Source organism: Neolamprologus brichardi, chromosome 23 (assembly GCF_056152115.1).
Source record: "Neolamprologus brichardi isolate AB-2024 chromosome 23, ASM5615211v1, whole genome shotgun sequence".
NCBI lineage: Eukaryota > Metazoa > Chordata > Actinopteri > Cichliformes > Cichlidae > Neolamprologus > Neolamprologus brichardi.
In genome coordinates this window covers 11,711,391-11,853,818 of record NC_142125.1, presented here as the reverse complement: position 1 = coordinate 11,853,818, position 142,428 = coordinate 11,711,391, and the positions used below count along the sequence as shown (strand labels likewise).

General features: G+C 42.0%; 7 protein-coding genes and 1 non-coding gene across 16 annotated transcripts; 4 read left to right on the top strand and 4 right to left on the bottom strand.

Annotated features, from left to right (window-relative positions):
• The first annotated feature begins 19,139 nt into the window (after positions 1-19,139).
• LOC102776583 (elongation factor 2b-like) lies at positions 19,140-26,759 on the top strand. The gene is made up of 13 exons (XM_006790369.3): positions 19,140-19,280; positions 20,443-20,657; positions 20,878-21,059; positions 21,456-21,667; positions 21,763-21,941; positions 22,237-22,342; positions 22,618-22,870; positions 23,014-23,209; positions 23,302-23,668; positions 23,796-24,149; positions 24,257-24,439; positions 25,001-25,133; positions 26,376-26,759. Exons 1-13 carry the CDS (start codon positions 19,278-19,280, stop codon positions 26,567-26,569), a joined length of 2,577 nt encoding a protein of 858 aa, XP_006790432.1. The 5' UTR covers positions 19,140-19,277; the 3' UTR covers positions 26,570-26,759.
• LOC118454132 (small nucleolar RNA SNORD37) lies at positions 22,473-22,540 on the top strand. Its single transcript, XR_004843617.1, has one exon. It is a non-coding gene; the product is annotated as a small nucleolar RNA SNORD37 (small nucleolar RNA).
• Positions 26,760-29,257: 2,498 nt separating the features above from the next.
• On the top strand, positions 29,258-34,544 carry hmg20b (high mobility group 20B). Of its 2 annotated transcripts, XM_006790367.3 has the most exons (9): positions 29,258-29,329; positions 29,665-29,820; positions 30,495-30,695; positions 30,826-30,946; positions 31,029-31,081; positions 31,168-31,234; positions 31,370-31,585; positions 31,792-31,924; positions 33,971-34,544. In XM_006790367.3, exons 2-9 carry the CDS (start codon positions 29,740-29,742, stop codon positions 33,981-33,983), a joined length of 885 nt encoding a protein of 294 aa, XP_006790430.1. In that variant the 5' UTR covers positions 29,258-29,329; positions 29,665-29,739; the 3' UTR covers positions 33,984-34,544. The 2 variants fall into 2 exon arrangements, with proteins under 2 accessions (XP_006790430.1, XP_087692628.1); XM_087836502.1 differs by lacking the exon at positions 33,971-34,544 and having other exon boundaries at positions 31,792-31,928.
• A 2,833-nt stretch (positions 34,545-37,377) lies between these two features.
• unc13a (unc-13 homolog A (C. elegans)) lies at positions 37,378-82,131 on the top strand. The gene is made up of 43 exons (XM_087836704.1): positions 37,378-37,715; positions 43,472-43,501; positions 43,594-43,693; positions 44,979-45,096; positions 45,329-45,452; positions 45,801-45,871; positions 45,977-46,031; positions 46,730-46,759; positions 48,322-48,517; positions 49,711-49,830; positions 51,242-52,060; positions 52,756-52,849; positions 53,766-53,812; positions 53,988-54,066; positions 57,277-57,351; positions 57,451-57,670; positions 58,673-58,900; positions 59,095-59,236; positions 59,707-59,876; positions 60,008-60,123; positions 61,085-61,248; positions 61,387-61,540; positions 61,732-61,800; positions 62,111-62,200; positions 62,739-62,873; positions 64,872-65,005; positions 65,191-65,276; positions 66,089-66,215; positions 66,331-66,427; positions 67,141-67,284; positions 67,518-67,595; positions 67,715-67,792; positions 67,963-68,051; positions 68,137-68,283; positions 69,019-69,142; positions 71,710-71,739; positions 72,781-72,837; positions 72,986-73,066; positions 73,544-73,691; positions 74,455-74,511; positions 77,901-77,993; positions 78,400-78,559; positions 78,641-82,131. The coding sequence occupies exons 1-43, from the start codon at positions 37,694-37,696 to the stop codon at positions 78,927-78,929; spliced, it is 5,487 nt and encodes a 1,828-aa protein (XP_087692830.1). The 5' UTR covers positions 37,378-37,693; the 3' UTR covers positions 78,930-82,131.
• Positions 82,132-82,329: 198 nt separating this feature from the next.
• si:dkey-110c1.10 (unconventional myosin-Va) lies at positions 82,330-95,772 on the bottom strand. The gene is given in 35 exon segments (XM_087836703.1): positions 82,330-82,621; positions 82,709-82,789; positions 82,879-83,053; positions 83,587-83,884; positions 83,962-84,094; positions 84,196-84,285; positions 84,580-84,731; positions 85,057-85,129; positions 85,370-85,389; positions 85,492-85,660; positions 86,329-86,443; positions 86,589-86,689; positions 86,807-87,013; positions 87,115-87,447; positions 87,539-87,748; positions 87,875-88,114; positions 88,318-88,474; positions 89,306-89,617; positions 89,901-89,987; positions 90,075-90,172; positions 90,262-90,378; positions 90,477-90,560; positions 90,684-90,815; positions 90,960-91,100; positions 91,318-91,399; positions 91,490-91,758; positions 91,837-91,949; positions 92,039-92,146; positions 92,245-92,326; positions 92,448-92,591; positions 92,814-92,970; positions 93,080-93,224; positions 94,718-94,886; positions 95,018-95,128; positions 95,746-95,772. Coding segments are annotated over 35 exon segments (5,094 nt in total). The 3' UTR covers positions 82,330-82,459.
• Positions 95,773-96,049: 277 nt separating this feature from the next.
• On the bottom strand, positions 96,050-106,458 carry mbd3b (methyl-CpG binding domain protein 3b). Of its 5 annotated transcripts, none has more exons than XM_006790363.3 (8): positions 106,342-106,450; positions 102,631-102,699; positions 101,907-102,066; positions 100,736-100,873; positions 100,417-100,507; positions 100,061-100,238; positions 98,870-99,022; positions 96,050-97,184 (listed from the first exon to the last, which is right to left on the bottom strand). In XM_006790363.3, the coding sequence occupies exons 1-7, from the start codon at positions 106,353-106,355 to the stop codon at positions 98,875-98,877; spliced, it is 798 nt and encodes a 265-aa protein (XP_006790426.1). In that variant the 5' UTR covers positions 106,356-106,450; the 3' UTR covers positions 96,050-97,184; positions 98,870-98,874. The 5 variants fall into 5 exon arrangements, with proteins under 5 accessions (XP_006790426.1, XP_035763435.1, XP_087692053.1 ...); XM_035907542.2 differs by having other exon boundaries at positions 102,631-102,696; positions 106,342-106,438; XM_087835927.1 differs by lacking the exon at positions 106,342-106,450 and adding an exon at positions 103,040-103,425.
• A 232-nt stretch (positions 106,459-106,690) lies between these two features.
• On the bottom strand, positions 106,691-109,602 carry LOC102799123 (cytochrome b-c1 complex subunit 10-like). 2 transcript variants are annotated; one of them, XM_006790360.3, is made up of 3 exons: positions 109,373-109,544; positions 107,315-107,446; positions 106,691-106,931 (listed from the first exon to the last, which is right to left on the bottom strand). In XM_006790360.3, the coding sequence occupies exons 1-2, from the start codon at positions 109,513-109,515 to the stop codon at positions 107,326-107,328; spliced, it is 264 nt and encodes an 87-aa protein (XP_006790423.1). In that variant the 5' UTR covers positions 109,516-109,544; the 3' UTR covers positions 106,691-106,931; positions 107,315-107,325. The 2 variants fall into 2 exon arrangements, with proteins under 2 accessions (XP_006790423.1, XP_087692855.1); XM_087836729.1 differs by lacking the exon at positions 106,691-106,931 and having other exon boundaries at positions 107,217-107,446; positions 109,373-109,602.
• A 125-nt stretch (positions 109,603-109,727) lies between these two features.
• On the bottom strand, positions 109,728-134,706 carry tcf3b (transcription factor 3b). 3 transcript variants are annotated; one of them, XM_006790357.3, is made up of 21 exons: positions 134,142-134,706; positions 131,289-131,385; positions 129,355-129,427; positions 124,579-124,646; positions 123,874-123,946; positions 123,298-123,338; positions 122,966-123,098; positions 122,447-122,493; positions 118,584-118,680; positions 118,401-118,501; positions 118,055-118,148; positions 117,868-117,926; positions 117,231-117,306; positions 116,723-116,784; positions 116,365-116,562; positions 115,549-115,660; positions 115,256-115,403; positions 114,931-114,984; positions 113,638-113,867; positions 113,390-113,541; positions 109,728-113,263 (listed from the first exon to the last, which is right to left on the bottom strand). In XM_006790357.3, the coding sequence occupies exons 2-20, from the start codon at positions 131,361-131,363 to the stop codon at positions 113,396-113,398; spliced, it is 1,887 nt and encodes a 628-aa protein (XP_006790420.1). In that variant the 5' UTR covers positions 131,364-131,385; positions 134,142-134,706; the 3' UTR covers positions 109,728-113,263; positions 113,390-113,395. The 3 variants fall into 3 exon arrangements, with proteins under 3 accessions (XP_006790420.1, XP_006790421.1, XP_006790422.1); XM_006790358.3 differs by having other exon boundaries at positions 115,549-115,657; XM_006790359.3 differs by lacking the exon at positions 131,289-131,385.
• Positions 134,707-142,428: the final 7,722 nt, after the last annotated feature.

The window sequence follows — 142,428 nt, the reverse complement described above, 5'->3', positions numbered from 1 at the left end:
GCCCCACGTGCACACGCACACGCACGCACACATCCTCCAACACCACACACACATATTTTGCTTCATTGCGGTTTATTTCACACATCAAACATTTAGTAAACAATTAAGCAAATACAAGTAATCTGCAATAAATTACAGGTAGTAATAAAATAAACTACTAACTCTTTTACGCTACATCAACACCTACACGGGTATATTTGAAAAAGGAGCTGTTTCGTCCACACATAAACGGCGTTTCAAATCACCGGAAACTGAGATTTTTTAAACTCCTTTTCTGCGTTTACGTGTGGACAACGAATACAGAGTTTGTCATGCAATGTCAAAGGTATGCCTTTTTTTCACGTCACGCTGTACGCCACGTTAATGTTTGCATGAAATGAATTGCAGAATAGCAGACAGAGACAAAATACTGTTAATCTGACTATCTGTAGGTTTTACAGGCTTACATACACACGCAGTTACTGTCCCTCTATTTACAAAGGCAGAGGCGTCATGATGTGATTATTTTACGTGTAGTCGTTTTTTTTCCTGTGTAATAATATTCAACATTGCTATCAATACATTTTTCAAAAATGCCTCTCTGTGCAAAATAGGTTTAAAAACATATACAGCTGTGGGCTACTGTTAGTCCGTGATTTAGACAGGGGGAACAAATCGTGGCAAGATCAGCCTGATATTATTTGTATCCCACTGTAACTTTACTGTATAAAGTATAGTATAGTATGTATATCTCCAAAATGTCACGAGTAGTTAGTCATTACAACAAGTGTTTGTGAACTAAAAATCACGAATGTGAGATACTGTTTGTCCGTGATTTGAACAGTCCAGCGCTGCTCCCGACCAGTGTTGGTCAAGTTACTTGAAAAAAGTAATCAGTAACTAATTACTGATTACTTCCCCCAAAAAGTAATCCCATTACTTTACTGATTACTTATTTTCAAAAGTAATTAATTACTTAGTTACTTTTTAAAACACGATTTACAACCTGAATAGGTGATAAAGCGATAGATCTTTCAGCCCAATTCTACTTTTTCTACAATCCATCATACAAAATGTAATCAAATGGAAAAGTCTCTTTTTTTAAACTTGTTTTATCAGTTTTAATCTTTTAACTTTATGCATCAAGCAAAAATTGAATTATATGCACCATTCTCTGACTTGAAGCAATTAGTTTAACGTTTAAACCTATTTTCTGCACATTCCAGCATATAAAATAAAATATTTTTTGTGTTTACACTCAGTCTTTCAAATAGATGCAAGTAAAACACAGCAGAAAATAAATAAAGTCAAAGACTAGCGGTCCTTTTGCTCTATTTTCACCTGTAAAGCAGGAGTGTCGTAGGCGGAGGTTTACCCTGGTGCAGGTGTGCCGCAGCGGTCAGTGGAAGAATCCGCGAGTTCCTCTGTGAATTTCCCATTACGTCGTAGCGCACTCGGTGCTTGTTTAGGGGTTTTTTTTCGGTGTAAAAAGACGTTTTCTTCCCACGCACAAGGATGCTAATGTTTTTGTCACTTTTTATGGAATCAAACTCAAAGTAAGGTCAGTACTTCCACGCTTTAAACGCTGCACGCTCTATACTCTCTCCCGCACTCGATATATTATCCACTGTTGATCTGCACACAGCTGTTGTCAGGAATGTTGCACTCGCTTAAGTCACTGTCATGAGACATTCTGGCAAAAAAAATCACGGTTTTAGTAACGCAGTAACGCAGCGTTACTACGGGAAAGTAACGGTAATCTAATTACTGTTTTTGCAATAGTAATCCCTTACTTTTTTTCAGCTACTCAGATGAGCTTTGAGAGTCTTTGAGTTTCTACCTCGGTCTTCTCAAATAAAAATTATAAGTGAAATTCCTCCAGAGACTGAAAGCTGTGAAACAGGCCAACCATATTACTGCAGTGAATCAAATTTCATTTGTTGCTATTCTCATGGGATTGAGTACTATCTATCTAAAATATTATCTATGGACAGACAATATTTTTCCTGCATTCTATGTCACAGGGCCACAGACCCTCATCCACATCACCATATCTTCCGTGCAATGGTGCAGGACAATAATCTTTTCAAATGTTTTATTCAGCCTCTGCTGCCTGCGGTAGTAAAAAAAAACGGTCTGTCAACATCAAAACTAATAGAGGTGTAAATCCTTGCACCCAATCAAGGACAAATGTGAAACATTTAAATGAATACATGCTGTACACAGAAAGTACAGCCTTGTCCATTTTCAGTCACTGTCACCAAAAAGTAGATATTTTTAGAGTACAGTCGACTGTTATGTTGGTAAAGAAGCAGGACTTACCTGCCTAACCTTTGCCCTAACAAGGATATATCACTCTAATGTGTTTATTCACATATAGATTTACAAGCCTTCTAACATAATGCTGTGTGGTGCAATGGATCACAGATTCTTCTCACTTATTGTTTTGTAAATGTTAACAATGACTTGAGAAATTGGACTTAATCTCTTTTACTGCATGAGCAGCATTCACTGAAAAGACAGAAAATAATTTCCAAATAGGATTCAAGGATGGAAAGCGTGGTGAGGTGAAAGTACCACAATCATAATTTCTGAACGAGCCCCAAGGTGACATCTGAGACAAGGACGAAAAAATAGCTTGCAGCTTCTCACCAAACATATTGTCATTCGGTGAGTGCGAGATCCATGTAGAATGTACACAGAAAAGTCAGCGGGTATGGCCAGAAGTTGGGAATATATATATATATATTCTGACACCATTTTGAAAAAGTGCAGCACGCATCATTATGTATCCAGTACGCTGCTGTAGCTCGTTGGCCTATGATGTTTCATCTTTCTCTTTTGTTTTTTTTGCCCTTTTGAAACCTTACTGCCACATTCATGCGTGTGACATGATTCATTTCCTTTTCATTTCTTATTCTTTACAATAAACAGAAATAATACTACCAACAAAATAACTATTGACCACAATGTACAATACAAACAAAACACCTGTGTTTTTATGCTCTTTATGTTTCTTCAAGGAAAATCCATGATCCATTGCTATCACGGTGGGTAATGTTTGCAGAGCGTGTCAACACTTATAGAAATATTGCTTCACTTTGACTGATCCACTAAATGATACTTTGCAAAATTGCATCCTGGTTACCTGATGTCTTTATAACATGCTGTCATAGAGAGGCTGACGGAGTCTATTGGCATTATTTTCATTGACCATGTTGCAGATCTCCTGTTTATGCTAAGGTGTAAAGAACACTCTTCTGGCATCACAATAAGGTTGCAATGCAGACCTATACTGATGCATAGTCCGGGATAATAAATTTAGCTTGAAGGATGCAATATAATGCACTGTGATAATTTACATGGGTCATACAAACACAAGAGGAACACATAGTCCCATATAGTCCACAGATTTAATTTTAAAATGCACGTCTTATGTAATCTAGTGTACAGTTTGGTAATGCCATAAAATCCATGTAGACTGTTTCACAGTGCACGACAATATGACAGCTTGGTGCCTCTTTGGGAACTGTATTTTTTTTAAAATATCAGCTTTTCTGCACCTTATAGCCTTTTTGCATGAAACTTGCTGCAAATGAAAACCCTAAAATTTGCAAATAAACTTTACAGTTTCTCCAGAAATCCCTAACTCTGCTGTTTCCCACCCTTGCTTTTATCACACAACCGTTTTGAGATTTGGCTCAAAGACGTTTTTTGAACATTTTGCTGGGGCTGCATGCAGCTTTCAGCTCAGCTTCTTTATGCATTTATTCCCCATCCATGACTCCATATTTCTCCTGGTGTCTGAATTCAAAATCAAAACACATAATGTATTCTTTAAAAACAGGGATATTCTCATGACGAATGGGTACAAAGGGCTTTCTTTGCACTCTGTAAAGAAGTTTCCCCTCCTCTCTTGAGACTCTCTGCCTTCAGCGTCAACCTTCCTTTGTTGTGCCATTCTGGATTAGCTGGCTTGTGGGCTTGCAGAATCGTTTGGTGTGTTCAGTGAGTGCACATCACAACCGGCACAAAGGTTAAAAGTTTTACCTTTTTGAAGACCAATAAAAGGTGAAAAGCTCAAATATTTTTCTCGTCTTAAGGCTTTCTATGATTTCTTAGTAGTATTATTTTCACCGGTGATATATGAAACTAAGAAGTAGTGTTTTGTTTTATATAGAGATCAAACTCTTTTGATGTGATTGTGTAGCTTTCCCAGAAGAATCAGAGGTTTTGTGAAAAATGTGAAATGTTTCGTTTGTTGAAAAACTATAACAAGTCATACAACCACCTTTGGTTGAAGATTGCTTTCCTCAACCCACCCAAAAATTTCCACAGAGAGAGGAATTTTAAAAAAAATAACTCATGGAAAGTTGCAGAAAAAATAGATATAGACTGTATTACTAAGATTTTCATTCACAAAAATCCACCCATCGGTTTCTTCAGCCACTTTTCCAATTAGGCTAACGAGTTTGTCCCAGCTGACTTGTGTGAGAGGTGGAACATATCCCACTGACACCGACAGCACAGCTGATTTATTTTTCTGCCAAAATAACGCATTTTATATTTTCTCATTGTCACTGTCGCAATAAAGTTTACTGTGTGGAGGAATTTGGAGTAGGTTAGGGAAAGATCATGCTGTTACGTGTATACAAAGATGCTGCATACTGAGACGTTGGATTATAAGGATCCTTCTGATTGTCTGCCAACCCGTTCAGGGAGTATTCTGCCACTTCCTCTAGGTCACCTTGGATAGATTCGAGCCCCGCTGTGCCTCTGAATTTCATATGCAGTTGAGGAAAATGGATGCATGTGTAGCCATTATGATTATATGCTAAACCATCATTTATTCTGAAAGAAATTCCTTTATTAGGTTAAACCATCGAGTCCACAGTGGGTATGAACCCAGTCTATGGAATCTAGAGATCTGCGATGACTGAAATACCAAACACTGAATGTGAGCTGGTTCATAACATTGTCTGTGAACATATTGCAGGCGGTAAGCTGTAACTATGTGCCAGCAGCAGAATGTTTCAGTGTGAATTACCTAAAACAGTTAGGGCAGATAATAACAGTGAATCAAGGCAAACAGACTGACTTTGCGGGGTGTAACATAGTGGTCACATTTAAACGTCTTCTGTATTTGTTGAGGATTATTGTTGGTTTTACTCTGACATGTTTTGAGAATAGAATACATTAAAAATCCAAAGAACAAACAGATGTATTGTTTGAGCCTTTGACTGTGGTCAGCACCTGATTTTATCAGTAAGATTTTGAAAAAGATATGACTCAAAAACCCGAGTACAACCTTGCACAGCAGTTACATCTTTGATGGCACATACCGTACGCTATGATCCTTTTCCAAATGAACACATCTGTGACAAGCAGAAGCAGTATCTAACTTTTCCTTGATGAGCGCTAATTAGCAGACAAATTTACTCATTTGCAATTATAGATAAAAGCTTTATCGCTGCCATGTTTGAGCAATTTCCTTTTAGTGGAGATACATAGTGAATGACTGTGAGAGTGTCCATAGATGAACTTCCCTTTCACGGATTGCTGTCCATCCTGAACAGAACACATGTCGGGTTGTCGCTTAGTATATTATTTTCCCCCTTTAGCACCTGGAATAAGAAAATCAAAATTTCAGTGCAAACACTGGATATACTGGCTGTTATTTGCTAGTCAAAGAAATCCTTGGGAGTCTTATTCTCTTTTTTTCTCCAGCTTGTCATGCTTGTACTGATGCTGGCTGGTGAAAATTGGACCCTCTGGCTGTAATGATGCTTGAGACCTTTCGCTGTCTCATCAATGCAAGGGATGTTTGACCTTAAAATAAAAATTAAAACAGCAGTGCTGGAAGAAAAAAAATACCTGAACTCATAAGGAAAATAAAAAATTATTTTCTAGATCCATTCAACCATGCAGCTCATCGTAAAGTTACGACAAGGAGAGACATGACAGAAATATAGACATCCACAAGTGGGTGACTCATTATGAAGAGAAAGGAAACTATTAGATTTTTATGTCACTGATTGGTGAATGGAGTGTAGTGATACCAATTTACAAAAACTAGGCTGATGTGAAGAGCTGTAATTACAGAGAGGGAACAGGTTTTTGAAGCTAGGTTAAGACGAGAGGTGATGATCAGTGAGCAGCACCATGGCTTCTTCCTGAGACAGAGCACTACGAATGTGACGTTTGCTTTGAGAGTTAATGGGGAAGCACAGAGAAAATCAGGACAAGCTTCACTGTGTCTTTGTGGGTCAGAGAAAGCAGATGATTGGCTGCTGAGACAGGGACTGTTGTACTATGATGAAGTCAGGAACGGCGGAGAAGTATTGGAGGGTGGTCCAGGAAATGTATGAGGACGGAGACAGTGGTGTGGTATGAGTGACAGATGGGTGTAATGTGGGAGTGGGATTACATCAGGATCTTTTCTGAGCCTTTTTTCATTTGCATTGTGGACAGGTTGAGAGATAAGGTCAGGGAGGAGTCTTCTGGTATTCAGAGGAGGTAGCAGGTGGAAGAGCGCCTGCTGACGTGGAGGTATGCACTGGGGACGAGAAGAATGAAAGCCAGGAGAGACATGTGCAACAGTAAAAAGTACACAGAGTGTCAGGATCCGGCTTTGTGGCAAGCAGAGGTTGGACCCAAATGCAGGACTCCAGAGACAAAATATGAACTTAAACAGCTTTACAGAGGAGAACTAAAGCTCAAAGTACAAAAGAATGAACTCCTGGTTGTCACAGTGTGCCGAAGCAGACTGTATGAATTGTGAAGAGTGGACCCAAAATGCAAACACAAAGGAACATGGAACAAAACTTGATATTAACAAAAGGCTTATTTGATAAGCCTGATGAGAAGGGTATGTGAAGTTGGACCCTTTACACACGTACAAGACACTGACGTGGTGACAGCACTCCTTTATTAAACACTCTTTAACTGTGGTTTGTAATGGGACACAGACACTCCCGCCCCGCTGTCACGTCCGCTCTCTCCCTCCTCCGACTGTCACTGTGAACATATAAAGAGTCACAATCACAGTCACATCCCAGCACACCTGTTCACCCTCCCTCTGCGCCACCCCTCCTCTGCAGCCGGCCAGAGACCACACCCACGCCATAGGGTACAAAAACAAAAGGGCAGATACACACTGGGGAGAAAGTAACTAGAACTAAACTGGGAAAACTAAATGCTAAACACAAAAGACAAAGAACAAAACCTTGAACGTGATTTTTTTTTTTTTTTTAAAAATGAACAGGCAAAATCCTGGCGACCCAGAGGCATGGAAACATGACGAGGAACAACAGATGACCTGACGATGAATGAATGAAAACACACAGACTAAATACTTGCAGGAGGTGATCAGAGGAAGTGGAAACATGGGGAAACATCTGAGGTTAATATGACTTAATGAGACAAAGGAAGCAAAGCCAACTACAGTTTTCGATTTTAGATTACACAGGAGGGATAGCAGATATACTGGACAAAGGATGCCAGGGAGGAGGAGGAGACCAGAGAAGATTTATAGATGAAGGGAGACATGCAGAATGATAGTGTGACAGAAAAGGTTGTGAAGTATAGGGTTGGATGGAGGCAGATGATTCACTGTGGTGACACCTAAAGAAGACAAAAATGTCCAACTTTGCCTAAATTTGTGTTTAGCAAAAATTATATTAAATATTTGAGATCAAGAATCTGACTTTCAGGCACATCCTGGATCCTGATATGCAGCATTATCCTAGCATTTTTATTTTTCCCTTGATTTGTTTGCGCAGGACAGATTTCATATCCTTGACTACACCGTGTGATGGAAAGCAGGCTAACTCGAGCACAGGACTCCCTGAGACAATTTATTTACAGGAAACAATTGTGCAACAATTTCTTGCAGCAAGAATCTTTGTTTAGACACAGATTCGTGTCCACAAATCACAAACCAATCCACAGAGTTCAGACTGTGAAGCCGAACTGCACTAACACTGCTAGTTCAGCAATCAGGAGGTGAATGGAGTTTTTCCCTTAGCTTAAGAAGAGACAGAGGAAATCAGCAGATGAGTCACAGGTGTGATGGTCAAAGTCGGGTGTACTGGCACGACATGGAGGCGTGTTTGATTCAAGCACAACCAAAACACACAGGAGAGTGAGAGAGCACAGAGCAGAGACAGACAGAAGAAGGGCTGGAGGACCATGACACGCCAAAATCATTGCAACTGTGCACTTCTGATTGCATGCCAGGAACAGTATGATGTTTATCCCTCTGGAAACAAACATCATTCTCTGTTTGCACAGCATTGCTCCTGTAGATGGCTTAGGCTTTTCCGTGCTAGATAACCAGCCCACATTATGAAAAATTGGAAATTCAACATTATGAGGAAAAACCATTATGTTTTTATTATTTTTATTATTGTGTTAGCATCTGCTGAAATTTGAAAAGTAAAATCTAGCATTTCAATCAGAATGCCTCAATCATTTGAATAAAGTCAAGTACAATGGAATTATACTGAATAGGTCTTTTACATCAAAGCCTTTGCTGTAAAAGCTCAGCTGCCAAAGACAGCAGACTGCATTCAACATGTAGGCTATAAAATACCGTTTATTACATAATCATGATATTTTAGGGTTAGACGATACATTAGCCGTGTAGAAAGCTGCTGCACATTTTTATGTACTCAGTTATAAATCATATGGTTATAGCATTCAGTCTGTTGCCGCGTTCGCTGCACTTGATCTCAAAATAACTCTTGTTGTTTTTGATTTCCTTCAGCTTGCCTTGGTCTATTGAGACTAGTGTCAGTAAAGACGCTGGGATCCCAGCTACTTACATAAATGGATTTCTGCTTTGATGAATGTGTATGCTCGAGCAGAATGCTGAGTCTTTCAATCTCACAGACCATATCTCGATGTTTTAAACCCTGCAGTTTCAAATAGTCTGAAACTTCTCTGTAGTTGAGTCTACAGAGTAGTAGCACTGGATTGTTCTCAAAGTATAGCGTTGTCATAACTAGACTTTTCATTTAGGGAAGAAAACAACAAAATTCTCCACCCTTTGTAAACAGCTGTGATAAAAAGGGCGCCAGATTAAACTTGTACCTGAATTAAACAGCAGTTTCTTTGGCAATTCAAAGACATCATTTGCTAATTGGACATAAGGAAAAGAGTGAGTGTGACGTGTAGTTATATAATCTGGAGTTTCTTAAGTACATTATTGTATGTTAGAGTATAAATTAAAGATTTCTATTCTGCTAAGAAATGCTAATAGGTAGACTGAAAGCATTACCAAGAAACCCATTTGTGGCAGTGCTTGCTCAAGAGGTGTAACTGACATTTTGCTAAAGGGAGTTTGCATGCACAGTATATGTGTCTAATGCCTCTTTGCTGGCATCGCTCTGAAAGAGAGAAAAAGTGTCCTGCCAGAATTAGATCATGAGTCACTTTTAAATCACAGTGCTTTTTTTCATGTAAGTGCCTTTTTAAGGCTGTTTGCATTCAGTCACTTAATGCCCACAAATGCAAAATGTGAGATGAGATAAAATGCAAACTGTCAGCTATTGTTAACTACTGCCATTACTTTTGTAATCAGTGCCTGCTGCATGATATAATGTTGGTATATTCTCCCATCACTCTCCACTGCCTACTCTTCTCTACTGTTTCTCTGTCATCCCTCTGCTTCCCGCCCCTTCTGTCTTCACTGATCCTGTCCTCTGCTTTTGTCCCCATCTCCTTTCTCATTCCCCATTTCCCTGCCAAGTGTAGGTTTTGACAAACCTAACTGTGAACTAGTGGATTTTCTTCTAGTCCCAAAACAAACAAAGTTTGTCATTAAAATGTTTGCCACCGGAAAGCAAATACAGCCATTTATATACATAAGGGAAAAATATAGAGATATTATATCAGACTCTAACTAACACACACCTTTCTACTGATTTCTCTGGTCTCTGGACACCCTTTAAACATCAGCACATAAGCAAAATAATTAAACATCAGCATGTAAGCATTGTGATTAAATATCAGCATATTACCACTGTGATTAAACATCAGTCTATAAGCTCTGTGATTAAATCCCAGCACATATGCATCGTAATTAGACATGTTAAATTGTCCCAGACAAGAGTCAGACTCCAGTTTCCTAATCAAAAGTATGGCGTGCTGTTGTTGCTGAGACTCTACCTGCCTTCTAATGCAGACTGGTTAGAGTTTTTAGAAAATTGTCACCTCAAGGGGCTTTACACTACAAGGTAAAGACCCAACATTAATTCAGAGAAAACCCCAACAATCAGATGACTACCTGTGAGCAAGCACTTGCTCACGGTGGAGAGTAAAAACTCCTTTTTAGTAGGAAGAAACCTCAGAAGAGCCAGGCTCAGGGAGGGGTGGCAATCTGCTGTGACTGGTTGGGGTTCAGGGGAGTAAGACAGGACAAAAGACATTGTTGTCTTACCAACTTAAACACATTAATAAATATGAACATCTGTTTAAAATGTCAACAGATTGTATTGCTCAACACCTGTTACATTCTTTATGCTACCTGGAGAAAGGTTTCACCGACAGAGAGTGATTTCAATCCATGTAAATGAGTTGTGCAAAGTAAATGGTAAATGGACTGGTTCTTATATAGCGCTTTTCTACTCATCTGAGCACTCAAAGCGCTTTACACAACTTGTGCATTCACCCATTCAGACCCATTCGCACAAGCACATCTTTCTAAGTGCTTTATAGCTAACATTCACACACATTCATACTCGGATGGATGCATCAGAGAGCAATTTGGGGTTAGTATCTTGCCCAAGGATATTTGGCATGCAGACTAGGGGAAGCCAGGAATCGAACCACCAACCCTCCGATCAGTAGATGACCTGCTCTACCACCTGAGCTACAACCACCCCAAAAGTATCTGCTTGGAAATCTGGTAACACTAAACTGCAATGTTCTAACAGCTGTTTCAGTCCTACAAGCACAACCTGAACATCCTGTTGACTCAAACTGCAGAACGAGTTGGCATCGGGGACAAAAATGCAACTTAAACAGTGACATGAAATGACTGAAGTGCTTTTTGAAGGGGACACATACACAGAGCTATAAATACAAACTTCAGAGCGGGCATTGTTGTAGAGCGATTATCACAGCAGTGTTGTTCAAACAGCTCAAAACAGCCTCTGTTTACATTTTACTGACCAGGATCCTCTTGGGTGCTGTGCACGTAATGATTTTTTTCTGCCCAGAGAGAAAGGACAACATCGGTTCTTTATTCAAGCAACTTAAAGAGACACAAAGAAATCTGTCATTTTGGTTGTTTGTTTGTTTTGTTGGGTAGAGAAGGCTGAGATGGTTTGGGCATGTGCAAAGGAGGGACAGTGGATATATTGAAGATGGAGCTGCCAAGCAGGAGGAAGAGGAAAAACCACAGAGAAGAGTCAAAGACATGTTGAAGGAGGACATGCGGGTATTGATATAAGCATGGATTTTTTTTTGTTGTTGTTGTTTTTCGTTTTTTTTGGTGGTGGTGGGGTGGGGGGTCAATATGTAGAATAGAATAGAATGGAATTAGAATAGAATTCAACTTTATTGTCTTTGCACATGTCACAAGTACAAGGCAACGAAATGCAGTTTGCATCCATCCAGAAGTGCTTTTGCCACAATATAGAGAATCAGAATCAGAATACTTTATTGATCCCTAGGGGAAATTATTTTTCATTACAGTGCTCCATTATAAACAAACATTAACAGAGACAGACAATACACTAACTAAGAATTACAAAATAAATATTAGCAATAATATAGATATATAGATATATTACAGAAATGAGTCTGTTATAGGTATGAGAGTACAAAATATGGGTCTATTATGGATGTGTTACAATGTACATGGTATAGGTATGTTATGAATATGGTATAACTATAAATATGGATGGATGTGTCCTCTCACCACTACTGTTCTCCCTCTACACTAATGACTGCACCTCCAAGAACTCGGCTGTTAAACTCCTAAAGTTTGCAGATGACACCACTGTCATTGGCCTCATTCAGGATGGTGATGAGTCTGCATACCGGCAGGAAGTTGCGCGGCTGGTACTTTGGTGCAGTCAGCACAATCTGGAGCTGAACACTCTTAAAACTGTAGAGATGACAGTGGACTTCAGGAGACATCCCTCAACTCTGCCCCCCCTCACCATATCAGACAGCCCTGTGTCGACTGTGAAGATCTTCAAGTTCCTGGGTACCACCATCTCCCATGACCTGAAGTGGAAGACCAACATCAACTCCATCCTCAAAAAGACCCAGCAGAGGATGTACTTCCTGAGACAACTGGGGAAGTACAGTCTTCCACAGGAGCTGCTGATCCAGTTCTACACTGCGGTCATTGAGTCTGTCCTGTGCTCCTCCATCACAGTCTGGTATGGTGCAGCCACTAAACAGGACAGGAGCAAAACGAGCATAAAAGTTGTTGAGCTCGTTGAGAAAGGAGACATCAGAGGATGCGGGGGAGGGTTTGGTGGTCCTGTAGTCTGTAATGGTCTGGAGTCCTTGCCACATGCGTCGGGGGTTGGAGCTGGAGAAGTGTTCTTCTACCTTCTTTTTGTAATGGTGTTTGGCTTTTTTGATACCCCTCTTTAGCTTAGCCCTGGCTGTATTGTAGGCATGTGCATCTCCTGACCTGAAGGCGGTGTTGCGGGCCTTCAGGAGGAGACGAACATCCCGGTTCATCCAAGGCTTCTGGTTGGGGTACATGGTGATCCATTTCTGGGTGGTGACACTGTCTGTAGTTTTGGAGATGTAATCCAGTACAGATGAGGCCCAAAGACTTTCCCTCTGCTTATTCTCTCTTCTTGTTAAGTAAAGAACATTATTCCAAATAACACATTTTACTAAAATTGTCAAAATGATGAGCATCATACCTGCTAAACATTAGCACAAGCATAAAATAGCACATGTAGCAAAGTGAAGCATTACAGCTGTTAGCATCTTTGCTTCACAAGACTACAACAAGCTCAAAGTACCTTATGTTTCCTACCTTTACAGAGCCACCAGCAGACTATAAGTCACATGGGCTAACGACATTTGAAATTGGTAAAACTGAACTAAATTAATTATTGTTATTGTATTGCTATTCATCCATTGGTATATTTAATATTTCATAAAAATCTATTGATATATTTCTTTAACATTATCTACACATACATCTTTTACAGCATCACAGAGAGCCTTCAGGCTACCTCAGCAGACACTAGAGGCTGGAGACTTACAGTGAGATCACTTGGATGGTGTTGCTTACCCACTAAAATAATGTGGATTACTTGCTCGAGGAAGCAGCACCCAAAGGACACTGGGATTACCAAAGATGACCTTAGGCGGCCTATGAACTTTTCTTTTTCAGGTGTGATGGCAGAAATGAAAATGTTCTGGTCAGTGAACATTTCCGGCTTTTTGAATTTTGCTTTGGGTTTGTTCACCTTGTGGCTCAAGCCACTTTAGATTTCATGTCTTTGTTGTCAGTACTTTACTTCACTCTAGCATTGAAGTGTCCACATAGATTGTAGTACATGTTAAGATCACCTGATTTCATAGTTTTGGACGGAAACTGGCATGCAAGATTTTATGACATCCACATTTCCACCATTCTATGAATTCATCATATCAGACAAAAACAGGCATTTTTTTTACAATCAATGTTTAGATATCTTGAAAATGTGTCCACTGCAACAAATAGATTTAAAATAATTGTGTAATTTTCTTATTTTGGAGTGATTAAATGTTAATTTTCTCTTAAAAAAAAAAAAAAAGCAGCAGTCGCCCTCGGTAACTCAATCAGTTTCAAAGACATTGTTCTTGAATTGCCTTATAATGGATGTATTTTTCAGCTATAGCTGACAAGAAGTCTGACTAATGGATTTCACCTTGCATGTAAAGTTCAGTGCTTCCAATCAAGACCATCTACCTTGAAACAAGCTTCAACATCAGCTTCAAGTGCATTTTGTTTTTTATAAGATTGCTTATCTGTAATCATAAATAAGATTTAATCACCCTTAAATGAAAATGAAAGAAAAGGTTAAGGCTTAAGAGAGCAAAGTGAGGCTGATTATTCTGAGGTCAAACTAAAGGAAATATCTGGATTTGGCATCTCAGACTAGTGTCACAGAAAGTATTAGCAGAATAATATTCCTTAAAAACAACAACAACAACTTTGAATTTTAACAAAAACCATTGCCGGGTATGTCTGATGTGAGAGGAAACCATACACCTGTAAGAATCTGGGGTCATTTCAATGCATGTCCAGTTACTCAAGCTCAACTGCCTGTCGTCTCTCCCTGCCAGTCATTCTGCTGAGTGTTGTTTACAGATATGACAGCCCAATGGGAGCAGCAGCACGAGGCTTGAGAAGCAGCACAGGTATGTTAAATTAGAAAATTTTACACAGCCTACTTGTTGTCCTCAGAGGTAATTAATGCTGTCAGACTGGTACAGCGTGTGTGTGTGTGTGTGTGAGTGAGTGTATGTGTTTTTGTATGTGTATGCACGTGTTCCTGTGCCTCCATGTCCATGTTAGGCGTAACTGTTTTCTAATTCCGTTATTAAAATATTCATCCCCCCAGCTCTCATGTCCTTCCTCTATAGTGGAATTTCTAAGCCCTTTAAACAATGCTTTTTAGGGCATGTCTATACAATTCATACAGAGCTCAATCTATCGATGGGTATCATGTGATTCGTCATGAATTATTTCCTCACACATTATCATTGTAAAAAGGTGTCAATTTTAAGCGTGCACACTATGACGTGAATGCAATAAATGCATTTACATAAGCTTCTGAGTTCAGGCATAACTGCAGGCATAACCTGGAAAATGGATGAATTATAAATAAGATTTGTGGATTGTGGATTTCGACAAAGATAACATTCATCATTCAAGTTTATTGCCATGGGAGATTAAACAAACATATCCTTTGAATATAAACAGAATAGCAGCCACAGCTTCACTGGCTGTTTTCCCCTCAAAGTTATTTGCAGCTCTCTGTACGCACATGAAAGCCACAAAGATTGAAAAGGGCTCTGCAATTATGATGAACAAAATAAGAATAATACTTTGTTTTCTGGGGACTGGTTGGAGCATTCAGTCAAGTATAATCCAACACAACACCAGGGTCTTTATTTCCCCATGAATATAAGTAAAAACTGAGCTGAAACAGAGAGAGGTAACCATTCACACGCGCATTCGTACCTATGGCCAATTTAGAGCCACAGTTATCCTAACTTTACTAATTGCATGTCTTTGAGTGGTTTATCTCCAGGTACCCTGCTTCATCCCTGAGTCCAAACACAGGGAGAGCATGCAAACTCCACATACAAAGGCCCCGGGTAGATGGTGAAGTTGGACCTTCTTGCTGTCAGGCGACCATTGTTCCACTTATTTTATATTTTAAAAAATACCAATTTGAGGAGTAGTTTCATACATTTTTTCATGCTTGTTTTGATTTTTAGAGGATAATTCTGTTAACGCTTCTTCAATGTATTTATTATTTTATGCATTTACATTAACTAAATCTTGAGTATACCCTTACTGCATCCATACAGAGTGATTGGTTAGTAGTCAGGTGCTACTGAACAAAATCACCCAAGATCACCCCATAATCAGACCATGCAATGCAAAATCCAAAGAGCTGTATCCCACATTCTACAACCGCCAGTTAACACGCTAAATGTTAAAATTCATTAGAATAAGACTAAACAAGCAGGCTTCATTTGAAAGGGTTGCCCAGAAGAAGCTTCTGGCCTCTGGCTCTGGCAAAAAAACAAAAAACAACACCAAGTAGAGATGTTTGGTCATATTGCATAGCAACAGATTTGGTGAAAACTAAACACAGCATATCAGGACAGGCACCTCATATAAACTGCTAAGATGTAATTGTCATACAAGAGGACAATTATCTCATGCAAAGCACCAAATTTACAATTTACAATACAAAACGAGGACCGAAAAAAACAAAAGAATCGAGGTGTCACAATGATCTCAGTGAGACTACCTGTTTAAAAAACAGATTTAATAATAACAATATAGGCAGAATGTATGCAAGTGACAAATGTGTGGTACAACTAGTGATGAAAATCATCATCAGGGGTTAAGGATTCACAATTCCATCATTTATTTGTTAATTAGAACAAACGTGCATTAGAACACTATAGGCTGAACGTTTTAGCCTATAGTGTACAAAACAAAAGTACAAATATTGTTTTTTGCATATTGGTCAAGTGCCCACTCGTGTCTCATGAGTTTGGAAAATAGGCTGAAGAACTAATTAAGAGAGAGAAAAATCCAATAAACATTAGGAACTGATGTTTGATTACCAACGATTGCTTTAAGAACTAATTACTATACTTTGGCCTTAAACACAGCAAATAAAGAGGGAAGACGAATGAAGGGCTGCAGCAGGCAACTCTGGCCTCCACTCATCTGTAACGAAAGAAAGGCGCGACTCCCCCTACTGGAGAGCTAAAGCATTACAATGGGTCAACAAACATCTAACCCAGGCATAACCCTATATTAGCCAATTGTTGCACACTTGGATTAAAATGAATTGAAACCAGTCTGGCTTTGTGAGTTCGCCTTTACTGTATCTGCAAATATATATATGGACATAGCACAACGTTACACACTTTTGCAGTCTCACACAACTCTTATAGGCGCACCAGTCTATATCTGCTGTGATTACAGCCCGGTACAGGTATAAATTCACAAAAGCGCCACGAGGTTTCCGCACAAACTAATGAATTAGATCTAGCTGCTAATCGTTAGCGTCACGGCTAATTCACATCGTTACCAATAACTTATATACTAATGACACATAGTGGGGATTAACGACCAACAAGCATTATTAACCACATTCTCTGCAACCCCGTGGACTCATCTGTAGATACATTTTAAGTTATTTACCATCTTATATCTGCTTACCTGCAAATATATATATTGACATAGCACAACGTTACACACTTTTGCAGTCTCACACAACTCTTATAGGCGCACTGCCTTATGGTTAGTGGCTGGGCTTATTTACTCCCGCTAGAGCTGCTCATTTTAGGGGATACTCCCTCTTGTGGTGTAACGGAGGAATAACTACCCTTCCTGCACTATGTCATTTTTGGAGACTGGGGCACACATTATTTTACAACAATCAAAGAAAATACATATTTGAACAATCATACCATTTAACTAACTATAATATTGTAACTAAAGATTATTGGGGGGTGTCCTGTTTTGTCTTTCTTGTCCTTACACAAGTCCACTCTTTTACAGTAACAAGGTCAAAATAACAGTCAAAGTAACAATTAAATTATGTTACATGATACAGGTAACATAATTTCATAACTCAGAAATGTATAAAATACTTGGTACAACATAGACTTATTTACATGTTCAAACTCAGCACCGGATGTGCTTGGAAACTGTTCAGCTGTTCACAGTCACACCTATTCGTTATTTTCATGTTGTTTTAGAACTTGAACACTCAAAAACTGTAGAGAAAGACAACAGGTTAGTAACCAATAATACTCTTGCTGTTTTCTCTTGTTTGAGATTGTCCTCTCTATATTTAGGGGTTTGTCTTAATTCTGTTATTAATTACTATTTTTTTCCTACTTTCCTATTTTTTCTCACTACAACTCTAACACTTTGCTCAGGGATAGTTTCAGGTTCAGGGCTAGTTTGCTGTGGTCACAGGGGGCATCCAGCTGGTACTTTAGGGTGAGCCGCCCCATAACCTGTCCACTGCCACTTTTCTAAGCCCAAGGTTTGTACACATTCTGTGTGAAAATACCATTCAAATGTAATCAGGATTCTTATATTCAATGAAAACAAAATTATGACAATAGTAACACTGTATGTGTATCCTTAGACATACGGCTTCTCCACTGTGCTTACACTGAAACCTGAAACTGGCTTCGATAAAACACATAAAGGTAGCATAAATGTAGCAGGTAGTTGTTCAACACCTTCCCAAAACAGCTGTGACTCTGAGTAAAATGTAAATAAACAGAATGCAATGATTTATATTGTATTCATAACAGAAATATTAAAACAACATAACAAGTGAGAAAATGTACCATTTTAAGAACGACCGTAATATTTGACAGACTGAGACACCTCAGTGACCCACTTCACATTTATCATTTTTATATGTTTGCATCAAAAAATGTTTAAAACAAAAACTGGTTTAATGAATCCCCAAAACAAACTACTCAGTCTCTAACTGACATTGGGTAACATTTTGCTGCATTCAAAGACAGCTGGAAAGTCGGATTTCATCTTTTCGAATGAAGTTCTTAAGAAGGTTCTTAAGTTTTAACTCGGGAAAATGGGGGGATCTCGGTGGCAGCCAAGAAAATAATGCTGATCTAATGGACTATCTTTTTTAAAGGAAAAGAAATAATTAACCATCCAGCCATTCACAAAGGCAATCAACCATAATTGACAAAAGATTATAAATCATCATTTAAATTAGTTTACCGAGAGTATGTTCTATATTAAAATGATAAAGACAGGATATCGTATTAACTGTCTCCTTTCTGGGAAATGTTGTTCTGCCTTTAAGAGGATTATCTTCAGCTATAATTTCTAAAAGCTCTGTCTTTAGTGTATACTCTTTACCAGTGCCATTTGGGATGCTGTTTTGCACAATAGCTGCCCTTTTTTATTTCTTTAACCTAACTTCATGTTTTATTTTTTTTTATTTTTATCGCTGTTGCATTTCATATTGTAAGGACTGCACTGGAGACCTGTGGTACTCCAGTGTAGTCCTTACAATGTGGTACAGTGTTGTTTTTATTGTTGATTATCCTAATTTGTTTATTTTTACCCGTTAACATATCTAAATTTAGTATTTGTATGACTGGTACTCAGTTTATTTTCCTGCTGACCTTGTTAGTGAAACATGCAAATATTTTACCGTTATCGAGCTACACTACAAGACGAAATCTCTGGATGGGCTTTTGTTTGTGTTTAGAGTTTTTGTTTCCTTTGTCGCCAAGTGTAAACTATCGTGATAATATATAAATCGCATGAAAGCACCCGGAAGCAGCTGGAAATTAAGCCACGTTTTCCTTTATTTTGTGCATGGAACGAAAGTTCGAGTGCCCGATTTCAATTTATCAAATGCACCATTACGTGATGACGCATGTGGCTGACGCAAGCAGTATAAAGCGCTGTTTTCTGACGTCAGCGCCCTCTTCCCTGCCTATGCCCTCGTGAGGTGGGCAGTGTAAAATTCCTTGTCTCTTTTCTCCACCAAGAGAATCCAAAACCATCTGTCAAAATGGTGAGTTGTTGTTATTTTTTAAACGGAGTAATGAATTGTTGGGCACATAAGCTTTCCTCACTGTCAATATTAAGTTGAGTATGTGAATATTGTAAGGATGTATTGTTACTTGCATAATAGTGTGTGGTCTGTGCTCTGATCAAAATGGCAACCATTTTGTTATCTGCCGGTGGCCTGCAAGGCCCGCGAAGGCTGACTAAAGGCAGTTTGAAAATGTTGCTAAATCATACATATCTTTTTGCCTACGTTAGTGCCTCCGTGGAAGGATTAACGTTTATCTCCCGACTCTTTTAAAGGTTAAAGTGATAAATTGTATACCGCTAATGTTAGCTAACTTTACAACGACTGCGTTTTGCGTTAGCCGTCGTTCCAGTAAATTGTCATTTATCGCCATACAAATGTCACAGAACCAATATATGAGTAGGCCTTTGAAAATTGAAAACGTAATGGGTCAAGCCAAATGGTTAAAAAGTGAGCTTGACCACGTTCTGATCTGTAGGAATAATTTGCCGGTACGTCGGCGCTGTCAGTGTTAGCATTTAGCGTGGATTCAAAGTCTGTACACGTGGCCTGCTCACGCCGACGTTATGCCGGGTGTTTGTGTTTTAACAGCCTTTTGCCAACGTGTTTTTAAGTAAGGTGATACTTTTTTAAAAATGATGGTTTCAAATCGATATTGGGATAAAACCCGGGGCAGACGACTTGGATACTTTTTTAAGATAAACGTAGACAACAGTAACGTCATCTTTGATGATGGCGGACACCCAACGCCCAGGGTGGAAGTGCAGCACAGCTGAGTTTACCTTATGTAAGCAACATTTTTTACAGGGCTGAGGGCGCAGTTATTGTTAGATGTAGCAAATGAACGATCTGTGTATACTAAGCAGAATTAGACAAAGTGTGAGCCACAGAGCCTGTTGTTTAGAATAACGGACATAAAGGGGGTGCACTTTTACCTTTATCCCGTCTTCTTTAGTATCTTGTCCCACATTAGTTGGTGTCACAAATGATGCCTTTAACTTCATCTGCACTTAACAGGAGAATCAAAATAATCACAACATCGTATCTGAACTCACTTTCTTGAATTATTTTTATTTTAAAGCTTAGGGCCAAGAAAATCAGACATCTGTTGAATGGTCTAATCTTGACTCTGTCCCTTCAGGTGAACTTCACCGTAGACCAGATCCGTGCCATCATGGACAAGAAGGCCAACATCCGTAACATGTCCGTGATTGCGCACGTGGACCATGGGAAGTCAACTTTGACAGATTCCCTGGTGTCAAAGGCTGGCATCATTGCCTCAGCTCGTGCTGGAGAGACCCGTTTCACAGACACCCGCAAAGATGAGCAGGAGCGTTGCATTACCATCAAGTCAACGTAAGGATTTTTTTTTTTTTTGCATTTTGATTGATGTGAGAATTTTAAATTGAAGACAACAAATATGCTGGGATTAAAGAATCTCATATCAGTTTCATATAGAGCTCAATTTTCTTAATACCTGTACAATGTATTGTAGTATTTGGTCATTATGTGGTATGTTGGGCTATGTTGAGCACAGAATTTGGGGTAAAATTTAATGTTTTGTCTTAACTTGCAGAGCTATCTCCCTGTACTACGAGCTGAGTGAAAATGACACCGCCTTCATTAAGCAGTCCAAGGATGGCTCTGGTTTCTTGATCAACTTGATCGATTCCCCAGGGCACGTTGACTTCTCCTCTGAAGTGACTGCTGCTCTCCGTGTCACTGATGGAGCCCTGGTTGTGGTGGACTGCGTGTCTGGTAAGAGCCAAACCAAATATTTCTGGGCTTTTAACATTTTCACCTGCCAGTTCCAAGACCACAAAAAATAAGATACTAGGTGTAGTAGAACTGCATGTTCAGTATGAAGATATATTTTGTTTTTTAGCTGTAGCCCAGCTATTTAATAGTGACCTGGTTTAGTGTTTGTTTAGATTGATTAGGAGAGATGAGTATTGGCATTGGGTTTCAGGACAAGTTTACAGTCAACATGACTAAAGAACTGAGAGTAAATTGTTTCCATGCATTAAGAATATGCTCACACACCAAATGAAGACTTGTGCAGCACAGTCCTTGATACTTTTTTTTTGTTTATCTGAAATAAGATTTCTAACTTTACATGCTCTTCAATTAGTTGTCATATTGTGTCCCTACTAGGTGTCTGTGTGCAGACTGAGACTGTGCTCCGTCAGGCTATTGGTGAGCGTATTAAGCCAGTCCTGATGATGAACAAGATGGACCGTGCCTTGCTGGAGCTGCAGCTTGAACCCGAAGACCTTTACCAGACCTTCCAGCGTATTGTTGAGTCTGTCAACGTAATCATTTCCACCTATGGCGAGGATGAAAATGGACCTATGGGTAACATCATGGTGCGTAGCAGTGAACGTTTTAATTGGAACAAAGATTTGTCCGTTTGTCGGAGTACTCAGCACAGTTGCTGATATACTGTATTCTCACTTTCAAGGTTGATCCAGTCCTCGGCACCGTTGGCTTTGGCTCCGGACTCCATGGCTGGGCTTTCACCCTCAAGCAGTTTGCTGAGATGTATGCAGCCAAGTTTGCTGCCAAGGGCAACGCCCAGATGACACCCGTTGAGCGCTGCAAGAAGGTGGAAGACATGATGAAGAAGCTGTGGGGTGATAGGTGCGTTTCTAATACATAGAACCTCAGCTGTAGTGTTGAGGGCTGTCCAGATGTCAGATTGAGTGGATGGGGGCTCTCTTAAAGAGACCATTTCAGAGTGAATTGTGCAGAGTTTAAAGTGTGATTCTGAGCATAAGGTTATGATGGGAAATTGCACAGGGTGGGGTTTCTTTTGTTTTGTTTTGTTTTTTTGCTTTTATACATTCTAATTTAATAAAGTAAATTGACAGTGGCTTCTGTTATATAAATCTTTTTAGTGTATCTGTAATGATTAATTACACTTTTTCTTTTCTAGGTACTATGACACAGCAAATGGAAAGTTCGTCAAGTCCGCAATTGGAGCCGATGGCAAAAAGTACCCCCGCACCTTCTGTGCTCTTGTTCTGGATCCCATCTTTAAGGTATGAAACCTTTGATAATGTTTAAGTATTTAAAAAGGGTTAACTGGAAGAAGAAATGGCAACATTGGCGGTCCTACCTTATGTACTTGTTAGTCTGCCTTAGTCAGAATAAAAGTTGCCTTGTATGCCTGCATGTGATGACTCAAACATTCTTCACTTTGACCTGACTAATCAGTGATGACAACCTTAAGCCTGAGCAGGCGCAGATGCTTTATTAACGTCCTAGCGTGTTCATAATAAATTGCACTGAACTAATCTAAATGGTTTCCCTCTAGGTGTTTGATGCCATCATGAACTTCAGAAAGGATGAAGCTGCCAAACTGATCCAGAAGATGGACATCAAGTTGGATAATGAGGACAAGGATAAGGAGGGCAAGCCTCTCCTGAAGGCTGTCATGCGCCGCTGGCTGCCTGCTGGAGAAGCCCTTCTGCAAATGATCACCATTCACCTGCCTTCCCCTGTCACTGCCCAGAAGTACCGTTGTGAGCTCCTCTATGAAGGACCTGGAGATGATGAGGCTGCCATGGGTATGCAGCTGATGTATTTCAAATTTGCTCATGCACCGAGCAGTTGACATTATTTGAAACACCTGCTTAAAATAACCCAGAATTTTAGTTGTTGGATTATTATTTTTAAGCTTGACATTGCTTTGTGTGTTAATGGTCATTAGGTATCAAGAACTGCGACCCCAAGGCTCCCCTGATGATGTACATCTCAAAGATGGTCCCCACCAGTGACAAGGGTCGCTTCTATGCATTTGGTCGCGTGTTCTCTGGGTCTGTGTCCACTGGCCTGAAGGTACGCATCATGGGACCAAACTTCGTCCCTGGCAAGAAGGACGACCTCTACTTGAAGCCAATTCAGAGGTTGGTTTCAGCATCTTCTTAATTAATTATTGGCAATACATTTGTGAGGTAGGTAGGCCAGAACTGATTTGTCCTGCTCTGATCTCTACCAGGACCATTCTGATGATGGGCCGTTACGTCGAGCCCATTGAAGATGTGCCTTGTGGTAACATCGTGGGTCTGGTTGGAGTGGACCAGTTCCTCGTCAAGACAGGCACCATCACCACCTACGACCAGGCACACAACATGAGAGTGATGAAGTTCAGTGTCAGCCCCGTTGTCAGAGTTGCTGTGGAGGCCAAAAATCCCGCTGACCTGCCTAAGCTGGTGGAGGGTTTGAAGCGTCTGTCCAAGTCTGATCCTATGGTGCAGTGCATCATTGAGGAGTCTGGAGAGCACATTGTTGCTGGAGCGGGAGAGCTGCACCTGGAGATCTGTCTGAAGGATCTGGAGGAGGATCATGCCTGCATTCCAATCAAGGTAATATATTGAATTTAAGTAAAAGAGCAATGCACGTAATCTTATGGTTTATACGACAGAGATGAGATATTTAGATGTTATTTATATATGTCCCTCTAAACATTTGTGCATTAACACTTTTTTCTAGAAATCTGATCCTGTGGTGTCCTACAGAGAGACAGTCAGTGCAGAGTCAGATATCATGTGTCTGTCAAAGTCACCCAACAAGCACAACCGTCTGTTCATGAAAGCCCGTCCCTTCGAGGAAGGCCTGGCAGAAGACATTGAGAAGGGTGACGTTACCTCTCGTCAGGAGCTCAAGGGCCGTGCCCGTTACCTTGCTGACAAGTACGAATGGGACGTCGGCGAGGCCAGAAAAATCTGGTGCTTCGGTCCTGATGGAACTGGCCCCAATCTGCTGGTGGACGTTACCAAGGGAGTGCAGTACCTCAATGAGATCAAGGACAGTGTTGTCGCTGGTTTCCAGTGGGCCGCCAAGGAGGTAAGAGCATTGAGAGTATACTTGTGAGTGTAATATGAGCATTTTAAAAACGTTCTATCCAGTGATTCATAGATATTTGTTTAAAAGTGGTGTTTGAATGTTTTCAGGGTGTCCTCTGTGAAGAGAACATGCGTGCCATTCGCTTCGACATCCATGATGTGACCCTGCATACAGATGCTATTCACCGTGGTGGTGGCCAGATTATCCCCACAGCCCGCAGAGCTCTGTATGCTTGTGAGCTCACAGCTGAGCCCAGAATTATGGAGCCAGTCTACCTTGTCGAGATCCAGGTCAGTGTTTTCCCCTGTGATGTTTTAGTTTCAAATTTGTAGCTCGTGGAAAATGGCACAGGGAAAGTTATATCCAAAGCTTGTGTCAATAGGTGGATTGTACGGGACAGTAAAATAAAAAAAATACTAGTTATTAAAGTCATTAAAAGTGAAGTACGGAATACTTGGATTTCAGTGTTGGTGCAGTTAACACTTTGATAGACTGCTACGTTTAAAAGGGAGCCAGAAGGTTTTTAAAAAAAAAGGTTCGGTATTCTGGTTCAGTGAATGAAATTAGCTGAGATGAAGTATTTCACTGCTTAATAAGTACCCAACTTTGACTAAAGCGGAGTCTCTAATAATACAGTTTAAATGGTTGACGGTTGCTGCCAGCTAAACCTTGTAAATCTCTTTAATTCTAAATCTTGTTGAACGAGTTTACCACACCTTTTAATGCACTATGGAGTTTAGTAACACTGATTTTACTCTTATAAAGTATTTAGTAGAATTATTATCACAGCTCACTTTAATAGCATTAAACAAACTGAAGTCGGTACCGCTCACAATCTGTTTGCTCCACAGTGCCCTGAAGGTGCAATGGGTGGGATTTACGGTGTGCTGACCAGGAGGCGTGGTCATGTGTTTGAGGAGTCCAGGGTCATGGGAACACCTATGTATGTCATCAAGGCCTACCTGCCTGTCAACGAGTCATTTGGTAAGTCCTCTTCTGGTCTGAAGAGTCAAACGACATCATCATCATCTAAGCTTAATTTATGTTCAGGTTTCAATCCCAAGTTGAAAAATTACCAACAGGTGAAAGTTTGCTTGTTTTCTGTATTTTAAAATGAATATGAAGCTGTGTTATATTTAGTAGGGGTGCAACAATACTCGTATCGATATTGAATCGTTCAATACAGTACTTTAGGTTCGGTACGCATATGTATCGAACAACACAAAATTTTTAATTTATTTTATCAACTTTCCTTCTGACGATGCTGTCTGTGTTGAGCGCTCAGTGGATCTGCGCTCGACAGTGCAGCCTAGGCGGAGTAGTCGAACGCAGATTCACTGAGCGCAGGGCAAGCTAGCGAGACAGAAGTTAAGCTCTCGTTGCATCATGGCAAATTGAACCTCCCCCACCCTCATTCATCCGGCGTTTGGAACTATTTTGGTTTTCATGTGACGTATGACCCTGAAGGTGAGCGCGTCATGGACAAAAGTAAACAGTATGTCGGATGTGCCACGAAATGCTCAATTACATTGGTGGGAACTAGTGCGTTAGCGCAGTTAGCTCGTTAACGTGTTGACGCCGTCCAGCCCCACACACGGGGCGATCCGCGGTAGCTCGTTAACGGAGTTTTGCCGTGTTGTGGCGTTGTCATTTCAACAAGATTAACGCTGACAGCACTAGTGGGAACACAATGAATATGACTGCACATTTACGCCAACATCATCCTAGTGCAAAGACAAGTGGAAGCAGACAAAAACAACAAGCACGCATGCTACAAACTTTACCCGAGTCATTTAGACAGCCGTTAGCACATGATTCTCCTTATGGGGACCTGATATGTTTAATATGCTGCTGAGAATATAGCCCAGAAGAAGCGTATAGTATAGCTTTTATTTTGGAAAGATCCATTTCTCTGTAATAAACTCTTTTCCAAAGATGAGTGATTTCTCGATCAGATAGATTTATTTTTTTATTACTTTGTTTCAGCAACATTAAATTTAAAAACTTAAAATATATATTTATAATTTTAATAAATGACAAATTAACAAAGCATGAACATTTTTTTTTTGTATCGAAAAAATATTGAACCGTGACATCAAAGTATCGAATCGAACCATGAATTTTGTGTATCGTTGCACCCCTAATATTTAGATGTGACCAATGTGTTTTTCAAGTCATGTGATACTCTGAGTATACGAGGTATTAAATAATACTTTCTGTCACCAGGTTTCACAGCTGACCTGCGTTCCAACACTGGTGGCCAGGCCTTCCCACAGTGCGTGTTCGACCATTGGCAGGTCCTCCCTGGAAACCCACTGGATGCCACATCCAAGCCTGGTGTAGTTGTCCTTGAGACACGTAAACGTAAAGGTCTCAAAGAAGGTGTCCCAGCCTTGGACAACTACCTGGACAAATTGTAAAAGCTTGGACACCCCTCTTGGCACTTGTCTCATTCCTCCATGCCCAACACATTTAAGTCTACGTTGTGGGACCGGACTGTACAGAACACAGTGAGCACTAATGTTTGCCAAAAGGATCGACAATAATTAAGAAATGACTACAAAAATTGTAAACGATAAATAAAAGAAAATAAAAACTTTTATGTATCAAGCTGCTTTCTTTATTGGGGATGATTGTATGGGTCATTTTCTTTTTTTGTTTTGCCCACTCCTAAATCTGGTGAAAATGTTGAATTTGGAATGCTTATTCTTCATTGGCTTTTAGCCTGGCCTGTACTTATTTCTTTTCTGTATACCCCTGCTGCCAGCAACACCTGTGGCTAAAGACACTGTGTTCTGGTTGTTGGTCCATCCCATTCCCATAAATGTGATTACTCAAATGCCTCAAAGCAATTTCATTTGGCACAAATATTTACTTTTGACTACCATCTAAAAATCGAACTGGGGAGCTGAAACAAACTTATTGGCCAGAGCCAACATTAGTTAATGTGCAGCACTCCACATGTCTAATAGGATAAAGTGATGACAGTTTATACTCTGAAGATTGACTGGTGGGTGGGTGTGTACATCCATGAGCATTTTGTTAACTGTTTTATTTTATTGTACTGCAGTTTAGAACTTTGAAATCTAGTTAATGTCTCTTCAAGCCTAGGGGGAAAATACACATATTTATTGGCATACAGTTTAATAGTATATAACCTATAGTTTTGTACAGAGATTTGCCTGCTCTGGTTATTGTCTGGTGGACATGAGTTCTCCAACTCAGATGTCACATGGATGTAATCTGTTGCAGCATGAGCAAAGTGGCTTTCCTGCATTTCCAGCGCTGCATAACAGCCACACCCAGAGCGTTCAGTGGGGCGGGGCTTAGTTGTCACACAACGAAAACTTGTCGTTTGTAAGACTTCCTGCCTTAAACTACTCTGTGAGGCTTGATGCAACACTGGACATTATCTGGTTTAGTGTTTTTAGTCCTGTGACTTGAATGAATGGGTCTAAGTCATTAAAATACTGCAGGCTTCCTGACCTAAAGCCTTATTTGGCAGCAAATTGCCTGGTTAAGACTTTAGAAATGAAAAAAAAAAAAAAAAAATCTAATACGGATGCACAAGAAAGAGCTTTGCCAGTTAAGTCTCAGGGTGTTTGATATTTAAAGAGCACAAGTGTAAAAAAAACAAACAATTGCACCATTTTGGTGAATTTAATGGTACACAGTTTTAGTAATCTTCAATTGAATCTCTGTTCAGTCAGTGAGTAAAAAAGAGAACTTAAATGCTTAAAGGAAAAACAATGTTAAAAATCTGTTGTGTTTTTTATAAACAGTCAAAAAAGTAGTTTGATGTGTTTTGAACCGAAGTAAGGAATATCTGACGTAAGCACTCCTCTAATGCCAGCTGGTGACCGTTTACGAATAAATTTGTGTCCCACATCATCTTTGATGTGATGAAGAACCTTAACAAAGATAAATCACGAATGACTGAAGAGGGTGCTGCACTTCACATGCACGGCTTCATGGCATTTTAATTAAATATAAAATCTGACCTATTTCCTTGACCAACACCACAAAAAGTAGAGAGTGCTTTTCACATTGATTAATTCAATTCAAGTACATTTCCCTGCTTTTTCTTAAGGGATATGGGGCAGGTTGTTATGATTATATGCCAAAGTATTAATTTATTTCTATTAAGAAGTAAACTTAATATTTCAACAAGCGAGAGAGAGAACGTTTTTAGAAAACAGATTTAGGAGAGAGTTGCACAACAGCAAAGATGCCAAGCAAAAAAAAAAAATCTTTAAAGCATCAAAGTTCGAGTTAGGTTTTCTTCATCAGATCCGAAGAAAACCTAACTCAGATCCGCTGCAGCGGATTTTCTGTAGGTAGTTTTCATGCAGTGGTATCCACGACAATGCTTAGAAAACTTAAAACTTTAAAATAACTGCCTAAACAGGTCCCCGGAGGCTTTTCAAGATGGCTGTCGAGTTGCCAGACTTGCTTCAAGCAGGATTTTGTAACAGAGGTTGAAAACCACCTTTCCTGTATGTGCACACACCAGTAGTTACATACTATGACCACCAGAGGACGCCAAAGCACGTGATGGATTCTACAACAGACGTGGAAAGCACAACCAGCAGCTAACAAGAAGCCCAAAGAGCGAATAGCAAACGAACTTCCGGTGAAGACTTGAAATAAAAAAGTCCGAAAAAAATCCTGTGGCCACGTTGTGCGCATGTCTCACTGATGTGTGTCACATAGTGGTGAGTGCTTCGGTTTAGGCGACCCTGAACTAAGAGCCACGGTGGAAAACATTTTTACTGTCAGCCTTACAGCAATAGAGAGGTAATCATGTAGGAAATCTGTAGAGTAGAAAATAAAGATAAACACTGCTTGTGTTAAGCTGTTTTGTAAAAAAGTAAGTAACTTACACAACTCCAACCATATCTACACGACTACAGAGCGTCTTACGTCACCACTTCTATTTTCCACCATGACGTCCTGCCCTTACAGCTTTTTAAAAATTCATAACATGTTTAAAACCCTGCCTTTGTATTTATTCTACCTGATCTGATTGCAAGGGGAGAGTGCGGTGCATACTGGTTCTGGGTGGAAACGGGGGGGTGAGAGGGGGTCTTCGACCAGCCAACCAATCACGAGCCTCCCTATCGACCAATCAGGAGACAGGTAGGCTGTTCTTCCTGTTTGGCTGAGGGATTCATTATCGGGTGAGTAATAAAATCCAAAAAGTAGAAATATATTTGTAAAAATCTATAATTTTCCGTGGTGAAGAAACACTTCTACTTTTAGGAGTGCCTGATTTTCATTTTTTCCACCGGAAGGATGGGCGGTGTGGATTATCTTTTATTGTGTAGATTTCTGCCCGTTGTCTGTGTATGTGTATGTGCGTGTGTGAGAGCTGCGACCAGTTAACGTTAGCCACACTGAACTGCTAGCAGTCAGGTTAGCTTGAAAATCGGCGTTATTGTGGGGAAATAGTTAATTATAATCGATGCTAGTAAATATATTTTGTACACTACCTAAACCTTCTAATTCTGCACAGATTTTCCCCCACGGAATTACTCTCTAACGGATAAACACATTTTTATTCTGAGAGTCAGCTGCACGGACACAGATCATGGGAGGGATCAAACAAGAGCAGAGTGATGCATCACAGCAGCCCAAAGCTTCACAGACAGCGGATCAGCCCCCAGAAGAGGTGAGCACCGCTGCAGCTGACTAAAGTGGACTGGATTTGATGCTGTCAATTTCATTTAAATCTTTTAATTGGGATAATAAGGGTGTTCATATTTGGTTAAATACTTTGCTTCAGCAGGTACACTCAGGTTTTAAAAAAAACTTTTTGGACTCCATGGAGGGTCCTGAAACTAAGGACACACTGTGACTCATTAGTCTGCCAGCAGGGTCTTGATGGAGTGCTTTTCTGTGTCTCTTCCATCACTTGTTTTTGCATGCTCTTTAGATGGGGGCTTTGACTGGGCCATTGCAGCACCATGCTTTTTTTTCAGCTGCTGTGCTTGGGATCATTGACCTTTTGCATGGCCCAGTTTAATATACAGAGGAGTCGATGGTTGACTCATTGACTGCAAAACAAACCCAAATCATTACCCTTCTTCTGCCATGCTTTACAGATGTCTTTCTGCCTGGGTCTCATCGGTCCAAATGGCATAGTTCCAGAAGCCTTGTGGTTTGTTCAGATCTATATTTGCAATCCTGAGCCCTGCTGCCATGTTCTTTTTTTTTTTAGAGCCAGTGGATCTTAGCTGATTATTAAGGCAGTCACTAGCTCCATCAGGGTTTGTCTCCTGATTGAGGAGGAGTTAGATTAGACTGTCCCTGCCTTTCTGAGACTGTTGTTTCATCCATCTCCAGCCCAAGAAAAGAGGCTGGCCAAAGGGAAAGAAAAGGAAGAAGGTGCTGCCAAATGGTCCCAAGGCACCTGTTACAGGATATGTGCGCTTTCTGAATGAACGGCGAGAACATATGCGGGCCAGATACCCTGATTTACCTTTCCCAGAAATCACCAAGAGACTCGGAGCAGAGTGGACACGATTAGCTCCGATGGACAAACAGGTAGCTTTTAAAAGTGTCCCATGCACATGCCGATTGTTCAATATAACACAAAATAACTTCATCAGCTGGATATTTAGTGATGTTTTGCAGAGGGTGTTGTTGTATTTGAACATATTTCATATACCAATAGCGTTATCTGGATGAAGCGGAACGAGAGAAGATGCAGTATGCCCAGGAACTGAAGGAATATCAGCAGACTGAGGCCTATCAGATCACCAGTGCTAAAATACAAGACAAGAGGATCAAAAAAGGTAACAACTACCCTCTGCTTACTACTTTAGAGTTGCTCTGTCTTATATGAGCTGTATGTAATGCACATACACTTTTTTTCAGAGGACACACCATCTGCAGTTATCGGCACCAGTTCAGGATCCTCCCTAACAAAGGTAGGTGACGCTCTAATCAGTTATTACTGTTTTCTTCAGTGTCACTTTCCCGTCAGTTGTCCATTTGCTGACTCTTTGTGTTTTAGGCTTCTGACCTCTCAAACAGATTTGACATTCCTATTTTCACCGAAGAGTTCCTCGATCAGAACAAAGGTAACAGAGGAACTGACAGCGCCTGACTAGTAGTGTTAAGACAGAACTGTGCCGTTGCTCTGTTAGGTAATCGGACATTCTCGATTAAACTTCCAACCCCGTCAAACTCTTTTTATTTTTATTCTCTGCGTTCAGCTCGAGAGGCAGAGTTGCGACGCCTCCGTAAGGCCAACATTGAGTTTGAGGAGCAGAATGCAGTGCTGCAGCGGCACATTAAGGACATGTACAATGCTAAAGAGCGCCTGGAGGCTGAATTGGGGCAAGATGAGAAACGTACCCAGGCTCTCCAGCAACACTTGATGGCCATTAAGCACACACTGGTCAACAGTCTCTCATCGGTGCCCTTGCCAGGTCAGCATTGTTTGGGTCAGACTCATGAAGGGAAATGCAGTAGGAGGCCAAAATATTAGATAATGCTGCTGTTATTGAATCTGTCTTTTTTTCCTGACTTTTAAACATGTGGCTATAGCAACCGCAAGGTTTAGTTTATACATAGTAGAGTCTCGTCTGAAATGATCAAAATTAAACATTTGCAGTTCTGTATTTATCCTGAACAGGTACTGGGGAGACAGCATCTCTTGGAAATCTGGATTCATACCTGAGTCGTCTCAGCGGAGTACTCGAGGGCAACCCTCATAAACACCGTGCCCTGCTTACCCAGCTTTGTGAGGTCCTATCTCACCTGGACAGGTAATCTAATTATTATATCCAGTACTCAGACTGATAGGGTGGAAAATTTAAAATAGAACACTGGGAGCTGTAATGTAGCGAACAGATACTCGGTGTCGTCTTCCAAGAGATATATCGATTTGCTTGCCAAACACTGGCTCTCTGCGAAAGCAAAAGGTTATACCTGAGTTTGAATAAGTCTTTACACTTGAAATTCAATGTGATGGACTCAGACTGGGTGTAACACCATCAGTTTTTTTTTTTTCCCCAGTTAGTGGTCTGGTCTTTGTTAATGCCAGCTCAGGTGCAGCGTTTAGTGTTTAATGCTGCCAAACACATTTGACAACAGCTCAACACTTTGGCTTATCACATCCTGTTTTTGTCACAGATGTCACACCAGAGCTTTTTCTCACACTCCCTCCTGTGGCGACACAGGTGTTCGTGTCAAAAATATGAAGCTACGTCCAAAAGCTGGTTAGCTGCTTTGGGTTTTATACATATAAACAAAGATGTGTTATTTGTTACTTGGTCAGCCTTACTGCTCAGTTATACAAGAGCAAACATAAGACAACCTCCTTTGCAACTAGGAAAAGCTGGTGGTTGCCTGGTGATTGCATTGAACTTTTTCACATTTGACTAACTGTTGACCCAGATGTTGAGCATTCCCCACCATAAAACATCTGGGCGGCCACTTTCGATCTCGAGGTGACAGAACAGGTCACCTGGCGGGAGGCAACCTGTCTCCAAACCATCTGAGTCGGTGCTACTCAGTCAGTCTGCAACAGCAACAGATTCGCGATTTTTGCCGATTTAGTAGTGTATTATCACAGATCGGATCGAATTGCTAACCCGATCTCAAAAGTTTTATCCCTGACCGTGTCTGCAAACGTTTGCAGTCTGTTGCCATCTTCAAAGCAACTTTTCTAGGTGCTCCAAAGTTGCATTGAAGGGAAAAACTGATTGCAAGTGATGCAGACCTGATCCCTGACTTCAAACCAACAAGATTACAAGTTCATTGGACACGGTTGCACTAATTGTAGTCTTTCTGCTGTCTCCAACCACTGTTTTCCTGGTGTAACCGTAGCATTAAAGGACGCCTGCACAGGTAGCAATTCGCTTTTACACCTCGTTAGTTGTTAGCAAACATTTTAGGCTCTGGTTGCCTGTCGTATGTTTACCTTTAGTTTATTCATTTCGGGTCACACCTTTTATCTCTTGAAGTGAAGTTGACTTTCCCTGCTTCACTAAATTGCCGCTAGTCGCTTCTTGCATGGATGTTTCTTTAAAGGCTGCATTTACTGCACAGGCATGAATGGTGTCAGTTTTGTCATCAAGAAAGTGAACAAACCAGTTTCAAACCATTACTTAGACACACGTGAGCTGTTATTAAACGTATTTGTCTACATTATAAATATAACTAATTACTTTTACCTTCAGAGGTGGTTGTGTTTGAAATGCCTCCAGAACTACTGTGTAGGGCTCCACATTTACTGATTACTATATTATTTTCCTTCAAAAATGAAGCACGCTTTATAATATCCATCCATCCATTCGCTTATCCTTTTCAGGGTCGCGGGGGGCGCTGGAGCCTATCCCAGCTGTCATAGGGCGAGAGGCGGGGTACACCCTGGACAGGTCGCCAGTCTGTCGCAGGGCCAACACACAGGGACAGACAACCATTCGCACTCACGTTCACTCGCACATTCACACCTAATGACAATTTGGATTTTCCAATTAACCTATCCCCACAAGCTGCATGTCTTTGGACGGTGGGAGGAAGCCGGAGTACCCGGAGGGAACCCACGCAAACACGGGGAGAACATGCAAACTCCACACAGAAAAACCCTGGCCTGATGTTGGCATTGAACTCAGGACCTTCTTGGTGTGCGGCAACAGTGCTAACCACCGTGCCACCGTGCTGCCCGTGCAGCACATATTTGTTAACAAATGCAACACACTGTAGTGTTCGGTGTTATATTGGTGCAAAAATTGCACGTGTCCAGGGTCTCCATTTTATCGTTTTGCTTTATATCTTGTCTCTAACGACATGTTTTCATTTCTTGCCAGTGAGAAGTTATGAGGAGGACAGAGACACACCCAGTCTTGGATCACGGACACGCGAGAGGCTTGGTGCTTTTAGGTCAAATCATTGCCAATCAGCAGAGCATGTAGATAGGAACAGGTACTTCAGAACAACACACATAATCCATGTCTGCATGCCTATAGGTTATGAATATGTGTGGACGTGTGTATTCCCACACATACATTTTGTGAATGTAAGTCTGTGCAGCAGGGTTGAGAGGGCTTTACAATTCATAAATGTCATCAAATAAAATGTCATTTTACTTTCTGAGCTGCCTTAATTAAGTCTTTTGGGAGTCACCTTCCCCTTATCGTGTAGTCATCTACAGGTACATGGCGTGTACAGCAAGCCGAATTATCAGTTTACTGTAAATGATTTGTGGCGTGTGTTTGGCGGAGGGATGCATAAGTAGTTATTTTTAAAAACTGGAAAGGGGTGAGTATGCATGGTGGAATTTCTATTGATAATGTCAGGTTCTGAAATGGACAGTTTGTTTGCCATGTTGTCAGAAAACTGAATATTTGTATTTTTCCAGATGTTCATTAAACCATTCTGAAAATGGAGAATTTATGCACATTTATTGTTGACATAATTGTTTAAAGTGCACAGCCTCATGTTTAAAACAAATAACAAAACAGCACGTCACACCTGCAGAGGTAGACCCCACAGCAGGTAACTAATTAGACATGGTTTTGTTAAATTCAGTGACTGTAAAACGAGGAACTGTAATGATGCAGGGGAAGCTCCGTCCCAGCAGAGGGAGATGTGGGCCCACACACGGTTACAGCAACAGCAGCTGAATCCTGGACTAGCTTCACTGAGGCGTGCTTCATATTTTGCGAGTGTCATGCCAAGGTTTAAAAACGTCACCATTTCTGGTATTTAGATTTTTCTGCATGCTGCAAAGTTGGTCACAAACAGCTGATGTGCTTCCAGTCGGGCACACTAAATCAACTTACCTAATCACTACCTTCTTAAAGTGGATGGTTTTTTTGCACCTCTGAAATTTTAAAATCTCAAACTATTAATGGCAGAGGAAAGGGGAAAATCAAGCACCGTCAAAACCATCTCCCAGCCCATCTTGAAGTATTTGATGAATTTTCTTTACTGTTCCCATCTTACCGATAAAGAGCCCCTTGTTAAGCCACCTGCTGAAACACGGAGGCACTGGAGACAGTTTTGATGGACAGGAGAGACACCTGTGCTGTCGTCGCCACTACACTTTGGCTGAATGTTAAATTTGTGATGTTAGGAAGACCAGGCCTTCCTCCCACAGTGCATCTTACACTGAAATGCCCAGTTCTTCCTGAAACGATCAATATTTACTAACGTCATAGATGACAAAGGGGTGAGTGTGTGTGTCACATATCTGTCAATTTTTCAGATGAGTAATTCATAAAAACGCTGCTTCGATTGTGAACTCTTAGATCCAATCATCTATACAAATCACAAAATTGAACATGTGGATTTAAAAAAGATGGGCATGGGTATATTTACTGTGGAGCTGGAAGCATAAAGCATATTTATCTTTTCTATGTTAAGCTCACCAGCACAACAAAGTCTCTTCTACTTCCAGTCCAGAAATACACAATCCATCTGTGCTGGTTTGAACAAGTGATTGTATGCTCTCGGGCTGTGTAGCAAGACATTTGGCAGTCCATAAAAGTTTTATTTGATTTGAAATCTGCGGGGAGTTTCTGAGAATGGAGTTATAACCACGTAATTTGTAGGAAGGCTGTACTCTGGAAAAGAACAGCACTCAGAGAGGTCTTTGAAAGTGACGTGGATTTGATTTTTAACCAGAGTGCAGAGACGGCAGACCGGTCGGCAGCAGGGGAGTCCCATTACCAGAAAGGGAGAGCACAGTAATGATACCTAAATACAGGAAGGCCAAAGCCAACCTATGTTTACATTCTTCTACAAGCCGACTTTTACAATGCAAGGCTTTTCATGTGCCCAGACAAATCAAAGGATTACTGAATCCATTTGTCTGCACACAAAGGGGAAGGTTTTAGAAAACCTATAAGCATCTGCAGCTGATTGTATAATGCAGGCGATTGTGGAAAGGGCACCGATTTCCATTTTCTGCTGTGAGCCTCGACTTTGTCAAAGGAATTCAACTTTATGAAAAATCTGGTCAGATGAATGTGTTACTGTTTACACGTTTTCTTCACTATTTGCCATTAGTAATAGTATAGTTGATGCTAATTAATATAAACAAATATATTTGGAAATGTTTTGAGTCACCCTTCATTTCTTTATGTTTTGCTTCATAGGCAACAGATGTTTTTGACATTTTTAAAAGTGCTTTGAGCAATGCAACTCCAGCCTTTCTGGAGGAAAAGGTTTTTTTTTTAAGTTTTGGGGCATTGGCTGTTTTTTCACTCACTCTCAGTCCAGTCGTTGTCTTTCTTAGTCCGTCTGCCTGCTGCAAAAGCAACAGGTCTTCATTTCTTCAGCTGAATCTATGAAAAATATTTTAAAAAGTGTTTTTTCATCAACTAGGTGATTCACAAGCTCCTATTAGCCAAAAACTTGGCTAATAGGAGCTTGTGTCTCCTTAAAAATCGTTGTAGTATATACATGGAAAAGTCAATGCCAGGTTTAAATCTATATCGGATGAACAGAATCTAAAAGTCCTTAAGAAAACTTCCAGCAAAAACCTGACACAAGATCTGAGATGTGCATCTGGACCTTCAGCCGATCCATCTACTGTTCATTGAAGCCTCATCTGAAATGGTCTCAGTGGAAGGAAGAAGTCATTGTTAAGGAAAGGAAATGGAGAGCCAAGGCTGAGGTGTGCCAAAATATACAAGAACTGGACTGAAAATAAATTTGTGCCAACGGGTGTGATGGAGTGATGAATCCAAATTGTCATAGTTTGATTCACCATGCAATGCCATCTGGAAAACATGTGATTGGCTTCATTTTTCAGCACGACAGGGATCCCAAACACACTCCCAGTGCAATTTTAATCCACGCCTAGATTAAAACCCACAGTGGAACACTATCAGTCATGGATTCCCCCCCCCAGAGCCTCAGCATTATTGAAGTAGTGTGGGAACCAAAAGCAGCCAACATCCAAATATTGACTTTCAATCTCATTAGAAGTGGTCAAACTCTGTCTTACATACCGAATTTCCATATTAGGAATAGTTGCGGATATTTACATAAATTGCTGCACATATTTCTTTTTTTTCCCCCAAGCCCAATATAAAGAAATGAAGGGAGACTCGAGTGGTCTGCACATTACTGTATTTTTCCAAAAATGTCCAAAGTGTAAAGTTAGAAGTTAATAATCGGGGATTTCACTCCCCCCTCCCCCTCCCCCACCTTTACACACCACCACCACGCGCTCTTACGTCACTGCCAGGAGCTGTTCACGCAGCGGTGGTGCTGAAGCTGAACAAGATGGCTGTGTGTTGGGGACCGGAGAGCTGAGAGCGAAGGGGTGAAAGAGTCTCAGATATAAGCAGTCAGCTCATTTAAACCAGAGCGACAGGACGGCGGAGCTGGCGTTCACCCCGCAACTGTGAAAACTTTAATTTTGATCAGCTGTAGCGAATCCTGTCGGGCTCTGGTCCTGCTCGCTGGCGACGGCAGGCTTCTCCATCTCCCGCCCAGCCATTCATCCCCGGACTGTATACTGCACAGATTAGCTCTGCCAGTTAGGAAGCTGGATCCTGTACTAAAGGCGCAAATAAGAGATGTCATTGCTGTGTGTTGGAGGTAAGAGAAAAACTAACAGTCCGTGCGCTGGCTTGACTTGCTGTCCGTTTCCTTGACCTGCTGATGTGAGCAGTTTCCATAGCTCCAGTAGTATCTTTACAGCTTTTGGAGGGTTGCTGGTGATACTTTTACAATAGCCACCTCCTGCAGATAACATTACGGAAAAAAATGTGGGCTGTTAAATGATCATTCGATGCAAATAGCAATTTATGAGGCAATATTCCCCACCACCTGCATATTAGTTTGAATTTTTTCGCTAAAATATATACAGAAATCTTGCACTCCTCTTGCTGTCCATGCTAACGGTCCAGCCTCTTTTTTTCCTTTGATTTTCTTTTCTTTCTTTCTTTTCTTTTTTTTTCCTTTTTTTTTTTTACAAAAGCTGGCATTGCTACAACCGGATCGATTTATGTAGTAGGCGTATTCTTCTGGCAGCTACTGTCAGACATAGTAAAGCAAGATGATATCCACTCTGCTCGTCCCTGTGAGGAGTGTTTTTTTTTCTTTATTTTATAAAAGGTGATAGCATTTTGATTAAATATGTCGAATGGATCCCTCTCTCAGTTTCCACACATAAATACGCTCTGCAAAAAGGCGTGTTCCACTAGGCTGCTGGGTTTCTTTACATTACGATTTCCCCTAACCACGTGACTCATTGCAATGCTATAAAATTTCCATTTCTCCCAATCCGTCCTTAAACATTGCGAGATTTTCCAATTGTTTCCTGTTATTTAAAGACCCAAAGGGTCATTGAATGCACTTATTCAGTAGAGTCTTTAATATTGTCTATGATGTTTGTAAAAATAGAAATCTGGTGTCTAGATGTAAAGGCTGTCAGTGAGGTGTCGATAAAACCTCAGCTGTCACTCTGTTGCTGTAAAACCTTTGCAGCATTTACAGGAAGTCACATGTGTAAAGTAATGTTGCTTTGGCTGGTTTGGGGCTTCATTTCAGGGATTTTGTATGAGGAAAGGACTTCAGATCTTCATTTATTAATACATTATTTCTTTTTTAACTGATGAAATGTAAATCCCTTGTTCGTAAATACAAATTTACCCACGTAGTAGTGAATTTGGGGGTGAGCACTTCCTTTCCCCCTACATAAGGAACTCAAAGTTTATGTCTTGTGTGAGGAGATTAGTGATGACATTTTCCTAAGAGTTTTTAAAAGTTTTTCTGCTTTCCCTCCCAACAACAAAAACTTTCTCATGTTTTTTACAACAGTGTCTTTATAACATATCCAAAGAACTGGCTTCTTTAGAGATGGCATTATAATTGCAGCTACAGCTGTGGGAGAACCACAAGTTTATGTAATCTAATATCTATCTATTTGAATGCATGCTGAAACTGTGCACATCTCTGCCTGTCGTGAGCCACTTCCTGGATACTGCTGCTCCTTTTACTTCTCGCTGAATTGATATGAGTTTTCCTGTTATTACAAATATTTTTTTATAACTATTTAATACTTCTAATGCTTAGGATCAAATATGTGCTATGCAGAGAATCTCTCCAGAGTTTTGGTGCATTTCCAATTCTGAAAGGCTTGATAAGTTTTGTGTTTTAAGGGTTAGTGAAGAAAAGATGAAAAACGGGATTTCCTCAAGCGTCTTGCTGAGATTTAACAAGAGGTTAGAACAGGCTCTTAGTGTTTGCAAAGAGGCCGATTTGCTGCTGACAGCAGTGCTGGAGCTGATTGCACAGATGTCAGGATTGAGATTCAGGCTCGTTGGTGGTCCCTTTATGTCCTGAAGCTTTGTTGGCATAGCAACCCCATTGGTATTTTAGGTCTCTGCTGGCATTTTCTCATTAGCTTCTAAACACACTGTAATAGGCCTGCAGCTAGGTTAATATTGATACTATGTTCTTCCTTTCATGGTGGATGGGAGAAGAATAGAGAATTATGGGATGAACAGTATGGGCTGTCATGCTGGACTGCAGCAGTCACACAGTTTGCCTGCTGAGATGTGTGTCTCATGATGTTAGATCTGGTCTGTGAAATGATGGACTGTGCTACAAAAGCTGAGTAAGTAGATGGCAGCCATCCTTACTGTCACGCTTTGTAGCAAGATGCAAATTCAGGCATTATAGCTCTATAAATGAGTGAGACATGGCACATGCGCTCATTAGCATTACGGTATAATTTAGCACCATACAAACCTTGACTACATTTGTCTTTTACTGTCTTGAAAACACTGCTATGTTACTGTACTGTAAATAAAGATCAGGAGCAATCATAGCAAAAAAAGATGACAGCGAAGGGCAATTTTTTATTAATTGAAGTATGTGCAACAGTTACAATGAAGCATTCACATTCTGTCGATAACAATGCTTAGGCTGTAGATACTCTTTCCTGTATATGCTATATATAATCTTTAAACCGCTGACTGGCAGTTGTGCTCTCTCAACACATTTAGCATAATGGCACTCTAATTCTTGTTGCAGGTATTATACTGTAAGGTTTACTGTAAGATAAAGACCCTATAGTATTCTGGAGAAAACCCCAGCAATCAAACAACCTATGAGCTAGCACTGTGCAATGGTGGGAAGACAAAAGCATGGCTGGGTGGGGGTGTGAGGAGGAAGAGAAAAGAAAGAGAGCAGAGGGAGACAGGTGAAAAACAATGGGCGAAAGGAGAGAAGACAAATTTAATGACATGCTGCAGGCATATATAAACGCGTGGGGAGTAAAAGAGAGGTCAGTGGAGAAGAAGTGCTCGGTGTATCACATGAAGTGCTGCAGCTGTCTAAACTTATAACAGCATAACTACAGGTTGGTTAATTCACCTGATCCAGCTTAAACATTAAGGCAAGGTTTTATTCTAACCTTTAAAGCAGAGAGGGTGTCTCTGCTGAATCCAAACTGGGAGCTGGTTCCACAGAAATCAGAAAAAAGCTGAAGGCTCAGCCTCTCATTCTACTTTTAGAAACTTTAGGAACCACAAGTAAGCCTGCAGTCTGAGAGTGAATTACTCTATAAGGATAATATTGTGCTATGAAGTCTTCAAGATACTATAAAATACTACTAAATTCAATTCTAAAAGAAAATAGAAATAAGCCCTCTCTCACTCTCTCTCTTACTCATCAGTCTCACTGCAGCATTTTTGATGATCAGATTGTTACTTACTAATACCTTCGATAAAACATTGTGTCTGACCAGATACTGACAGATACTGGTTTCTGGTTTCTAAGGCTATTAGGACCAAATGTAGCAGCCTCAGTTTTTTGGGGTTTGGGAGAAGAAACTTGCAGAGCAACCACCCCTTTATGTAGTTGAATGTCATCTGGCTTCATAGATAAATAAAGCTGAAGATCATCTGCATAGCAATGAATATGTATTCTGTGTTTTCTGTTAGCATTGCTTAAGGGAGGCAGGTATAATGTAAAAAGAATTGGTCCCAGCACAGAACCCTGTGGAACTCCAAGACTCCCCATTTACATATACATTTCTTAAAATCTTACACTCAACTGTATCAAATGAGGGTTAACAGCCGTAACACAAAAATGAGTCCACTATCAGCCATCGGCCCTAAGAAGGTCATTCGTAACCATTACCGGTGCTTCTTCAGTGCTAAGATGAATTCTGCAAACTGATTGAAACTCTTCAGTTATACTATTATACTGTACATGATCGCCCCGCTGTTTTACTCTTTTGTAGGTCTAAAGGCTAAGACGGCTGGCTCAAGTAAAAGCTTTTAAGTACTGGTTCAATTATAGCCACCTTGAAAGCCTGTGGTAGACATTAGTGACTACTTAGACCTTATTTACTAGTTAACATTATTAATAGACCATCAACTTCTAGTTGCTCTGAGGTCACTGTGACTGAATATTATTTAGAAAACAGGGATGAGCTTTAATCACCAATTATTTTAGACTTGCAAGCTGTTTGTTTTTTTTAATGAATGACCATTCAATCAGTGTTCTTTTCTTTTTTAATTATAATATTTGTAATTTCCTTCTGTGCGCTCCCTCTTCAGTACTACAGGTTGATATTGCTGTTGCTGGTGTCAGTATAATGGCTCTGATGAAATAAAAATAAATAAAAAGCCCCTTTAGCTCCTCTGAACCAGGGCACGAGTAAAAGTATTTGTCCAATTTTCCCAAGTGAAGAAAGAGAAAATGAAATCTTGTAATCACCGTGGCACCGACTCAACATTTTCTGTGGAGGTTTTGCACAAAATATGTAACTCTCTTTATTTTTCACCCACACCGCAGCAGTAACTAGCTACAGCAGTGTTGGTTTAGTCTCATGCCTGTGAGCAAGTAACCCCTCCACCACCCCACCCCTCTTCCCCCAGCTCTTACACACACACACACACACCTCTCCACTTTCCAGCACCCCCCCCACCCCTGTCACACTGAAGTGGTTATTTTTAGTGTTGGGGATGCAGCTCACTCTGCCTGCATCCGGCTCCACAGAGAGATTAATGGAGCACAAGAGAAAGAGATAGAAAGGGAACACACGTGCACACTCACCACATGGCAGGGGAAGCTTGTAGGGGCGAGTGATTGACTGAGAGAGAGGGAGAGAGGACCGATGGCTGGTGAGGAGAGGACTGTATATGTGTGAGAGAGAGAGAGAGTGCTGGCAAGGGTGCAGCCGAAGGTGCATCTGTCAATTACTGCCTACTTAAAAGCAAAGTACCCATTTGAACTCGTCTTTGTCGAATGCATGTTCAGTGCAGTGAACCTACCTCACCCCTTTGGCACGGCTGCCTTGTCAGCAGCTAAAATATCAGGAAGGAGACTTTACTTTGATGTTGGCTAAGAACACATGCTTCATGACACTTCCTACTCTGGCACTGGTTTCTTGAATCTGAATAATATTTAAGTGATAAGAGTGATCCCAGGGGTTTCCTGGGGTGATGCTATTTTTAGAAGCCAATTTTTCCACAATGATTATCGCGCCTGCTCTCTGTCACTGACTAAGAAAATGACTCAGTGTCTTTCTTTGTCATCATCATATTTGAAACTGTATTTTTTGCCTTTTTTTTCTATTTACTTTACTCCTCTATATTAGTGAGTCGGGCTGTGCAATAAAAAAATTCTTCTTTACATCCGTTCACACGTGCATGTTGCTGAATTTCCATTAGATAGATTTTAAGTAGCCTGTATTTTTTTCTTTAAACCTAACGTCAGTGAAAAAAAGCAATCATCAGGGATTAAATACCAGTCCGCTGAATATTAATACTTCACTCTTGAACATGGGGATGATGGAAATCAGCAGGGTGCAAGACTAAATGAATAATGAATAAGCTTTTAACGTCACTGTGGTTTTAAAAGTCATTTGGGTACCTCAAGTAGACCCTGCGTGGAGAAACTGGCTGTGGCACCTCAGCAGCGATTTGTCTGTTGTGTACGATAAACCGCAGAACTGTTCAGTGTTTTATCTATCAGCCTGTGTTGACAGGCATGATGGAAAACACACGGGTATCGTTCAGGCCATCTGTCCATCCAACAAGTCACTCAGAGACCCTGACGTCTCCCGCTGAACGGATGTAGTCTTTCATATTGAATGCCTGGCATCTGCTCAAAGAGCAAATTTTAGTTGTAGACCCCACACTTTCTCTGTAAAATGCCAGACTACTGTCAGTCACCAAGCAACCATACTTTGATGCACATGAGCTACAGGCAGAGGCTCGCACTGTAAGCACAGGATGAAGCCTTTGAGATCCGATGATGGAATATGATCTCTTAAAAAATACACAAAAAAACCCTGACAGGCTAATTTCCTTTTTCTTTTCTCAATTTGTTCACAGTGAAAAAAGGCAAGCTTGATGGACCACAAGGTGAGTTGTGTCACGGATGTACTGCGTGAAGCTGTTGATTGTAAAACACTGGGGTCATCGAGACCGATGTTTGAATCTGTTCATTTTCGCAGAGAAATTCAACACATACGTGACCCTGAAGGTGCAGAATGTTAAGAGCACAACCATCGCTGTCCGTGGCAGTCAGCCATGTTGGGAGCAGGACTTCATGTTGTGAGTGCTTCTCGTCCTGACAATGAAAAAAAATCCAGGGAATGAAGTTGGAATAAGGCAAACTTTCCACACCTCTCCAGCATGTGGCTACTTTAGCAGCTACCAATATAGCACAGCCAAGTCTCCAACCAAGATTGTCATAAAACGAGTTTCAGCTTTAAGAAAAGAGGAGAATGCATGAAACGAGGACAGTATTGTGGCGTTGATGTTTTTAACTGCCTGTTGCAATTGAGACAACCTTTTAAGAGTCAAAGCTGCATTACCTTATTAAACTATCAGCTCTATTGTTTTATTTCCATAAGACATTTTTAATGTGAACATATTCTTAATTAGTGAAACTAAACCCGTTTTCTCTGCAGCCCTGAACTGTCCTAGACATTACCTGGTGCATCTAATATGAAGCTGTCTTTAACCTGCGTGATGTCCAGTTTCACCCACGCGAGGAGTGAAATTGATGTTATCAGGGTGCTGTGGGAGTCAGCTGTAACATTTGTGTCGCAGTTTTTTTTTTGTTTCTGTTTTTTGCTGCCATTCTGCCTGCATTCTGCTGTTTGCTCTGCTCCAGCAGATTTCACACATCTAGTCATGAAAGTTTCTCCCCATTCAAGCTTCATTAACACCTTAAAACTCCAGAATGTCAATCCAACAGAAAAGCTCCCATTGTTTTTGCATCTGCTACAGTCATGGTGCTAAATTAAATGTAAGGAATATCTTTAAAGAAGGGCTTTCCTCTACTTTTCACCTTTCGGGGCCAGCACACCATCCAGCAAAGTCACCTGAAGATTTGTTCATCTCCTAAGGAAGCACTTTACGCTCATTATTAGGTTTTTTCTTCATTTAAACCTAGCTTAGGAGCATCACTGTTCAGTAACGGGAGATGCATAGTGAGCTGATAACCTGCAAGCCAGATACGTAGTTGCATTACAAATGTTAGCTGTATATGAGCTTTTGAGTTCACTGTTGTTTATCACACATAAATATAGATAGTTTCTGTCTGTGCAGTCACTTATATGTTGTCGGGAGCCTGGCTGACTGTCACCTGTGTTTTTCCATCTTCATGCTGAATGACTCATTTCCCTGAGCAGATTGAATCATGGTGCATATCCATCACCAGATTAAATTCAGCTCCTCGAGGAATAAACTGTATTTTTGCTAAAAGTCTTGTGTAAACTGCCCAAGCCTCCACTCAGCTCATGACAGTATTCTGTATTTAACTTCTTTTTTTATTCCTCCTCATTTTTCTGTTTGCTTGTCCTTTTCTTATTTCGCCATCTCTACTGAGCAGTGAAATAAACCGCCTTGATCTGGGCCTCACAGTGGAGGTGTGGAACAAGGGGCTGATCTGGGACACCATGGTGGGCACCTTATGGATCCCCCTGCGCAACATACGGCAGTCCAATGAGGTTCACCACATTCATCTTTCTGACTCAGACCTTTGGTTTTATTGGCAATGCTTACTAGCATTTCTGAATTTAGCATACTCAAACTCACATATTAAGCCGTAGATGAGAAGATTGACGGCACTGGTCATTTGTACAAAAACAGCAAATTAGATCCAGGGCAGAGATGCCAAAATACGTATTGATCACACAGTAAGTGTTGCTGCAGTCATGTTTGTCCTTCTGTCTTTTCCAGGAGGGACCGGGTCAGTGGCTGACCCTCGACTCCAATGTGATCATGGCTGAGAACGAGATCTGTGGAACCAAAGACCCGACCTTTCATAGGCTGCTGCTCGACACACGCTTTGAGCTGCCACTAGGTTTGACATTTATCAGTGTTGTGTCAATAATAAAGTTTAATTTATTTTGTATTCATTTGAATTCCTTTTTTCAAACAATGTTACTAGTATTAGTACTACTGCTACTTTAAAACTCTAAAGACTGTCTCATGATTCCTATTAGTACTTTTTCTAGCAGTTGCCTGATACAGTTTTATTACTACTTCTACTACTAATACAACTAGCCCTCTAATGACAGCCCTACTCTTTGTTATACTTCAGAAAATTCACTTTAAACCTTGGCAAAACAGTATCAGCACAAAGTCTTACAGTGTAGCGCCCAATATTTCATGTGCCAATGGAGAATCTCAAGTGTTTCTGTTTCTGCAGACATCCCAGAGGAAGAGGCCAGATACTGGGCGAAGAAACTTGAACAACTTAATGCCATGAGAGATCAAGATGTAAGAATTTTATTCTGCTGAACACTCTTTACTGTATTACCACAACTTTTTCTGCTTTGTATTGTTTCCTTATTCGTCTGTTGTTGCCGCTTTTCTTTGCCTCAGTACGCCTATCAGGAAGAGCAGGAGCGACCACTACATGCACCATCCACACAGTGCTGTGAGTGCCGCCAGCCTCCTCTTCTGCATTTACCTCCTCCTGCGCCCGATCCTGCTGTGCCCTTTTTATGCCTCCTGTGTTTCCTCTCCCCACTCCCTCTCCTCTGGCTCCTCAGCTTACTGAGAAGAGGCGTAGACAGGAGGTTGAAATGAAGCTAATAGATGAAGGAAAGGTTAGCTGGCGAGAGGAAGGAGAGCCGATGAGATTAATCACAAATGCATGCCTGCCTGAACACTAGAATGACTTACAGGTGATAGATCCGTGATGAATGTGAGATGACATACGGGGGGTGTCAGACACACTCCCACGCCTGTCCGCCTGTCTGGCAGTGGTGACACTGGGAGCAGGTGCATAACTGTGTGGATACTATGGACCTGTGGAGAGAAGGGTTTGGTTTGCATCATGGTGCTTGTGTTTGTTGAAAGAAGATGTGTGTGTTACCTAACTGCATCGAGGCCAGCTGCCTTAAAAACAGTTTTTTCTAAAGACCTTGTGTTTTTCTCTGCTCAAACACACACACACACATACATAGACAGCCACTTATAAACTCTCTCCACACATATTTACATCATAAAACAATTATTTCTGAGGGCTAACGATCCTCCTCGTTTGTTTACCCTGGTTTTGTTGACGGCTTGTGTGTTTAATTTGTGGCCCAAACCTAATTTGGTTTTTCCGACTCCTTTATCTCTTCGCAGGTAATTGGAGTCTGTGGGGAGATCAGCAAAGTAAGTTTCTTTCATGCGGTTCTGCTAACAACTTGGAGTAATTCTGTATTTATTGTCCATGTCTCACTTAATGTAATGATCTCCTTGCGTAGTATTCCTCAGAGACCATTAACTGCCAAAAAAGTATTTCTTCTCCACACATCCTCCCTGAACTTCCTCTCACCTCATACCCTTGCTTTTGCAATAATACCTCAAACTGTTAAAATGAAATTGAATTCAGCTCTAGCCAAACTCAGGATGCATACATATTTGATGAGATAAAGATGAGTTATTTTCGAGTGATTCATTATAAGACAGGAAGCACATAACCGAATAGCTCCCACTTGCATCTCAGGCACTGAACTGTCTAAAACTCTGTTTCCACAAAATCGGAATCTTTTGCAAATCGTTTCAACGTGCTGGTCGACCTGATCGAACATCTCACAGCTGTATGGGTTTATTAGCAGCAGGTCAGTCTTTCATGAAGACATACTGTGGATAGGATGAATCATTTAATAAAAGACTGCGTGGGGAAAAAGTTTCACAATTTAAAAATAATTCTACAGAATCTACAAAACAAGATCAAAAACTACGGTGGCCCTGAGAGGCCAAACGGACTGCAACTTAAGAAAACACCAGCAATAAGAAAGACGCAGCAAAAGCATCCAAACACAATGGAAATAGGAAAAAAGAAAACATAAATAGGAAAAACGAAAACAGAAATAGGAAAAAACTGATTTCCAGAAGCACAAGGGAAGTGTTTCTGGGGAGACAATAACCCGACGGACCAGTTGTAGGAACCAAAACATGCTAAGAATTGCGTTGGGAGATAATTAAAAGAAGTGGAGGATCTATTGGTTTTGTGAGGAAAGAAAAGATGAGAGGTAAGTGTGCTAGCCTAACTATTAGCCTAAAAATCCATCATCAGTATTTTATGAATCATGATAAAACTACCATGTTTTGGGTTCCTGCAACTGGTCCGTCTGTTTATTGTCTCCCCAGACACACTTCTCTTGTGCTTTTAAAAATCTGTTTTTTCCTATTTCTGTTTTGTTTTTTCCTATTTCTGTTTTGTTTTTTCCTATTTCCGTTGTCGTTTTTCCTATTATCCTTGTGTTTTGTGTGCTTTTACAGCGTTTTTCTTATTGCTGGTGTTTTCTTAAGTTGCAGTCTGTTTGCCCTGTCAGGGCCACCGTAAAAAACACTTTTCTCTGTTTCCTGTAAAAACGTGTCTTGTTATTCTTTTATTCTAGCCTAACAATCTTTAAGTATTTGTAGGTAAATACAGTTACATTGTAATTTAAATTAAAATAGATTAAAATTCCATTTAATTATAGGGGAATTACATAGTCACAGGCCTACAGATGTTTTCCCCCTGATTTTTAGGCTCTCATTTAGGATTGAATGAGAAGAAAAAAACTGGATTCTGAGCAGAGATTTCAACTATCTGAAAAGAAACAAGACCACCTCCCTTCTCTACGCCCCAGCTCTTTCATTACACACTCAATGTACTCAATGGTCGTCATCTTTTTGTCTCGCCAACCTCACTTTGTTCCGTCTCCCGCTTCTGTTTTGGTGAACAGACGAGGACCCAGACAGCGCAGTGGATGACAGGGACAGCGACTACCGCAGTGAGACCAGTAACAGCATCCCACCTCCTTACTACACCACCTCCCAGCCCAATGCTTCCATGCACCAGTATCCCATGAGGCACCAGCACTACAGACACTCCTACACTGACGACATCAATGAGCTGGACTATGATCACAGAGCTATGAGGTAACAGGCGTACTACTACTGAGACTGAAGAACAGGGTTTTATTTTGCCTATGTGCACCATAAAGTTTACATGCAACATAGAGAGAGGAGTTTTTGGTCACACAAAAGATCTAAATGTTTTAACGTTGTGAATTTAACATCACGCTGCTCGTAAACGGAGCTCTCCTCCCCGTCTAGCTCATAGCCATGACACAAGTGAGCCCCTGCGGCCTTGTTTTGTTGCACTGTGTCGTACATAGTAACATGTCCCACTGTGCTCTCCTTCTCTAGAGAATAACCCTGGCCTCAGTGTATACAAGCATGCTGGGGTGCAGAGTTCTTGTATACAGGTTTTGTATGAAGCGGGCCTTTGTGGTTATCTGTCACGTGCGAATGCGTGTGCGCGTGCTTGCATCTGTGTGTGCACGTCGAGTGTGTGAACATCAGAAACCCCTTGTGATTTCTGAACATAATGGTCGTCACTTTAGACATGTATATATGAAAGCAGGAGAGGCTCTAAACTCATGCATTTCTCAGAAAAGCTTAAATTGAGAGTTTGACCATTTGCTTTGTCAAGGCTGAGATGGATATAATAAATCTCAGCATCAGTGAGACGTCTTTGTGCAGAAGCTTAATGGACAGGTTCATATTTTCAGCAGGTTGTACTTGCTGTTATTGTTTCTCCTTTTTATACTCTCTGTAAAGAGAGCCCTTCCCCATCCACTTCCAGTGTAAATGATGAGTGAAATTCATATTCCTTTTCCCGTGCAAATATATTCGTCTGAAGTTAATATGAGTTTTCGGTAATCTGATTTAGACGAGCAAAGAGGCTGTGTTCAAAAGATATTCGCTTACTAGTGCAAAATTCCCTAGAAGATGAAATTTCCCACTGAAATGACGGGAATATCTGCATTTGGTTTAAATAGCCTCCGCCTCATATTAACTCCAAATTAAGATTGAGCCAGGACTGCTGTGGATCACTTAGGAATAGATATTAAACGCTGGCGGGAAGAATAACAGCAAGTGATATTTTCATGTTCATGTGGACGCCTGACTGATGTTTTAAGACAACTTTGTGAAGCTATCGTTAAGCAGGCAGCACAGAGGCTCAGTTTGAGTTAGAGCTGTCTTTCCAATATTTGCACTGAGCTCTACTGATGCTCCTCTCCCACCTCTCCCCTCCTCCCCACCTCCTCCCCTGCTCCTCTTACCAGACGCTATGATAGTTTAGACTCGGCCACCAACGGGCGCAGTGATATCGACTCAGGCTCAGGGTCGAGCCGGCGCACCAGTCGTCAGTATTCTCTAGACAGTAGGCACTCGCTGTCCGATAGGTGGGTCTCTGTACCTCGTCTCTAACTTCTCCTCCTCTTCCTCTTCTTCTTCCTTCTGCTCCAGCCTGTGACTCCGTCTCGCTGTGACGTCAGTGGTGGACTTGTCCCGTCCTCCTCGCTCGCTGTGCTTGCATGCATGCGCTCTTACCCTATCTTTGTATATGTATATTCTGTATATTTTAGAGGAAACTACCGAACCTGCATCTATCCTTACTGTGTTCCTGTGAAGAATCACAAACGATCACACTTGTCCCCTCAATCTTTAGAAGTTCTGTGCTGTGTCGTCTTTACATGTGTGGGTGAGCGATCGGCGGGATGCGTGTGTGGTGCTTCGTAACAGTCGGAGACAGAGAGGTTAATTGTCGGTTGGAGTTTGTAGAACTGCCCGTGTGAGTCTGTGTGAGCGTGCCCATCTGTTTTCATGACAGCTTGTTATTACAGCTTCACCCTGTATGTGAGACTTTAAGAAGGGCCCTGTCTTATTGTGGGTGTCCCATACTTGGTAATTATACACATTTAATTTCCACTTGTGAGACAGCAGGAGCCCGTCAGCCCAATAATGTGGCCGAGCAGAGAGGCCGAGACAGATTGCGTTCTTTTTCATCTTCATTTCATCATGTTTTGTTTTACATTCTTTGTGAAGAAAGAGGGCAGACATGTGTTTAGACTCACAAATTATGCAAGCATTTGTCACTGTCTGTGTTAGTCTTTGAGACGGAAGAGAGAGAGAGATTGCAGGATAGGTTGTGAATAGGAAAAATGGGGGTTGTTGTGATTGAGTATTTATTTGTCCATTCAGCCATACTTTTGTGTCCTTTACTGTTCGTGCACTATGCATTATTAAACCAGCAGGACTGTAATCAATAGAGCCGAAAACAATAAAGCCGGAGTTTGTGTGCGTCTGTCAGAGTGTGTTTAAGGAAATAATCTTTCTATGTGTCTCATATCTCTCGCTGATTCAGTCTAATGGCTTCATTTATCATTGTGAATTTATCTGCTTTTTTCCACCAGTCTGCTAAATTATCCTCAACCTCGTCAGGTTAACTTCTTTTGTTTTAAATTAAACAATTTAAATGTTTACTTTATGAAAAATGCATCGTTGTGTTTCTGCAATCTAGTGTGCTTTTGTATGCCGTGTGATTCTGTACAAATTTGTGTTTGAACTAACAATCATAGTAAGCATTCCTGTTACTAAACAGATGAGTCCCCTTGCAGTTGCATCACTAGTCCAAAGCCCATTCTGGGTTTGATTTAAAGTCACTCCTCTTCTCCTGGTGGTTAGCTCTCTCCCTTTCCGGTCCCAACACAAGCTCCTTTAGTATCTCTGTGACACCCAAACGTGGAAATAGATATAGTTTACTTAATAACCAAAGGCTTATCTAACACGTGTTTTCGTTTCCCCTGCCTTCAGTCCCACAGACAGTCGTTACGCTTCGTCGGGCGAGTTGAGTCGAGGCAGCTCGCAGCTCAGCGAGGAGTTCGTTCCCGAGGACGGTGAAAGCTTGAGAGGTTCGGAATTCTACGATGAGAACGACTCCTATCATTCCTGCCACTCTTCGGTCAGCTACGGCAAGGAAGATTCCCCAGGTTGGGATGGTGAGGATCACCAAGGCATCTACAGCGATGAGGGAGGCTACCTCAAAGATGGAGGAGAGGAGGGGGCTCTGTATGACGAAGAAGAGGGAGACATGTATGGGGAGGAGGGAGATTACAACTATGAGGATGAGGAGGAGATGTCATATAAGGAAGATGAAGAAATGTATCCACTGGATGGCACACTGAGTGAAGACCGGGAGCCTCCCTACACCCCCACACCCACAAGCACTGCCCCCACCTTGATGCCCCCTTCTGATGGTCTTTCCTCCACCAGGCCACCGTTGGAGAAGCAGACGTCGCTGCATCAGCAGCGACTTGCCCAGGATCGGCCTCAGTCTCCCAGCACGGCTGCTGGCCTACCTCCGGTCTCACAGGACAGCACAATGGCCCCTTCTCTTGCAGATTCCACCAAGCCTCCCTTTGCACCCACACAGCAGGATCTCTTTGGCACAACTACAACTACACCCACCCCCACAACTACATCACAGGTTCCAGCTCCAGACAGCAAGCCTCTGGAGCCTGAGCCCAAATCTGAAGTGCCAAAGGAGGAACCTCAGCCCCCCGAGCTTCCTCCAGCAACAGAGAGTGTCCCTCTGGCTCTTGAACAGAAGAAAGAGGAGCCTCCTGTTGCAAGGTGAAGTTGCATATTATTATAAAGGGAAAATGACAAAATGACATATGTAGTTATGTATAGATGTACTTCAAGTTGCTATGACCTACACATGAAAACACCAGTAAAGGGACAAGGACGGTAAAGAATCTCAGCCTGTCCAGATAAAGCAGCGTGATTTTAATAAAACAGCCAGTGAAGATCTAATGTTGTTTCCTGTGCGTTGTGTGTTGTAGTGCAGTCGAGGGGTCACTACTGTTTACTGACACCAACTCAGTATGTGTGGTCTCAGCTCCAAAGACACTTCCCTTTACATCCAATTTCACTAAAATTACCTACCAGCAAGTATTAGCCTAAACAACACCTGCACAAAATAATTAATTTTAAAGTTAACACTAACCAACCACTTACTGTATGGAGATAAAATCACTTAAAATAATGTATTCACATACCAGGAAAAGGGTATTTTTAGAGAGACACACACTTTTATTCACAGACAAAAACAATAATAATAATAATTTTGTATTAAAGCCTATTTACCAATCAACATGCTTGTGGTTGATTGGTCGTCTCTGAGACCAGTTTTACCATATACATTTCACCTTGAAAATCAATGTGTTTTTTACGTGATTCATTTTAGCATCTTTGCTACTACATTACATATCACTGCGTATATAAAAGTTCTGAAAGCTAGACTTCTTTCTCAAACCATATTTCAGCTTCCCAAAAAGGGAAATCATGGAGCCCGGTCCTGCCAGAGCTAAAGCCAACTGGCTTCGACTTTTCAGCAGAGTACGACTACAACTACAAGAGGTACTGCCAGGATGTGTCTGTGTGTGTTCAGTTTATTTGTATGGTCCTCTTGCTTGCAGTCACTGTCAGGTGAATCCCTTCATTGGCAGGAACGGATCTTAGAGTGCGGTTCTGTTGCTGCTCTGCTGATTGCCTTGTTGCATCAATCCCTGCATGTCCTGTTCTTACTCTGTATTTTTCCAGCTTTCGTTGACTAGTCTGTCATTTTTCCCAGTTTTTGGTCGCAGCTGTGGATTATATTGTCTCGTGTTTGATCGTTTCTGTTTACCCCCTGTATTGTTTTTGCCATTTCATTATTTTCTTTTCAGTTGTTTGCCATCCTCGTAGCGAATGCATGTAGTCCATTCTGATTACCCATGGCAGGAGCTGGCTCTCAGGTAGGTGTGCCCTGTAGTGTGTTAATAAATCTAATTTGTATCGTATGTATCTGTATGGCTCACAGATATTTATGATGAGAGACGCACATAGGAAGCTGTTGCAAGTCTGTTAAGCGTCCTTTCCAAAGCCTGGTGTTTGTATCAATCAGGGCTATTTCTGTGTATAGTGTGACGTTAGTATCAGTGCCGCATGTCATTGTTTGAAGAGGCAAGCGGACAAAGAACATGTCTTTCAATAATGGAGCAGATAAAATTAGAGAAATGATTACACGGATAGCCATCTGGCTGTAATCTTCTTCCACAAACACAGAACTCACTGTTGATGTCAATAATCCCCACACTCACTAAGAAATACACACAGTGTAGTTGTTTTTCACTCTGTTGTAAATCATGACTTTGAGAACACCTGCAGTCATTGTGGTGACAGCTCACGTTTGAGCGAACTACAAACTACAATTGGAACTACAGCGTTGTAGTTTTCTGGAAGGCTGCCTTTTCCTGGTTTTTCCATCTCATCTTTTCCTTCTCTTTCTCCACAGGCCCGAGGAGAAAGTGTTGGCATTGCCTCTCTGCTTTTGTCAGCAGGGTAAGTAACCATGAGGCTGACATCGCTCCAGCTATTGAAAATCTATAACTTACCGACCAAAAAGAAAGACCAGTGTCTCAGTGCATTTATTTTGTAACTTATTCACGGTGAAGGTTCTAGCTGCCAGCTGTTAGCTGAAAATATAGCCGATGTTCAAAGTATGTTTTCTCTCCAGGATGGGTGGTGCTCTGTATAGTATTGACAGCATGCCAGACCTCAGGAAGAGAAAAGCAATGCCTCTGGTCAGCGATCTAGTGAGTTTCTGCACTAATCTCTTTATGTTCCCGTGACTGTCTCACATTTCCCAGATCCATCTCACTTGGCTCAGCAGTCCGTGCTCTCATCCTTAAATGTTACTCCTGTTTTCTATCTGATTCTCTACTATGTTCATTTTCATGATCTTTTCTAACATTCTACTATTTTTACTCCTGTTGTTCTCTGTCCTTTACTCCACTGCATCCATGCTGTTAAAGAAAATGCATTGCCCTGCTGTTAAAGTCTGACAGGGCATGAAGCAAGGCAGAGAGGCCAGCGGCAGAGGCCAGAGGTTTTCTCTGACTGACGCTGATGCCTGCTACATGCTGTCATATAACAGACCTTTATTACCCCGCCATGCCATGATCCCTATGCCTTTTTGACACTATCTCATTACCAACACAACTCTGACAGACATTAATCTTTTGCAGACTTCTATTGTCACTTTTCTTAGAATGTAGACAGACGCACTCTGTATCTCCGTGTCATTCTAAGGAATGTGCGAATCAAAGAAAACCACAAGCGTATTCAGGTTTTGAGAGCACATTGGTTGTCACAGTTTGGTTTTTTTTATCATTTAATGATTATCACTCGCCTAATCCTAATTCACACAGAGCTAAAGACCAGTCGGTGACTATCTGGCAGTGTTGGGAAGATTACTTTTAAATCCACTACAGATTACAGAATACATTCCCCAAAATTTTGTAACGTATTCCGTTACGTTACTCAATGAGAGTAACGTATTCTGAATACGTTGGATTACTTGATCTATTATCATGCTTTTTACAACTACATGAATGTACTATTGCTGTGTGATTTATTACTTTTACTGAAGGTTATTTGCTATAGCAATACCAACTAGATTTTTAAATCTTAATATAAAACGAGTAACAGTAAGGTGGATATTAGGTAAAGCTGCACTTTTTGCAGCGATCTCGTATATAAAACTATTCCGTGCGTATATAAAACAGGTCCGCAGCTCCGAACCATAGTAAAGGAACCTCTGGCTAATATGTCGGGTTCGTGTCGGGTTCGTAGCCGAAAACAAGCTTTACTTTGTTGTCTTGGTCAACTTTGCTAAAAACACGAACACAGTGTCGTAATAGCTTACTTACAACTGGGCTACGCTGCCCATGAGGCTACATTCTTTAGGGCTATGCCTGTAACACTCTGCCTATTTCCTTCATATTAAATCATTTTTTGAACAATAATTTTAAAAAATATTTTGTCACGTCATTATGTGGGCCGCAAGTAGAGGTGACATGAGCCGCGAGATTGAGACCCAGGAATTAGAGCCTCTTAATGCGTGTTTTGTTTGAGTTTTCGCCGGCGTGGAATTACCAAAAATAGAGAGGGGACAGCCTAACACAGGGGTAGGGAACTCCAGGCCTCGAGAGCCGGTGTCCTGCAGGTTTTAGGTGTCTCCTTGATCCAACACAGCTGATTTAAATGGCTAAATTAACTCCTCAACATGTCTTGATGTTCTCCAGAGGCCTGGTAATGAACTAATCATTTGATTCAGTTGTGGTGACCCAGGGTGAGATCTAAAACCTGCAGGACACCGGCTCTCGAGGACTAACATTCCCTATCCCTGGCCTAACATATGAAACAGGAAAAGACCACCGTGTAATCCAAAGTAACTGTATTCTGAATACCACCTTTTTAAACGGTAACAGTAACGGAATACAGTTACTCGTATTTTGTATTTTAAATACGTAACGCCAGTACATGTATTCCGTTACTCCCCAACACTGCTATCTGGTAACCACGTGTAACCAAGTGTTTGCTGGAGGTTGCTTCCTGGCACCAGGAAATGGTTGCATAGAGGGTGCTGCACCAAAAACCTCCCTCTGACTGCCACAGTCGGCAGTGGGTTGCATCAAAGATGCTGACTTGTCTGCAAATACTTGGCAACTACCAGCTGGGCAGTGTTAAAATTGCCCAGCTAGGGTGACGCTAGCTCGAAACAGAAAGCATTCGCCTTAAAATTTCTGCCTCAGTGCCGCAGTCACAATTCAAAAGGCACAACTTTCACGTTAAAAGTAAGCGGGTGACCGCAGTAATCTGTTAGCAATCATAAGCATGGTCAGAGACATTAGGATCAGTTTAAGCGATTCAGCATCGATAAACAAAATAAGTTACATAATGCACATGATACATGCACAGCTATAGTTACAACTTAATACCATATTACCAAATAAAAGCATCATAAAGCAACGTTGAAATGTGTCTGAAAAGCTGATCCTGCTGTTCTTAAATAAACCAGCTTAACTTTGCTTGTCATAAAGACTAAAAGTTAAGGCCTGACTAACCCTGTTAGGAGTTTCAACTGGTGGTTTCACACTTTGGTTTGACAACTTAAGCATAACATGCTATTGATAGCTATAGATATGCTGGTTTGTCACCTCTTGACAGATCCATGCTAGCTGCTGTCTATAGCTTTTGTTTTCACAGCACAAGAGTGGTTACGTCTTCTCATCTAACTCACAGCAGGAAAGCCAATAAGCATATTTAGCATATGATATGTCAAATAGTTGCTTTGATGCCAAATCACATTGTGCACTGGGAGCTGAAATAATGCCGACTCTTAAATCAGCTGCCAGTCAAAGCTCAGTGCCACGCTCATAAACACCCACCATGCACTGACAGGCAGGTGCACCTCTTTCATCAATCTCATTTACACACACTACACACACACACACACACACACACAAACAACTTGTCAGACTGTCTGCTATTGATTTATCACAGTGGAACACTGCCTGAATGAGCAGTAACTAGTATTTCATTCAGAAATCTAATATTCAGGTGGAAATGCAGCAGAGATTTTCTGAAAAATCCCAGTCTCCCTTGATTCCCTAATCGCTTCATTGTTGCTTTTTCACAAAACTACCACATATGCATAAAAAGTGCATCCATCAGTCATTCTTGTAATTTTAATTCTCTGTGTAAACCTCTTTCTCCTCTGTTGCCTTTTTCTAATACATTTCTACCTTTTTTCTCCCAACTTCACTTCACTGCTACAGGCTATGGTGAGTAGCGCACCTTTTGTTTATGAAGTATCTGCAGTTGGTTATGAAGATATACTCGTTTTCTGGTACCGACCAAAGGGGTCACTCCAAACAAAATATGCAGCTGTAATCTCCTACTCTGAGATTTATCATGATTAAAGAAGATATTATACTGACCACCCTTCTTCCATTACACAGTCCTTGGTTCAGAACTCCAGGAAGGCGGGCATCACCTCGGCCCTGACATCAAGTACCCTACATAATGAAGAACTGGTCAGTCCACATTTATATTCTTTAATTAAATTATTTCAAATTCTGCTCATAAGCTTTAACTCTGCTGACCTTGGGCTTATCTTTCTTACAACCTTGTAGAAGAGTCATGTCTATAAGAAGACCCTCCAGGCCCTCATATATCCTATTTCCTGCACCACCCCACACAACTTTGAGGTGTGGACAGCCACCACACCCACATACTGCTATGAATGTGAGGGACTCCTCTGGGGTATTGCTCGCCAGGGCATGCGCTGTACTGAGTGTGGGGTGAAATGCCACGAGAAGTGCCAGGATCTACTCAACGCCGACTGTCTGCAAAGTAAGATGAACGCCGGGAGGCATCACTCCATTTCAGCCCCCAAAGCATTAATGAAGTGAAGTGACTAGTTTACAAACGTGACGATGAAATCTAAATTTAGCAGCCCATATGTGCAGTGGGTAAACACTCCCAGTCACTGCTGGTGCAAAAAGACGGTGTAAATTCAGATAAATACAACCAGTAACTCCGGTTGGCTTTTATAAATTATCATTTTTAATGGTTTCACTTTTTTTAAAGACATTATATATTTATGTTTTTTAATACTGGCAGGTTATCTTTTTTTCACTGGCCTTCCATCAGAGACCCGATGCTAACTTCAGCTATCAGTGAACAGAAAGGCTCAGATCAATTAGATGTTCAGCTGAATTTAGAAGAGGTAGAGTGGGTAATCCACTGTCTGGGAGGGCCACTGTTTGATTCCTTGGCTCTGAAGCGTCTTAACTAATTGCCCATATTGTCATAAATGCATCTGTCAGTGATATATGAAGTGTGTAAATGTGGTTTTAATGATTACAGACATGAGAGTGAGAAAGGATCGCAGAAATCGTTTTAGGCTTTTTGCGGTGTCAGTTCTTTTTATTTATTTTTATTAATAATAGAAAACGATGTAGTCCATTTATTTCCTCTCCTGTCTATTTGTCAATGCCAAGCACAGAGCCTTCCTCCCTCCTTCTTCTCTTCTTACTCCTACATTCCTATTTTCGTTGTTTTCATGAGAGGATATTACAAACCATTTGTCTTTTCTTGTCATCCGCCTCGCTCTCTTTCCATCTTTTTCACTCAGCATTTTATAGCTCTGCAAAAGCATCCTCTTATATTTCATGAAATACACCAAAGTTGTTATTATAGTGTTATGGTATTCATTTGAAATGGTCTGAGAAATTTATCCACCATGATTTCAGGATCAGTAAGCGTGAGCTCACTTCTCATCTCACATGGCACCTTTTTCCATTTTTGTTTACAAATCTAATTCTTTTACTTCTCAATTTTCTTGCCAACCAGGAGCGGCAGAGAAGAGCTCCAAGCACGGCGCCGAGGACCGGACTCAAAATATCATCATGGTTCTTAAGGATCGCATGAAGATCCGTGAGAGGAACAAACCAGAGATCTTTGAACTCATTCAGGAAGTGTTCACCGTCCCCAAGTCCACACATGTCACCCAGATGAAGCAGATCAAACAGAGCGTGCTCGATGGCACCTCTAAATGGTCGGCCAAGATCAGCATCACAGGTTTGTGTCTATAAAAAGAGACAAGCTGCTGTTTATATGCAGTGAACACAGGTGGCGTCTATGGGGCAGTAGCTCAGAAGGTCAGATGAATTAAGAGGCATCTGTTTCCATCCAAACACACACACACACACACGTATACATAAACCCATAAACCCACTGGCCTTACCAGCTTGGCTTTTTTTTCTTCTTCCTAGTGTTGTGTGCCCAGGGTCTACAAGCCAAGGATAAAACTGGTTCCAGTGATCCGTATGTAACTGTCCAGGTTGGAAAGACGAAAAAGAGGACCAAGACCATCTATGGCAACCTCAACCCTGTCTGGGAGGAGACATTTAATTTGTGAGTCATTGGCTTTTTTGTATGGTTACTGTTAATTAACCACCTAAGACCCGAACTCTTTTAATTTCTCTTTGCTGTTTGGGCTGATTGGGACCTGATGACTGTAAAAACAAAGAATTCTGTGATTTTTTTTTTTTACTTGATTTTTTGGTTCTGAGAAAAATGAGATCCACATATGAAGACTTTAGTTTTAAATTTCGATAGAGCAGTGGCAGTATAATGTCCTCGTAAGTGGATATCAGGCTCTTGTAGAGCAAAATTTTGTATTTTGGTCTAGACAACCCAAAATGTGATGTCCACATATGTGAACGCCAGATCCTAGGAGGTTAAATAAACAAGTTTTTTTTTTAAGGCTAGTGATTTCTGTTTACACTTGAAGAATGTACGAGTCACCCTAGTAATCTGCCCTTCTTGTCTAACTGCCAGTATACCTAGTATATTTGGCTCACTCTCTGGTTTGGTCTTTGCAGTGAATGTCACAACTCTTCAGACCGCATCAAGGTGCGAGTGTGGGATGAAGATGATGACATTAAGTCTCGTGTGAAGCAGAAGTTCAAACGAGAGTCCGACGACTTTCTCGGTCAAACCATCATCGAGGTCCGCACTCTGAGCGGAGAGATGGACGTCTGGTATAATCTGGGTCAGTTGAATTGGCACGACTCCTCTTTCTCCGTACACTGCCCCGTTTAATCTACTGGATCTCATCACCCATCATTTCTTTCCAAAGCAGACCTGGTGACTGTGTTTCTGTGTGTTTTGCGCTCTTCACAGACAAACGTACTGACAAATCCGCTGTGTCTGGGGCCATCCGCATGCACATAAGCGTAGAGATCAAAGGCGAGGAAACGGTTGCTCCGTATCACGTTCAGTACACCTGTCTGCACGAGGTAAACTCGCTTTTTATCTGTGAGTGAACATGCATTTAAAGACGGTGAATGCTTCTCAACCCGCTTTGTTTTTATAAGGGCGCATTTTGTCAGATTATCCTTTGTCCGCCGTTTGTGCATCTTAGACAAATATCGTTTTTTTCCACATAACGGGCTGCCTAAAAATGTCAACTAGTTTTTGCATGTAAGGCATGACGTTCACACTGAAAAAGACTGTTTTCTGCACATAGTCGTGTCTGCGGTGTAAAGAGACAGACTGCAGCAGTCGTTTAAATGCGAGTCAAAATGAACTGCTTCTCTTTATTTGCTATGTGCTGACTGAAACCGTTACGCTAGGTTTACAGGAATCTTTGACAAACAAAATTAGCTTTTGTTATAAGTGTGTAATATTGTTTTCGCGGCCTGCGTTTATGAATATGTGTGTGTGAAGCTGTCTTAAATGAGCCAAGCTAAACTAGTTAATTTGCTTGACTGATGTTCACTTTAATAACTGACCCATTAAACTCGAGTTAGTACTCTGGACAGATAAAGATAGAGGCATCACACACACGTTTCTGCTCTGGGTTCGTGCAGAAAATTCTGCTGATTGATTGTAGACCAGTCCCAACTTTGTATGGAGTCATTACTCAGTCCATTACTCACAGCACATTAGCTGACCTTAACTGACAAATGGGCACTGTGACTGCCTCTCAAGTGCCCATAAACCCACTCAGAATACTTTACAGTGGTGTAAGGTTTTATGGATGAGACAGCACCTTGTGTTGGCCTCATAATGTGGGTTTATGGCTCTTTATGCAGCGGAGCCAACAGACACAACAGCTTGTGAGGTTATAGCACGCTCTGTCTTAATGGCTGAACTGTTTACAAATGAGTGATAACTGTTTGAATAACCATTTGAATTTTTTCAAGCCTTTTTTCTCTTTTATTTGACTCACGCCGCCTTCTGCTTTCTTTTCCTTAGAATCTCTTCCATTATGTGACGGACATCCAGAATAATGGTGTGGTGAAGATTCCTGACGCCAAAGGGGATGATGCATGGAAAGTGTACTTTGAGGAAACTCCCCAGGAAATCGTAGATGAGTTTGCCATGCGTTATGGAGTCGAGTCCATCTACCAGGCTATGACGTAGGTTCCCGGCTGACTGCCCGACTCCAGAACGTCACCATTTATAAGAAAGACCCATGTGTTCAGGCGCATCGTAGATTGTTTAGATAAAAAAAACAAACAATATCTAACATTTGCCTGTCCTCCTCTCATTTGCAGCCATTTTGCCTGCTTGTCATCTAAGTACATGTGCCCAGGTGTGCCAGCAGTGATGAGTACCCTGCTGGCAAACATCAATGCCTACTACGCCCACACCACCCAGGCAACCAACAATGTCTCTGCCTCTGACCGCTTTGCTGCTTCTAATTTTGGGGTGAGTCAACATTTAGCTGGATCGATAAAGTTAGATGTCATACTTTTATTAATTAAATAGTATTATATACTAATTTTCCCCTAACTATCGCAATGGCATAGTTTCTGTGTTATTTCCCTTTGTCATGTCCTCTTTATCTTCATTATGTTTAATCACAGAATCTATTAGCACGTTTCTTTTATTACCCACAGAAAGAGCGATTTGTCAAGCTCCTCGATCAGCTTCATAACTCTCTGAGGATCGACCTGTCCATGTACCGGGTAAGTTACTCTTATATAATTTCTTCTGGCTTATAACTAATGATTCTCTGCGTCCTTGCACGTCTCTCTTTATCAGAAGCAATTTGAGGAGGCAAATGTGTTAATTCGATTGACAGCTCATCGGAAACGTGCACAGACACGTTCGGGAAACCATGTACGCCCACACAGTCAGAACAGGGCTTACTGCCAGTGAAGATTGACCATGCTGGATCGTGCCCACAGATGCAAAAAACTGGACAAGCACAGATGTGAATTCATGTACTGTGGCTCGCCGTTTCTGATTTCTTTCCTTTTTTTGGCCCGATTGCAGAACAACTTCCCGGCCAGCAGTCCTGAGAGACTGCAGGACCTCAAGTCCACAGTGGATCTGCTCACCAGTATAACCTTCTTCAGAATGAAGGTATAGTCTCTTTCTCTTCCACCATTTGTTCAGTCTTTTTTTCTTTCAGTGAACACAGCTATTAGACTGCCATCTTATTCACTGTATTGAAACATTAGATTTATCAACCTTTAAAATCAACAACTTCCAAAAAGATTTGACTCAGAAGAAAAGCAACACAATATTTTTATCCTAAAGCTTGGTGCTGAGTTGGATTTAAGGCTTTTCTTCAGAAGCAGAAATGGAGAGAATTCTGCAAACCAACTCGGCTTTCTTCACATCGTCTATTTAAGCTGCAGAATATCCCATTTTTTCCCCCTGACGTGTCAGTGCTGCTGCCCTGCATCACTGCCTGATCTTTCAACTCTCCCACCTCCCACATGAAGGCTCCAGGGAGATTTTTATTTTCACTACTCCAGTCTTCTATGTTGCATATTTGGGAGAGCACTGTTGCCAAACTTGAACTATATTCTGCAGCTGTAATAAATTCATCATTTCAAATGTGAGCTCAAATGAATGATCCAGTCACTGCATGTCTGATTTTTGTGCCTGCGTTTAGGTCCAAGAGCTCCAGTCGCCACCCAGAGCCAGTCAGGTAGTGAAGGACTGTGTCAAAGCCTGTCTCAACTCCACCTATGAATACATCTTTAATAACTGCCATGAGCTCTACAGTCGCGAGTATCAGGCAGACCCGGTAAGAAGCAGCAGTGGTGGGCTGAATGTCTGCGTGTGTGTGTCGGTGAATGTTTTTCTTTTTCCGTCTTTGTCAAAAAAAATCAACTTTGAATTGATGTTTTTTGGCATAAACATAATAAAGTACAAAAAAGTAAAGCCTTGTTAGCACACCATACATGCGTACATGTACTGGACTTCAGAACATACAGAATCAAACAGTTAGAAAAGTGTGTGATGGTGATGGTATCTGCATTTGTTGATTTTTTATTTACTTAAAGGTACATCAACAGTCTTTGAGTTTAATCTTTGTTAAAATTGTCATTGTTACATCTGCTTACAGCAAATTATAGAAAAAAAGTGCTAAATTATAATTTGTTTATTTGGTTTATTTGTTTAGTCCATTTTTTCCTTGGTTCATGTTTGGTTTTGGACAAACTTGATCTGTTTTTAGTTGATATCGTTCTGAGCTTCTGGTTGTTACCAATCAAAACACATAAACTTGGTATATTTCATTCAGTGGCAAAAGGCATTGAAGTTTACTTTGGGATTTTTGCTGTAGATTTCCTGTGACTGATGATCGTTTTGCTTACATTTAACTTCTGTCCGGTTCAGTTTCCCTTAAGCAAAATGCCGGGAATAATGACAGCCCAACCACAATCTCAGCGCCTTCACACCTGCACCATTAAGTCCGCTTAAATTGAATTCTGGTTCATTTTCCGTCTTGGTGCGGTTCGCTTCTGCAGACACGAGCAGGGTAATTGCACTTGCAGTGAATCTACCACAGACACATTCGAGGAGGCGGTCTCGATCCAGTTCCAAATGAACTTCAGACTTATTCGTTTATGGTGGGAACATGATCTGACCCAACCACTGAATGTATGCTGGGCGTTTGCCTTCTGATAGCCAGGCATGCTTTGCTTCCTGGGATGTAGCAGAGTACCATAAGCCTGCAGAGTACACAAACTTTAAAGAATTGGAAGAAGTGACATTGCAAAGTTATCCTGTAGCTCAGAATACTGCGTCTTCTACCTGCTTTTGCTATTGTTCCTCTTGCACATCTGGCCAACAAGCAGACTGAACTTTCTCATGCGGTTTGTATCGACACGTTTTGCTTCGCTTGGAGTTTTCTTTGTGTGAAAACAAAGTAAAATCTAACCAGGGAAAAAAGCTTAAAGTTTTAGAAACTCATCAGCTGATTGAATTACAGGTGAAAGTACAACTTTAGTGATCACAATCAGCAGTTTTACCCAGAAGTCATCACTACAAAGAGAATAATATTTACATTTTTACATTTCTAATACAAAAAGGATTTCAGTTTTGTCCTCATTCCATATGTAGACACTTGTGTGTATGTTGTAGGTTTGTATGTGTGTGTGCGCGGTAAGTCCGTGTCTTAGTCTGGTGAAGCCAGGCTCTTCCATCCGTCACTCCTGTAGCCGATTCCAACAGCGATTTCTAGAACTTGCTTTGAGCCCTCATTAAAGCACCAAGCCCAATTCTGACTTCCCCGTGAATTTCAAATAAGCATTTTTTCTCTTTGAATAAAACATTTCGTCCTGAGGGACTTTGCTATATTTTGTTGAAATCTCTGCAAGATCATTCTTCACTCTTCAAACCCTGCAGCAGCCAGCTTAGTGTTTTGTTTTGTTTTTCTCAGCACATCTTCAGCTGTTTCAAAGAAGTCGACCAGACAGTTGACATTCGCAGTCTGTTTAAAGCTGTTTGAGCAGCAAGTGTTTAATATGTATGAGTTGTTGAGTTAACAACGCAGTCGAGATTTCCCTCCAAAAACGTCTCCCCGTTGCAGACGACAGAAATATTATTGGTAAAATTCACATTAAGATTACACAATTACGCGACTCTGAACATCCTGTTGTACGGCTTTAAAAACCGTTTCACTGATCAAAATTCACTTATGTGCAGATTTTTCAGCCAAAAGGGGCAATAATAGCAGGTAAACCTCAGAAAGCCATTGTCATGAGTCATTATAACGCCACTCATGTTGTTGCTTTCCCAGGCCAAGCAGGGTGCTGTGCCCCCAGAGGAGCAAGGACCCAGCATCAAAAACCTCGACTTCTGGTCCAAGTTTATCACACTTATCGTCTCAATCATTGAGGAAGACAAGAACTCTTACACTCCTTGCCTAAATCAGTATGTCTCTAAGTTTTCTACACGGCCGTTCCAACTTTGTATTTGCTTTGTTTCCTTGTACAAATTAAAACAGAAAGGGTTTAATGACATTTTAATGTTATGTAGTTATCCACAGTTTCTCATAGTGCCATTAAAACTACACTCTGAGGCTCTCATCAGCTTACATGTTCTCCTTCTGCATCCAGATTCCCTCAGGAGCTCAATGTGGGTAAAATCAGCGCGGAAGTTATGTGGAACTTATTTGCTCAGGATATGAAGTATGCAATGGAAGGTGAGTAAAAAACGATAACACGGTTAGTATTGTGCTGTAGTCTTAAAAGTAGCGAGCATACAAGAACACAGAAAAGAAAAGAATCCAGTTAATATTCAGAGAATTTAATTAAACGTCTGTGCTTTTGTTTAACTATCTGCTGCTGGTAGTTCAGCACTCTGGCTATTGGCCCTAGCTGGACTCCCACTCAGTATATACAAATGGATATTAAAAAGCCACCTATTATATTAAACTCTCTTGAATGTTACAGTCATACAAACACTATACGCAAGTTTTGTTTTTGTATTAGCAATAAAATGATCCAGTTATTCCACTCGTGGCTATCTACATCAAAAAACCATTTTAATCATTAAAACACATACGCACACACACACACACACACACACACTGAATGTGTGCTCCATGACAAGCAGCTGTTCTTGCTGACTAACTGCCTGCCTGATTTAAATCTTCCAGTACTGCCGCTGAGAGCAAACATCTCCTTTTTTCAAACAATGAAGCAAAATATTTTAATTTTGGTAGATCTTGTGATATGCATATTCTGATTTCTAGCATGCATATTTTTATCTGATATTTTAAAAAAGTATTTATGCATAAATATAAAGTTTCTGATAAGTTTTGATAAATGGAAAAAAAGAGGATTTGGCTCTATCCAAGCATGAGTGGAATCATGTTTGTGTATTTTAAAACTATTTATTCTATAAAATTATCTGTAAAGTGTCAGTTTTTCAGTTTCTCTGTGCATAACAGACCTGCAGGAAATGCTGGCCGCCTAAACAGTCCTGGAAATATGTGTTTTCTCCTTTTCACAGAGCATGAAAAAAACCGCCTGTGCAAGAGTGCAGATTACATGAACCTGCACTTCAAGGTCAAGTGGCTGTACAACGAGTACTGCAAGGACCTGCCGTTCTTCAAGAGCAGAGTGCCTGAATATCCGGCGTGAGTAGCATCTTGTTTTGTAGAAACAGACGCATCCGGTGAAAAAGAATTCTAGAATATATTTTTGAAATGCTCGAATTTAGTTTGCAAATATCTAAATTGTTGCTCCCCATAGGTGGTTTGAGCCATTTGTCATCCAGTGGCTGGATGAAAATGAAGAAGTGTCTCGTGACTTTCTGCACGGTGCTTTGGAAAGAGACAAAAAAGATGGGGTAAACGTTTCCAGCTCCTTTCCTCCTTATCTCTCCTTCAGCCCTCTTGAAGCGCTGAGTCGCTGTTGTTATTCAAGCAGAATTATTGTAATCCATCCTTTGTACTTCCTCTGTCACACTCAGAGTTATCATCCAAAGTTTCTTCCTCACTCCCGCCCCGCCTCCCACACGTTCTCCTGTCTCCCCTGCATTCTTCAAAGACTGAAATAGAAAGCATGGACTCAGCAGTGCAGATTCTTGGGAAGTTTTCAAAAAGAGTGCCTGTGACTTGCATATGCTTAAAGCCAAAGATGATTCTGTTACAGCAGGACATTGTAAATTAATGGCCTTATTCCAAAGGTTTGACTGCAGAAAAGCTGTCCTCAACTCATTACCCTGACTCCCTGGAGTAGCACCTACTCACCTCTAGCCAATTACCGGTAAGGACCAGGCGGTAACCAGCAGCCAATTACAAGGAGACAGACAGGAGCTCCCACCTGTCACCGGATGGCTGTCTAACTGTCTGTACAGCTGGCTCTGGGAGGTCAGAGTCTCTGTACAGGCAGTGAAATATATCAAAGGTCCAGTTTAATAAAGCATCTAATGGTCTGTCTGTATGGGCTTAGACGGGCACACAATCTCACCTGCAACCTTACTCATCCCCTTCTTGTGACTTTTTCTCCTTTAATTTTCCCCAGTTTTTAATCTTCCCGCGTATCTTTTCTGCCCCGCAGTTCCAGGTCACATCGGAGCATGCTCTGTTCTCCTGTTCGGTTGTGGATGTCTTTTCCCAGCTCAACCAGAGCTTTGAGATCATCAGGAAGTTAGAGTGCCCAGATCCGCAGATTGTAGGACACTACATGAAGCGCTTCGCCAAGGTAGGTGCAGTGAAAATGTCATTTGCAGGTTACAAAATAAAAATGCAAGACCGAGGTCTTCAATTTTTTTTCTGTACACGTTACAACATTTTTTATAATATTAGTAATAATAATAAGAACTTGGATTTGTATAGCGCCCTTTAAGAAACCCGAGGACACTTTACACAAGAGCAGAAAAAAAAATATTTCCTTGTAATTTCTCTTTTTCTCTTCTTTGTTGTTTTCTTCTCCAGACCATCAGCAATGTGCTTCTGTCCTATGCTGACATCATCTCCAAGCTGTTTGCCAACTATGTCACCATGGAGAAAGTGGTGAGTGGCCAAAGACATAATGACCCATTGTGGTTTTTCCACAGATGGTCTCATTTTATTCTGTTTGGCAAAAACCGAAAGCCAACTTTTGGAATAAACATATGTCCGCTTCTTTTTAGCCCTGCATCCTGATCAACAACATCCAGCAGCTGAGGGTTCAGCTGGAGAAGATGTTTGAAGCCATGGGTGGAAAAGATGTGAGTGACTCTTCTCCACTCGCAAACAGCCAAAACTTAGACGGTTTAATTATTCAGACATAGTTCCTAATCCTAGTATATCAGCCATGTGTTATTATTATCCTATCGCACAGCCGCCAGTCAACCCAAACAGCTGAGTGAGTTTGTGTGTTTTTATTGTGGCATTTTAGCTGTGTGTTGAAGCTAGTGATATCCTGAAAGACCTGCAAGTCAAACTCAACAATGTCATGGATGATCTCAGCAGGGTCTTTGCTGTCAGGTGGGAACACGCTCACACATATTCATATGCAAATGAACACTACAGATGCAGTCTCTTAAACGCTTCTCCCTTTCGTCCTCTGTAGTTTCCAGCCTCATATTGAGGAAAATGTTAAGCAGATGGGAGACATCTTGGCTCAGGTTAAGGGAACCTCAAATGTGGGAAATGCCAGCAGCGTGGCCCAGGATGCTGACAATGTCCTGCAGCCAATCATGGAGTTCCTGGACAGCAAGTGAGCCAATCTTTAGCTTAAAATGACTCCCTATTTGGAAGCAAGTTTCTTCTGACTGACTGCCTGATTGACTTGCAGATAGAAGGTTTGAACAGTAGGTGGGTTGGGTAACAATGCTCGTGGCTAGAGCTGGAGATATTCCTGCACAATAACATCATCAAGATGAAAGAGTTGAAAAAAACTGACCTTTAAAACACTCTGGAGACTGAGCTTTCATCTTTCAGGGATTACCAGTGAATACACTGATGTGATTATTTGAATCTTTGGCTTTGTTGGTTGTAGGTATACGATATATGAATAAAAGTATTAGTCCGCATCTTTTAATCTTTGAATTTGGGTGTTTTCAGTCCCATTCCCAAAGGTGTACAGTGTACAATCCATCACCTAGCCGTGCACGCTGTCTTTACAAACATTTATGAATTAACGGTTTCTAAAGAGTTCACTGAATTTAACTGTGGTGCAATAATAGGATGCCACAACCACCCTTGTTTTTGTAGGAATGACTTGGAAACGTCCATGACTTTATTTGCCTGTGAATGAATGAAAAATATTGAAATTTCCCCAAATTTTCTGCTTTTCTGAGCGTTTTTTCCCTCGTGAAGGTATTTCTCTTTTTCATATTACCTCTTTTTCTTTTGATGATCCGATTTTTCTTCCGCTAGACTGTGTTTTTTCCCCTCTGCTGCTTAATACTTACGTCTCCTTCTTACTTGTGTCTCTCCCTCCTCCTACCAGCCTGACTTTGTTTGCTAAGATCTGTGAAAAGACTGTGCTGAAACGTGTGTTGAAGGAGCTGTGGAAGCTGGTGATGAACACCATGGAGAAGACCATCGTTCTGCCACCGCTCACAGACCAAACGGTAAGAGCGCATAGAAGTATAAATGCACAAAAGAACATACAAACACACAAAATAGACATATTTAGAGATGTTTTCTTGGCTAATTTGTGTAGACGAAAGAGACATGTACACATATCCATCGCTATCATCTCTTTACAAAATGTTTAATGATTATTTGAAGTCCATGCGGATGTTTATAGCAACATAAATTAAGATATTACATGTTCACATGGTGACCCCTGCAGTATATAAGGCCTACACGTGCACAAGTACGCTCTACTTACACCTGTTACTGCCAAGGCAACATCAAAGGACAGAAAGAAAGAAGAAGGAGGTGGAGAACGAGAGAAGGGAAAACATTTTGTGTGTGTTGCAATCCAACATGGCCCATGCATAAGCAAAAAAAGATCAAACAGTTTTTGCATCACATCTACATCCTACCCTCTGCTCACCCCCCTTACACGCAGTATATGCAGCATTGCCCTGCAGGGGCCTTCGTTCATCCAAACAATCCAGACGAAACCCTTAAAAAGCAAAAGAAAAAAAAGGACTGCACCATATCATTCCTACACCAGCTCATGGCTGCTCTCCAGTATGTCATTTGTTTGGAGAGATTCCTGATTTATGAGTAACTCACATCAGAGTTGCAGCAAAATGTTAGCCTAAAGGATCCGACCCACTTCTGAAAAGAATGATACATTTTGGAAAGCAGCCGCTCTTCTTTTGTTTGTTTTTGGTATATGTGTTATTTCTGTTTGGTTATTAACTAAAGAGCCTCATATCACTGATAATAAAGTGATAATCTGTGGTTACTGTGACCCTCAGTCACAGGACGCAGAGTTTAATGTGCGCCAAAGCTGCACGATCACACCCACAGCGACACTCTTCATGTGAAGCTGCTGAAAGTTAAACCTCGTATTTGCTTTATGAGCAAAGAGATGATGCTGTAACGAGTTAGCTTAGGTGTTATGGCTGCCCGCTCAGTTCTCTACCTGTGCTTAGTCCAGGCTCTAAACAGGTGTCAGTTGCTCCACGTCCCTCCAGGCCTGGGGCCCAAACTTGTGATTTTGATTGATGTGGGGCTCTTTGCAGCTTGACTGACCCTTCTCTCTGGTTGTTGTTGTTGTGATTACTATTACATCCTGCTCCCACCGCTCTCCCTCCACAGATGATTGTAAGTACAGCACTCCTGTGTGTTTGTCTGTCTGTCAGTCCACGGTGGTCAATTTCTCTGCTATATGTGGCTGCGATCTTCCCCTGTTTTTACCCCACATCACACCGTCTGCCTACCTCACCTCTTTGATCTGTCTCATGTCTCCTCTTTTCTCTTCTCTCCTCCAAGTCTGTCTCTCGTTTGAGAAGACAGGAGCATGGTGCATTCCTAACTAGTTCTAATAGGTCCCACCCCACCCCTCAGCAATCTTCACCGATTAGCCCCCTCTCCCTTTTCTGCTGTCTCTTCTTCATGAACGCTCTCCTCAAACAGGAAATGGTACTCCTCTCCTCTGTTGTGCCTGGGTTTGGCTTGTTTCTTCTCATGCATTGCGCCCTTTTATGGGGACCCTGGTGAGGTGACTGATCTCTCGGTAGCTTGGTATCTACTGTCCCGACCAAACTCCAGCACCCCTTTTCCCGCCCTTTCCAATCCTCTCACCCCACTGTCCCCACCTTTCCTACCTGTTTGAACTGTGTCCTGCCTTCCTACCCCCTACTGTGGGTTTGTTGCTTGCATCTGATCTATTTCAACACTGCAGTCTTCTCTCAGTATCCTGTACGACACTGTAGTGCACTGTATGTCTCTGCGGACCTGTCCTGTTGGTCTCTTCTGGTTTGGTTTCGTGTTCTGTTGTTGCTATAATTACTGTCATTGTGTTTTTATAAATAGTCTTGATGCTATTTCTTGGGTTTAGGTTGTGCAAACGAGGTACACGGTTTGTTTTCTTAATGTCTTAGGACCAAATATTTCACTTTCTGATGCTGACAGCCTAAAGATGTATGAAAACATTTACTTTAATGTCAAGTTATTCATTCTGATCTCTGGTAACTTCCAAGTTCACGTGACTGAGCGCCCTGTATTTTTCATGCAGGGAAAATGTTTGTGCGCTGTGATTGATAGCCAGAAAATGAATTTCTTATTGAGCATTTTAAAGAGAGTATGCATATGTTTCCCCTAGGTAAAATTTTTATTTTAACCAAGATGTTATATTACATTTCTTTAATGGAAACTATTACGTGCTAAGATACATTTAGATTTTTCCTTTTTTCATGCTTCCTGGCACTGTTTTGGCTTTGGATTGCATGCAAACAGGTTACGAGTGGCCTGGCTGAAATATCAGACCACATGCAAACAATATCTCTGCAATGATCATAAGTGAACAGAGTGCAGTCAAAGCATTTACTCTCATAATGTTGGATTGGCAATCGATCAAAAAAAGAAATAAACTGACGAGGGTTTTTCAACATTCGTTAACATTTTTAAAGCAACATCTGAGCTTTTGATTGCACGCTCTTATGCAGCCAGTGAGCGTGAAGTCAGACAGCAGGGACTGGCCACTGCTTGAAGTATTAACCACATGCTCTCTTTCCAGGGGAGGCTGAAGAGTGCTTCTCACAGCGATGTAAGGACTAAACCCCTTTAGATCAATGTGTCTTGTCTCTCTCCTCCACGTCTTCTCTCCATGTCTATGTCTCTCTCCCTCAGCTCCCAGTCAAACAAAGCAGTGGAAATATTGTTTTTTTTCACTATCTACATAGTGCTTTTTATAGTGTGCTGTAAACATACCTCTATTGGATGTAGACATTTGTGACTTAAACACAGAAAGTCAGTGTGTTCAGCAGTCACTTAATTTGACTCAGACCTGGCTGGCTATGTGCAAAAATCAAAGGGAAGCCAAGCTTGCAGGGTAAAAAAGTATATTCATCACAGCAGCCCCTGCAACCAAAGGCACATCTATCTGCACGACTTCTGACAGTTTAGCATAGAGTAGCAGTGGAGGGATGCTGGATTATTCTTCCCTGTTGCTTCCCAACAGTTTCAGAAGTGCACTCTGTTATTTGCTAATAAAGCTCTTCCTGAAACTTTTATGCTATTCTTTTTTATTGCATTATTTGAAAGAATACTAAACTACAGTTGGTTTTGGTAAACTTTCAAAACCGTATTTGTAACCACAGTCAGCAGTACTTAGGATACATCCCCTTACAAGAGTACTGCATTAGGCTGGACCAATAAATACCAGCACACACCACGGTGAAACTTTATAGCTGCTAAATATGTGTGTGTGTGTGTGTGTGAGAGGGAGAGTGAGTGTGTCTGTGTGCATTTGAGTGCACAAATATGTCTATTTTCCTGCCCTTACTACGAGCTGAACCACTTTCCCTTCTCCTTGTAGTGTTTGTGTGTAATGTTTTGGAATGACTAAAAGACAGATAAGTGTGATAACAGCACTTGAAGGAAAATGTACCGTGACACCTGTAAAGCGGTTCAGAGTGACTGTTTATGAATGTGTGTGTCAGAAACGTCGCTGTCCTCTGTGTGACACTAAGCCATTTACCGCCGCCGTTGTTTTGTCACGATAATAACAACGCTCCTCTCTCTCTCTCTCTTTCTCTCTGCTTGTCTACCTTTCTTGTTCCTCCTTCTGCCTTTCTGTCTCTTCCAGGGCACTCAGCTCATCTTTAACGCTGCCAAGGAGCTCGGACAGCTGTCCAAGCTGAAGGTACAATATGTTTCTGCTACACTTACGCTCTGGGCCCGGCACCAGTGCTTCGGACTGAGTCTCTAATTGCTTAGAAAATATGTGGAAGAGCATATGAGGGGGACATATTGGTCATTTTGCTTTATGCCTCTCCCGCTGGCATCTTTAGGAGCACATGGTTCGTGAGGAGGCCAAAGCGCTAACACCCAAGCAGTGTGCTGTGATAGAGTTGGCTCTCGACACCATCAAGGTAGAGATTCACTTTCATTTTCAGTGATTAAACATTGAATATTCTCTTTATTATCAGTGCAAGCGTTTCAGGAAACAAGAATTCATAAATGTACAGTCTTAAAACCCAGAGTTTGGGACCGGGAAATGAGGGTTTTTTGTCCCTTTAGGATGAATTAATAACACATAATTTCACTCCCAAAGCATTTTCCCAAGATAACACAGGCACCCACATGGCACCAAATGTTAAAACGATTATTTAAAGCTCTACGGGGGCTCTAATTTGCACATCATAGAAGCGTTTTGAATTGTTATCTGCAGTTGTCAGTATTGACTGGTTTAGTGTTGGATTCATGTGTGACTGTGGGAATGTCAGGATTCGCTGATGATCACTCTGCTGTGTTTATAATTATTTGTGCCCTTTTATTTTTTCAGTCAGCTGCTGGTCAGAAGATGTTGGTAAAAAAAAATTTTTTTTCCCCCGCCCTTTATGTGACAGCAATATTTCCATGCTGGTGGTGTGGGTCTGAAGAAGACATTCCTGGAGAAGAGTCCTGACCTTCTGTCTCTCCACTACGCCCTGTCCCTTTACACGCAGGCCACAGACAAACTCATAAAGACCTTTGTCCAATCGCAGAACGCTCAAGGTAACGTACAAATCTATCTGTGTCTGAGGGGCTTTGAATTTGCTTTACCTTCCAGTATCTTCAGTTGTTAAGTATGAGCTTAACTACCTACAGCGTCTTACATAATTCTCTGAGGAAGGGAAATGTATTCCTTCTTCGCTCACACTCTCAGAGGAGCCCCTCTCGCTGCCCCCTCTGTTGATGTTAGGGTTTTCCCAAATGCCGAGTTTCTATACGCTCAAAGTATCTCACGTGCCTCGTAGAGCATAAAATTGAGACTGCAACAGCACAATATTTCTCACTGTTCTGAAATGCTGAGTCTCCTGATAGCGAGCTTCTGGAACTGCAGCCACTATTCTGTAGATGATCTGACAGCTATTTGCAATGAAAAAATAAATACCTACCCACACTATTTTCCTTCTCTTTGATGCTGCTGCTCAGCCTCCGTCCTCCTGTCACATAGCTGTGTAACAGCCATCCCGTTTCTGCCATCAGACGCTCACACATAGTCCCCGAGCACTGGTAGAAATGCCATTTGAGTGGATAATCATTTCAAATTGAATTTTTTAACTAATGCCATGTGGCTTTTGATGTTGCAAGACACAGTTCTTTCACTGCTTATTTGGTAGAAGTAGCTCAATTTCCTCAACAAATCAGAGAAAATGCTTTTTACATGTTGGTCTGTTTTCTACTCTGTAATTGTGAAACTCTCTGCAAACCTCATATTTCTTCGTGTGTCTCCTTTCTCTGTCTACTCCCACCTCCTGCCCCGTCTGTGGGACAGTGTTCGGCGGGAAGGGGGTGAGATTCACCACTAGTGAGGATGTTTACCCAGAAAAGGGTATGTGGCACTCAGGCTGAGGCTCTGAGACACCAAGGACCACCAGAGAGCCTCCAGAACAAAGCCCAGCAACCTCCACCTTTTCACCCACCCCCACCCCCACCCCCCCATGTGCATCCTGAAACTCTCCTGCCTGCTCAGATTCATCCCAACAGACAAATGCAATGCACAGACTGAACACACTCTCTGCCTTTTTGAACACACATACATGCCCACCACCACAATAAGAATGGTAACTTTATGCATTCATGCATGAAACGTACACACTGATGTCTGTATGTACAGAACTGCGCTGAATACATACGCCGTGGACAGTATGTATGAGCAGACACGACGCATGATGCTCGGACATCAGACAAATGTAATAGAAATGCATTAAAGCGTGGAGGAATTCTGATGCAGCATGATGTCACCCAGAGAAGCCAGGGGGCTAAGTGTGTGTGTGTGTGTGTGTGTGTGTGTGTGTGTGTGTGTGTGTGTGTGTGTGTGTGTGTGTGTGCACGTGGGAAAGTACGTGACTGAGCAAAGCAATCTGATGAGTCTGTCCTCAGGTTGTAGAAGCAATTATTTATTTCCAGAAACACTGAGAGGAAATCTTTTTTTTACAGTGTCACTGTCCCTCCCACTGTGTTTGAAATGGCAGCTGCTTGATGAGGAAGAGTAGGATTATTATGAAGATGATGATGGCTGTTGGCTTAGTTTGTCTGGGAGGGCTCTCTGTCCTTCCCTACCCTGCGATCGCATCCAAAAGCAGGCAGAGATGGAAACACCCAGTCAGCTTCCACACGCAGCGCCACCCTCCCCAAAGCAGTGATGGGAAAGGGTTCTCAGCTCGTCTCCCCTTAACAGATCTAGCCAATCACAAACAGTCCATCGGGTCAGGTGGTCTGATTTCCGTCTCTTTAGATCAGAATAAAAGAGTCTGACTTGCTCTCAGATGCGGTATGTTCATACACGCTCACACGGAGAGACATATGCATTCTGCTGTTTGTGTGTGCACTTGGCTTCGCCGTTTAATTTGATGCTTCGATGATGATCTGGTGCTGCGCAAGCCCTAGCACCCTGACAGTCATCTCAGATGAGCGGCTCAATATGACATTGTTAACACTGCAGTCTGTTACACGTCAAGTTGTGTCACTTTCCTCTGGAAAGAGACCAAAGATGGAAATGTGTAAGGAAAGAAAAGCATTCAAAGTAGATTTTTATGCAGATTAATGCCTAACTGTGAAAGGTATCCACTACCAACAAATACTAGCAAATGAATTTTGTTGGAATAGTTGAGATTTTTAAGTGTTGCTCTGAACTGGTGTGTTCTCAAGTTTGATTGTCTGACTGAGCTGAATCTCACTTTCTCATCCTTTACCTGTTCAAAATGGTGACACCAGCTTTTTAGTTCTGATGAAGTATGACTGGAAATAATTCAAATGCTCCTTTTTGCAAGTTTTATGGAAAATCATCTATTTGAGATTGAATAAACAAGCAGCAAAGAAGCGTATCTTTCGCCTTCCTGCCAGCTGGTGGATGTCCCTGACTGTAACAAGGAAGCAAATTAACTCCCTGTCAAACAGATTTCACTGAGTAGTTTCTCCAACCATATTAGAGTGGATGATTAGAGCAGGATGAATGACCAAAGCTCAGTGGAATTTACTCGCAGCTGAAAGAGTCTTTGATCAGCGCTGACGGTCGGTCTCGCGTGCTGCTGGCTGTGAGCGCCGATATTTGCGGTTAAAATAATCAACTCATTTGTGAATAAGTGGCAAACTCAGGCGATGCTTTGGCACATTTAAAGTACAATTCTGAGATTTCATATCTATTTTGGTGACGTTTTGCAATACGGTGCAAAATGTGCCTCTGATTGCTGTGTTTGTTAATAAAGAAAGGGGCTGCTTTTTCCTGGCAACATCTTCCTGCCTCCCAGCCAGAAAAGTTTCTTTCTCATCTCTCATGGATGTCCTCTACTGAGTAGACAAGGCCAGATGGATGACTGCTGCTCTCTTTGGTCCTGTTGGCAGTGAAATCAGCAATCCCATAATGCTCCCCTGAGAGATGCAGAGAGCTGCGTGCCAGGAACACTCTGCCGTCTAACTCCCACAGACACCTTGTTTAGTGGGCGGCTGGTTAAAAACACAAACACACAGGCTGCTGGTCGTCGCCACAAAGATACCGTTGACAGAGTGAAGACGCTAATTAAAACACTAAAATTAATGTCCATCTGTCACTGTATCCTTCTAGAGTTGTACGTAGATATAAACCGCTTGTTCACATGCGGCACAAGGAAAGATCATCATCCTCCCTCCCAGACAAAGGTGTTAGAGCCTGGTGAAAGCCATCTAGACTTGTCATCTTCTTCCTCAGGCAAAAAGTAGAACTCCAAGGACCCCAAACAAGCCCAGGTCTGGCGTAGCGTAGAGATGGAACAGTTAAATGGATTTGATGTTTGTGATTGAAATGCAATGAAATGACTGATTTTAACCAGGAAACATCTGAGCGGTCAGTTATGAGGGTGCGTGTCACTCTCGATCCATAAACTTACATTAAATGATGAAAAAACTAAACAAGGAGGACAAAGAGCAATCTCTTTTCAAGAATGGAAATATAGACATTAAAAGGACAAAAGAGCAGAAAATATGAAAAATCTTTTATTCGCTCTTCTTGCAGAAAGCTTTATTAAAGCAGTCAGGCATCAGTAGTGTCATCCTATAACGACGGGCCGGGGAGGCCGAGCTGCTTCTCCCTCCACGTGGTCCCTCCCTCTCTTGGCCCTCCTCTTGACCATGCTTGGGTAAAAGACTTTACCAAGGAATGGGTGTATCCATCTGAGCATGCCCAGACATGATCTGTGTCGGTGGGGGGGATCCACACCGTTAGCTGACCTTCTCCAGCTTCTCTCCTGTCTTCTTCTCTGCCTCTTACTAACCACCCCGCATCCTAACAGACACCTTGCATCTATGAGTGGGCAACAGTTACCACAGTGATTGCCTCTCAGTCGCTCAGGTTTAATCATAACGTAGAATGCATTACCAAAGGAGATAATACAGCTATTAGAGGCTTATTGTTATTATTATACACTACCGCTATTAAACACGTATGCCCACTCATAGCTGCTTTGTCTGAATGTCCACTTCCAGACCACAACATATGCACAAGCAGAACTCTGTGCTTTATTTTAAACGCTATTATTTTATAAAGAAACATTTGAATAGTCAGTACTCTGCTTTATATTCACCAGGTTATAACTGAGTCCATTTCGTTGTTTCTTTTGTGAAACTGAAATGGAAGTGTAACTTTTTTTAAATTAAATTATGGAGGAGAATTCGAAAGAGAGGGCACAGTGGCTGCGACATTAGCACAGTGGAGATTAATGGCACTTTTACTCTTTGTCCTGTCAGGCTCTGGGGTGGACGATGCTGTAGGAGAAGTGTCCATCCATGTGGAGATTTTCACTCACCCGAACACCGGAGAGCACAAAGTCACAGTGAAAGGTGAGCAAAAATGTTTTGTATCTTTTTTGTTTTCACATTTTTTGGGACTGAATCTGAGGGTATTTCTGGAAATAACATTCAAGTCATAGTTTAACATTTAAACATTACTAGACCCCGCAGGCAGGACTGTATGGCCATAACAGGGTACCAGAATATAGCTCTAGCTTTCATCTGCCATAGAAAAATATGATTTTGTAATGAATACTCTTCCAATTCTATTTTCATTATCTTGACCATAAACTGAATGTGAGGCCTGAGGGAGAGCCAGTATTGTCTGAGTTTCCTGTTCACTCGCCCTCGCTCACCGCTCCACTTTTTCACACATTTTCTCCACACGAATCTCACAGTCACCCACACCTTCCCGCTCTCTTTCCTTCCTTTAGCTCTGTCTTTCTGTCTGTTTCAGTGGTCGCCGCAAATGACCTGAGGTGGCAGACGCAGGGAATATTCCGGCCTTTTGTGGAGGTCTATATCATCGGCCCTCACCTCAGTGACAAAAAGAGGAAGTACGCCACGAAGTCAAAGAACAACAGCTGGGCTCCCAAATACAACGAGACCTTCACTTTGTAAGTGGTTGATGTACATCGATGATTTGAGGGATTGTTTCGAGAGATTTTTGTAATATTCTCCATCGCCCCACTCTGCAGCACCCTGAGTAATGAGGTGGGTCCTGAGTGCTACGAGCTGCAGGTGTGCGTGAAGGACTACTGCTTTGCTCGAGAGGACCGCACCGTGGGCATGGCTGTCCTTCAGCTGAAGGACGTGGCCCCTAAGGGCAGCGCCGCCTGCTGGCTGCCGCTGGGTAAACGCATCCACATGGATGAGACGGGACTGACCGTCCTGCGCATCCTCTCCCAGCGCAACAACGACGACGTGGCCAAGGAGTTCGTCAAGCTCAAGTCCGACCAGCGCTCTGCTGAGGAGGGCCGTAGCTAGGGGGCCAAATCGCAGTTTAAAATGCCACGACAGGAACTCGAATCAGATCAAAGTATCTGCCCAGGAGCTCTCCTGAGCCACTGCAAGCCACTGCCCCGATTATCCAGTGTTGTAAAAGCACACATAAGACAAGAGTCACCACACATACTGTAAATACATTTATTTCAGTGGAAATGACAGAGTGCGGAGCAAAGCATCACTCGTTTTCTGAAAACGCACCAGTGTCTTTATTGTTGCCGACTTCATCAAACATGGTTTTGATTCAGTTATACATAGAGTTTAATCTTAGAGCATATAACTACTTTCCTCTAATCCCAGAGGAGAGCCATGCCATCCCACACACACACGCACACCTCACTTGACTGGTCAGAGTGAGAAATATCTTGTAGCCTTTAATATTTTGGCTTTCTTTCTCACTCTTTCTCTGCCTTTTTAACCTTACCCTCAACTTTACCGATCCCCAGCTCCTCTCGTCCCTTCCCTAGTTCACTTAGAGAAGGGACCGCAAGTGCCAACAAGGAATTGCTCAAATATGCCAAGACCAGCCCTAAGCACAACCGGACCAACTGTCCACCTGACCCGTAAACAACTACAACGGCTGCAGCCTCAAACATTCCAGATATTGGGTGGGCAACACATACAGGGAACAAAGCACTATTTAGTTATGATGAGTTTAATATTTATTTACTTTTTTCTTCCAGATTATATCTATATTTTAATAATTCTATATATCATCACATATATATATAAAATATTAAGGACATATGTAAAGATAAATACAGGATTATTCGATGGAACTGTGGTCGGCTAAAGATTGTCCTCGTCCGTCTCTCTGTCCGTCTACCCTGTAACAGAGCACACTGCCTGACACCCTTAATGCCTTCCGTCTTGTTAACCCTTGCACATAATGTATGTCCTGTTTCCTATATGATAGAGAGTGGAGCCTGATGATCAAGCGCTGTAAATCATCGGACTGTATGTGTGTGAAAACGAGTGTGTGAATGTGCGATACAGTGTTTGTAATACGTTCTAATGTCAACCTCGTGTGACCGCCCGTGTTGTCTGTCACCTGCAAATGTAACCACTGAAAGCCATCACAAGTGAAGGACGTCACAACGGGTGGAGCGGGAGTGCGATAAGATTCGGGGGATTTTTATTGTTTTGTTCAGTTTGTTTAATTTAGCACAGGTTATATTGTGTGGTGGATATTTCCATCTGGTTTACTGCAAACATTCCTCAGCCAGGCAGCCCTGTAAGGACAGTCAACTGCCTTTAAAAAGTACGTGCTAATTAAAGTCCTACATGTATAATTAGATGATTAAAAACACAGTCCCTGAGAAGCTAAAATAACCACGTGGGTTACACAGCAGCACATTCCTCAACACGGGGAGAGCATATACCGCTAATGATCCAGCGCTTATCGCGTCTAATGATCCACCTGCAGATGCCGTAACCCTTAATCGTGAGTGAGAAACAAGACCTCTGCTAAAGGGCTGCAGATCCAGACCGAGCCAGGTCTGGATCTGACATTTAAAAGAGGGCCTACTGTCCACTGTACAGAGATGTAGTGTGAAAATAGAAGAAGCACAGGGGCTTTGCTGCACTCATAAAAACACATTTATACTCCGAGCTTGTTTTACAGCAGTTCACCTGAAGCTACAGTCACTTTCATGTGAAACTAAATGTTTTAAAACGACTGCTCGCTGTCTAGCATGTCTCTCAATGCGACATCTATTTTTAAGAAAATACCCTTTAAAAAGAAGAAGAATATATTTGTTGTTTTCTCGTGAACAACAAAAATCATGGGGGTGATGATAATAACAGGATGATCGGTTGGTTGGATGTTTCTCTGCGTCATTACTAAGATGCCCCCTCCCAAACCTGAATAATATCAAAGTCCCCATTATTAGAACAAGGCCTACAAACTGAACTCTATGCATCTGATCTATAAAGTCTCTGTAGATGAGTGATTTGGAATCAGTCTTATAATGTTTACATTGTGGATTATTATTCTAATTATATCAGCACAAGCGTTTGTCTGATATGTTGTAAATGCCGTCTCTGTTTCGATGGGCCAAACATCACAGCTGCGGTAGAGCTGACCAGAGACGGGAAGTTTGGTCAGCTCAGAGGAAACCGATCGGAAGGGAGATCGATCGCTGCAGTCGGGTAGATGTAAATAGCTCGGATGTAACAAACACACGTCATACTATGTGAAGTGAAGTTTCGCTGCTCTTTTGTAGACTTGAATTTTGCTGCGAGTGACTGCACAGCTGGTGTTTATGTGCGACTGGGTGCCCAATCTGGAAATGTAGCTACTATTGAAGGGTATAGAAAGACCGCGTGCACTCTAGAGATCAATAACAGAGCATCTGTATTACTTTAATGGGGCCTGATCAGGAGCCATTCAAAGTAATGCATCGTATATCATTATATATAACATGCTGCCTGCTAGTGAAAACTACTCACAGCTAAAAGTTAAGCAATCCCTTAATATGATCTTGTGTGTGTACAAGGTCTTTTATTAAGGGGGCACATCTACTTTTAATAGCAAAATCAATAACAGGTACGCAGCTGGAAATGCCACAAAAAAAAACAAAAACTTTATTGCTGTTGACAATGATACTTTAGGAGAGGAAATTCTTCCCCTTCCTCCACCTTCAGAGGCCCGGACTGCGTGTTGGATTATCAGGTTGGCACGTTGAACAGGAACGCACACACAGAGGTGGATGAAGCACAACGAAAAGCACACAGACACAAGTGGACACACATGCATGATCCGTCCTGAAGTGTCTCGCTGAGCAGGCCACACAGACAGATACCTGCACAGCGCTGCTGGTCCGGTACTTCCAGATACGGTGCATGATAGGAACAATAAACAAAAAGTAAAAAAACGTGTATTGTGCCAGCACGCATAATTATTTGATGTTTAACTGCCAATTGTTGTCTTCTTTATTTTGATATTTAATTATCGTTTTCTATTTTTCAAATGTTTGTGAATATATAAATATGTATTACTGATGCTGTGTAGTGGTACAAAGTACTCGCATGAGAATTTTTTTATACACGAGATGTTTCTAAAAATTCTTTCTTTTGGGCTTGTTTTTTTATTATTATTATTATGGTTGTCCTTATTGGGGGTTGAGGTTGCTGGGACTGCAGTCTCATTGTGTTTCTGCTTCCAATAAAATATGAAATAAAAGCTCGTGGTCATTCTTTGTCAAACCGTTCAAAGGAATAGCCACATTTAGCTTTATTTAGTTATATTGATTTGATTTTATCCAGGTCTTTAACACGTGCTCTCTTTCATGCCATTTTAGCTATTTTTCCGAGATGTACCTTTCTGAAATAACTCGCAACCTTCTATAAGATACAGACTACACCGATGACAGCCTAATTAAACAAGTTAATACACATTTTAAAAATCTGAAAGGAGAAATTCTCAGTAAGTCGTTTCAATTTCCGAGGAATAACTTCAGCAAGTTAGGAGTTAAATTCACTGGAGCATTAATAAATTTGCATCCTGCTTCTTATGCTTTGCGCAGAAAGGAGATCTTGAGGGAGACTGGGATGACTAACTGCTCCGCGCTGAGGACGGGGGGAGGCGAGTAGAGGAATATGACAGGAAACACTCTCCTCACATCCATTAGGAGCTGTGAAGGCTGACTGTTAGAGCGGCCTTTGAGAAGCCCCTAGGACAGCAAAGACAGAGAGGAACATGGGATGCAATGTATTTTCCACACGAGGAACATGTTTAACCTTACATCTGCAGACTGTACCTGAACAGAACGTATGAAATTCAGGGTGACTCTTTCATCGAGATCGCTGTGGGGGGTGTAGAGGGTCAAAATCTTCACGATCTGTCAAACAAAATAAGAGACCAGCAGCCAATGAAATCATGCACACACGTTCGTCTCCCAGCAGAATCCAAGTAGACAAACAGACCCACCTGCTGGCTGGACAAGGCACTGCAAGTCCGGACGATCCCCTGAGCATCCGCCTCGGTCTTTTTCCCCACCTGCAGCAGCTGCACTGCCTGGATGAGGGGCTCCAGTGTGGCCACAGCGCCCCCTGCCTGTAAACCCCGGCCCCGCAGCCACTCCTCCAGCACGCTCACATTGTAGCTGTGACAAGAAAAGGATTTGAGATAAATCCGTGTTTATTTCTATAAGACCACACAAAGGAGGTGGAAAGAACAAAATGCAGACTGTTGTGCAGCACGTGATCTAGCTCTGGAATACAACAAAGGCGAAATTAATGTTGACACTCTTTCAGGGAGCTGATTATTGAAGTTGAAGCTGTGTTTGTGGGGATGCTGTATTATACATATGCCATTCATCTCTGCAGTAGAGCTAGGCTGCTGTGGACTACAGCTTCTCTTTATTTAACAAGAGCGCTGAAAAATTTGCTTTCAAATTTGCTTTCAAATTTCCTTTATTTGGCCTTTACATGCTAAATGCTAATCTGAAAACAACTTAACCTCATTTTAGATCACACAACTGAGATACAAACAAATTGAGATCATTTAATTTTTAAAATTTATGGACTTCAAAATCAAGATATACTAGTTAATGCAGAATATTTTTATGGTCTGCGTCTTTATTTGCATCTCATGTCAGACTGTAAATGTAAGTGCAGGGTTAAAGTGTGTTTCTACCGTATTTGCAGGCCACGACTCCAGCTGCACATGTCCTTCCTCAGCAGCAGGCTGTTAAAAGCAGAGGCACAGATGAGGTAGGTGAGCTGGTGAAAGGCTTGCTCCATCAGGGTCTTGGGCAGAGCTTGTTGAGTCAGAGCGGTGTGAAGGGCTCCGAGCTCCCTCAGCACAGACGCCATCGTGGGAGCCTCGCCTCCTACAGTCCTGGGCTCTGAGCCGGCCCGCTTCCTGCTCACTGCCAGCTTCACCGCTGAGCCTGATAGACCTTGGATGGTTTCGCTCTCCAACAGGGCAGGGACTGAGGGAGGGGAGGGTTAGAAAATAGATAAGAGGAGCAGAGAAGGGGAGAGCGTCAATCATCACTTTTTGCAGTACCTATGATGTTTTGTAGACGGGTCTCGGTGATGGAAAGGAGCTGCTGATAGGCCTGGATAGAGAGGTCGCTCAGGGTGTGGATCAAGTCATTCATATCAGCAGACAGGGGAACCAGTGTGTCTGAGTCGAGGGTCTGAAAAGCAATCAGTCCAGTCACATGTGAAAGTAATCAGTGAATCCTAAACTTTTATAATCTAGTCAGTGACGTAGAAAGTAAATGAAAGCTGAGCCTGCCTCCTTTGGGGAGTGCTGGGTCAACAAGTCGTGGAACAGACAGATGTTCTTCAACCACAGAGCAGTCATGTCTATGTCAGTGACATGTTTCTGCAGAAAAACGATGAAAGGGAAAATGGTTACATTTTAATTAGAAATCATTGCTAACAATGAAAAATGAAACTATCTCAGTGATTGTTTGAACAGATGTGTTTAAAACAGACTTTGTTATGGTTATGTTGGTATGAGATGCTCATGTGGGCCAAAACAATCACAAAGACAAGTTTCAAAGTCAGCTGTCAGTGTCATTTTGTAAATGGCAGTCTGCCTGACTCGATGTGAACTGTCCTCAAACATTAAACTTCAACCATACGGCGCACCGAGAAGGCTCAGAGAGCAGGTCACCTTCAGAGCTGCCTTCATAGCGGTGACAGCAGCGCTACAAAGAGAGCGAGCGCGAGCTTGGTCCCCGCTGCAGTCGGCCTGGCGGACACACAGGAAGAGCACGCTGGCAGGCAGACCGGGAGCCAAAGACAGGGCGCTGTCAACACGGATGTCTGAAGCACAAACAGAAAGGGAAGCAGTGGCAGAGAGAGGACAAGGCCAGGGCAATGCTGTCAGCTTCAAGAGCTGGCTACACTTATTTCTACAGTGACATCATACTTACCGCTGAATTATTACACATTCAAACCCTGCCCTCCAAATTACATTTTGACACATTTTACCGTCATTGTAAAAGTGCTTGATTATTGCCTTTCGAAACATGTTTTCAATCTCATCCCTCGTCTTAAACGCCTGCTTCACAGCTCCTCAAAACCTTCAAGAAAGAAGACAAAAAGAGGTGGGTGAAGATGATTGAGGCAGACAGGGAGTTGATCTCACCTGTGACGAGATTCTTGATCAGTTTGGTTTCGTCTCTTTTTCTACATTCCAGTAAACCAGTAACTGCTGCTGGCTTCGACTGGGCAGGAGAGGAAGTCTCTGTGGCCAAAGCTGATGGGAAAACTGAAGAGGAAACACGCCATCGCAGTGAAACAGAGAACAGCACATTGAAAACTATAAATGTAGAAGATTGTTAAACTGAGAGGTAGATACACTGTACTCAGGATCAAAAATTCCACTTTTGTTTTGCGTATTTAAACATTTATTGTAAGCCACTTAAAGGGTTAGCTGCTAACAACCTGGTGCCCGAGACCACAGGACACCTTAAGAGCTCTTGTTGAGTCGACACCTGGACAGGTCAGAGTGGGCCAGGCCCAGTAAGGGAGCCTATGTTAGGCTATTGTTGCATTGATGTTTTTTGTTTTAAGACTCAACGCCTGCAGATTTTTTCCAGCCTGGAGTGACTTTCAGCTTCCGGGCTCATTCAGGTAGTCTCACCTTGTGTCAGCAGTCGCCTCAGTGAGACTGTGTTTCTCAGTTCCTTCAGCTCTCTCCTCAGCCTCACACATTCACGCTCTCGGGCTTCCAGCAGCTCCTGAACATCCTTTAAAAAAACACATTTAAATTTGTGACTTCAGCCTCAATGTGAATATATAAACATTATAAACGATGATCTGAAACAAAGTGACACGCGAACAGTGACGAATGAAGAAATGATAAACGTTACAGATGGACAGCTTTAATAAGTAACAACCATCAGATCCAGAGAACTCATACAGTTTTATTCCTGCCGTGACTATTTAGACCGGGGCTGGGGAACTCAAGGCCTGAAGGCCCGGTGTCCTGCAGGTTTTAGATCTCACCCTGGGTCAACACACCTGAATCAAATGATTAGTTCATTACCAGGCCTCTGGAGAACTTCAAGACATGTTAAGGAGGTCATTTAGGCATTTCAATCAGCTTTGTTGGATCAAGGACACATGTAAAACCTGCAGGACACTGGCCCTTAAGGCCTGGAGTTCCCCCACCCCTGTTTTAGGCAATGTTTTCTGTTTTAACTTCTTCTTTTTTTTAACCTCTCCTTTTATTGATTTGTTCCAGCCCTTCTCCTAGTGTTAGGCTTTTTTTTAGCATGTCACCAAAACAAATTTATTCCTTTCTTTTTGTTTTGTTTTTTATTTGGGTGTGGTTTTTGGAAAATGGAAAATTCCCAAAGATCATTAAAGTACTTTTTTTTAAACCCTCTCATGTGGGGTTTTAATAAATTTATACCTGTCTCTGTACAGCAGAGGAAGAAACAGACACTGCTTGGGCAAGCTGACTCCTCAGAGTTTCCAGTTCCTTCTCCCACTGACTGCACTGGTTACGTAGCTGGCTCTCCAGAAACCTGACACACACACACACACACAGACATGTAGATTTAGGACAGAATAACTAATAATGAGCTCATCCACCAAATATAAATCACGGCACAAAACTGAAAGCTAGTGCTCTGCCAAAATGAAGGAATGAGTTGGTGTTGAGAGACTGACTTGTTTGCCACTCGTACAGCATCATAAGCATGAGCCAGATCTTCTCCCTTCATCTTCACCGATGGGTCTTTGGCCACGTCCATCTTCTCCATCAGCTGCTCCTGTCATTACAAACACGAACACAGTGAGATAGTAAAGGACACTACCTGTGCTGGTGATGCTGCAGTGACGATGTGAATGTTAGGACTTCAGTCGTGTGGTCCTCTTTGTTTCATTACCATTGAGGCTTCAGAGCTCCACATTGAGACTCTCTTCTCTGCAGAGGGGGACGTCACGCTGATCCTGCGGACCTCCTCTGGGGATGGAACAGCAGATGGGAATGGTGATATGGAGAGTGGGGTGAGAGACTGGGGGGACAGCGGCGTCGAGGGAGAGAGAGGTTCCAGACTCTGGGTGGAGTCGGTTCTTCTGTGGCCTTTGGTGCGCTGCGACATGAGGAGGAAGAAATTACAGGAAGCACTCAAGATTAATTTTCAAACGAACAAATTGCATTTAAGGCTGTCTCCCTTTGCAGCTAGCTAATGACCTCTGTGAGCAGACTCATCTCCCTGAGGTTGTCATATCTCTGCTCCAGTCTGGTGAACTCTCTCAGGAGACCCTGATACTTTCTCCTCTCCTCGTCCACCTCTGCCCGAAGAGCCGAGGTCACCTGAGACACAGCCTGATGCACACACTCTGCACATAGAGAGAGAAGGACATTTTTGACAGACACAGACAGAAGAAAAACAGCTGTGACTGTACAATGCTAGTAAAGGGAAGGCCCACCTTCTTGTTTTTCTTCTTGTTCCAGCAGGGAAGCCGAGAGATCGTCTCTCTCTTTGCAAAAACTCTCCCTTTCTTTCTGTAGTGCTTGCAGCTCCTTAAAGAATCAAAGTCAATAAACAGACCAAATCAGAAGCATTCCCTACTAGATAAAAGGAGGAAAGTGTGTTTATTGTTTGGAGACCTACTTCTTTAAGCTGGAGGATCTCCTGGGCAGCTTTCTCTTCAGCTCTTCTTCTCTCCTCTGCCTCCTTTTCGCTGATAACAGGCCCAGGCGGAGGCTTCTCCTGTAACTGGCTCTCTAGTTTTTGTATCGTTGCCCTCAGAGCCGCCAGCTCGGCGCTGGAAGCCTCTCGCTCTGCCATTAGGGTTTCTCTCAAAGCAGCGCTCTCCCTGGCCTGGATGCACACAAAAGCAACTTTGCCATGTGAATGTAAAGTGAAACGACCTCTTGACTCATACAATTAATTAATGCTTATCAAAATCACATGAGATGGTCAAATCCCTGCACAACTCTCACCCACCTCCTGGTCTGCTTTCAACTGCAGCTGCATCAGTTTGACCTCCATGCCTTTGTTGAGCTCTCTGTATCTCTCCACGGAGCGGGCCTCAGACTTCAGTTTCAGCAGCTGTCTCCTGGCAGCCTTGCGGCGGATGCAGCACTGCATGAACACGACCGCCGCACGTACGCGCCTGTACGCCTGCCTCGCCAACCACCCACGCACCGTGGCCTGGAGCAGCACGGCCGCCCTCTCTGCCACCAGCTGAGGAACCAACAGGGTTTTAAATGCATTCAGGTTAAGTGTTTATAACTTGTAATTGTGTGTAAATATCCTCTTTTAAGATTAGAGCAAACATGGATAAAACATATTTACACAGGAAAATAAATGAAACCCGAGTATAAAGGTTGATGCCATTTTTTAAACATCTGCTGTGCCCTGTAATGAGGGAGACACTAAATGCTGACCAGTCTGTATCTGCGACGCTCCAGCATCCCCCTGGTGAATGCCTGGATGGTGACGGTGGCCTGTCGGATCATGAAAAATAGCTGCCTGACCACCATCATACGATAAGTCTTCTGGATCACCAAGGCAGCCCTGGTGTAGCGCAGGATCAAAGCCAGTCTGCAGCCATGCAACAAAGAAGAGTTTCATATATGGAATATTTTATTAAGTTTATACTTTTGTCATTTTGTCTTCTTTCAGCCGCTCCCTTTAAGAATCCCCACCGTAGTTCATCTGCCTCCATCTCACCCTATCCCAGCATCCTCCTCTGTCACTCTGCATGTCCTCCTACATCCCTGCACCTTCTCTTTTCCTCCTTCACAGCGGCTCCATCTTCAACATCCTCTCGCCCTCCTCTGCACATGTGCAAACCATCTCAGCTGTCTGACTCTGAGTTGTCCCTGCGATGGACTCATTCTTAATCATGTCCAGTGAGGAGCTTTACGTCTCAATCTCAGCTCTCTGTCTTTTCGTCAGTGCCACCGTCTCCAACCCACACATCATAACAGGTCACGCTGCCATTGTTTAAACCTTTACTCCCATTCTTGCTGCTATATTTCTGTCACAAATCACCCCTGACACTCATCTCCACCCACTCCACCCTCTGCTTCACCTCTCTCTGTGCTTTTGATAGCTGACTCCAGGTATTTTCACTCATCCACCTTCATTTCCTCTGCTCCCTGCAGCTTCATTGTTACACCCATCTCCCTTTCTTGCTTTTACTGACTTTCATTCTTTCCTCAGAGCATACCTCCACCTCTGAAAGCTTTCCTTCACCTGCTACCTACTCTCACCACAATGATCTTCTAAATCTGGGTAATCATATCTAGTGTTTCAAACATTAACAAGAATTCTAGAACATTCCAATTTTTCTTTTAAAAGAAATAAAGGGGCTTAGCCTGACATAGCCATACATCATAGTAAAGAGACAAACACTCTTGCTGTCCTCACCGTCTGGCCAGCGCCCCTCTGCTGTATCTCTGTATGGTGAGAGTAGCCCAGAGGATCCTGGTGTATCTGATCCGTGCCAGCCATCCTCTAACCTGACTCTGGATGATCACAGCAGCCACTCTCAGTCTCTCAGCTCTCAACCTCTCCAAAAGAGCCACCTGACCAGCCCGGAAAAATACTTTTGTCTTTCCAAAGCAGTACTGGTCCGGATCTGGGATGAGCTGAGGCAGGGCCTGTCTGCACGCGGCCTGGGCCTGGTCCTGGCTCTGAAGAAGAATTCGATACCTGCTGAAGAACTCCTCATACGTCCATCTGGATTCACAGATCAAATAGAATAAATCTCAGAGAAAAACAGTTGATATTTCTGTTTTGTTTAACATAAAAATCGATCAATCAACCATTTACAATAAGATAATTATTTAATCTCGATGAACAGTTATACAAATTGATTCTTTTGCTACTTCCTGATAGCATTTAAGTCACTGTTTTGATTAAGTTTTCTGATTTATGTGACAATCTTCCCACGTTTCAGAGTCACACTGTCACGACACTATGCTCGTATTATAAAGACTAAAGTCTTAGAATTACTCAGTACCTGGACGGATATCCTGCTGCACTGATGCGGATGGTCTCCAGCACCCCACAAGCTCTTAGCTGCTGGACTGTCCTCTTAGGGTCAAACCTAACATGTAGATAATGTTATAAAAGCAGTACCCATTAAATCACACCAAAAACTTTAGCTGTGGAAGTAAGTAAAATAAGGACTCACAGAAAAGCCTCTTTGAGGTCATTGGGTTTAATACAGCGGACGTAGTGAGGGGTGGTGCTGTTGAGAGTTTCCATTAACATCTGTAAGGACTGACGGAACTGAGAGGCCCAAAAAAATATAACAATGAGCAATGGATGTGCAAAAAAAAATGAAAAGATAAATGAAAAAAGAAAGAAAAACATCTAACCTGAAAGCCTACTGTCAGCTTGTGTTCTCTGGCGGCTCGTTTACCTGAGCGAATGCTTCCATTGGCCACAGGAGACACATTTTTCTGCTGCTGGAACAACTCAGCGACCAGCTCAGACTGAAGCACACACACACACACACACACACACATACAGCGCTGGTAAAACTAATGTTGCTTAGAAATTATAAATTCATATATATTTAGCACATATCTACCTGACTTGCTTTCAAAATGTTAATGAGCTCTTCAAAGACCGTGTCTCGATTTTTATCTAAAAAGCCATCGCATTCATATTGGACCTGATGAAAAGAAAATAAACCATCACTGCAAACACAGACACACTGAAGAGAATTACAAAAGGCCCTCAGAGAGAGCTCAGAGATTCACCTGAGACCTGACGGATCCAGCATTACGTCACTTACCGTGTCAGCAAAGTGCAGGACGATGAAGGCGCTGTTTGACATGCGAGGCTTCCTGAAGTGAGGGTGAGGCTCGCTGCTCAGGTGCTGGTCGTACAGCTTGCGCACCCAGCTTTCATCAGAACCTTTAGGCATCTGGATAATGCACAGATGGACAGTTATTACACATGCTAACACAGTTGTCACAAATGTCTAAGTTAGTCAACATGCAAATACTTTTATCCACACAGGAAAAAAAAGATACGAGAACGAACAGAACTAGAGGATTGGATGACCGACCCTGCACTCCTCATCCAAGAGATCAAACATGCCCAGCTGTCCCTCTATTAGATCGATGCACTGCTGATTGTCACTGAACTCAATCCGGCTCCATGCCAGCTCCTCACGGATGTACTCCTCCTGCTCCAAGTGGAACACATGCTGCAAACACCACCAAACAAGTAATAATGAGACAGAATTAGAGAAAGACCATACCCATGATGGAAACCAACAAAAGACTGAAAAGACAGTGATGTGAGCGCAGGTGAAAGGACTGATTTCTTTGATATAACAGTTCAAAAGCAGCATAAACTAACTCTGACAAACACGACACAAACAGGAAGGGCACAAATCACAGAGGGAAAGGACGACAGCTTACTCTGTTGAACTGTTGCTGCAGTTTTTCATTTGCATAATTTATGCAGAACTGCTCAAAACTGTTCCTTTCAAAGGTCTCAAACCTGCTCCAAGGGAGACACCTGTCAGTCCACGTCAAAGGCATACAAAAACTTTAATCACACACTGCACAGTCACAGAGTTCATTCACTCACCCGTAGATATCTAAAACCCCTACAAAGGATTTGGTCCGTCCTTGCTGGGCCCGCAGAGCTGAGTTGAGCCTCTGGACAGTCCACGCGAACAGCTGACCATAGATGTGTTTAGCAAGTGCGTCTCTGGCTTCTACGGCCTGCTGGCCAGTCATAGGTTTAACCAGCATCTCTCCTCCTACAGCAAGTCTGCGATGGCACAGCCAGTGAGCCATCTGAGATCCCTCAACTCCAAGCAGCTTGGAGAAGACAGCCAGAGAGCGGTCCTCTGCCTGAGAATCAAAGCAACTATTATGAAGGAATATGAACAGAAGACGAGTGAATGCAAAAGTATTCATGTAGATCATTACATCAATGTAACCCCGGTCAGAGCTTCGCCCACTGGCTTGAATGTTGACATTTCCCAGGTGGAGCACAGCTGACAGGATCCTGAAGAGTTCCATCTGTTGGTCAGGCTGCACACCTGCAATTTTAACATATATAACATAAAGGATTTCCTGTTTTATCTTCAAAGATATATCATACGTGCATGATTTGATGTAAACATTCTACCCAGAACGGTGAAAGCATTGCGAGTGCGCTCCAGGTCTGACAAATCATCAGTACCAGGTATCTGCATCTCTCCTCCCTGGTTAGTGTAGCGGAAATTCTCAGGAGCATCTGGACTCAATAAAACACACTCACACTCAGTGCACTGTGAACATAATAACGCGGACACGGAATTCTTCTGAGAACAAACTGAGGGGGTTGCCTCTCACCCAGTTTGAGGGACCTCATTTCAGGCAGCTCTCTGGATGCACACAGCTGATAGAAGATATGGTAGTTCCTCTCTGTCGATGCCTTAAGACAAACGAATATGAAGAAAGCACGGATGAACACCTGTGCATTATTTCTACAAGACATTTGTGGTTTTGTGTGGCTTTTTGCTCTGGCCTAACTATATTGTAGCAAGTTAGTTTACCTGGAAGACCACCCGTGACTTCTCCAGCAGATAGGTCCTCATATTGGCCCCAATGATGTCCCCCTTTCTGCCAAAGCCAATCTCGATGTACTTCCCAAAACGACTGCTGTTGTCATTTCGGGTAGTTTTAGCATTACCAATGGACTAAAGACGAAAATATAGAAGTTTTTATACTCTGTACCTTACAAAGTTGCACAGACCGAAATGTTGCATACTAATAAAAATAATGGTGAGCGGAGGTTATTCTTTGTCTCTTTACTAAGATTTTTTGTCACTGATTCAGGTGTGCAGCGCTTCCTAAATTTGATATTAAAACTTTTAACCATAACGAACATACAAAAAGAGGAAAATCTTTGGGTCCTTTACCTCCATGATTGGGTTGGAAGCCAAAACTCTCTCCTCCACACTGGTCTGCTGTGCTGCTCCTCCAACCACAGCGAAATATCTCATGGTGAACTTTGCAGAGACAGTTTTCCCAGAGCCAGATTCCCCACTGATGATGATAGACTGGTTCTTCTCCTCCCTTTGCACAAAGACACAGTGACCATGACATCCCACACAGTGTAGTTAATGCTCAGAATATTCAAAAAGCTAATTAAGCATAAGGCCACCAAACACCCAGGACCCCTGACCTGATCATAGTGCGGTAGGCCTCCTCAGCTACAGAAAAGATGTGTGGTTCCATGTCAGCCATGTCCTGACCGCTGTAAGCGTCTATCACCTCCTCTCCGTATATTGGAAGTTGATCATATGGATTTATGGCCACTAACACAATACCTGGAGACACGGGAAGGAAAAGCAATCTCACCACAAGAACCTGAATATTAATATATACCTGAATTTATAAACATGGCTGTTATTTAAAAACAGATTTTAGAATAAAACTTGAAATTCTAATAGAATGAGGACATGAATAAATGCTTTTATTTACTATATAATAATGCGACACTGCTACATTTCATTAACTTTTGTTCACTCTTTCTGGTAGCAGCTCATTTCCTGCTTGTTGTTGGTTGCTTCTCTCAATCATAGCAGATACAATCACGTGAAGAAGAAGGTTTTCAGAGGAATTTATATAATCCTGCAAAAAACTAAGTAAACACCATGATTCAGTAGGTTGTAGAACCACTTTTAGTGGGCAATAACTTGAAGTGATCGTTTTCTGCATGACTTTATCAGGCTCTCACATCACTGTGGAGGAATTTTGCTTGAAAGTATTGCTTCAGTTCAGATTTGCAAGGTGCGCTGGCCCTGTGGCTGCAGAACAAGCCCGAAACAATGCTGGACAGCTGGTGTGAGGTGTTGTCCTGATATGCCGTGTTTGGTTTCCTCCCAAACACTGAGGCTGTGCTTTATGATCACACATCTCCATTTTGGTCTCATCTGTTTGTTCGGACGCAATGTTGCAAATCTAAGCTGTGCTGCCATGGTCTATTCAGAGAGCACAGGTTTTTTCCTGGAACCTTTTCCAAAACAAGCCAGTCTTTCAGACTTTTCTAACTTTACCATCATAAACCTTTACATTTAATGTGCTAACTGAGGCCTGTAGACTCTCAGGGGACTTTAGAGGGAATTTGCTGGAAGATTTTGTTAAGCACCAGATTGCCAGAGACCAGCAAATTACCAAAACCTTAAACTGTATAAACTAAAGTTAATCAAGTGCATTGGATTAGCAGCACCTCGCTCGTACTTCTCCTTTTAATTGGAAGCAGTAAAGGTGGGCTTAATTTTCACGGGGCTGAACAGAGTCCTGCAAGCTTTCTTTTTCACATGACTATAGCTGCCCCTCCCTGAGCCTGGATCTGTCAGAGGTCTTTGCCCTTCAAAGTGAGTTCTTCTTTCACACCATCGCCAAATGCTGCTCATGTGGGATCATTGGATTATTGGATATGGGATCTTTGCCATCTCAGTGTAATATATATTGAGATGTCTGGTCATGAAAAAGGTGAAACATTTATATATAAAAATGAAGATTTAGTAAGATGAGTCATCTAATTCAAAGATAATGTGCAACTACATACATAAGAGTTGTTTTCTTTCCTTTTACAGTGTGGCAGTGAGGGTGTAGTTTCAGCCTTTGACCTCCTATATTATAGACAGCATTATGAGCTGCAGTATAATCATGCAGACAGAAGCACACAGGAGCTGTTTCTGGCTTTTTTCCAGCAGGAATTTAAAGATCCTCTCTCACTCTCGCCAGTCTATTGTTGGCTGAGTAATCATCCCTGTTTTTCTAAAGTTCCCTGCCATCTCTCCAGTGCAGTGCTCACCACAGTATGTGTAGATGCTGCTATAGTCCAGGAATCGAACCCGGAGGTTGTGCAGCACAGCGGGCTCATGGAGAAAGCTGAGGGCTGTTAGATCATTCTCGCCCTCCAGTATGTCGGGATTCCCCAAAGGTGGGAGATCAGAGGGAGAGCCCACTGGGTAACGGACCTCCTGTCATTGAAAGCGGAAGTTAGAAGTCTCGGATGTAAGATCCCTGAGAAAGGGGTTTTAGACAGATGCAATTATATCAAAATTGAGAATTTCTTTTAATCTATAGAGCATAAAACAGCACTGCATCTCACATTTCCATTTGAGAGCTGTAGCAGCAGATGCTTCTCTCCAGGCCTGTAGTCCTGGAGAAGCTGGGCTGAAACCCAGACAGCATCTGGGTCAGGAACCCACACATTTGCCCCCTAAAAAAGGAACAGACTGTCACAGGTGTGCAAAACACAGACTGAGTGAAAAAAAGAAGAAAAGTGCAGGATAAATCTGGATGTGCTGAAAAATCTGAAAGCTGATTTTATTTGCCATTTTATTTTTGTTGAACACTGTTAAGGTAGATGTCACACTTCCTGGACTCACCCAGTGAAGCTATTTGGTACCCATCAGCATAAAAAGCTCCTAAACTGTGTTAAAAATTAACCGCAGTCATCCTCCCTCCAAACTACCCGCAAGGATTAGGCATTGTTTAAAGCTGAGAAATCTAATTCGCTAATTCACTTATTAATGCACAGATTTTACAAATAAGCTTCAAGTCTCACACACTTTTCATATATTCAGTAAACACTTTAATACCTCAGACTAACACACTGCTACCAGATCAAAGATCAGGAATAGTCCTAACTTGGGCAATGAAACAGACTTGTTTACCTGACAAACTCATAGGATGCATCTAATTAGTGCTCAAACATCAGTAGCAATGCTGTTTTTATACACTAAAGGATGCTTCTTATTCAAAGCACCTCGAAATTGCAGATTCTATAAATAATAATAAATCACTGCAAAGCCCTCAAGTTAATCCTAATCTTACCTTGCTGTACAATTCCAGTGTTGCCATCTTTAATGATTCAAAGCACGAGGACAAACATCACTTAACACAAGAGACAAGGTAACATCTGCAGGTCCCTCTGAGCAAACAGCCGGTATCCTCACTCTCCTTGCAAAGCCGCGTCACATCCAGCTGACAGTAGCTTGCACTTTGTCCACATAAAGACAGAGGACTGGCAAGTTAACTGTTAATCTGCGAGGAGATGCAGTGATTGGATGTGCCGAGTGTGAAACATTTGTCCAGAGGTGATCATTGAAGGCATAAAAAAACCAAAACACTCAGCACATTTTGTGACATACTGACTCATTTTAATAAGCAATACAATCAAATTCATCTCAGCAAACAGCCTGCTGATGTTTTGTAGGGAATTTCATGATTTCAGCGGGACGCATTATTCACTGGGGATTAAAAAATACAAAATATTACCGCTCGCGTGATACAATGAAAAGACAGTGAGTCTAAAAATCAGCTAATTTGCTTTCTACCCAATTCTGTGCGTGTGTTTCAGAGGAGGCAGCGTATTGTGTGGTAACATTGACACATCAGAATTATTTTTAAAAAGAAAATACATGAACTGAAGCCGTGATCGTAACAAAGCTTTGAATAAGCAGCGTCTCACAACATCAGTAAGCACCTATAACGATGATGAGAGTTAAAACAGTAATAAGTGTACAACGGAAAGAGGTCTCGCGTCATTTCTCGCCCACAGTCCCGTCGTGCGCTCTTTTCACCTCAAAGCCAAAAACCTAAAACGCCTTTCAGAACGACTGCCTCCTCTTTGGTCAATACTGAACGGGACTCAGCACAATGCAGCTGGCGCAGAAGATGTTTTCTCAAAATGACAACAAAAACTGGACTCTGCCCGTTCCAACGGACACAAACTAAACCGTAAGGACGAGCTGTGCGTGTGCTGCGTCAGGAGTGTATCGTACAAATTCAAGAAAGAGAGATGGCGAACGTACAAAAACATTCACTTCCAATCTGCCCAGAACAAATCGAGTTTTTTTTCTCTAATGTTCAGATTTGACGTGATTGTCACAAAAAATACATACTCATTCAAAGCTTTTTAGTAGAAAACACACTTATCACCGAACACTGAATTTGCCACGATTTAGATAAGTTATTATTTTAGTATTCGAAAGTTCATTTGATTTCATTTATTTATTTATTTTCATTTCCTCAATAACAATCATGTGGGCTCTAAAATACGGCCGAGGAGTCCATCCAGTGGAGTTATTGATGAACCGATGTATTTGAGACTTGTTTCTGGGGTCGGGCGAAGGGAAAAGGGCTCTTTAGGTCGTACTGGAATAAGTCGGGCTTAGGTTTAGGTTCTTCAGAGCTGGACTGGAATGGGGAATCCTACTGTTCATGGTCGTAGATGTAGGCGTGGAGCGACTCCATCTGGACTTTGCAAAAACCTACAAGAGAAAAAAATATTAGCAAATCGATTTATTGCACAGGTGATATTTTATACAGTGTAGTGTAATGACTGCACTAAGTTACAGAACAGTAATGATTTGGATCATCGCTGAGAAACGGTTCTGGGTTTGCAACAAAAAAACAAACTGCAGAACGCGTCAAAGCTTTTGTTCCACTCGTTTTTTGTGGATTTTCTCCCCCACATTTATCTTACAGGCCTATAAAAGAGACAGGTAACCCCAGTATATTACATTTATACACGTTTTTCCCACCTCTTGCTTTAATGCTGCTCATCCACCTAGAACAGCGGTGGGTAATTAATTTTCCCAATGGGCTAAAATAGAAACTGGGACTGTTGAGGCGAGCCCCACCGATAACCTTAAAAAGACATAAAATTAATATTAAGCAGACATGATTTCAACTTATTGCTGACACACCGTGAGCTAGAATGTTCTGGTGCAAGCTGCCCTGTTCTGGAGATGCTGGCGCTAAGCGCATTTCCACACTTGTGTCCGTTTAAATCAAACCTCTTTTATTTTTTTTGTAAAGATGCAAACACTCCGGTGAGAACCGAAGCAACCACGCATGAACCCTTTGGAGGGTCTCTCATCCAAATGAATTCCAGAATGGTTTGTTTATGGTGACAGCATGATCTGACCGTTATCTGGTTAACTACCAGCTGTGTGCTGCAGGTTTGAGCTCAACACTTTACTGTGGTCAGACATGCAGAGTACACAAACTGTAGGAACTAATCCAATAATGAATACAAATTCTTCACATTATCCACTAAATCAACTAAAACTGGTAACTGAATTCAAGCTTTTTTCCCAGGCGCTCACTTATTCATCCAGGGGTCACCCCCATTAATGCGTATATTTGATTTAGCAAGTTTTTACACCGGATACCTGCCCTGACGTGACCCTCCCGGGGATCCGTCTCTCTTCCCCATCTTGAACAGTGTTGTGTCTACTTAGCAGTAAGTGTGTGGTGCACAAAGTACACCGCATATGCCACGACTCAAAAAAGTTGTTGTGACCGGATTCATCCGGGAACTACTTTCATTCTGCAGAACTAGAACTGCAGCTAGGAAGCAGTTAGCAGATAGCAGGATGTTAGCTCCATCCATCCATCACGAGCCCATTTAAGGTCAGTCTTCTTGCCATGACAAAAGTCATCAGGCTGCGTTGTTTCGGCGGTCAACCCCCCCTCGATTTTTAACCTCACTTGTTCGCCTTTGGCCTCACAGTTACTTTAAAAATGGATGAGTTGAAGCAGGACTGTGTGAGCAGGTCCATCTGCACAGGCATTTATGTGACACGCGCATGCAGGAACACGGGGATCGCGGATGGCACATGGAGGGAGATATCTGCAGTGCTGGAGAAGACCGTAAATCGACAAAAGCGCCGTAGTGCCGAGAATAAATGAATGCAGCTTTGTGATGATGTCACCATCGGCACATCTCGCAAACAATGCAGTGAGCATAAATGGGCCATAAATCCCTTGCTCTTGACGAGGATTGTGGATTAGTGTTATCTACCTTTATTATAAAAGAGAAGTGTGATGTATCTACAACCAATATTCACTCAGTTGGACAAAATAAGCCTGGACAGATAAACAGTGGTACAGAGTTTAAACACATAAATCTAATCTTTGAGTAAATTGTCACTTTAGTGTTTCCACCAACCTGTGCTATACACTCTCCATGTCTTCACTGCCATTGCCCTCTTCCTTTAAAGCCTCTCCTTCATTGGCAGCCTCCTCGACGTGGGCCAACATATCGGCCATGAGTGCCTCTTCCAGCCGCTTCCTCACGCTGTACACCAGCTCCTCCTGCTTCCTACACGTAAACACAACAGGAAGCTGTTACAGTTGGCAGTTACATCTGGCCATAACAGCCATTAAACCAACAAAGAGCAGATGGCGTCTTTACAGAGATCACTGGTCACTTGCTATGGGTTGAGGAACACTGACCAGAAGAATACTGGAATTGAGCTAATCAGAGATAACAGAAAAAAGGCAAGCTTACTTTGAATTTGGCAAATAGCCCCATTTTTCTAATGCATTTAAATTTGGGATAGAAAGAATCGATACCTGTTGCATCTCTCTTTATCTTAATGACCTTATAGTACCATATCACAGCATTAGAGCACTTCGCTCTCGCAATGCAGGCTTACTTGTTGTTCCTAGAGTATTTAAAAGTACAATGGGAAACAGAGCCTTCAGTTTTCAGTTCCCTCTTCTATGGAACCAGCTTCCAGTTTGGATTCAGGAAACAGACAGGCTTCAAACTTTCCTTTTTGCTAAAGCATATAGTTAGGGCTGGATCAGGTGACAATGAATCCTCCCTTAGTTATGTTGCTGTGGGCGTAGGCTGCTGGGGGATTCCCATGATGCATTGAGTGTTTCTTCTTCACTCACTATGTGTTAATAGACCTCTCTGCACTGAATCATACTTTTTATTAATCTCTGTCTCTCTTCCACAGCATGTTTTTTAATCCCGTCTTCCTTCTCTCACCCCAACTGGTCGCAGCAGATGGCTCCGCCCCTCCCTGAGCCTTTTTCTGCCAGAGGTTTCTTCCTGTTAAAAGGGAGGTTTTCCTTCCCACTGTTACCAAAGTGCTTGCTCATAGGGGGTCATATGATTGTTGTGTTTTCTCTGTATATATTATTGTAGGGTCTACCTTACAATATAAAGTGCTTTGAGGCGACTGTTGTTGTCATTTGGTGCTGTATAAATAAAATTGAACTGAATTTAATTATTTCCACTACTGGAGGTCTTACTTCCTGGAACTGAAAATCACAGGCTCAGGTAAACATGAGTAGATTTTTTTTTCTGAAAACCCAAAACACATGTAGACTGTTTTAAGAAACCCACCGGATGTCTTCGTCAGTGACTATGAAGGCCTTGCACAGTGGCTGCGCAGTGTTGAGCCAGACTCCCGGGTTCTTCTCCACAGCGGCGGACAGCTGCCCGGTGATTGGAGCAGCGCTCGTGTGCAGAGCGCTGGCAATCGCCGACAGGAGAGTTTTGTCTGTGCAACCTGGACCGACACCTGTGGGACCAGCATGTGGTTACCAGACACTTTCCAGAAACTGTTAACTACACCCATGTTTATTTATATTTTATCAAAGTTAAGCAGTTACTGAGCTCAGTCGAAAACTGCTCTTAGAGGAAATACCAAAATGTCATTTTAGGACATAAAGTGCTTGGTGAGGCTGATGAAGTTTTACCTTGCAGGCCTTTAGGCAGTTCCATTGTTTTCACCAGCTCCTCTGCAATGTCATAAGCATTCAGACCACTGAGTTTCTTCTCCCAAAATAACTGTGAACAAAATAAGGAAGAATGTTTCAGCTGCAGGCAGTTCTCAACAGAAATACATTGTTCCTACGAATGCAGTAAACCCCCCCCCTCCACCAGTATTCGAGCAATACTGGTCTGTCCAGTTTCCTAGCTACACACACTCTTCATTATCTGATCCTTTAAATTACAGTGTCAGATTACAGGCCTCCTGATTTCTCTGGCTTATTGTCACAGTAACAGTTTATTCACCTGTCTGGGCTGGTCAACGGCTTTCTGAGGGTCCGTCTTCACTTTGTTGTTGGGATGGTTGGTAACCTTGGTAACGGGCTGCTTAAAGATGGAGGCCGTCTGTCTGACTGGGAGTGATGTGTTCAGGTCAGGTTTACCCTTAACGAAAATATCAAGAGAGGATGAGAAGGACAAGAGAAACAGGATCCGTCTCATTCAACTAGAGAGAGCTAAAGCCTCTGCTTCATAGGCTCAGAGACCGGTAAGCCACTGCTTGGTGATGGCAAACGGTCGCTGGGGGAAATCAGTCATGAAGAAGAGCATGCTGAACCAAAAACCTCCTACTGATGGTTGTGATCGCATGCAGCTGGTCACGGTCGCCCATAGCTTGAATGACCTGCCTGCAAACACTGTTTTACTCTCTGAGCTGTATTTAAACTTGAACTTGTACTCGTACCAATTTGGTTTTCCTGACTTATTTCACAAACTGTTTCATCTCATTCTCTCCGATCTGTATCTGCGCTCACCACATCCCTCATTTCTGATTTAATCTTACATGTTGTATCCACCAAAGAAGCACTAATCAGTTTCCTGATCTGTGTTGCGAGCAGTGGACGTCAGACTCTAGCTCAGATCATAAAAATGTAATCATGTAATCTCACCATCATTGAACAGTTTGTCCACTCTAACTGCACAGTTCTGTTGGGTACATTACTAAAGTGTGACTTTTCCGCAGGTTTGATCATGATGCATTTGTTCTGCATCGCTCCAGACCGAACTGTCAGGAGAATATTTCGAGAAACTCCTCGCCATCACCTTATCTGCAGCGGTTAGCTGTGCGACCCACAGAAAGTGTGGGCCGCACAGCTAACCTGTTACCACAGTGATCGATGCAGATTAACAGAAACATCTCTGAGTCTTGCTTTAAGCTCAGTCTACACAGCTACATTGTTAATCTTGCTTGTACACTCCTTAGAGCTACTGATCCAATCTGTTTATCGAGACGAGCACTATATAATCCGCAAAAGAGATTAACTTTACAAAGCAGTGGCTGCATGCGTCCTTCCTCCACTTAGATCACATACTTCACACTCGGGATTCTGGCATGCAGATAAAAGGGCAGACAGTAAATAGAACACCCGCTTTAGCACTGAGGTCAAGCGGCTGATTTTCACGAGGCCAACTGTGTCACCTTGTTCTGGCTGTTGTTATCGTATCGCAGTCTCTGGCGATTCTTGTTCAGCTTGCTCATCAGCATCTTCCCCGTGCGGAAATCAAAAGAGCTGAGGTCCATCTGGTTACCAAGGTAACGGGCCAGCTGAGGCTTGCTCCGAAACTTCTTCCCAGATGGACTAACGAGGAAGACGCAGATATGAGGCGGGGGAAGAAGAAAAAAAACACCACGTTAGCACTGCCTCTCAGCAAAAAACAAAGGTCACACCGAGACTGAAAACACGAAAGACAAAAAACACACAGAGACGACACAGAAAAGTGTAACACACAGACGACAACATGCAACGGCAACAAAGAGAAGCAGGAGACATCCAAATGAGCGGATGAGCACTTTGTGAAATGGATGCAGACTGCACCTTGGCTCTGTCACCTACCAACAAGCTGCACACGTCTCAGGAAAAATGGGCACATATGAAATATATATACTGAACATGTGTAACTACACCCCACCCTCCTCCATCAGTGATCACAATGTGAACATGGCAAAACTAAAACTAGTCAAATGTTTCAGGGTGGAAACATTAGAGCTCCGCTGCTGGGAGCAGCAGCAGCATCATCTTGAGCCTGAGAGATGACCAAACAAAGGAACAACTGTGGGTGGATACGTGCTAGAGTAACTCATGCAAATGCATCTAACATCACACACCACAGTGAACACCAGTAGGATTGTACATTTAGCCTACCACAAACTATACAACCGACCCGCCTCCCCCCTCTCTTGCCTCTGTTCCTCATCTTGCTCTTCTCCTCTGCTAAATGAGAACAAATCTGAGGTTTGTTGATTCACTTCACTGGGAAATAAAAGGTTATTAGCGGAGATTACACGGAGCTTTATTTATCTCAACACCTTGGCAGGTATGAGGAGCTGCTGCTAGCCTGCACACACTCCTTGCAGTCCCAACAGTTGTTGAGGACTTGGCCCGGCTGGCCTTGTTGTTGTCGTGCAGCAAACAGAGCCCCCCTCCTTCCCTCCCATTCCCAAACTTTACATCGACACCGAACACACTCCTGCCCCGCTTCCGTCCGCACACTCGGTGTCTCGTGCAACTTCTAAGTTTTGCTTTTGTTACAAGCCCTTAGCTCGTGCAGTACCTAAAATAATAGACATCGCTCTTTCCAGCTGACAAACCGGACTTTCTGGTCACTTCTTCCATTTTCCAGCCTTTGGGGAGAGCAGTGCAATCCCACCTTTTCTTCTCCATTTCCCACGCGAGTAATCTCTAAATCCACTCAAACTTACTCCAGATGACCACAGTGGCTTTTAGGAAATGTGCCGATGTATATTTGTATATAATGTTGTTGGGACGGCAGGCCTATGGCGCCTCACGCTTTTGTTTCGACCATGTTACTACGCGCGTCCTCTGGAGTAGATCTCTGCGCGAACATCTCGGCTCTTTGTCGTCGCGCAGATCGCTCCGCCGCGGACCTCAGCCACATCACTACCTGACTGTCTCTCCGGGGCACGAGGGCTACATCCGCAAGGAAAACAGGACAGATACGTCAAAGCGTCGCGACACAAACAGGAAGCTAGTGCGTTCGGATTTCGTTAGAAAAGCACGTCCTTATCGAAGCGTGAGCTGATTCTTGGGTAAAGTAGAGCAAGCGACCGGGGGAAAGGAAGATATTACTGATGTTTAAAAAGGGGAAAATAATCCTCCTAAACCTGGAGTGTCAAATGTAAGGCCCGGGGGCCACATTCAGCCCAGGAAAGACTCCAATCCGGCCCACTTGAAGGCTTTGGAAAATGTGCAGGAAGACATAAATCTTTGGACTTTTGAAAGTTTTTTTTATGCAAGTTTTGCAGATTTTCCTTTTTGCTGATGAAGCACTCCTTGAGGCCATACATACTACAAGCAATTAAGTGATAGATAAACAATTGAAAACAAAATTTCCTTTTTTTAACAATCAGTCCAAAAAAAGGACATTTTCTGTGAATTATAGTAACTTTCTGTTTTGTTATTGCAGGACATTCTGGCTAATGAGCTGCCTGTAATTTTACACATTAATTTTACACAGTCACGCTAAAAGATTAACAAGTTTAACAAAGTAACACGTGGAAAAACTGAGATGTTTCTTTTTCTTACATTATCATATTTCTCCAATAAGTAGTTACATTTATTTACACTGACGAAAAGGGCAGTTTCACCGGTCCGGCCCACTTAAGATCAAAGTGAGATGCATGTGGTCCATAATGTTAAGCAACTTTGACATCCGTGCTCTAAACTGACCCCTGAAGAGGTCAGTGTTAAAACACATTGCATTGTAACGTAGTTACATGGCAGTACACGCAAGAGTTATTATACTCATTTTTTATTTGTATTTAGTTTTACACATTTATTTCTAGTAAAGTTAGCTGCCAGAGGGTTTTTTTTTTTTTTTGTTATTTTAGTTAGATTTCATTAACTATAATAGTAACATTCCATCCAAAAAGGTAATAATTTTACTGCTGTAAGTAAATTAAGTCTTATGATTTGGTAATGAAAATATTAAACAATTTCAATTTATTGTAGTAACAACCAGCCTGTGTTAAATACTTGTTCAATAGTAACTTAGAGCATCTGCATCAACTGTGGTGGCATGACTGAGGAGGACACTGGATTACCACCATACCTGTTTCAATGGAAGTCATCATCAGCTCACCAGGCTGTCTTTAACTCACAGGCTTATTTACAAATGAGTGTTCTGTGTGTTTATGGTTATTATTCATAATGGTTCATGATATGGTTTCAGATAAGTTATTTAGGCTTGGATTTGTTGTGCAGGCTATAAAGCTGGCACCATTGATTTCATTTAAATAGCAAAGTGAGTTGCCTTCAGGTTGTATTTTGCCTGTCTGTAATCTCTTGGCTGAACATATCAAGTTCAATTATCTGAACTGGTATTAAGTTTGGGCTCTCACATTCACATTCATTTTCCTAATGTTTTATACTTGGTTGTCTCTCGAATTTTTAATCTTAAAATCTGAAACTTGGGTGACAAACCACTTAATCTTAAAGATTTTCTTAAATATTTGAGTAACAGTTGAGTAATGAGTCTTTTCAAACTATTTATTACATGAATATTTTCATATTCATATTTGAATATAAATAGAACAAACTTACACACGTTTAAACCCAAAGCTTGTGTGTGATATCACCAAAGACCGTAAAACGGATACATTCATGTGTTTTCATTTATTCTTGTTCTTTTTCCTCTAATTTAAACATTCACATTCATTTTTTTTAGTTTTATAAATCAAGACTTTATAGAAATTGATGTGTCTTAATTGCATGCATTACTCTGGGAGATGATCCAAACATTCTCGTACACCCGGACAATGACAAATAAAGACATTCTATTGATTCTATTAAAAACAGCTAATACCGAAAAAATAGTTATTTGAATGCATTTGAGTAGATAAATTCTTGACTTTGAAATGTAAGGTTTAATAATAAATAAATAAATTGAGATCTACTTAGCGTTTTTCCGTTTTTGAGTGATTGTTCATGTTGAATTAAAACAATGTTTTATCAAATGTGTGAATGCAGTTATGCGATTAAATATATAATTATAATATTATGATTGAGTATAGTATGACTGCCTCCCCCTTGCTGTGCTTAGTTATACCAGAGTTTGGGTTATGCAGCTAAATCCTACAAATTCTTGAACTGAAGCGACCCTGTATACGCTTTTATTTTGACAGATCTTACAGGAAGTCGTGCGTTCTACTTCCCCGCAGCTTGACGTCAGTGTCATAACACCAGAGCAACGTTAATCTATGGGAAACATAAATTAGGCTGCAGCTACAAATAGACCGTAAACAATAAGCACGAAGCGGCGCTGACAACAACCACGACCGGCACTAAATAATTAAATACGCAAAATAAACACATTTATTTGTGGCTTCTTCACCGAAATGCGCAGGGGTCTGTGTGAACTGCGTGAAACTGGAGAGCCGTTTCACCACGACAATGCCGACCGTTGTCATTCGGGCTCGGAGCCGGCTTTTATCAATGAACAAAGTAGATGTCACCGATGTACCGCACAGCATTTCGACTACACGTCACGCTTAGTTTCTATAAGAACAATGCAGGAAAAAGAAACATTATTTCTACTTTGCACGGCTAAAAATCTGCGCCGAAACAGCACCGTGTCGACGCAGTCCTGCCTCCGTGCTTAAACCGTATTATCTGTGAATCTCGGGGATATTAAAGCATGCTGCGAGGCTCCAGGGACGCGGACAGCCTGGCTTCAAGCCGGTGCATGGATGTTTGCAGAATGCGAGGAGACTAGACGGTTGGATTTGCCTGATCGATGACAAACATAGTTTCCGAACATATTCCGAATAACGCATCAAACGCTAGTCATAATTACACCCACAGCTCGCGGTTTTATTGTCCTTTACGTGTACTTACTCGTTTTTATCCATCTTGAAGACACTATCTGGTTTTCTCCCTCTCGCTATGTTAAATCCCTTCTCCCCTCTCTTCTTTCAGTCCCCTCCCCCTTCGATGTTAGAAATGAAAGACATTATCCACGCAAATTTCGCAGTCTGCCTGATAAAAAGAGCATAATGTCTGGCTCAAACTGGCCTCTTCTGGTTGAGCTGCTGAGCTCGTTACGCTGAATTAATATGTAATTTTAAATTATTTTTTACAGCACGAGAAAAGCATGCTGTGACAGCTACTAAATGAAAATAAATAAATAAATAAAAACATCCAGTTAATTTTAATGCAAGTAAATAAACGAAAATTTCTCACCATACAAGTTTAAACAAAGCATTTTAATAATTGTACATTTAGAGAACAAGGAGACATACTTGGGGTAAATTACATTTATTCACATTTAATAACACTGAATCAAAAACAGCAGTTTATAAAGAGAGTGCATCTTGAAGTCCAAACTCCTAACAAGCCCTCAGTGACTGACTGTTGAGACAGGGCATCCCACAAAAGCTCAAGGTGTGAAAGCAATCCACGCAAGTGCCCATCCCAACGTTGTGGTCCTGCAGGCAGACACACGGCCCGTTTATTAGCAAAGTGTATATGAACACGTCAGGCTGAATGGCTAACTCCTGTTTCTCTCTTAGGAAACCTTCTGCCTGATGCAACAAGTGAGTGATTTCTAACATGATAAAGAGGTTGGGATAGGGCGAGGGTTCCAAAGGTCTGCAACTATTAAATAGGGTCTGCTTTACCAGCAACACATGTACAAAAATGACAGAATGGAATGCCACATTATTCATAATAATAAAAAAAAGAAAAACTAAATCATTTTCAAACATTAATCATACAGAAGCATGGAGCCTTTATTCTTGCACATTACTTCAGTGAACAGGAAAAGAGCAGAATGATCTGCACAGCCTTTATACACCTGTAACACACTCACATGTTAAGAGTTTACTCGTCCGTCTTGAACTTCCCTCTAATGTACGGCACATAGTCTAGGATTAATCGCCAATCTGTGAAGTGAATGAGTGCCACGCTGCCCACTGTTCCCCAGGCAACCATGTTTGGGACCCTGGAAGGAAGAAAACAAGACTCTTGAATAAGACAGAAATGTAACCACACCATCAATGCCAGCTTAGATTACACCCCTCAGTCATCATACGACATAGTAGTAATAGTCTTATTTATTTTGTACTGGATGCTGTTTTTATAGATACTATTATATATATATATATCATTTTTTATTTATTTTTTTATTTGGATGACCATACAAATAAATTTGCTGGCAAAAAGATATGCACAGTGTGACAAAGTGGATGAGCAATTGTCCCAGATGTGCTGACTTTTTTTGCACATTATTCTGTCTCTGTATTTATTTGCTATTTGTCAAAGTAACATTGCTGCAGTAACTATCCCGGGTTTGTTTGTGTAAGCATTCTGTTGCCGGCAAAACACACATTCTGCAAATTAAGGCAAATACTCAGTTACATGTTTTTTTTAATGTTTTATTATGTTACAGGTTAAGTCATATGTTCATACTTATTTTGTTCTTTCTTTTCAGTCTTCATGTAGGTCAGGTGTGGGGAAAGGCCCACCTAGCATTTCCTTATTTTAAAGTGCTGATGATGCCACACATGACATCAGCAGGTTGAACCAAGAGGAGGGGTTTCTTTTACCATAGAAATGCTTCCTTTTGTTTGTTACAAGGTCTGAAGGGATTTGTTGAATTTTTTTTTTCCGTAAATAGAGCCATTTAGTTGTGTAAAGGTGCTAATTAGAAGTGTGAGGAGTTTTTGGTCATTTTTAGTCAACTATGTAGAGTTTTAGATCACTCAGCTCAAGTGAGTGGTACTGGCTGGACTAATTGAAGGAAAATTGATGGCCCTATATATAGTCAGTCTCTGCCAGACTCAGATGATGAAGGAGAGGTGAGCTGTGTTACCAAATCCATGTACTTTTGAGTTTTGTTAATTGGGTTACTTTGGGGGGAAGTTTTTTTTAAGTTTCACGTAGGATGGAGTTCACTATAAATAAATTGCTCACCTCTGGAAACCCAAAATGTCTGCTGAGTCTGCTTCCCTACCACCTTCCATGATGTTCGAGTCTGACTACCTCACACACTGACAAAGAAAGAGGAACTCCTGTCTGAATAAAATGGAATAATTTACTAACAGAAAAAAAGAGGTTTTAATGATTTGGAGCGATACAGTTTGTTAGGGAGTAAAACATTCCCAAGTTTTATATATGAATAAAAATACAATATACTAAGATTATATCAAAACGGCAAAATGATGGGGGCAGGCAGCTTACTAATGCCATTCTGCTGCAGGTGCTGCAGGCAGCTCTAAGCATGCTGGAAACAACGGAGGCGGCTCCGCCCTGCTGGCCAAACCTTATGTTACACCATTTCTAACAATATTTTGGAAAACATAATCTCTTAATGGCCTATAATCAGCCTTTTACCTGTAATACAGGTACACAAACATCAGTTTGACTGTAGTTTTACTAAACAATGAGTGAGGATTTCCTGTTATTAGTTATCCAAACTGGATAATATTAATGTTGTAAATGGTTAACGAACAGTAACTGTAAACATTCCGGTTTAATTAAGATAAGAAAAACTGGGAAATCCTTACATTTGATGCAAAAATAACAAAATATAATAATAATAATAATAATAATTCTAATGTACACTATTTTCCATCAGGCCAGTATGAGCGGTTCTGTTCTTACTGGGAGGATCTGGATGTATCATAACATAACAGACATAAACCTTGACTCCCAAATCACTAACTGAGCTGTAAACCAACCCAGCTGTAACACTCAGCCATTTAGTTCGCCATTTAAAAAAAAAAAAAAAAAAAAGCATCTCTATGGTAACAAACAGCTAGCCAGCTAGGCTAAAAGGGGTGACGCAGGACATACGAAGGAAAAAAAAAAAGAAAAAAAAAAAAGCAGGACCAACCCCCCAGTAAACCCGCTCCACCTCTTAACTTACCACGTCCTCGCAATACCTATGTACTTGGCTCCGATGATTTTATTTAATATTTTCTGAACCATTGTGACCTTTTCGTAGTTGCTCTTGTCGCGAAGGACCCCGGGCTGTCTCTTCTTCTGCCTGTTTAAAAATAACCACCACATCCGCGGTCGCGTGCAGCAGTGCAGGGTCGTTTCAGGCCACCATTTTAAAGACCTGCGTTTACAAAAGAGGGCTGTTTAAACATGTTGGCTTCAGAGCTCCAGTAACGACTCACATCTGCTCTTAAACGTGGCGCCTTTGTTGCATTCTGATGGAGCTCGAGTGAGTTTTTACCCTGTCCGAATATTGGCAATAGAAAATATGGACAAATTAATTTAACCCTTTATTACAATGGTTTCCTTTATTTTCCTTTTTTTTTTTTTTAATGTATACAATATTCAAAAGCCAGACATTGGAAAAGGTATAATCTGTTATTAAAATGGCACATTTATTGCTACATTACTGTTATTTACAGGACAGTTCTCAACTATATATATTTATATATGTAAATATATATATATATAAGAGAGACAGGCGCTCTGAGGACCAGCAGTCAACAGTGTCCTCGCTCCAAGATGTCAAGCTCTGTGCCTGTGAATATCGTTAACACTCAATGGTCCAACCCCCTTTTAGTTCAACAAAAATGTGACAAAACTGTCCAAAGAAAGTTTTTAATTATGCTCTAGTGTGAACAAAACAAGTCCAAGCCCATCAGCTGAAACATTTACAAGCTCCTGCAGTGACTGGGGTGGCTGTTTGTTTGTCAGATTTCAAACTGTGTCTATGTCAAGACTTCAATGAAGAAAGAAAAAGCTCCCCCCGCCACAGAAGTCCAGCCCAGGGAATACTAATTTACATCTAATCTGATTCTTCCCTTGGAATTGCCATCGCAGTATCCAGTACACAGATTGATCATGAGACAATAGACAAAACTTCAAAACACAACTTTTTGACTTAAGTGATCAAGGATGTCCCAAGAGTCTCCATCAAAGAGCTGGAAGAGTGAAAGGTTGGGGTTTAAAATTGTCACTAGTGACGACACATACTGAAAGTCACTGCAGCGAAGGGCTTGGACGCCACAATGCAGAAAGTCTTTACACCTGAAAATAAACTGTCCACGCCGACACCATGCAGCACATACCGAAACAGGTTTCTGTGCATCAAAGGCAGACAAGCAGAGTCAGAAGCAGCACCTCTTGAACCCTGCCACGCTTTAGCAATACAGGACAGACAGAAAACTCAGGACCTGGACCCGTGACCTTCACTAACACAGCAGATTGGACAATCCAGTTGAATATTTCAGGGGAAAAAAGAGGAATAAAAACTAAACAAGATCTATGTAACATTTATTTATTTTAACTAGATACACTGAAAGAAAAATCTCTTTATACCATTTAAACTTCTTCCTGAAAACTGAAAAAAGCATTAGGAGAAGGGAGGGTGGGGGAATGAACAAGTACCTCTTTAATCTCCATGATAAATGAAATGATATGGTTCACAAAATAAAAACGGTCTTAAATGAAAAGAAAAAAAAAATACAAGTTCAGGCACTGATAAGGCATCACTCTCCCATCATGACATCTTAAGTCTTGAGAATGAAAAGGCCACACTATTGATTTGTATAGGTCTTTTTCTTCATCTCTTTTTGTAGAAATTAAACACACAAAATGCTCCACCTCCCATTTGTGATTACATGTTGGTAAAAAGAAGCCATTCACAACATGACATGGGAATAACATCACAATAACACTGTTTTTGTTCTCCATATTGCCCTTAACCTTACACCCAAACACGGGCATCTGCCTCCAAAATAAACGAGCAGGAAGTTGAACAGCGAGCTGCACGCCAAGCGCCGCTCGATTGAGGACAGACATCAGAAACAAAGAAGAGTGAAGTGAAAACTATTACACGGTACTGACAAAACCCAGGAACACAACTTTGAAAATGAAGGCGATCCACATTTGTATGGTAGCTACATTCAAAAACCAGTTGCATAATTACTGTTAGAGACAAAAATCCCCTCCCCCATTTTTCTCCAGCGCCCCCTGCTGGGGTCAGAATGCCTCAGCAGGTCCGTGGCACCGATTCTGCCCACACGCTCCCAAATGGACAGAAAGAATTCTCTTGGGTAGCTGATGAGACGCTTCACAACTAAAACTGGAATAAAAGGACACACCAAACGCTTTTAACATTTTCCATTTGTCATCCCGTCAACCCTTTTCCACCGCCATCCCAGTTCAATTTTGAATTAAATGTCAAATATCCCCTTATACAGCTCATCTACAATACACTCTAAACTTCAAACTAATATTGCCATTTATGTAAAAAATCTACAATGTATAGACTAACAAAAAATATATATTTTTATATATATTTAATTTTGAAAAATGAAACAGAATAATGTATGAAGTGAATTTACACATCACACTTCTCTCGGTAAGAAACGTGAAAACACACTTACTCAGGAGAAAGGTGAAGGGCTGCAGTTCAGTGGGAATGCTCATTTAGGAAACAAAGCTTCGGTTACACAGAAGCTCGTCTGCTTTAACGCCCGCGGACTGATGAGATCCCTCCTTTGTAGAAACCCAGATTTTTTTTTAAATCTTTTTTTTTGTAATTTTTGTTTTTCTCCTTTTGCTGAACTTCAATTAAGGGGAAATATTCGAGCCGTTAAGTCTGTTGGCACCATCAAAACCACTTCAAAGATACAGCACTAAAGGGCGCTGTTCACTCAGCGAGTAATTCAAATGGCTTTCATAAAGACTTTCACAGGGACTGAAACGTGAAACAGGTCAACACTCAAAGTCCAGCCTAAAACTACACGACTGTGCTTTCGTCTGTGGATGCTTTAGTACATAAAGCGGTACAAAAACCTGGATCGATAACAAGCAACTACTGGAGTAACACTTGAATTTGTGGTCAACAAACAGGAAGAACAGTTTTGTTTTGTTGACAGATTCTCCCACTTGGATAGATTATCGTCTTCAAGGAAGAAGTCTTCAATTCCAAGTCTCCAGATGCCTCATGTGATGTGACCGGGCTCCGGCCAGAGACTGTCTCTAAGTCAGAGTTCCGTCTTTCATGCTTCAAGCTGCGTTTCAACTGTCAAAACTGTGACCTTTGCCTTGTGACCTTTTCCCCAACCTCCACACATACACACACACACACACACACACACGCACGCGCACACACGAAGAAAATAATTTTGACAGTTCAACTTCAACTATGGGCTTGGTTACATAACATATGTAAGACTGTACCATCACGCTGGGAATGACATACATTAAAAATAATTGCTCATACACATAAGCAATCCCTCACAATAAATGTTCCTCACATGTAAAGCAATTTGCTTAAATGTCAAATAGAAAACATGTAACAATTAGGCACAAATCCTTGATTCAAATTATTTGTTTAGGTCTCTCTCTTCTCTCTCCCCCCCCCCCACTCCCACCAGAGCACCTCTCGGCAGTGTGTGAAGCCCCAATGTGTGGCAGGACAAAAAAATAAAAATGTACTCCTGTGTTCCATCATCATCATCATCATGTGGAAACCAGGAAAAAAGAAAAAAGTTTACATGTATTTAAAAAAAAAAAAAAAGGCAGTTCTTCACATTTGAGCTTGTAGTCATGGTTGGGAGTGCGACAAACAGGCTGTGTCAGTTTTGGCAGTATGCATGTGTGTACGAGTGTGAATGTGCATCTTGAAATTTGAACGGACAATACACAGACATGTCCACATACACACGCTCTCACACACACACACACACACACACACACACACACACACACACACACACACTTGAGAATAACAGGTGGAAGAAATCTGTTAAGGCCACATCCTCTGACAGCCAGAAAAACACCACCAGATCTGGAAAAAGGAAGGAGCAAATGACATAATGCAACGACATTCCTGCATAACACACAAATGATAGAATATGACTGCGGGTATTGTATACTTGCAAGTTAAATTCTAACACGAGTCTTTTGGGCCTACCTGGTGTTACATGTGGCCAACTGGATTGTGGCCATCTCCACCCATGCTAGGATGGCCTCCTGAGAGCTGCATGGGTGCTTCACCCACCACCCCAGACACCTTCTCTTCCTCGCGGCGTTTTAAACACGCTGCCTTTGGGTTTAGGTTACGCTCTGAGAAAGATGAACACAGAAATGAGCCTTCTTAGTCCTTGAGAGAGATCCACAAAGCTGGGATTTTCATCCATAAGAGTCTACGTGCAGACTGACCTCTGACTTGTTGTTCTAAATTAAGGATGACATTAACAGCTTGGTGAAGGATGAGAAGTTTGGTCTGAGGTTTGTCGTGGCTGAGGTGCAGCTGGCACATCCTCCCAAGCTCCTTAAATGCCTCGTTGATGTCCCGTACCCTAAGGCGCTCACGGGCATTGTTAGCCACTCGTCGTTCCCTCTCGCGCTCCATCTTCACCTCGGGGGGAAGGTCCTCATCGTCTTCCTGACTGGTTTCAAGCAAAAATGAAAGGATGAAACTACAAAATAAAAGTGCTCATTCTACCAGTTCACAGTTTTAACCCTCTCAGGCTCAAATTAAACTTTTTGTTGCTAATGCACAACCAAGTCCTGCAGTGGTACTTCTGAGTAAAAAAAACTCATAAAATATGTATGTGGGGTAATCAGGTTGTTAGTTTTTAACTGTTGCAAATCAGCAACGCCTGCCTCGAGAGGGTTAAGCAGACTTGTTAAAGTGCTGGGAAAACATTACTGAAGAAAAGTGCTGGGGGCAACACGTGTCTTGTAATGCAACACTTGAGTTGCATTATAAGCCAGCAGTTTATATGTGAATGAGGAAGAACAGTATTTACATTGTGGAATTATTTGCATCACTTTGAATTTGTGGAGGGAAACAAAGGGCAAAAAAACAAACAAATGCAAACTGTGTACAGGCTAACGGCCTCTGGACAACATAACCAACAGGCGCAAAGAATTGAGAGGGCTTTTTTCTTTTTGATCCTGCAAATGCACCTTAGTAAAAGGGCTCTAACCTCATAATACAAAAGTTCATTTTAAAAGAAACAATTCCCAACACTGCTGAAGAAGCAGTTCATATAATCATTTAATTAAAATGCTTATCCCACACAAGTTCAATTAGAAAAACATTCTCTGCTGTGTGTGAAGTGTTAGCAGATTTAAAATCTATGTCTTGTAAGAAGCTAATCATGGTAAGCAGCTTTAGCCTTCACCTTTACAACCCCAAACTTCTTAGGATTTTGTGCAGCGTTGTTCATTACTGTGATGCTGGACTTGGGATAAATGTCTATTGTTTCATGCTTGCATTTATTTGTAGTCTAAAAACCATTTTGGGTTCAAATTTCAAAACTTCCAGGTGGCAACTGTGCAGAAATGGTGACTAATGAGTAGCAAAGTTCAGAATGAGAAATACTGTGACGACTCTGTCGAGCAGAGATCGTTTAGACATCAGTTCCAGCGGCATTTGTTTGCTCAGTGATGCCTGGCAGGAGCCCACAAAGCATTAGAAATTGATTCTCTATTGAAGAAACTTACTCATCTTTCTGGTCTGAGAGGCCAGAGAGCATCTGGAGGGTCAACGCCTCCTTTCTGAAAACGTGACAGGAAGGGAGAGGGGGGAGTTTGACATCGTTAAAAACCTAACATAGCCTAAGCAATCACTGGGAAACACAGGAAAGAAGAGATGACGGAGATGAATTAAACTAGTATAAAAGTGACAGCTGACTCCCTTTATATTCTCTTAGTGACAAAACGATCCTCACCTTTGTTTGACAAAGTAATAGTTTAATTCTGTAAAAATCAAGCTCAAAGTTTTTAAAGTTTGAGGTGAAAAGACTAAACGTGCAAGGACCTTCCTTACCTTGTTCGACTGCGTGCCGCTTTGGTGTCTTTCTTTTCCTCCTCTGACTTGTCTGCAATAGATGAATTTTCATCGTCCTCCTTGTCTTCTCTTTTGATATCTGAGCTGCTGGAGGAGTGTGAGGAGCGAGCCAAACCACCCGGGAGACCTACGGACAAACACAGTGCGTGAGGCTTTAATATTTTCAGTTTCAGGAGTGCATACAGCACCGGGGAAGCTGATGAAGCCCAAAAGAAATCTGTGTACATGTAAAATAGACATTTTTATAATTAATAAATATTAATCAAACTTACTGGTAAAGCCTTCTGGCTGGCTCACTGCTGGTGTGGGTCCAGATGCGTGATGACCGTGCAGGAGAGTGCTGCTGGGAGGAAGACCTGTGGGCTCCTCATGTTTCCCACCCTGCTGGTAAAGGTGGAGAACGGTCACGATAGACTCATGAGGACAGATAAGAGCAAAGCTGATACACAGACTACAAGCCCCCCACCCGAAATCCAGGAAAAAAAACCAACCCAAAACTGACATGACATGTATTGAAAATAACTGAATACCTTTTGACATTAATAATAAAAAACAAACTCATTTGCTGATATTTTTTGGAACTGGTTTTACATAACTCAGAGACAAAGTATATAAAATGAACTCTTGCTGTACACAGTTTGGCCAGCAGATGGCACAAAGCATCACCACTGTGATGGTTTATTGTTTCTGGTGGTGATAAAACCCAGACTAATTTTTCTGAGTAATTCCCCCCCCCCATTTAATCCAAATCCTTTCTTGGAAAATAGAAAATATTTATCTGTTCAAAAGGACAATTTGTTGTGCATCATAAAATTAAACACACAACAAAGTTTCCCCTAATTGTAAATCATTTCCCACGTCTCAGTTTTCTAACATGTTTTAAAAACTGGAGCATGTTCGTTTAAACCTCGACACTGACACAGCCTCTTCAGGAGCGTACCGAATTTGAATCTCCTATGAATGAAAACGTAGACCGCACAAATGCTTAGATGAGGACTTTTGTCTGCTTTGTGTTTCAAAGCAGCATCACGAGCCCACACCTCTCTTAAAAACAAAAGAAAACATGTTGAACAGAGCAGGTGACTCACCATTGCGGGATGTCTGTTGCTGAGGGCAAGACTTGCATTGGGGAAAGCCGGAGAGAGGCCTCCGAGGCCCCCGTTGTGTACTGAAGACAGCAGGCTGTGCATGTCAGAGTGGGCGCCCTCTAAGCCGGGGCCCTGGCCCACAGCGTGGCTACGGAGCACGTGGATGGCCTCTTCCAAGCGATCCTCCATTTTACTCTGCTGTATAAATACATGAAAGATGTGCTAAGCTGTCAAGATGAAGGCAGGACATCAACTATTAAAACAAGCAACGGCATACAAAGGCTAGAAGAACACACCCATACCGGCAACGTTAGGTTTTTAATTAGGATTGATGCAGCAGAGAAATATTTTGGCATACCAGTGCATGTGGTGGCCCTTCATAGTTGGGTGTGGTTGGTCTTTGCCACTGAGACTGAGGTCCTGCAGGGAGAAATATTGGGTGTCGGTTAAGTAGCATTTCGCATCTTTTCACCAGGTGGCACTGCAGACATGTTTTTCTGCTGAATAACATTAAAACGCACAAGAAAACATTCACTCAAGTTCAACACACTAATTCTTCGATGACAAAAATGCAATCGGGTCAGACTGAACAAGTGAAATGAACTATACTCATTAAGGCACTGTCCAGTTCACGCTGATGCATTAACCAAATTTGTGGTTGCATAAAAAAACCACCTTAACTCAGTTTACCAACCTTTTGATTTGCTAAATCTACACAGCCTTGAGGTTCATCAGCACAATGCGGAACTGAGACAAATTTTCCACATATTTCAAAAAAAGGATAAACATAAACATCTGTCATTTTAATGAGATTATCTTTTATTGTGAGTTTTTTGAAGTACTAACAGCGTATGAGAGAAATGTACCTGCGATGGCCTGAGGAGATCCAGGAGTAGATGGAGCTGAGGAGAAATTATTACTGTTGTGGTCCGATGGGTAAATCTGAAAGTATGAGCAGATAAAAACTTAAAACAAATTCAAATTCATTCTCCTGGGTTCAAAAGGTAAAAATACTCATAGGTAAACATGTCCATACATCTTTTAATGTCTAAACTTTCTTCTAAAAAATAAAAAACAAAAATAAATAACATTAAATATCTAATGGTTAGATATTTCTTACTGTCATGCTTAAGGATCCAGGTTATTGTAAGCAGAACAGCAAAACAACTGATTCAAGAAGGGTTTATAAAATGTAACTATGCCACTTGAAGCCAAAAAACAGCTGTTTTGGTTTTTCACTCCCCCTTCAGGATATTTTTTTAAACAATCAATCTGTTTTGGATAAAACTCTTTATATCCAAAATAATCCTACACCATCTAACTAACATTTTTGCCATTTTCAGACGCTCCCCGAGCTGAATTTCCACTCATGTCTCCAACAGAATTTACCATCACTGCTGATTTTCACTTCGTTAGAGGATATAAAACTCTCGGGAAAATTATTTAAAGTGTTTTATTGCCCAGCACTAATTTAAAGCAACAAACAGAGAGAAAAGAACTCACTGAGGCAAGAGCCTTTCCAATTTCATCTCCTGAACTGCCAGCTGTGGTGCCTCGGTTGGCTGCAGAGATAAAATAAATGCAAGTCAGATGACTTGTTAATCTGAAAAAAAGCAACTCAGTCTGACCACGTAGCCGTCGAAGCAGTGACGGAGAGGTTTGCGACGCGCTTTTTTCAAAGGTTCTTTACCCATTATGCCTTCTCCGTTGATGGTAGGCGTGTGGTTGTAGGTGGTCGGGGCCGAGTGGAAGCCGTTGACCTCGCTGCTGTGCAGAGGATAGTTCTGTGGGGACAGAGGCAGGGGTGAAGTTTCTGGGATACAGGTAAAGCACAAAAGCTGTTCACAGAAAAAAAAATAACCCAATCTGCATCGTGTACTTGGTGCCTTGAGAATGGGTACGGCATGTTGAACATCCAAACAATTAACAGCACGTTTAAAATAAACCACGATGACTTATACTGTTGTTACGTGTTGTTATGTGGATGTTACCACAACATCAACCATCAGCATAGGATTGAGGCCATTTCTACTCACCATCCTGTCCTGTGGATTGATTGCAGAAAAGGAGCCTGGTTGTCCAATGTGAGGGGAATTACCCAGCATGGCAGAGTAGCCAGAAGATGACCAGGGGTCATCTAAGAAAAAAATGTTTGGAATTAATATGAAAACAGTTCAAAGAAGATTACAGGGCAATAGTAATATTTTATGAAAGGTTACCTTGCAAGTAAAAAGAGGTAGGGTAGACTCCAGGCTTAGCACCAGGATATCCCCCATTTTCTCTGGTATACTCGTCACCAGATGTGGAAGCATACACCTAAACAAAGAGACGTGACAAACAGTTGGACTACGGTTATACAATACTACAATACACACCAGCGTTCATGTGTGTTAGCGGTTTACTATGAATCCTGAGCCATCACGAAAGATGAAGTACTGTGGCATTGATCCATCTCGTCTTTGCTATGGATAACCATTTAATTACACTAGCGCCAAGTGACCACAAGATGGCAAGAGGGAGTCTGCCAACGGTGGAGGAGGAAGGCCGGCTCCTCGCCCGTGGAGGAGAACACAGTGGCCATGGCATGCTGGGCACAGCGACGGCTTAGATCCCAGTGCACAGTGAGCACTTCCTCTCTAGCTCCTAGGACCCCAGTGACATCGCACTGCCTGGCCTGCAGCCCCTCCCTATAACACACTCGGTATCAGCTCGCACACATACCATGCATTCAGTGAGCCAACACACCCATCCATGCACAATCCAAAAGCTATGTCCTCAAACTCGCACTAGAGCGTCAGAGGATTGAAAATAACAAAGAACAGCTTTGGTTAATATTGTAGACATTTTAAATACTTGCACCTTAAAGAATTCAACCGCACATTGTTCCTAAATATTGCAAACGACCACTGATGCTAGGCCTCCGAACACAGCAACAGAAGATGGACATGAGACGCCTTCAGTTTCCAGACTATCAGCCACCACTGAGTCCTCCTTTTCCTCTCCTCCTCTGTACTACATGCAGACAGAGGGAGAGAGAAAGAGAATGGAGGCTATGCTGCAAAGAATGCTAATCCAGAGAAGGGATTTTTTCTGTAATTTGATTTAACAGGGAGAAGTGGAAAGGGAATGGAGAGATGCACTTCTAATTACAGAGCCATCTGCCTGTTCCTGGACCACATCCAACTCCACAGGCAGCTGGGCTGAGGAGAGGGAGAGAAGAGAGGGAGAGAGATGGGGGCTGGGATCCAGTCAGCAAGACAGAGAGAGAGGGAGAGAGAAAGAGGGAGAGATTGCAGTGGGTAGGGGGTGGTTAAGGGGCAAGGGGGAGGACTGAGGGGGGAAAAAAAATGAAGGCCCTGATGATTTATGAAATGGGTAGATAGATAAGGGGTGTTGAGGGGGACAGGAGAAGGTAATCTAAATGACTTAAACAAAGCTTGATATGGCCAGGGGAGTGTGAAGGAAACAGGGGATTTAAAATGATCACGGTTAATTCAGGGGAAAACATGATGGAGATGGCTTCATTTAACAATAGGCTTTGAGTTGTTCTTTCACGGGGAACAATGTCGAGTGAATCCTGCCGCTCTAGATGGGAACACAGGACTACACAATGACTAGTGCTGCTGGATAATTGTATTCTCAGGAAGAAAGGGATTGCTAGGGTAAAATCCTCAACTAATAGGGGTTTAATGTAATTCAGGTTATGACCGTGTAAAGGTCTCTACACCAGGAGGAGAGAGAGAGAGAAAAAAAAAAGCAAAAACAAAAAACACACACACACACAGAAAAAAAAAAAAGCGGCTTGTGGCAAGGGGTGGGGAGTAGATGAAGATTAACATCAAACTAACCTCAGAGCGCTTTATTCAACCACAGGGGTTTGTGGTTAGTATACTGGACAACTAGGGGGCAGAAGAGAGGCTCCTCCATGTTTTTTGTTTGTTGCACATGAAAAGAGGCGTACGATTTGCACGGTTAGGGTGAGGATCTTGTGCGCAGGTAACGCTGGGAAACTGAAGTCAGCTAGCTCGAGGGCAAATGGGATATGGCGTTTACAAAGTAAAACGATTTCTGAAACTCAAGTGGATAAAGAAAAGTAGAATATGCTGATAAGGAGGTTTAAAAACAAACAAAATAAATAAATAAAACAGCGGCAAGAGAGGAGTGTGGGAAGAAGGAAAGACCACAGGATCATCACCAGCTATCATTAATCTGGGCTCAGACACGGGGCTAAGAGGCCTCACAAGCACTGCGCCTCACAACTGGGTCACTCACAGGGGGAGGCCCACCCAGGCCATCATGTGGTGAGGCGTAGGCTGAGGGCTGGGTGAGGTGGGGGAGGGGGGTTCACACACAGAAGTCTCATCATTCGCACTAAAACCACGCAGCCATCGTTCACGCTGCGGGGACTGACTGAGGTTCAGACAGTGAGAGAGAGAGAGAGGGCCTCGGCCAGACAGAGCGTTGACACTCCATCTCTGTGATGTAGTCGCTTTGGCGAAGCCTGTCTGCACGTAGAGGTTTCGGCAGCCACTTCAACGCGACAACACCCACAGGTGGGAGACGGCAGCAGAAGCAAATTTCATAAACAAACAAGAAATCAAAAAATCTGGCTAAGCGCAGAGTTCGCCGAGTTCAACTTTGATCTGTTCCCATAGTTACGGTCCGAGTCAATCTGATAAACACCAATCTAATCAATGCACAGACTGTACGTCAACTTAAGAGTCAAAACGCAGCTCTGTTCAAGTCTGCCTGAATTTCCTGTCAGACTACACTTCAAGACGTCTTGTATGGACCCTGTCAGACATACAAGCCTTTGATTTTGCCTTTTTTATGCGTGTAACGCTATCAGCCTTGGTCTGAGTGAACGCCTGAATAAAAATCTACGCAACATACAATCAGATTATTTTAAAAACAAACAAAATAGGGCAAAGATGGCTAAAAATGTTTGAGAAATTGATTTTAATCTTTCCTTCTGCTTGTGTTCATAGCATAGGATATGTTCATCTTCGAAGTCAGAAGACGCTTGTGCAGTGGCAACATTTTATATCGATAATCCACCAGCAGCTTAGACATCAAGACAGAGTCAACAGCAACACAGGCAAGCCACACACGACCAGGTTTCTGAGTTTAAATAACCTGCAATCACTGCACAAGACACATAAGGAAAAAGATTTCTAGTCTGAGTAACAGCAGCACATGCTGAGAAAATTCTTTGTCAGCATTCACTGACTGTATATTCAAACATGTAACAATGACTAGTATCTCCAGCTATGGTTGGCTGCCATCATCCTCACATCAGCTGCATCAGCAGCTGCCAACTCTTATAATGTGACAGTACAGTCTGGGCCCTGCGAGATACTTCTTTACCTTCGAGCAACAATTTCTCAGTTTTAAATATGCTCAAACAAGAAATTTAAACACAACTTCATCCTTTTTGTTTTGTTTTCCCCAGGTTCAAACGTTACAAGTAGCCCAGCATTGAGGAACTAAAACACAGACACTGTCATGTAAAGAATTCAAACTTTGGACAGAATTATTATAATTACATAATTAACTATACATCTACTTGTTTGCACACTATAAAGGCGGGAAAAAAAAAACAAATTCACAATATTTTACAAATATTTGTTCGACTTTGAGCTCGATAAAACCAATGAAACCTTGAACTACATTAGAAAACAAGACTTGAGACCCAAACCTTGTGCAATTTGTGCGTCAGCAAACCGCGAACCACGTGTTCTATCAAAGTGTATCATTCAATCTAGGCTACAGAAAAAGGTATGTAGACATCAACAAAGCACCTAAAAGCCTGCAAAATTACTTGACTACATGACAATCAACCCAGAAAACCACTTGAAACCACTTGACTATACAGACAACCACAGTGATGATGTTTACTGGGGCCTGAGTTGCCTAACTGTCAGCTTGCTAAGAGTCTGACTGAGCAGAGGGTCTTTACCCCTGTCTGTCACAGAACTGTTCAAGCAGAGCGAGGACAGCAGTGTGTGTGCAGAGAGAGAGAGAGACGGCGAGAGAAGGGACTGGCTGCGAGCGGTGTAGACGAGCAGAAATAAGCTCTTACCGAGGACGGCAGGCCAGGGGGTTTCCGAATCTTCTTTGGCTGGGTTTCTACATACAGGCAGCACAGACATACAGAAAATGTTTAAGAGGCGGGAACACAAATATGGACTAAGTGAGGGTACATGTCATGTTAGTATGTTTGTATTTTTAAAGCTAGACCAGAAAATAAAAAAAAATTTAAAAAACCAAGATGCAGCAAGTGCTTGCCGCTCTGTACGCGCATCAGTTTGAATGAAATGCCAAGGTGCATTCGTGTGCATACACTGTAGCTTTGTATTTAGATTTATGTTCAACAGAACGACAAAGAATAAGCCGTTTTGGTCCCGATGATCTGACGACACATTTTAAACATCACTTTGGGCTACGGGTCATTGAAACGGACAGTTTTCACCATTTTTGGAGCTACCGAACACAACGCAGTTAAATGATCAATAAATAATCAGCAAATGAATTAATCCTGAACGACACACATACAAAAAAATAAGTACTTCGTAGCCACACTGCATGCCCCATGACGTACCTATGGCTCCTTCAGGCGGCCTTCTCCTGGGGTTGTTAGGATATGAAGGATAAAACTGAGAGCCAGACTTCAGACCAGAGGGTGACATGGCATCTGGGCTGGGCATCGCAATGTCGCTAGGAAGGAAACCAGGCTAGGGGAGGACAGAGAGATAAGATTTACTAATAAGACACACAGAAGCGTGGGAAAGCATGGTTTCTTTTCTAAGAAACCAAGACCGTTGTCAATTCAAAGTGCCCGACATGAAAAGAGAAGTGAAAATACGGGGCGTCTTACACACAGGCAAACTACATGAAATTAGGTCACACATGCATCCTCGCTGTTAAACATACCTGGTTTCCAAACGAAGAATACGGTGGTCTCTCATTTTTACCTGTGAGGTGAACATGATGGACATTTCAACATTAATTCAAGTGAAACCCTGAGCTGTATACGCAGATTAAGACGCAATGGACTGTGCTAATACAAATGAAAAGTAGGTTTTTCTAAAGTACAAAAAGTCCAGAGATGCCCTCCCTTTTTTTCCCCTCAGTACGCTCAGCTGCATAAAGCCGCCCGCCAGACAAAACCCTAGGGAAGGTTTCTGCTTCAATACCCCAACATCCCCAACACTCAACGAATGAGCACACACACACACACACACGCACTCACACACAGATATAAACATATGCATATACATACACATTCTGCCATCCAGAAGACAGCTCTACGGTCATAAATATATGCACGACTGTCCAATCGGTCTCCATCAGCATGAGTTTCTTAAAGCTGGCGTTTGACAAGGCAACATTCATCTGGTACCAAGGATGACGTTTTTATATTTTGTAAACTGATACGACTCAAGTGCTAAAACTTAAACAGATAAAAGTCACATGTATCAAAGTTTACTTAAAGGAAGCAGAACATACCAGCAATCCCTGAACTGATGAATGGAGAGGACAAGGCTTCGTGCTCACTGTAGTGGGATCCTTCTCCATAACCCTGTGGGAACAATGGCACACATAAAACAAGACAACTAACCATAAAAGGCCAAGGATGGCAGACACCAACCTCAGGCATATAGACTAACACGCTTACATGGCCAGCTACATCTTTTTAGCACCCCTGCGTGGCTTAGCGCTTAAACCCCCCCCCCCCTGCTTTTCTGTCTAACAGGATCCATGCCAAACAAATCTGCATCAGCTCGAGGGAATCAAACCAACTTTCTTAATTATCAACTTGTGGTAATCAAAGCTTGCTGCATCCATTTCACCCCCCTGTTCCTTGTATTTACACAGAGTTGTGCCAAGACAGTTATGGTAGATGTGAAGCTGCAATTACCGGTGGGCTTCGACAGAGGTTTGGGATACCAGAGAGCTTGCCAATGCAGGATCCTGGGCCAAAGTTATTAGGTAGAAAGTAAAACTACAGCTTCAAATTGCATATGGCACACAGATGAGAAAAGTACTAAGCTGTAGTTGTGGTTGGGGGATAGGACGTTTGTGTTTTCATCTATGGCGCAGCGGTTAACTGAATGTGAGCGAGTGACAGTGTCGTGGCATCTGGTGTTAAAGCTTTGCAAACTTAAAGTCATGAGCGACTGAAGAGGCCGAGTGTGTGCATTTGGAGCTTACCCGTCCTTGGCTGAACGAGGGGCTGTTCTGTTCCGCGGAGCCCCAAGACCCAGAGCCGCTACGCTCGTCTATTGATGCAGAGACACACAGTGAAAGGTAGGGAGGAACAGCATTAGTCCAAACAAACTAGATACTAGAAGAAGTGAGCAGTCCAAGGGGAGAACCTTAAACCACTTTAATGTGCATTATTACAGACATGAACGGTTTTGACCCTGGAGTTGAACAAAACATTTTATGACTATAAGTGGCCACAATGGGCATTTCATAAGGAAGCCAAATAATTCACACTGATCAAAGCAAATTCTCTGTTATGTTAAACCATTTCCAAAGATACATGTAGGATACATGCCGTTTTTTATGCTCACTGAATAACAGGACGTTTACCATTAGCATTCTAATGTAATCCAATTGTTGTGAGAGTAACATGTCATCTAAACCACATTTAAATTCCACCCAGTCAATTTGACAAACAATGTGTGGTGCCAAAAATTGAAATGCTATGTTTTAGGTAAAGAAAAAGCCGATGCAGAGCACAAAGAAAACACAGCCAAAAGACTGGTGGAGCAGAAAACTCCAAAATACCCCCATCATCCCCTTCTCCCTGTCTTATGCACTAATGCTATCCAGGCTCTCTGGAGACACAAGGCTTAATTGCATGCTGATTTGCATAATTGTGCATATTAATGCGGTTTCCTTATGAATATTCATATTTCGTCTTTGATTTTTGCCTAATTAAAAAAATGTGTGTGAGAAAGCAAAAGAGAGCGAGCAAGTGGAAGGAGAAAGCAAGGGGACGGGGGGGGGGGGGGGGGGGGGGGGAAGACAAGAGTGAGAGGGGTCTGGGTGAGATCAGCAGCCCGGCTGACGAGCGAGAATGAGTGATGAGACTAACAGAGCGGTGCAAGCACCTACACACGCTGCGACAGCCGTGATCTATGGAGCTGATGCCAGTGGCATGGAGAATCAGGCGAGCCGCTAGGAGAGGGCATCCGAAAAGATCGGCCATGCCGAAAGGCCATGGCACTACTAAAGCGCAGCTCCACCGTCAACCATGTCCGATGGCACAGGACGTCGGCAACGAGCTCGCTGCTAAATAAAGATGACAGACTTTGAATGGAGACACTTAAGCCAAAGCTCCGTGCCAGCAGAAGTAGTACCAAATTAGTGAGATAAAAATCTAGTCTAGATGAGAGGACTCAACAATGTCTGCTTTTAGCCTTGCAAATTTTCATTCAAACAACTTCTTTTTTCCACTTCAAGACACTCTAGCGTCATCCAAAACTGCTGTTAGACCATGAGTATTTTCACAAATACAGAAAAGTAACTGGTGACACACGTTTACGCATCGCCGCTGTCGACAATAACCTGCACTCTGCACAGAGTTGAGAGAGTAACTTCATCTTCGCAGCTATTTTCAATACCCCACTCATCCGCCTGTGAAGCCTCCATTTGGACAACGGGGGTGCAGAGGATGAAGCGAAAGCACGGCTGTGCAGGAGAAGTCTGACAACGTTGTTTCACACTTAGTGGAGTAATTAACTCGGAGGCAATTAAACAAAGGTGGAGAGCTGCCGAGGTGACACTGACGCCTAGGAGAGCCCAGCAACGCCAGAAGAGAGATCTTCCTATTGTTGTTAATCTCCTGTCACGTTTCATGTCAAACAAAATTTCAGTGGTACTAAATTAGAATTAGAATAAACCGTGTATTACATTATAGGTGCTATTGTGCTGCTCCACATGCTGCCATAAATATTTTTACTGTCCAGCACAAAAACAAACAGTGAACATAGTGAACTTAGTAGCTATCAACTGTTATCAGCTGTTGCTGTAATTGATCATCATGACATCACGTAGTCATGATAATGCTACTGGGTAGCAGTGCTCACACATTTCCTTACGTCCTTTGACAGCACGCGGTTTGTTTGCTTGTGCTGAGTTTTTATCATTTTGCCAGAAGAATACTTTTCAGTGTTTCTATAGTGGTATTTGTAATCACTAATAATGACAAAAAAGTCCCACTGAAGTACATCAGTAATATATCATTTAATTATTTACCTTTTTTAAAAAAAAATCTAATTGAAAGAAAATGACGATGCAAACAGTTCTGACTAAACCCTTACATCGGCGTCTCCTCTCAGCGTTTACACTGACAAGGCCTTCCAACGTTACACAAGGACAGCAACAGAGTACTTAAGAAATGAAGCTCATGCCAATTAATGCATCTAATCTCTAATCAAACTGCAACCATTTTCAGTCTAGAAAGGCAATGTGACCATTACTACTTTACTTTTGAAAAAAATAAGCCATCAAAATTATTTAAAACTTTTATTTCTTTCAGTAAGCAAACAATACTACCACTAAACACACAATTAGTCTGGATTATCGTTAAAAAGTCGAGGGTTTAGCATGAAAACGACAGGTTCTCTGGATTTCTATCACGTCCATCTAGATTTTGGCATGACCAGTGCAAATGTACTCAACATAGCAAGGCAAATACTGACTCACAAGCAGAGCCCAGAAAAATATTTATTCACTGAGCCACAAACTTTCTCAGAGCTGCGAGCTCTGAAAACATTTAATTTAGCTGAAGGAGGAAGCCACTCGCCTTTGAGATTTCCCCTTTCTGAGGGCTTCGATTTTCCTGCTGCGACAAAGTAAAGTACAGAAAACTACAGTACGCGACAATCCTGCAGCCGTGTGCAGGCGGACAAGTTGAGGTGCAAAAGGTAAATGCAAAGCTAGCCAGTTAGCCGCCTAGAGAGGCTACATGTGACAATTGTTTGTTGTGATCTGAGGAAAGCGAGCTTGTCACGTCCCCTGTATTTGTGTTTGTGTGTGTGTGAAGGGGGTTGGAGACGTTGCCAGCAGCTGCAGAGGTGACAGAGGGGACGCCTGCCTGAAGGCTTGTGGGCTTGGCCAGCTCCCTCCACACCGTCACACTCTGCCTCCCCTACTTCTTAAACATCCCACACTTCTTGCCAATCCTCTCCTCTTTCCTCTAACATCCACTCTACTCTCCTCGACACACCCACACCCAGCCACCCACACACACACACAGGCCACTGAGGAAGGGAGGACGCCTAATGCAATTAGCACCCCTCTGAGCACTTTTGTGCTGATGAATAGAGGTGGTCTGGTGGGCCACTGGGCTACTTGCGGCCGTTCCCGCGCTGCTGGATCCCTGAATAGACAAGCCGCCGAGGTGACGTCATAGATAGGCGTTGTGGTTTAATGGACATCATTTCGAAAATAAGTCGGTTTCCTGGCCCACAGCCATGCAGTACTGTTTCCCTTACAGTGGCTAAGCTTCAAAAATAAAACAAAAAGAGGCAACTAAACGCCACATGTACCCATTCCATCTACAAATAATGCATTCATTTAATGCTGTAGTTTTAATAACATGTTTCCTCGTATAGTCACGTTGTAGTCGGTGCACTGTGCGTGTTATAACATGACACAGATCTACGAGAACCTCTTAGGCTGGAATTTGCACATTAGCTTTTTGGCTTTCTAGTGCCATTAGAGGGTACCTGCCGATCTCCAAAATGTTAAAGGTGGCAGCTTTAAGTATCACATTAAAATGGGTTTCAATGACCGAGGGTCACACTTTGGGACGTGGGGAGGGGTGAGGAATTAACTCCTCACTGCTTAGTAATTGCCTGCTGTAATAGAAACAAACAGAATCCTGCCTTCCACAGGCTGATCCCTCTATTCAACAAGCTCTCTCTCCCACTCTGGCCACTCTCTGCATGCTGGGCCAGTTTAAGAGGCTGCAAGCTGGGGGTGAGGGACATTGTCTCAGATTCAAGCCATTTCCTGCAGATCAGTGGGGGTAAGAGCCCTGTGCTGTGTTGGGGGAGGAGTGTTTTACACTTCAGGGTGGGGGAGTCGTTTCAAGTCCATAAGCCCCCTTCTTTGCCTTTGTTCCTCAGTGGCCAAGTTCTCACTCTGGGGAACACTGGGGAGTGTGACTCGATTTCACACACCAGGTTGGCAGGGTGACAGAGGAATGAAAGTAACATGACTTACTAATAACCTTCAGGAAGAGAGAAAAGCTTACTCGAAGCCTTCAGGTGCTTGAGTGGTTTAATTGCGGATAGTTTCACCTTTAAAACTGTGAAACAAATACGAAAATGGATAAACAGACATAGAACAGGCTGCAGGGTTTCAGTGAGCTTCTTTTTTTTCCTGGGACTGCTTCCATTACATTACTCAGTGTAATACATGTAAACAGATATAACCACAAACACTTTGCTATACATTTTTCTTTGGCAGAAAGCTGATCCAATGAAAACTATTCAGTCTGTGGATTAGAGAGGGGTGGGGACGTCAGTTCTGAAAATATAGCTACAGTCTCAAATGAAATTCTGTAGAGCAGCATGCACCACAAATAAAATTTACCTATACGAAGGAAGTGGAAAAGATCTCAAAACATCGGTAAATAAAACTGAAACTGTCTGCACGATAAATACCACAAAGGTTAGGTTAGAAATTTTCGTCACCTCAGAGGGTTGACCTTTAACGTGTGTGCTCCATTATGTCATCTGTAAATTACAAAGAAAAGCTCTTTTTCCCGTTACTCCAGTTTTACATTTATAATACCGTTAAAGAGCACTGATTTAACAGCAAATTTGCTTAATGTTGCTGTGTCAAATCCCACATTCAGCCACCGTAATGTTAATTACAAAAAAACAAGTGGTAAGATTAAGAACGGTGCAGGAATCAAAACCAATACAGTTTAAGAAAAATGCAGTGAGATCAAGCCGAAAAGCTTACCTGATCCACCAAACTGAGAGCTGGCGAGTGTCATCGTTCTGTTTTTCCCATTGGCTACTGGAGGCGCGAACATCTACAAGACAAAAGCAGCGAGATACCATAAGTAACAAGGAAAATGATGGCACACTTCACACATCCTATTTTCACTAATGGCTAACATCACATCACACACACAAACACATCGTTCAGTTGTGAGTCCCCCTCCCCACCCCCTCCACCTTACAGGCATTTCAGATTTGGATGAGTCTAAAGTGAGATATAAACGGGATTTTAAAAAACAAAAAAAACTCAATTTAACCATCTATAACTTTCAGCATCAACAGAAAAACCTAAAAATATATCAAGTTATAAATATTCTTGATTTTAAAACATAAGTGATGTTTTATTCTATGGCAAACAACGCATAAAACAGTCTAATTAAGTTAGACCCCAAACAATACAAAATACTGCCCTTTGAAATGAAACTATAATGACGTAACTGACGTGTGTTAATAATGTCAGCAAGCCACTCTGGGTTTTACCACAGGACCATCTTTCAGTGACACGGCCAAAGTCTGCTGTACAAACCAAACATGCCGTTAACTAGGACAGAATAACACAATCTTCCATTGCCGCACGTTTTTTTTTTTTTTTTTCCTTTTTAAATGTATGACGTAGCCAAAGATTCTGATTAAAAGACCGTCTTTTCTTCCATTACGTTTAACTGCCTAATACACATTTAGTTTTCTTTATGTCACGGCCAATCTCACTTGCTTTCCTATGAGCAGACAACAAATAAACAAAGAGGAGGAAATTCGTTTGTGTAACGTTCAACAGTTTCTCGCCCAATTATCAATGTCATATTTAAACAGAACATCTGCTGATACAAATTGGCAACTGATCAATCTGGGCTTTCCTAACAAACCCAAGTGACTAACAATGAAACCTGCGACACAGCCCTGCTCAGAACATAGGCTAAGTTTCTTTGAACTCCAGCACAAACAAAGCAGCTAACTGCAACAAACAGCATTATAATGGTGCTTTACTAATAACATATGCACACAAAATACATTTCTGTTGTTCTCTGCCGTAGCAAAACAACATCAATTCAACTTTGGGGGAAAAAAAAAAATCTCATAGGACATTACGTCTGCTAACGACAGCTCACTGAGAGTCGGAGTTTGGAATTACCGATTATTCTTTGCATATAATAATTATCCAGGGCTTGCAACTTAGCCTCGCCAGCTATTTGGGTTATTGAGGAGAAAAGAAAAATCTAACACAGCTCCACCGGGGCTCCGTGATGTTTATGTCAGCTGAAAAAAAGCTTCACAATAAACTGAAACGCGGGTAAATAAAGCTCAACAGAATTCCTCTATCCACTTTGTAGATAATGTCTGGAGCATAGCTCTCACAGCATCTTTGTGAAAATGTCATCTTAAAGACTAAAAATGTGACAATAAGAAAGGTGGAAGCTGTCTGCTCAGCCACGGTCTTCTATCACAATATTTCCCCCTAAGAACCTCCTCACAACACAAACAGCAGTGAGATTATTTGTACCGTTTCCTGTAGCTGCTCCTGACTCAATATTTACATTTTAAAGTGGATTCTGTTTGACGGCAGGACGATCAACTTCCTCGTAACCTATATCTCTGCATCACCTCAGTAATTGGGTAGCCTAAAGTGTGACTTTATTCTCACCCATCACCTGGAGTACAGCATGACTTTTACCTGCACTACTCTGATGCCAAGAATGAAATATCTTGATCTGACAGAGAGGCCGTTATACAGAGATTTTAACATTTCTATTTGTAACGTTAAGCTTTTTTTTTTTTTCCCCCCCTTGGTCTTTATCCCACATCCCTCTGACCTCCGCCTATGCCCAGACCTGTATCGCACTCTCCTCCTCCCATAGCCACCCACCTACCACTGCCACCCAGAGCCCGCTCTCTTACCGCGCTGAAATCCAGGAGGTCGCTGAGTTCCTTGTCAGTTTCCACTGCAGCCATTCTTTGCTGCTGTTCGTTCATACCCTTCAGTTTCTAATAAACCCTACGAGAGAAATTTGCAGATACAGGATTTTAATGGCGCTAGCAAACACAAAAAGAAGTTACATGTTCCTCTTAAACAGAGATGATGGCAAAGGATGAGTTAAACTATCCTACTTTGTCTAGCTCACACCCCCTTCGCTTACACTTTTTTATTGGCGGGTTTTTTCGGTCTCATTAGACACCAGTGCAGGGGTGCAGTACGTCAGTAATTTGGCTAAAAGTAATTTTCTCATGACCTTTTTTTTTTTAATTCAAAAAGTTCCCCAAATATGAAAATTATATGCAGGTCTTATTTAATGTTGCATATTTGGGAAATAACTCAATGAAACATGAGCTAGCTACAGAAAAAAGGACAACACAAACCTATTGACCACTACACACCATAGGCAGGTCTACTTAAAAATGCAAATTTCCCCTCAGACATTGCCTTCCCATCCAGGCAGTGGAGGAGACGCCGCCATGAAGTGATGAATACTCTGCCTTCAGTCAAATCACTTCTAAGTAATGACTTAAAAAAAAAGTCTTTCATTTTACGCAACCCTGGCAAATAACACAGCCATATGTCGATCATTGCTACATAAAAGAATTTACAATTACAGACATAATTGGGACTATTGTTAGCCCAAGGAAATAGGGGTGAAAAGCAGAGCTAATGACTGTATGCAAACACGTCATTACCAAATTACCATATGTCAACTCAGAAAGGACCTTGTCAAATGACACAGTGAGCACGAAGACTGGATTTACCCAGTGTTTTGCATTCCAACGCAAGCCTGAGGGCCGCTCTCTGATGCCGAGCGGTGTTTCTCTACGCCTTACAGGGAAACTGGGGGTAAGGGAAGCAACTGGAAGAACAGAAGCACTTGGACACCAACAGGTGGTGTACTTTTACAGCCTCTTTTCCAATTCAGCACTAGCATAAACAGATGTTATAAATAATAACAAAAAAAACCCCAAAAAACAAGAAAGATGCACATCCTGGAGAAATGCAGGTGTGTGATGTAAACACGGGGCAAATTTGGAGTTTTCTTAAGAAATAAAAAGTCTAACTGGGAGACAAATCCTTTGTCTGCATACACGAGAAAAGTCATTTCAAAGGTAGCCAAACAGTGCTGTCCCAGTACAGAGAAGGCAGAACAAGTGAGACTAATTTAACCTTGGGACGAGGAAAGGAAGTGAGCATACACAAAACACTGCCCCAAGTGTAAATAGGCTAGAAATATGGCTGTCATTGCCATCCCAAACTTTTAGAATAAGACGCCCTACAAAAGGAAAATCCTGCCATGCACACACACACACACGCTGCTAAAAAAATGACTTTAGCACAGAGTTAAATGGAGCAGAGCACATGGAGGGGCTTAATGTTAACAAAATGGCATCTTCAGCTAGTGCTGGATCAATATTTGAAGAAAGCACATTGGGGGTCTTTGTCACCCACACAAGGCAGAGAAGGCAGGTCATTCTCCACAAAAGGACACTGCACTTCCAGTTATCACAAAACACTGAGCCAAACTGAAAACAAATCACCACTTAAACTTTATAATAAACCATAACGAGTTGGGTTTAGATAGCTTCCCGAGTTTTTGGCTTTCAAACACAATGATAGGCCAAATTAGGTCCCTGTTACTTAGCCAAGAAACAAGCATTTGAGGTTGTGTCCAATCCAGCCTGCTGTTAAAAAACAAAAAAATAAAAATAAAGGGGGAAGGGTATAACATGTTTATAACAATGCTATTACTACAAGAACACAATGAGCATTTTCTACTGTTGATTCAAACACTGCATGAAAGTAACGGATGTTGGGGCCTCACGCCATAAACACGTTAATAGGAATAGTTTTACAACAATGCCAGAGAACATGTGCACCACAGGATGCAGGCTGCACATTATTTGATCAGATCCGCTAGGCCATATCCAGGGACCAACCTTTTCTCCCCCCCCCCCTCTTTTTTTTCCTTTCTTTCTTTTTTTTTTTTTTTTTTTTTTTTTTTACTGTCAGCTAAACCCACTCACGGCTTATTCTGATCCGCGGTGACATCGTCCACAAGACCAACAAACTACACGTCTAATCAGTGTGTAAAACAAGTACCACGGCCCTGACCGCCCAGAACAGGAGCGAGGCTCCAAACTTCATGCAACAGATACTAAAGCTCTTTCTTTCGCATGTTATTAGGGTCCAATCGTGCATTATGAGGGAGCAGAGTGGAAGAGACGGTGGGGGTGGGAGCATGAGGAATTTCCTGCCAAATGTGCAATAAAATAAGTCTAGCTGGTGGCCAGACACTTCCATAAAGGAATGTTTAAAGGGCTACCAAAGGGATTTTATGGAAAGTTTTTCCCGGCCTGTTTGGAAAACACACGTCGGTACGCATCACAAAGTTCAGCCAAAATGCTGGACAACGTAAAGATTTTATATTTTCCCTCGGTGGCTCCGAGCTAAAGCGGCTAAGGCACACGGTGGAAAAAACAAAAAAAACAAACCGAGGCTCGTCGGGCAGCTCGAACATTTAACGTTAACGGGCTCTTTTTGCAGAACAAAGGAGTAATTTCCTTCTCTCTGTGGTCGATGCGGAGACCATCACACACTTGGCTCGCCACCTCAAACCAGACAAAAACTTACATCCCCCCGCTTTAACCACACATTCCCGAAAACTTTTCGACAATTTGCAGGCGTCAAAATACGCGTCAATGAAAGCCGTCGAATTCGTGCAACTTCCCCCGAAACACGAAGTGTACAGAGTGTGTTTTTTTTTTTACCTCTCCTCCCCGAGTGTCTGGTATCCAAGAGTAAAAAGAAAAGCGGAGACTCGCAAGGAGAAAAACATAAAACTTCAAGAGTATTTCGACCTCAGTGCATGAAACGCATTGGAGCACAGTAGATGTCTTCCTTTTGTCCCGGGAAGCCTGTTTTTTCCACACAGCGCCCACGTGTTTGCCTCTCTGTAACAAGTCTGTGTGCAAACAAATCTATTATAGTAACTAATCTCACGTCTTCCTTTTTTGTTGTTACAACTGAGATGATTTCATTCTTCTCGTAGACATCTTCACCACCTCCGTCCACATTGTCAGACGCAACAACGTATCCCTCCGCACAAACGTGACGGCCTCAACGCCAGCGGTGTCCGATTTCAAACGCCTTTCGGAGATGGGCTGTTTTTCAGAGGGGGAAAATACACACTCAACGTTTTCCGGTACTCGAAACACGGGAAACCTGTACCCGCGACGCTCGGTTTGGGCTCCGGTATCTGTAAGCCTCAAAATACGGGAGCGCTACGAGCACTAGCGTACCCAGCGGAAGGCTATCGTAAGAAAGTTACCTGCGATTACACAGCAGCAGCTCGACGAGATGGCACGATAAATGCGAAAGAGCTCAGCCAATGGGAGCGCGTGTGTTCGTGATTGACAGCAAGGGAATCGAGTGCGCGGCCGGAAAGGCCGTTAAGGGCCGCCTTCTTCTTGACGCTCACTTTCCCTGTGTGCTCAGGGAGGCTGGCTGAGGGGGGCTCCGTGCCCGCTGACATCATTTTATTTATGTGGTTGGTGTGCACGCTTTTCCATTTATTTAAAAATCAACATTTCTAAACGGCGGCTTTACATATATCGATTATTTCTGTAATTGTGTATTACTACTGCTACTTTAAGATTTCGCAATAGTTATACAATACTGTACATAAAACTAGCTTCATTTCTCTAGCTAGTTGTTACACTGACATATGCATGTTATCTTTTACATTTAGGGTACATATGTTATAGATTATTTATGTGGTGGTTGCTTACCTTCATTTGTATTAACCCAGCACATGTAAGCAGTATTTAATGTGGACATTTCCAGACAATGTCCACTTTCTCTAGACTGTTTAAATATTAAAACATCAGCTCAGTTGCACTAATGGCATTAATAAATTTGATGCTTATATAATGTGTGGTGTACTTTCAAGACCCTTTCTAATAACTGGGTTTTTTTCTAACCAAAAGTCTAAAACACCACAACAATACTATATTCAAAAACTTAAATTAAAAACTTACACACATGTTATCAAAATAAATATTCTGTCTCCACTCACTCAGCCAAGTGTTTCTGCAGGCTACTAGTTTTTAGATCCGGTCCGCTTCTTGTGAATGAGCTGACAACCATAAGATCAACATGGCCCTAGTAACTGCCTGCTCCAGAGCAGAGCGGAGAGGAGGGAGAGCAGAGTATAGGATCACAGAGAAGTGGGGGTGAGAGGGAGAAATACTTCAGAAAAAAAAAACAGTTCAAACAAGGAGGGCACACGGAATGATCAACTGAAATTTAACAGTGACGCTAAAATGTCGCTTTTATAAGGTAACAACACCAAAATGTAGACGTAGACGCTAGATCAGCAAAATTGTCATGTTCATAATGAAATGCAATAAGTTTAGATAATGCTGCTACCGACTCTAATGCCACTGCCTTTATTCAATATGCACGCAACCTGCCAGTGTGATTGTGCTCAGATGAAAACACACAATAACCTCTCTTTTCAAAGGTGTATGTAGGTGTTAGACAGCTGTTGTTTTGAACCTGAGGGCATACCATGTCAAAGAAGAGGGAAGTTAAGAGAGCTGTCCTTTGTCTTCTGCCTATAAACTAGTTATTATTTTATATACATTTGGGACCGATAAAAGAGTGAAATCCACAGAAGCATCTCTTTGCTATCAGAGTTATCACTATCAGCTACTACAAGAAGGCTATCATTTGAGTTACTGTGTGGGCAGGATGCCCATTCTTTGGGTGTGAGCTATAACAACAAAAAGACATTGAAAATACAAATTCAGCATAGTGTTATTATCCACCCTGAGGCCCCAAACTGTCTGTTTACACAGAGGTTACCAGCAGGGAGTGGGAATTCGCTGTCAATAGGACATATAGGTAAATAATCCATCGGGTGGGTGTCCCCTGGGTATAAGAAAAGCCTCGCACAGAACATTAATTAGTCTCGTGGACCATCTTAGGAATGTAATGGGGTTACAGCTCGGAAGAAGCGCACATATGGGCCATAAATACCTTCACAAACATACCGTGCACCCATTCACATTCGTTGGCACATACAGGTACTCGCACACATACAGACGGCAAAATATAAAGGCAGCTTTAGCATCACAGAATAATCGCAAAGCTATCAGCGAAAGGGCACGCCGAGTTATTTGTCTAACACCAATTTCGAATCCCTTCATTGAGGAACGTATTAATCAAAAGATTAGACACGAGCAGATGGAAACATCTGTTTGGGGAAATGAATTTCTAGTGGAGTCAGAGAAAAATCTCTCGTATTCTTGCTTTTTCCAGGAGACGTTAGGCCTTGAGTAAGAATAGTGCTGTTGTCAGTATTAGCAATGAGGCTTGTAAGCCCTCCAAGTAGTTTGTAGTAACAGCTGGGTCTGACATGGAGAGCATGTACAAGGGCAGCCAGGCTGAAGAGAAGGAGGGGAGGGGGGGGGGGGGGGGGGGGGTAAAAAAGACTTTAAAAAAAACATATATATGCTGAGGATCTTCATCTTAATGAACACACAGTGCGTCCAGTGGAAATGTGTTGTATAACGGGCAGCTGATGACTGAAAACTCAACAAAAAAAGCTTACCTAATATGTTTTTCCTGATACTGAGAAATCAAATTTTATATTCAGCTGTAACAGAATAATTAGTCCAGGTTGTTATACCACTGACGCAGACATAAAAGAACACATAGTGACCTCTTAAAGCCCACTTTTCACGCTGAAACGATGTTTGGTTATCCACACTAACTGTGGATAATCTACCACATGGTAACCTAAAAGCCCACGGCGTCATTATACAGGAAGGACTAAACAAAAACAAAAATATGTCATCTATAATCTGAAAATACATTCACAGGACAATGGACAGTTAACGGCACAATGGGGAGGGATGCTGTCACACATGCCCTCTTTGATTCCTTCGAGCCATTCCCAGCTTCATATCTGTAATTAACGACAGATGCACGTGGAAAATTAGCATATGTTTGCCACATTGGTGGTAATCGGTCATATATTTGTGCATATTAATGAAACACTCTATCTGTGTACATGTATTTTGAATTGCGTAAATTCACACAGGAAATAACGGCGTGCAATAATGTGCGCTTAATCCTCTTGGACTGAATCAACAATGCTTTGCAGAACGCTAACTTGCAGGGCCGTCCTGCATATGTCACCTCTGATATAGCTCGCATAGGAGCCAGGCGCGCAGGCCGAAACACATCACTAGGTTATATCACACGCGAGGATAAGCTCGTAAACATACAGTATAGGCAGCGTGCATAACGCAAACAGAGCTCCGTGGTGAGGCAAGCTGCTCACCTCACTCCATACTGAGCCCCTCGCAGCCTGTAATAGTAGAAGCTTAGGTTTGGATGGGGGGAAGGGCAGAGGTGCACAGGTTTCTGATCAGACAAGAAAACTAGGCCAAGACCAACAATCCCTCTCTCTCCCCGAACAGCCCCGGCCCCTCCTGAAAGATACAACTTTGTTACACGGCTCTGGCAATCACTTACAAGGCTGTCATTAATGGAAAAGCAACAGAGTGATTTTTAGCCACAGCATGTGTATTTAGAGGCATAACCACTTCTCATAGCCGGCCTATGATTCATGCTTTCTTGCCCCTTTGGAAGCTGTCCTCCAATAAGAGTTAGAGGCTGGGGGTAGGAACGGATAGATTGATAGCGTTGGCTGAGTGCCCGTGCTCCGAGTCTATCTGTGCTGAAGGGGAGGAGACGGGGGGGAATCTATCTGTTGTGCTCTCTGTGCTCATGATAAACTGACTCCCGTCAAGCTTCTTCCCCCCTATTACAGCTCGCCTGGCAGAAAAACACCCAAACTCACCCTGACTTCCAACACGTTAAGCAACAATAAAATGTTGGGGGGGGGGGGGGGGGGGGGTGATTTAAAGAGGGCAATAATCCACAAGGTTATGCTATCAGTTGTCAGCCAGTAGCTGGACGGCATATGTAAAACAGAGCAGTTGTTTTGGAAAAAGTGAGAACCACGCGCCAGCCCGAATTCGAACAAGTATTCAAAACAGCCAAATTTAAGGGAACACAGTGAACCCAGATTTCTGTGCTTCACAATTGGGACCATTGTCAGCAGCAAATACAATGTCTTCCTTCCTTATCCGCAAACTGTAATTCCCACAGAGCTCCACAGTTAGAAAGAAAATGAGTTTGAGGGATTGTCCATGACATTAATCCTCACAAACACTACAGTGCTAGGCAGGATCCAATACAGACAGACAAACACAAAATCAAATCAACAATCTATTTACCAAAGGAAAAACTAAATCAACAATCTTTTTGGCTTCTGTCTACTCTCATTTGACAATGGCTTTCCTGGATGCCGCTTTCCTCTGTTGTCTCTGCTGATTTTATGGGACCCCTCCCTGCCATCTTGGATTCCCATTATTGTGCAGTTGTATGGGTGCCCCTGTTCTGCTACCCACGCTTCAGGTACAGCGAACAGAGCACAGGCTTCCTGTTTACAAAGCCGGGCAATTGAGAGACCCACCACCAGACTGTGCAGCTCAGGGGAGGGAAAAAAAAAAGAAAAAGCAGATAGGACTCTGCAGCGGTGGTTGATATTGTGGGGAGTGGAGGGTGGGCGGGGGGCGAGGGATGAATAGGAAGGTGAGAAAAATAAAGAAAGAGAGGCAGACCGAGCAAACTGAGCAAGTGCAAACTAGGCAGGAGTATTCCTACCTCGGTCCAAGAAAAAAACCTCAAGCCCCACTCTGAAAATAATACAGTAGTCACATATCGAGAGGGAGGTGTGCGAAAAGTCACATGATAACAATCAGATCAAAAGCTGAATTGACTCTAAATCAATTGAAGTAGGCATGTCAGGGCTGCCCGGGACACGAGGGGGAAGAGAGGGAGTGAAAGGGAGATAGATGTGAGCCCGTGTGGGGGAGGGAAGCAGAGATTGTTGGTGTCGTGGGAGCACTGCAACAACAATAACAGCAGTGTGTGCATGTGTGTGTGTGAGCGACAGAGTGAATGAGTTAGAGTGGAAGTGAGGATGTGTTATGGCTCACAAAAGTGATGAAATGACATCTCCTTTACTTCAGCACACAGCTGCTATTGCAGCAAAGAACACACTGTCGAGATATCTGACCTTCTATTTTCTCGGGTAGCCGCTGGTCAGAAGTGTCTGCCTGCCTGTCATGCTCACCTCTAATTAGCTATAGCTGCACAATGACCGCACTGTGTCCATTGCAGCCAGATTCCTGCCTATAGATACTCACATAACCAATGTAATCTTATTTTCAGGGGTGTTCACTGAGGGGGGAAAAAAAAACTGAAAATCCAGCGTGCTGCAGATGTGTTTCGAAGGCTGTTTGTTGCACATTTATATTCCCTAAATACTCTTGATCATTAGATGTATTACTGAGTAAGTGGTTAAAATAATAGAGTAAATACTTTAGATTAAGCTCTTAGGTAAAAAAAAGAAAATCTGATATGAAAACTTGTGGGTATAAAAAATATTTAGGTTGAGCCTTCTCTTTTTCGTTGTTTTCTCGATTTCTTTCATCTCTTTTTCTCCTCCCCTCCCCCTTTCTTTGCAGATTAGAATTCATTAGCAATCAAAGAGCCTCCAGAGAGCCTCAGCTCTTAATTACCTACTCATTTGCATTTTTGCATATTAATGACTGCAGGGTTTTGGTACGGTTTTTGCCGCAGTGGTTTAAAGGCACCTCAGTCCTCTGTTCTCTGGGGAAGAGCAGAGATGTCCAGAGGCAAGGCTCCAAGCCTGTCCAGTCCCCCCCTCTATCCTCCCTGATGGGAGCTGGACGGAGCAAGTAGATGAGAAAACGGGGGGGTGGGGGGGGTGGATGGCCGGAGGCATATGGGACGGGTCGGGTGTGGTGATTTGGGGGGAAGAAACTACTGGGGTGCACAGGTTAAAGGTCAATGTCCCTTATCAGCATAAGAAAGAACACATGTCTTCTGCACCGCCTAATTGTTGTCATATTGAGCAGTTTAAACACCTGATCTGAACAAAATATACCCTGAGAGAAACTGGAAATCTATACTGCAGAGATCCCTCACGTGGCTTTTATTGAGGACGGCAGCTAGTTGGGATGAAACTCATGTCCCACAGTGTGCAGAGGCAGGGGCATTTTATATCCCAGGAGAAAGGTGTGTAGTGGTGAAAATGAGGCTAGAGTGTGTGTGTGTGCACATGTGTGTGTGTTGCTGTTTCCTTTTACAATGCAGCCCCTCTCTAAATGCTCACTGGAAGGACAGTCGGCGGCTTACTCAGTGAGCCCTAATGACGATGGCGCGAGCAAGATTTAGAAACCCCACCTTAGCGCACCAGCATGCAGACAAACATGTAAACAGAAAGAGTTGCAGACACTTGTGTGCACGTTCACATGCGCAGACTGAGGGAATAACACCGCTAGAGATGGCAGACAACAGCTCCCAGGCATCTCCTGGCCCCCGAAGTGTTGCTTTTCCTCTTATCCAATATGTTTTGACTGCAACAATAATGCCTGAACATGGAAAATAACACCACACCCCGCTGTGATTTTAGATACCTTACAAACATAACAATTAATGACTTGGAGCCCTGAGACATCTGGCCAGGAGATTCAGCATGACTGAATGAAACATCTCATACTCTTACACGTTACCCAGCGTGCATTTGTCTTACAGTTCATGCTGAAGCTGGATCCCGTTGTTGGAAATATGGAAAGTGAGCATTTTTGGCACTTAAAATAAAAATGTCAGCAAAAAAGACCATGCTTCAGTGTAGTGTTAGTACATGCAACATGCATGACACATGTAGTTGTCATGGCGCATCCCTGAATGCATACTGCTCACAGAGTGGGCTTAAGTCGACTTAACTGCTATTAGTGGGGCATTATAAAATGTGTGTGTGCACGTGCAGTCAGGGCCCGAGGACTGCAGCAATGTGTGGGCTATTGGGGTGGGGTTAATGAGCTATTCTGTGACCCCTGTCACCCCGCGGGATTGCCTTAGGGAGACAGGCTGAGACAAACAGGAAGACAGGGTGACAACAAGCCTGTGGTTGCAGTCTGCCTCAGGACTTCTTGTTAGAATTAGTCTTAAAAATAGTAGAGATGGCCTCACCTTAATTCATATGCTTAAATAGCATCTTAGCATTTTCCTTTGGAACCAAACTAGCTAATTACTGTTCTCTTGTACTGCATTTATAACTGAAATATAAGAAGCATTATTGTGTGCACAGTAATCTGTTATTTATTTATTTTGCTGGGGAGGTCTTTATTCTTCAGTCATAATGTACACACAGTGTTGTCATGTCTGGTGAAGAGGATAAATGAGCCTAAGAGATGTATGGCAGCAAAATGAGGCTCACTCAGCCTTAAAAAGACAATAGCAGCGACAATACTGCCACCTTCTGGTCAGTTTAGAGAACTGATTTCATAGGTGGCAGCCGTTTATGAGGAAGGCCATAAAACATAAACACATAATTTAAGAAGATCACATAGAATAAGAATGCTATGATTACACATCTTTCTAAAGGTAATTGTGTTAGCTTTGTGTTGACAGGCAGGTGTTGCTCTAACACCTTCCTGCTACAACTGTAGAATTTAAAAAAGTTATTTGATAGCGAGTACTATAACACTGTACACGCTGTATAATTAACAGGCCTTTGTTTTATAACACTTCCACTTAAGAGCACTGTTTACACAAACTTGCGTCCTATGTTAAAACACACACACACACACACACACACACACACACACACACACACACACACACACACACACACACACACACACACAATTATCCACACAAAGCTTTGCAACCATCATTTTTAATAGAAAGATTTTATATTCTTTAAACCAGACAACCAGATGCCAGACATTTTTGGATATATTAAAAAAAAACAAAAAACAAAAGAAGAAGAACAGAACAAATAAAAGACACAAAATGGAATTATATGGTTTAGACTGTGGATTTAGTGGTCTCATGTACAATTTCTTTGTGTTGCCAAAAAAGTGCAAATTCTCTGAAGAAAAAAAA

Coding starts and splice junctions, on each gene's coding strand:
- LOC102776583 (XM_006790369.3), top strand. Junction 22,343..22,617: donor TTCTGGATCCCATCTTTAAG/GTATGAAACCTT, acceptor GTTTCCCTCTAG/GTGTTTGATGCCATCATGAA. Junction 22,871..23,013: donor AGATGATGAGGCTGCCATGG/GTATGCAGCTGA, acceptor AATGGTCATTAG/GTATCAAGAACTGCGACCCC.
- hmg20b (XM_006790367.3), top strand. CDS start 29,740: ATGGGAGGGATCAAACAAGAGCAGAGTGATGCATCACAGCAGCCCAAA. Junction 29,821..30,494: donor CGGATCAGCCCCCAGAAGAG/GTGAGCACCGCT, acceptor ATCCATCTCCAG/CCCAAGAAAAGAGGCTGGCC. Junction 30,947..31,028: donor AGACAAGAGGATCAAAAAAG/GTAACAACTACC, acceptor ACTTTTTTTCAG/AGGACACACCATCTGCAGTT.
- unc13a (XM_087836704.1), top strand. CDS start 37,694: ATGTCATTGCTGTGTGTTGGAG. Junction 49,831..51,241: donor AGGCACTCGCTGTCCGATAG/GTGGGTCTCTGT, acceptor CCCTGCCTTCAG/TCCCACAGACAGTCGTTACG. Junction 66,428..67,140: donor AAAGAGACAAAAAAGATGGG/GTAAACGTTTCC, acceptor TCTGCCCCGCAG/TTCCAGGTCACATCGGAGCA.
- mbd3b (XM_087835927.1), bottom strand. CDS start 103,149: ATGGAGAAGAAAAGGTGGGATTGCACTGCTCTCCCCAAAGGCTGGAAA. Junction 100,874..101,906: donor ATAACAACAGCCAGAACAAG/GTGACACAGTTG, acceptor ATTTTCGTTAAG/GGTAAACCTGACCTGAACAC. Junction 99,023..100,060: donor GTCACTGACGAAGACATCCG/GTGGGTTTCTTA, acceptor GTTTACGTGTAG/GAAGCAGGAGGAGCTGGTGT.
- LOC102799123 (XM_087836729.1), bottom strand. CDS start 109,515: ATGTGGTGGTTATTTTTAAACAGGCAGAAGAAGAGACAGCCCGGGGTC. Junction 107,447..109,372: donor ATAGGTATTGCGAGGACGTG/GTAAGTTAAGAG, acceptor TCTTCCTTCCAG/GGTCCCAAACATGGTTGCCT.
- tcf3b (XM_006790357.3), bottom strand. CDS start 131,363: ATGAACGAACAGCAGCAAAGAATGGCTGCAGTGGAAACTGACAAGGAA. Junction 129,428..131,288: donor ACCTCCTGGATTTCAGCGCG/GTAAGAGAGCGG, acceptor TTTGTCTTGTAG/ATGTTCGCGCCTCCAGTAGC. Junction 113,542..113,637: donor TTTAGAACAACAAGTCAGAG/GTCAGTCTGCAC, acceptor CATCTTTCTCAG/AGCGTAACCTAAACCCAAAG.